The 135946-nt window shown below is 33.5% G+C and overlaps 27 protein-coding genes and 1 pseudogene across 33 annotated transcripts in view; 15 read left to right on the top strand and 13 right to left on the bottom strand.

The window, feature by feature from the left end:
- LOC105787440 (aspartyl protease family protein 1) overlaps positions 1-1114 on the bottom strand; it is a 3969-nt gene extending 2855 nt beyond the window's left edge. The window contains exons 1-2 of one of the 2 annotated variants that reach the window (XM_052624170.1): positions 650-1114; positions 426-561 (exon numbers count right to left, since the gene is read on the bottom strand). In XM_052624170.1, coding sequence (XP_052480130.1) covers positions 426-561; positions 650-939 — 426 coding nt within the window. In that variant the 5' untranslated portion in view covers positions 940-1114. The remainder of the gene's footprint in view (positions 1-425; positions 562-649) is intronic. The other variant, XM_012613828.2, reaches the window with a different exon arrangement.
- Positions 1115-12562: 11448 nt separating this feature from the next.
- On the top strand, positions 12563-16640 carry LOC105787435 (protein ALTERED PHOSPHATE STARVATION RESPONSE 1). Its single transcript, XM_012613821.2, has 4 exons — positions 12563-13989; positions 14177-14400; positions 15296-15519; positions 15605-16640. The coding sequence occupies exons 1-4, from the start codon at positions 13050-13052 to the stop codon at positions 16452-16454; spliced, it is 2238 nt and encodes a 745-aa protein (XP_012469275.1). The 5' UTR covers positions 12563-13049; the 3' UTR covers positions 16455-16640.
- Positions 16556-20144, bottom strand: LOC105787436 (probable serine/threonine-protein kinase PBL11). The gene is made up of 7 exons (XM_052624162.1): positions 18742-20144; positions 18445-18648; positions 18298-18366; positions 18130-18198; positions 17953-18015; positions 17575-17885; positions 16556-17166 (listed from the first exon to the last, which is right to left on the bottom strand). Exons 1-7 carry the CDS (start codon positions 18908-18910, stop codon positions 16738-16740), a joined length of 1314 nt encoding a protein of 437 aa, XP_052480122.1. The 5' UTR covers positions 18911-20144; the 3' UTR covers positions 16556-16737.
- Positions 20145-20284: 140 nt separating this feature from the next.
- LOC105787438 (NEP1-interacting protein-like 1) lies at positions 20285-21872 on the bottom strand. 2 transcript variants are annotated; one of them, XM_012613824.2, is made up of 5 exons: positions 21592-21872; positions 21100-21263; positions 20936-21019; positions 20685-20852; positions 20285-20598 (listed from the first exon to the last, which is right to left on the bottom strand). In XM_012613824.2, the coding sequence occupies exons 1-5, from the start codon at positions 21743-21745 to the stop codon at positions 20470-20472; spliced, it is 699 nt and encodes a 232-aa protein (XP_012469278.1). In that variant the 5' UTR covers positions 21746-21872; the 3' UTR covers positions 20285-20469. The 2 variants fall into 2 exon arrangements, with proteins under 2 accessions (XP_012469278.1, XP_012469277.1); XM_012613823.2 differs by having other exon boundaries at positions 21100-21278; positions 21592-21868.
- Positions 21873-24438: 2566 nt separating this feature from the next.
- LOC105787431 (aconitate hydratase, cytoplasmic-like) lies at positions 24439-32365 on the top strand (annotated as a pseudogene).
- On the bottom strand, positions 30906-32588 carry LOC105787432 (uncharacterized). The gene is made up of 3 exons (XM_012613818.2): positions 32020-32588; positions 31777-31910; positions 30906-31274 (listed from the first exon to the last, which is right to left on the bottom strand). The coding sequence occupies exons 1-3, from the start codon at positions 32239-32241 to the stop codon at positions 31130-31132; spliced, it is 501 nt and encodes a 166-aa protein (XP_012469272.1). The 5' UTR covers positions 32242-32588; the 3' UTR covers positions 30906-31129.
- An 881-nt stretch (positions 32589-33469) lies between these two features.
- On the bottom strand, positions 33470-34225 carry LOC105787434 (uncharacterized). The gene has a single exon (XM_012613820.2). The coding sequence runs from the start codon at positions 34090-34092 to the stop codon at positions 33712-33714; it is 381 nt and encodes a 126-aa protein (XP_012469274.1). The 5' UTR covers positions 34093-34225; the 3' UTR covers positions 33470-33711.
- A 2857-nt stretch (positions 34226-37082) lies between these two features.
- On the top strand, positions 37083-45700 carry LOC105787430 (DNA-directed RNA polymerase II subunit RPB1). Its single transcript, XM_012613815.2, has 15 exons — positions 37083-37378; positions 37609-37872; positions 38116-38415; positions 38486-38644; positions 38752-38913; positions 39014-39234; positions 39312-39453; positions 39536-39871; positions 39971-40257; positions 40637-40895; positions 40989-44074; positions 44240-44311; positions 44411-44464; positions 44542-44700; positions 45439-45700. The coding sequence occupies exons 1-14, from the start codon at positions 37295-37297 to the stop codon at positions 44657-44659; spliced, it is 5544 nt and encodes a 1847-aa protein (XP_012469269.2). The 5' UTR covers positions 37083-37294; the 3' UTR covers positions 44660-44700; positions 45439-45700.
- Positions 45701-46660: 960 nt separating this feature from the next.
- LOC105787429 (hypothetical protein) lies at positions 46661-47143 on the top strand. The gene has a single exon (XM_012613814.2). It carries the CDS (start codon positions 46661-46663, stop codon positions 47141-47143), a length of 483 nt encoding a protein of 160 aa, XP_012469268.2.
- Positions 47144-50255: 3112 nt separating this feature from the next.
- On the top strand, positions 50256-55448 carry LOC105787428 (phospholipase D delta). Its single transcript, XM_012613813.2, has 9 exons — positions 50256-51562; positions 51650-51766; positions 52462-52656; positions 53184-53489; positions 53577-53645; positions 53730-54026; positions 54249-54401; positions 54491-54691; positions 54926-55448. The coding sequence occupies exons 1-9, from the start codon at positions 50636-50638 to the stop codon at positions 55220-55222; spliced, it is 2562 nt and encodes an 853-aa protein (XP_012469267.1). The 5' UTR covers positions 50256-50635; the 3' UTR covers positions 55223-55448.
- An 836-nt stretch (positions 55449-56284) lies between these two features.
- On the top strand, positions 56285-59170 carry LOC105789417 (serine/arginine-rich splicing factor SR45a). The gene is made up of 8 exons (XM_012616800.2): positions 56285-56434; positions 56554-56573; positions 56898-57032; positions 57117-57140; positions 57266-57365; positions 57450-57599; positions 58197-58266; positions 58725-59170. Exons 1-8 carry the CDS (start codon positions 56432-56434, stop codon positions 58898-58900), a joined length of 678 nt encoding a protein of 225 aa, XP_012472254.2. The 5' UTR covers positions 56285-56431; the 3' UTR covers positions 58901-59170.
- A 1685-nt stretch (positions 59171-60855) lies between these two features.
- LOC128034899 (ankyrin repeat domain-containing protein, chloroplastic) lies at positions 60856-64201 on the top strand. Its single transcript, XM_052624131.1, has 7 exons — positions 60856-61666; positions 61755-61831; positions 62892-62990; positions 63163-63261; positions 63502-63600; positions 63699-63797; positions 63902-64201. The coding sequence occupies exons 1-7, from the start codon at positions 60922-60924 to the stop codon at positions 64010-64012; spliced, it is 1329 nt and encodes a 442-aa protein (XP_052480091.1). The 5' UTR covers positions 60856-60921; the 3' UTR covers positions 64013-64201.
- Positions 64202-65729: 1528 nt separating this feature from the next.
- Positions 65730-68889, top strand: LOC105787427 (bifunctional nuclease 2). 2 transcript variants are annotated; one of them, XM_012613812.2, is made up of 9 exons: positions 65734-66100; positions 66234-66431; positions 66523-66575; positions 66670-66726; positions 67017-67082; positions 67168-67239; positions 67486-67595; positions 67679-67770; positions 68294-68889. In XM_012613812.2, exons 1-9 carry the CDS (start codon positions 65845-65847, stop codon positions 68344-68346), a joined length of 957 nt encoding a protein of 318 aa, XP_012469266.1. In that variant the 5' UTR covers positions 65734-65844; the 3' UTR covers positions 68347-68889. The 2 variants fall into 2 exon arrangements, with proteins under 2 accessions (XP_052480082.1, XP_012469266.1); XM_052624122.1 differs by having other exon boundaries at positions 65730-66100; positions 67679-68889.
- An 8476-nt stretch (positions 68890-77365) lies between these two features.
- LOC105787424 (serine/threonine-protein kinase STY17) lies at positions 77366-83939 on the top strand. Its single transcript, XM_012613807.2, has 16 exons — positions 77366-77752; positions 78153-78267; positions 78448-78545; positions 78677-78781; positions 78985-79039; positions 79536-79646; positions 79730-79780; positions 80260-80435; positions 80527-80634; positions 81760-81833; positions 82226-82401; positions 82562-82657; positions 82972-83052; positions 83194-83247; positions 83341-83475; positions 83548-83939. The coding sequence occupies exons 1-16, from the start codon at positions 77553-77555 to the stop codon at positions 83626-83628; spliced, it is 1716 nt and encodes a 571-aa protein (XP_012469261.1). The 5' UTR covers positions 77366-77552; the 3' UTR covers positions 83629-83939.
- Positions 83622-84620, bottom strand: LOC105787425 (protein IQ-DOMAIN 20). The gene is made up of 2 exons (XM_012613810.2): positions 84340-84620; positions 83622-84260 (listed from the first exon to the last, which is right to left on the bottom strand). Exons 1-2 carry the CDS (start codon positions 84571-84573, stop codon positions 84093-84095), a joined length of 402 nt encoding a protein of 133 aa, XP_012469264.1. The 5' UTR covers positions 84574-84620; the 3' UTR covers positions 83622-84092.
- Positions 84621-86168: 1548 nt separating this feature from the next.
- On the top strand, positions 86169-89343 carry LOC105787423 (thiol-disulfide oxidoreductase LTO1). The gene is made up of 7 exons (XM_012613806.2): positions 86169-86483; positions 86576-86870; positions 87119-87375; positions 87461-87573; positions 87714-87861; positions 88708-88845; positions 88984-89343. Exons 1-7 carry the CDS (start codon positions 86184-86186, stop codon positions 89047-89049), a joined length of 1317 nt encoding a protein of 438 aa, XP_012469260.1. The 5' UTR covers positions 86169-86183; the 3' UTR covers positions 89050-89343.
- A 2382-nt stretch (positions 89344-91725) lies between these two features.
- Positions 91726-93001, top strand: LOC105787422 (uncharacterized). Its single transcript, XM_012613805.2, has 3 exons — positions 91726-91894; positions 91978-92242; positions 92383-93001. The coding sequence occupies exons 1-3, from the start codon at positions 91780-91782 to the stop codon at positions 92618-92620; spliced, it is 618 nt and encodes a 205-aa protein (XP_012469259.1). The 5' UTR covers positions 91726-91779; the 3' UTR covers positions 92621-93001.
- A 620-nt stretch (positions 93002-93621) lies between these two features.
- On the top strand, positions 93622-95363 carry LOC105787421 (UPF0548 protein At2g17695). Of its 2 annotated transcripts, none has more exons than XM_012613804.2 (5): positions 93622-93787; positions 93877-93938; positions 94049-94225; positions 94326-94530; positions 95075-95363. In XM_012613804.2, the coding sequence occupies exons 2-5, from the start codon at positions 93880-93882 to the stop codon at positions 95246-95248; spliced, it is 615 nt and encodes a 204-aa protein (XP_012469258.1). In that variant the 5' UTR covers positions 93622-93787; positions 93877-93879; the 3' UTR covers positions 95249-95363. The 2 variants fall into 2 exon arrangements, with proteins under 2 accessions (XP_012469258.1, XP_052480063.1); XM_052624103.1 differs by having other exon boundaries at positions 93633-93783.
- Positions 95364-96004: 641 nt separating this feature from the next.
- LOC105787420 (F-box protein SKIP23) lies at positions 96005-97456 on the bottom strand. Its single transcript, XM_052624102.1, has 2 exons — positions 97003-97456; positions 96005-96849 (listed from the first exon to the last, which is right to left on the bottom strand). Exons 1-2 carry the CDS (start codon positions 97352-97354, stop codon positions 96218-96220), a joined length of 984 nt encoding a protein of 327 aa, XP_052480062.1. The 5' UTR covers positions 97355-97456; the 3' UTR covers positions 96005-96217.
- Positions 97457-99062: 1606 nt separating this feature from the next.
- LOC105787419 (GDSL esterase/lipase At5g33370) lies at positions 99063-100777 on the bottom strand. Its single transcript, XM_012613801.2, has 4 exons — positions 100449-100777; positions 100190-100329; positions 99796-100026; positions 99063-99710 (listed from the first exon to the last, which is right to left on the bottom strand). Exons 1-4 carry the CDS (start codon positions 100699-100701, stop codon positions 99243-99245), a joined length of 1092 nt encoding a protein of 363 aa, XP_012469255.2. The 5' UTR covers positions 100702-100777; the 3' UTR covers positions 99063-99242.
- Positions 100778-102269: 1492 nt separating this feature from the next.
- On the top strand, positions 102270-105865 carry LOC105787417 (protein S-acyltransferase 10). 2 transcript variants are annotated; one of them, XM_012613797.2, is made up of 11 exons: positions 102270-102616; positions 102817-102931; positions 103113-103187; positions 103300-103371; positions 103487-103624; positions 103942-103975; positions 104530-104639; positions 104788-104874; positions 105013-105096; positions 105187-105252; positions 105405-105865. In XM_012613797.2, the coding sequence occupies exons 1-11, from the start codon at positions 102529-102531 to the stop codon at positions 105577-105579; spliced, it is 1044 nt and encodes a 347-aa protein (XP_012469251.1). In that variant the 5' UTR covers positions 102270-102528; the 3' UTR covers positions 105580-105865. The 2 variants fall into 2 exon arrangements, with proteins under 2 accessions (XP_012469251.1, XP_012469253.1); XM_012613799.2 differs by lacking the exon at positions 103113-103187.
- A 926-nt stretch (positions 105866-106791) lies between these two features.
- LOC105789764 (uncharacterized) lies at positions 106792-108001 on the bottom strand. Its single transcript, XM_012617124.2, has one exon. The coding sequence runs from the start codon at positions 107896-107898 to the stop codon at positions 106993-106995; it is 906 nt and encodes a 301-aa protein (XP_012472578.1). The 5' UTR covers positions 107899-108001; the 3' UTR covers positions 106792-106992.
- Positions 108002-109073: 1072 nt separating this feature from the next.
- Positions 109074-110063, bottom strand: LOC105787416 (hypothetical protein). The gene has a single exon (XM_012613796.2). It carries the CDS (start codon positions 110061-110063, stop codon positions 109200-109202), a length of 864 nt encoding a protein of 287 aa, XP_012469250.1. The 3' UTR covers positions 109074-109199.
- A 2077-nt stretch (positions 110064-112140) lies between these two features.
- LOC105789763 (uncharacterized) lies at positions 112141-113025 on the bottom strand. The gene has a single exon (XM_012617123.2). It carries the CDS (start codon positions 113023-113025, stop codon positions 112141-112143), a length of 885 nt encoding a protein of 294 aa, XP_012472577.1.
- Positions 113026-114895: 1870 nt separating this feature from the next.
- LOC105787415 (pentatricopeptide repeat-containing protein At2g17670) lies at positions 114896-116480 on the bottom strand. Its single transcript, XM_012613795.2, has one exon. It carries the CDS (start codon positions 116392-116394, stop codon positions 115009-115011), a length of 1386 nt encoding a protein of 461 aa, XP_012469249.1. The 5' UTR covers positions 116395-116480; the 3' UTR covers positions 114896-115008.
- A 5698-nt stretch (positions 116481-122178) lies between these two features.
- Positions 122179-124680, top strand: LOC105787414 (NAC domain-containing protein 6). 2 transcript variants are annotated; one of them, XM_012613793.2, is made up of 4 exons: positions 122179-122378; positions 123202-123470; positions 123590-123819; positions 124156-124680. In XM_012613793.2, the coding sequence occupies exons 1-4, from the start codon at positions 122210-122212 to the stop codon at positions 124172-124174; spliced, it is 687 nt and encodes a 228-aa protein (XP_012469247.1). In that variant the 5' UTR covers positions 122179-122209; the 3' UTR covers positions 124175-124680. The 2 variants fall into 2 exon arrangements, with proteins under 2 accessions (XP_012469247.1, XP_012469248.1); XM_012613794.2 differs by having other exon boundaries at positions 122180-122378; positions 123590-124680.
- A 2963-nt stretch (positions 124681-127643) lies between these two features.
- LOC105787413 (butanoate--CoA ligase AAE1) lies at positions 127644-132167 on the top strand. The gene is made up of 2 exons (XM_012613792.2): positions 127644-128088; positions 130402-132167. The coding sequence occupies exons 1-2, from the start codon at positions 127891-127893 to the stop codon at positions 131821-131823; spliced, it is 1620 nt and encodes a 539-aa protein (XP_012469246.1). The 5' UTR covers positions 127644-127890; the 3' UTR covers positions 131824-132167.
- Positions 132168-134396: 2229 nt separating this feature from the next.
- On the bottom strand, positions 134397-135681 carry LOC105787412 (purine permease 1). Its single transcript, XM_012613790.2, has 2 exons — positions 134982-135681; positions 134397-134900 (listed from the first exon to the last, which is right to left on the bottom strand). Exons 1-2 carry the CDS (start codon positions 135669-135671, stop codon positions 134541-134543), a joined length of 1050 nt encoding a protein of 349 aa, XP_012469244.1. The 5' UTR covers positions 135672-135681; the 3' UTR covers positions 134397-134540.
- Between the last annotated feature and the right edge of the window lie 265 nt (positions 135682-135946).

The following is a 135946-nucleotide window of genomic DNA, read 5'->3' as shown; positions in this document are numbered from 1 at the left end:
TACCAAGCAATTTAAACAAAATGAGGTACAGTTTCCCTACTCTTAAATGCTCTACTATGCTTCTCTGTAGTGTACATATTTGACTTGTAGAAATGAACAAAGAGTGATCTGAGTGTAAAATTTTGCTATAAACAGACAAATTCCAAATAGAAACTGCATTTATGGGGGACAAGTTGAAGTACTTCCTTAGATATTCAACTTTCAAATGCATGAAGAAAAAAACAAAAAAATCCTTATATGCCTAGCGATTTTCGAATTGGTAATTAAGCTCTTCTAATTTTTAATTTTTTTTGAAATTCTCATTATCCTCGCAAAACTTCTAAAAAATTTAATTAGACCCCTAAAGTTTTTGAAAATTTCCCAAAACTTAGTCCCGAGATCCACCTTTGGTAACATAGCTAAGAAAGGAAAATAAGGTAACATACAGAAGCATAGACAGTGCCTTCAGTTGGAGCACATTTGGTACAATCACAAGGAACCCAGAAAAGATCACTTCCAGTGTCAAGTGCCACCATGAATTTCACCCCTGGGGTGCCTAATTGAACTGTTGTATAATGTAAACTGCAAAAATCCCAAACAAGATTTACAAAAAAAAAAAAAAATCCCAGAAAAAAAGAATACAGAGAAAGGGGAGACCAAAGATCCTTACAATCCCAAAGAGTTGATTTGGAAAGTGAAGTTGCCATCAGCGAAAGAAAGGGTTGTATTAGCACCGGAGAGTTTACGGCCACGTAGGAGACGATCCCGGTGAGCTAAAACGGCGTAGTATTCAAAAGAATCTTTTAAAGGCCAATGAGAGAGTTTTCCGGTGGAGTTAGACCAATTCTTTACTGGTTCAGAGAACCGGTGGTGCATTTCGAAAGTGAAGATGCGGCCATTGATGAGCTTAAAGGTTAAAACCCAGTTTAGTATAAAAAAGAAAATTACAGTCTTTAACATTTTTTTGCATTTGAGAAACTGAAAATGGGAAGAACAATGAAAAAGGAATTTTGGGTTTTGGATCTTTGGGGTTATTTTCAGTGAATGATTGGTGATTTTCAGAAGGATCTGAAGAAAAGGTGTTGCTTTCTTGTGTTCTTGGCGTTATACAGTGTAGGTGAAAAAAAACTGTAGCTTTTGCATGTGGACTGATGGGTTGGCATTTGAAGGGCCTACTTTGTTCTTTTTTTCTTTTTTTCAATGTTCAACAGCTACAATTTTTAGATGTTTGATTTTTTAAATTAAAGATTTTTCCTTTAGAATCATCGAAAAATATAAGGGAATACAATGATCATTCAAAAAAGGACTATAGTTGCATGATTCTAAAGCAAAATCTTAGAGCACCTTTAGTTCGCTGTAATGGAATAGAGGCGTAATAACAATTCAATTGTTTGGTTGAATGTAATGAAATAGAGGTGTAATAGTATTCTTGTGTTTGGTTGAATGGAATAGAGGTGTAATAGCATAAGGGAAAAAACTAAAATGACTAGAATACTCTTAGTAGAAATTTGTTTAGTTAAATGATTATTATTATTGTTATTAAATTTTAATAAGATTATTAATATCAATAATAAATAATTTAATTATATTTTAACATAATTATTATTAAATATATTTTAATTAAAATATATAATTTAATAAAATTCTTAATAATCAATATTCTTATATAAATTTACTAAAATCATAATATATGATACTATAAAATATAATTTAACATAATTATTATTAAATATATTTTAATTAAAATATATAATTTAATAAAATTCTTAATAATCAATATTCTTATAACAAAAATTCAAAGTAATTTCCGACGGCTAAAATGTTAAGACTACAATTGTGATTGTTGTGATTGTTGTTGTATGTGTGACTGATTCAGATTCTATTCTTTGCAAATGAATATGATTTGAATTGTTAGATGCACACTGACATTGCTATTGGAACAGCAAACATGGTTTTTTTACAAACATAAAAGAGTAATTTGATTGAATTCTAGTGCAGAGAATCAAAAGCCCGGATGGAACATTTTGTACTAACTTTTTAAGTACATAAATAAACCTTTAGAATCTTAGGAAAAGAATCCTAGGATTAAAAGAACATAAAGACAATAAAATGAAACATGGAAGGAGGGATTGTTCATGGAAATGAATTCAATCTGGTTTCCTCAAGTTGAGACAATTATCTGCTGCTTGACTGAATAACTCCTGAATCTGTTTCAGTTCCTTCACTGGTAAGGAAATAACATACAGATAGTTAGAACTTTAAACTGGGAAGCTTAATTTCTTTAGGTAAAAAAACAACATAGGTTAAAATCTGCTATTAGTCCCTGTACTTTGATTTGCTATTTTAAAATTTTGAAGCGGCAAATAGATTATTGCATTACAAATGCCATGTCAGTTTGCTATTTTAACATATTATTCAAAATAAAGAAAACCACTTAATAGATTTAATGACTGTCATTTGCTTTAAGATTGAAATTTTGAAACTTGAAAAATGAAATGACTAAAAATGTTCCTGTCGGATAACATGGACTAAATCTACAACTTTTAAGCATAATAAAGGGCTAATAGTAGAATTTAACCAAACAGATTTAATTGCTGTTAAGACTACAATTTCATAATTCGAAAAAGTACATGTACTAAATCCACAACTTAAGCAAGGTACAAAGTCTAATAGCTGAATTTGGCCAAACAACACATATACTAGTAGATCAAAAAGCAAACATCCTATGTCTTGCATACAACACAAATGCCAGAATCAAAGCAAACTTAGCCACTGCTCAAACATATGTTGAAATTGAGCAGCCTAACTCACTCTCTTATTTATCTATAAGAAGATGGAAGATGCTTATGTTTGCTACAACACTACTACTCAATACATATCTGGATTCGGGGAATATAACTTTTCAAGGACTTGGAAAAGCAAATCACACCTAAGCCAAGTCTACATAAAAAAGAATGTAAAAAGGATGGGGGAAAGGTACTAGCAGCTTCCAGTTGTTTCTGAAGTTCTTGGCCTACAGCATCATTTTCAGCCTAGACAACAGGGGTAAAATGAGGAATTGGCCTGTATTTTTAGATATGTTAATTTGCTCAATATAAAATTTGGGAGGGACCAAAGAGGAATTTTTACCATTTTTGTTAGATATTTTGGCCTTCTAGAATACGGAAACAGTTGCTGGGTCATGGTGTTTGGATCCATTGGGTCTACACTACACATGTCAAGAAGATGATTTACCCAATACATCATAATTTACAACAGTTTGGCATCCTATAGTTTAGCTTCAATGTCCATATATTTTATCAATTTGATCCCGATTCTAAAAATTTATCATTATAACTATTAAAAGTAAGATAAATTGATGGAAAAAATAGTAAATACCATCATTAATTGACCTAATTGCTGACTTTTGAAATCGATAATGACTAAATTACTTTGTTATTTTAGAGGGATTAATTTGCACAATATCAAATTTGAAAGGACCAAAAAGGTCTCTTTACCCAATAAAGGGGTTATTCAAGTTTGAACCTAACATGAATTAATACTTTATTTCAATACAAATTTTTACTTAAATGCCACTCTCGATCCCAACAAAATTAATCTTAAATTGTAACACCTGATTATACCTAGATGTGCTCATGGGCGGGGCGGCCCGGCCAGGCCCGACGGCCCGCCCAAAATATGGGAGGATTCGGGTAAAAATATAGGCCTGAAATATGGGTTTGGACAAAAAAAGAGGCCCGTTTAGAAAACGGGTCGAGCCTCGCCTCCTCGGGCACCACTTTTTTGGCCCGGCCCTAGCCCGAATATATAATAAAAATATTTATTTTTTATTTTTTTAATTTTAAAATATTTTTAAAATAATTTTTTTATTTTTAAATTATATTTTTGGTGTTTATTAAAAAATTGGGCGGGGCCGGGCCGGAGTCGGACTTAGGAATTTTTTCCCAGGCCGGGCCTGAACAAAATTTCAGGCCCATATTTCGAGCTGGGCTCGGGACTAGAACACGAACCGAAATTTTTTCTGGGCCCGACCTGGCCCATGAGCACCTCTAGATTTATACCATAACAAAATTGAATAACTTTGACATGATAAAAACAAAATTAATGAATATCTTTGCTAAAAAATGTAACATGTTGAATGTGTGTGAAAATAACGTGCAATTTAATCAATGAACCAGTAATACTTGGCATATGCATCCTTGGCTATTGTAAACCAGTGGTTTTCCAAGTTGAAGAAGCTGAAGCAAAATACTTGCAGTTGCACGAGAATGAATGGCCTGACATCATCATCCCTTCAATTAATGGTGTTCGTGCAACCAGGATCGGGGCCAGGGCGGCTGATAGGGTCCCGACCTCCTTTAAAATAAAATTTTTTTATTTAGATTTTTTATAATTGATAAAGTTTTAAATTAATAATAGTAAAATTATACGTTGGACCCGAAAAAATAGAAAATTAATTTAATTCTTTAAAATTTAAAAGTTGTAGACTATTAAAATGGTGAAATTGTATTTTTATTGTCATAAAAAAATATAATTTAATTACGGCCCTCTAAAAAGAAATTTGAACTTCACCTCTACATACAACAGTAAACAACTTTTAACGTGTATAAGGAAACGCAAACACAAGCATACAATTATTTTCTGCAACATTTTTCAACAATGCATGGTGTTTGACTGTTGAAACATGTTTGATTTACCAATTTATTTAAGAAACAGGAATTAATCCTTATACTTTAGATCAAAGAGTAAATTAATATTTTTTGTTTAAATTTTTATTTATTTGTACTGCTAAAAACAAGTGTGACTGACCATGTGTACCTCATATTGACGTACATAGATTGGTTTTTAATAGTATAAATAGATAAAATTTTTAGCGAAAGTATTAATTTACTCATTGATCTAACATAAATGACTAATTTATCTAATTTTTCAGTACATGGGACAAAATACAATCTGATTACCAGTACAGAGACTTTTATAGTACTTTTACCGCAAACTAAAACAAATAATTAATATTATAAGGGATAAATCAACATTTAGTCTCTGAACTTGGTAATTTTTTTCACTTTAGCCCCTGATTTTTTTGTCCACATTAATCTTGGAATTTAACAGCTATTGTCAATTTAGTCCCTAAACTTGGATTCCGTTAAAATATAATGATTTGATACTATGAGATTATGCCATGTGATCACCTAAAAATTAAAAAATTATATAGCTTGTATATAATATTATTTTTAGATTTTATACAAAAATATTTAAAAATTTAGGCCACAATGTAGCACAATCTTAAAGTATCACCGTATCATACTTCAACGAATCCAAGGTCGAGACTAAATTAAGAAATGTTATCAAATCTAAAACTAATATGGACAAAAAGTTTAGAGATAAAATTAGAAAAAAATTGTTTAGTTTAAATGACTAAATGTTACTTTATCCCAATATAATAACAAAATAATCGACGTGTTAATTATACAGATTAAATTGATTTCAAGTCGAATAATTTTGAGTTTTAAGTTTTTAATTATTTTTAATCCAACAAAGAAGAGTGCAGCAAAAGTATCTTTTATGTGATGTACATTCAATTTGCTTTTTTTTCTCTTCTACCTTTTTTTTTTTGACAATTTATCAAAATGAACCCTCAAAAATTATTTAGCCAACTTAAAAAAGGATATCATTGATAAACTTGAAGAACAAGAAGAGGTAAGAGACTTCCTGCTTTGCTGGTTACAAAGTTCAGAGAATAAGAATGTCGGGTTTTTTGCTAAATTATTATAAAAAAATAAAAAATAACCAAAATATTATAAATTTTTTATTTATCAAAATATTATAAAAATTTTTTATTTACCAAAATATACCAAAAACAAAAAACAAAAACCTGCAAAAAAAAAAAACCTGTGGCGGCACCAATGGTGCCAAAGGACTAAAATGTAACTATCTGCAGTTTCAATGACCTTACATGGAAATTTACCATTTTGAATTTTGAAAGTGAATTGCTGCCACTGTGCGTGTGGGGCGCACTAAAATTGAAATGTGGCTAATTGCTTTTTAAGCCCTCCTTATTTATTATTTTCTTTTTATTCCCCTTTAACTCACTTTTTTATTTAATAAACAAGCCCTCAACCTATTTTTGTAGTTAAATAAGCTCTTAATCTATGATTTTTACTCATAAAAGCCCTTTATTTTATTATTAAAGTAAATATATTTTACCTAAAGTAAAGCTATTTAAAAAGTATAAACTAATTAGCATTTTATGTATTATTTTGGTAATTTGATGAGAATAATTTATTTAAAAATTTACTAAATTTGATGAGAATAGTTTATAATTGTAACTTATTTTTCTATTTGGGTTACATTTATGGGTGATCGCTTTTATTATTACTTACGGTTTTTCAATAAGGCATGCCCGGTATTTCTATTAATTTTTTAATTAAATCTAATATTAGTTAAGTGATAATTAAGATACTTAGAATTCTAATTAGTAATAACTCTATTTTAATTTAATAAACTATTCTCATCAAATTACCAAAATAGAGTTTATTAAATTAGAGTTTATTAAATGAGAATAGTTTATTAAATTAAAATAGAGTTATTACTTAATTAGAATTCTAAGCATCTTAATTATCACTTAACTAATTAGAGTTTATTACTTAATTCACTTTCAAAATTCAAAATGATAAATTTGCATGTCAGGTCCTTGAAACTGCAGATAGTTACATTTTAGTCCTTTGGCACCATTGGTGCCGCCAATCTCTTTGGCACCAAATCACAGGTTTTTTTTTTGCAGGTTTTTGTTTTTTTTTTTGTATATTTTGGTAAATAAAAAAACTTTATAATTTTGATAAATAAAAAAAAGTTATAATATTTTGGTTATTTTTTATATTTTTTATAATAATTTAGTAAAAACCCAAGGATGTCGAACAAAAATATACCATTATTATTTCATATTTTTAAAAATTAATTCATTTGGAATTTGTAATTATTTAAATTATTTTTTATATATCGAGCATTATTATTGCAACGCTTTGTTGGTAACAAAAGTTATTATTAACTCGAGAAATATTTAAGTAAAGGTGTTTATAGGTCAAACATGATATTAATAATATATATACATATATAACAGTCCAAGCTCGAGTTTGTTCGAGATACGGATATCAAATTTCAATTAAATTTATTTGTATTTATAAATGGTTAACCTAAAATTATTTAACTACATTCATATTATTTATTATTTTAATATAATTATTTTTAGTACAAAATACAAATTGAAAGAAAGGATGACAATAACAAAATTTGAACTTAAAATAAATAATAAGATACTATATTATAAATTTGAAAATAGAAACAATAAAAGTATCATGGAGACCTTCGTATTAGGAGTTCGGTTACACTTTACATAAAAAAATAAGCAAATTAGTCACTGTATGTTAGATCAAAAATCAATCTGATTTATTCTGTTAAAAATTTCATCTATTTCTATTGATAAAAACTAGCGTGGTTGACGAAATAACCAAACAATTACAAATGGAATGCTATGTGCACATTATGCTGACATACAAAGACTAGTTTTTAACTGTAGAAATGAATATTTTATTAACAAAAGGACTCGTTTGCTCTATAACCTAATGTATAATAACTATTTTTGTCAATTTTTTATGTAGGGATGACAAAATAAAATTTGACTTTTAATACAATAGACTCCGTAATACTTTACAACGAGAAAGGCATCAAAATTAGTGTTGAGCAAAATTTTTTTTAACTAAACCGAACTGAAAATTTTGAATGGTTTATGAAATGCATGTTCAAAAATCTTGATTACCTAAAATTGAACCGTTTTCTATTTTTTATTTAATATGTAATTAATTTTAATTCTTTATGATATAAAATAAATATTTTATATATTTAAAACAGTGAAAATAATTTAAAATTCTAAAAAATATATTGTTATAAACATTTATGAAAAAAGTATAAATTTATCAAATAATATTCGAAAGTCATAAAACAAAGCTTATTTTACCAAAAATAAGTCTAAAAAATCAAAACAAAAAATTAATAAAGAAAAATAAAAAAACTGAACCGAATCGAATTATAATGGACAATTTTAAAAAACTTTAAAAATCCGACCAAACCGAACAAATACCATCTCTAATTAGACCTGATAATGGGTTAGATTGAAGCAAATTTTTAGGCCTATTTTCTATCTTTTGGCCCGACCTAAAAAATAGGTCTAAATTTCTGCCCAATTCCTGCCTAGATTAAAAAAGCTAAACTCGAGCTCGACCCGACCTGCTCGTATTAATTTTTTAGATTATTTTTTATATAAATTTTAAAAATATATAATAGACCAAAAACATTAAAATAAGACAACTTGAAAATACATTAAAAGAAAGTGTTTATATTTAAATAATTTTAAGATAGTTGCAACTTAACAAACAGATGCCTCTAAAATAGTAACAAACTTAACAATAAAACAAGAGTTATACAATATCTAAATAATAACAAAAAATAATAACAGTATAAAAGCAAATGGCAACAAAACAACAGCAACATAACAAAAAAATAATTGTTTCATGTTGGGACCAAGCAAAAATATCCTACTCAAGACTCGACTCATTTAGAAAATAAATCTTATTTATTTAAGATGAATATTTAAGTTTAGATGAAAAATATTTGTACTCAACTCTTTTATTTTTAAGATGAATATTTAAAGCTTAGAGGAAAAAGCCGATAAGGATGAGTCCTACCACTAATCAAAATATCAATAAATGTGTACTTTTTAGGGTTGCGGTGTGTTTAATCATGTGGACCATCTCTGGGTTTATCATTATAATTAGAATAGCATCAAACTTGAGCTGCCATTTCTGTCCTTACCTGGCAGCATTACTGCATTTTTCAAAGCAAAATGCCCCCACTACTTCACCCCCTAAATTGTCCTTTCTCCCACCACTTTTTTAATTGCACAATTCTCAATGCTTTACACCCAAAGAAAAAAAAATTCCAACAACATTCATCCACTGTTTTTTCACATCATATTTAGTCAATTCCTCCTGCTCCTGATGTGCTCATCCCACCCAATGCCCCTGTTCATTTTGAATACACACTCAAGAGCAAAAACACAAGTTTCAATTCTATTGTATTTTATTTATTTTAAATGTATAAATCTATGTTTTTATGTTAGATTAAAAAATTATTTACAATTATTTATCTATTTTTATCGTTAAATTTTGAAATAGTTAATAGATTAATTAGATAGATCACGTGTTTTTGACGATAAAAATGGATGGAATCGTGAATTTTTTTACTGAATTACCTGTTTGCTCTTTATCGATGTATAATATTTAATTTATTTATTTTTTAAGCTGAGGGTAAAATGTCGTAATTAAAATTAGCCTTTATACTCTAATCTGTGGGTTTTAGTATCTGTATTTTTCAATTTTAAATTTCTAATCTTTGCACAAAATGTTGCGATTAAATTCATTAAGTCGATTATGTTATTAGTCTCGTCTGTTCGTAAATTGTAAATTTAATATGATTCTTTAATTTGATATTTTGATCCTTATACTTCTTTAAATCGAATCCTAATATATATAATAATGGTTAAATCTATTAGTTAAAATAACACGACTTTTGTGTTATATAAAGGAAAATTAACATCACATTATACAAATGATAATATACATGTAACGTAAAATTACGAAAATAATAAAATTAAATTAAATTAAAATATTAAAAAGTGAGATTTTCAAAACCCATATAGCTAAAGATGGCTAAAGTAAAAGCTTACAAACATGTGAATCTACATGTGATTATTCAATCATTTATGTAATTATTTGAGTCCAAAGTCAAAAAAATTATGCATGGTATGGCTAAATAAATATAATAATAATAATTGCTTTTACCAAAAAAATAAAATAAAAAATTAACTGTTTTTATATTTTTTTCATTATAGGTTCTTATTTTTTATCTCAACTCTCGGAAAAATAAGATAATACGCTTCAGCTAGACCTGTCCACGGGCCCAGAAAATTTTTTTGGCCTGCCTCCTAGTCTCGGGCCCGACCCGGCCCGAAATATGGGCCTGAAATTTTGCTCAAGCCCGGGCCGAAAAAATATCACAAGCCCGAGCCCGGCCCGACCCATTTTTTAATAAACATTAAAAATTATTTTAAAAATAATAAAAATAAAAATATTTTAAAAGTATTTTAAAATTTAAAAATAAAAAATATATATTTATTATATTCGGGCCGGGCCTGGCTCGGGCAAAAAAAGTGGTGCCCGAGGCTCGACCCGTTTTTTAAACGGGTCTCATTTTTTTGCCCAAGCCCATATTTCGGGTTTATATTTTTACCCGAACCCTCCCATATTTCGGACATGCCATCGGGCCGGACCGGGCCGCCCGGCCCATGGACAGGTCTAGCTTCAGCGCACTCGAACCAATACTAAATCTGTAACTTTTTATTCTTTTTTAATATCTTTAATACACTCAGATTTGTTCTTTGTCCATATCTAATTGTCTCTGTAACAATAAAAAGATTGTAAAAGAATATACTTTTATTGGTACATTTTATTATATAATTTTGTACCATCAAGATTTGAGGTTCTCTCATGTCAGCACTTGGATTTGCTTCTTCTTCTTATTATTTTTTTTTTTTTGCATCATTTTCAGAGTGATGAACGGTTGAAATCAACGGCTGTGATCTCGTAAAGAATCTGATCCAACGACTGGTGGTGAAGTTATATGCGTTTCTGTAAAAGAAGTGTAATAATGGCTTTTCCTAGGGAAACTGAACTAGACAAATATCTTCCTTTAGTTCAGTTACTTATTTCCCTTGTTACTATTATATTTATTGGTTAAATTCGACTATTGGTCCTTGTATTATATATTGGTTTTGTATTTAGTCCTTATGGTTTTAGTTTGATATTGTTAGGCTAATATTTTGCGAGTTTTATGTAAGTTGAAACCTGTCGTGGCTGTTAAGCTTATTAAGTGTTGTTATTTTCCAATATCTTATTTAATAAATATATTAGTACATATGTAATGCTATTTTAACTTGTTAGTTACGTTCACGTATTATTCATGAAATAACGGAAAAGTTAGTTATTTGATTTAATGGTTATCGTTTGCGTCAAGAATGATAAGGACTAAGAATGAAGAAATTAGAAAATATGAGAAAAATATCATGGAGGCCCCTGTATTAGGAGTCATATTGCATTTTACCCCCTCTACTAAAAAAATTGGCAAATTTATCTTTATACGTTAAATCAAGGAGTAAATTGATCATTCCCATTAAAAAATTTCATCTATTTGCTATGATAAAAACCAATGTGCCTGACAAAATAACCAGATGGTGACACGTGTACCTCATGCTGATGTGCATGAACCAATTTTTAACAGTAGAAATAGATAAAATTTTTAACAGAATTACAAGTTTTCTTTTTAATCTAACGTACAAGGACTAAGTTGTCCATTTTTTGGGTAGAAAGGGTAAAATGCAATTCAACTCCTAGTGCAAAAGCCTCTATGATACTTTTTACCGAGAATATAAATTTAATCTACAACTATACACATAGAACATGACTAATGACATAATTTAATTAAAGGGATTTAACTACTATTTTTTAAGTTAAGACTATAATTTTCAAATTAAAATTTTATCTAAATCATCTTATCCTTTTATGAACGGTACCCTGCCCTTTGGTAGGCCAATAAGGCATTGCCACCGTACGTTTGTCCCTATCTTTCTATGGTCCTATGACATGAATTTGATAGTGATGATTTTCACACTATGGTGAAAGTGTGGCTTGATTTCTTTTGGTTAAATTTCTATTTGGGTCCCTATACTATTTTAAATTTATAATTTAATCTTTATATTTTAATTTGGTATACTTTTAAATTTTATTTTTATAATTATTGTATCAGAATATATTAATGATGTTGAAATAATAATCTAGCACAAGCTAGCTAAACTTAGTACAATGTGTAAGAGCTAACAACGAGTCAACTTTGCACACCAATAACAAAAAGGATAAATTATATTTAAGATCACTAAACTATTAGTAAGTTTATGTTTTGGTCACTTAACTATAAAAAAATTACAAAAAATAATCACTAAACTATTCAAAAGCTTTCATTTTAGCTACTTAACTATCCAAAAGCTTTTATTTAAGTCATTGTGTCGTTATTTTAAAAAAATTGTTTGGATTTTGATTCGTAGATGCTTGGCGTTTAAAATTGTTTCATGAAAAAAATTGAACTATAGAAGAAAAGAGGAAGTAGAGCTTTCACCTGGTGCAGACGATGTGAGTAAAAAAGGCCATACAACAATGATTTTAACAACCGAGTGACTTAAATGAAAACTTTCGGATCGTTCAATGATCATTTTGTAACTTTTAAAAGTTATGCGACCAAAATATAAAATTGCTAATAGTTTAGTGACCTTGAGTGTGGTTTACCCAAAAAATCCAAATTTAAACATAATATAAGGACTAAAACTAGAATTTGACCGTTCTTTTCTCGCTTGCGACAGTAAACAAAGCGGTAAACATTAAACAGAGCTCTCTCTCACTGTTAGGCTTTGACTCGAAGTGTCTTTTTTCTTCTTCTCTCACTTCATGTATTGGTTTCCAGCATTTGTCCTTAAAAGGTATCATTGACAGCAATTGAAGAAAAAGTAAGGGAAATAGCTGCCATGTTAGATTAGCTATTTGCGGGAAACAAACACCAAAGAAAGTGATCTTCATCTATTATTATTTGCAAAACAGAGCAATTGGCAATGGTTTGCAGGTTTCAATTCTTTCAAGCTCTAAAAGACTAAAAAGGCAGTAAAAAGAAACAAGCTTTGTCACTTTGTCTTATCCTCTGATATACCTAGTCATCTTCATTGTCCTAATGGTTTAATCACCTTTGTTTTGTTTTTTAAGTTAAGCCTCTACTTGTAAACCCAAAGTACCCTCCATTATCTGATATGATTATCTGCTACATTTCCTAGAACACCTTTCTGGCATAACCAAAAACCTAAGCTTTTTGAGCCCAATTTCAAGTTTAACAACAACAAAAAAGTTTGGGGTTTTCGAATGGGGTGTGCTACTTCAAAGAAAGAGGAAGAAGATGGTGTTGTGTCACTGTGTAAAGAGAGGAAACGGCTGTTGAAATTAGCTGTGGAACGTAGATATGCTCTTGCAGATGCTCAATGTAAGTATAATCAGTCTCTTTATGCGGTTGCAGCTGCCATAAGGTTGTTTGTAGCAAGGCATTCATCTCCTTCTTCTCCTTTTTTAATCACATTCCCAGTTGGTTCCACTAATGAGGCTGTTGAAACCCCTTTGGCTAATCCTATGTTTTTCAAGCAAAGACTAAGTGAACCCACCCATGAAACCATTCCTCGTCAAGCTTCTATGTCTACAGTTTTTGTGAAGAGAGGAAATGAGGGACAAGTACAAGGAGGTGGTGATGAGGGTTGTGTTGAATCCTCAGAAGGGGAACAAGAGAGTGAAGGGGAAGAAGATGAGGTTATTTGTGAGCATTTTTATGGTGAAAAGGCTCCACCACCAGCAATGCCATCACCGGAAGAGTTTGCTTGGGATTTCTTTAACCCTTTTGATGAGGTGAGGAGGGAAGAGGTGGTAAGCAGCAGCTTTAGTGGTAGTTCACAAGAGGAATTGAGAGTGGTGAGAGAAAAAGAGGGAATCCCTGACTTGGAAGAAGATGGTGAGAGGGTTATGAGTGAGAGAAAAGTTGAAAATGTAACTAATGCTGGTGATGGTGGTGGGAAGAGTGAGAATAAGAATACAGATATGAGAAATGGGGATGACCATGATACAAATATGAGCCAAAGTGAAAAAAACAGTTTCAGAATGATTAATACACCGACAGCTAGTAATGAAAGAGAGTTATTGGAAGCTTTGAAGGATGTTGAGGACCACTTTATTAGAGCTTATGAATCTGGTCTAGATGTGTGTAGAATGTTAGAAGCCAACAGAGTTCACTTGCAGTCTGGTTTGGAGGAACTCAAAGGTGACTTATGTTGTCTTTCTCTTTCTCTTTATCATTTTCTGTTTCTTGAAAATGTTTCTAATTTTCATGTGGTTGTCCTCTTGCAAATTGAAATTTGATAGGTATATTATGTTGTTGTTGTTGTTGTTGCAAATTAGGCTAAAAATGAGAATTTTGGTGATTTTTTTAACGTGCTGTATGGCTGCAGAGAGCTCGAATAAACTTATCCGGTCAATTACATGGAGCCGGTCTCCGTTATCTCGATCTTCATCTTGCAAAAGCCTGGCTTCATGTAGTTCCAGAAGTTCTTCTACATGGACAGAATTAAAGACTGATGTATTTGATGATTATGGAGGAATGGAATCTGGAAGTCACTCACTGACCTTAGGAAGGTTGTATGCTTGGGAGAAGAAACTCTACGAGGAAGTGAAGGTATTATAAAAACATGAATCGGAACCGTCTCTCGTTCTTTCTTGAGTACTCACCGATGCAAATGATTCCCTTTCATATTGTTGATTTGCTTGAACCACATATATACTCTTGCATTATTTACAACCAAAGGTTCGTACCGTTACCATACAGTGTAATGTGGTACAAAATCTTCATTTCCCTTGATCATTCAATCAAGAACATAGTCCAATGTGGTGCAAAATCTTCACGTTCTATGAATAAACCTTGTATGTTTCCAGTAAAAGTGTTTTCCATGTCATGTGGATGGTCTGTTATACAAATGTTTAATCATTCATGTGATATGAGATGCTTTTGTTGCAAGCAACATTAGGATAGAACTAAACATATTATGTATATTCCATCAGTAATCGATGGAGGTACTTGTACTAGGAGTTTGATTGCATTTTGCCCCTTTTACTTAAAAAATAGGCAAACTAGTCCCTATACATTAGATCAAAAGACAAACTTGTCCTATTAAAAATTTCATCCATTTATATGGTTAAAATCTGGCCCCTGAATGTCAGAATGATGTATTCGTGGCACACTACGTGTAATTTTCTGGTTATTCTGTCAGTTACATCAATTTTTAATAGTAGAAATAGATGAAATTTTTAACAATAAGAACAAGTTTGCTCTTTGATCTAATGTACAAAAATTAATTTGTCAATTTTTTGAGTAAAGGGAGAAAAATGCAATCCGAATTCTAGTGTAAGGACCTCAATGGTAATTCTACTATATTCCATCTTTTTTTATAGTTTTGAAATGTTGCATTTGGGTCTAAACAATCAGTTTTTGTATGCCCAAGTTCATTTAAAATTCATGTTTTTTTGTGAGCATTTGCCAAAGCATCCTAACATCATATAATTCATATAATCAGGCAGCAGAGCAGACCAGGAAAACCTATGAACAAAAATGTTCTCAAATGAGAAACCGCAACACTAAACGAGATGGCCTCTATTCCGGTGACAAAACTCGAGCTGAAGTAAAAGACTTGCATAGCAGAATCTTGGTTGCAATACGAAGTGCAGAAACAATCTCCGAAAGAATTGAAAAACTGAGGGATGAAGAGTTGCAGCCACAACTTATTGAGCTGCTACACGGGTACGAAAGCAAACGACAAAAACGATATTTCAGATATATTACATTTATCATTGTGATAATCTTTCATTTCATCCTCCTTCTGTAGACTAATGAGGAACTGGCAGATAATGTTGGAATCACACGAAACTCAAAACCGAATCATGTTTGAAGTAAAGTCTTTCAACTGTCCCACTTACGGAAAGTTTTGCAACGACTCTCACCGTCTTGCTACTCTTCAGCTCGTGGCAGAACTTCATAATTGGCGTTCTTGCTTCGTTGCGTTTTTATGTTCACAAAAGTCATACATTGAAGCTCTTAGTGGATGGCTTGCAAAGTTCATTGCACCCGAAGTAGAATTATGCTCCAAGAAGAGGTCTTCGGCCCCGACATTAAGAGTCAATGGACCACCGTTATTGGCAACTTGTCATGAATGGTTGGCTAGCTTAGAGAAGTTGCCAAAAGAAGCTGTAAGTTGTGCATTGAAAAGCTTCGGAAAGGATATGCGTGCGCTTTGGGTTCAACAAGGTGAAGAGCAAAAACATAAGAGGAAGGTTGATGGACTTGCCAAAGAACTTGAGAGGAAAGTCTTGGCATTTCAAAGAACAGAAAGCAGGATTCTCGGTTCGAAATTATCTGAGAAAGATATAGAAGTAAATGTTCGGAACCGGATCGAATATTTGGCTGAAAGAAAAAACATGTTGGATATGTTGAGGAAAAGAATCGATGCTGAGAAGTTAAAACACATCACAGTCATGGAACAGACACAGCAGATAACTGTGAAAGGATTTCAAACTGGATTTTATTCGGTTTTTGGATCCTTGGTTGAGTTTTCAAAGGCTTCCATAAAAATGTATGCCGACCTAGTGACTTATTGTGAAACTACTAAGGTACCCGAGAAGGAAGACGAAGATGAACCGAGTTATGTAGAAGAAATGAGCTCTTATCTATGGGGTTGAAGCAGCTGATCAAGGAAATAAGTCTCCGAAACAGCTTGTTTCGGAATCATATTTGTGGAAAGCTATTGTAAGTATTAAGTTTGATGCTAAAGAGTTAAAAATTTCTACAAATTGTGACTGTTTGATTTTATTTATTGACTGGTTATTGTTCCTTACATCCTAATATACAGCATCTGGTTTACCTTACATTTACCTGTTTCAGACACCTACACATAAGGAACCCTATGTTTTGTAACAAATAGATCAACATAATGCTGGTTCCTATAGCTTGAAAACATACAATTTACTTTTTTGATTGAAATTTTAGATTCTCCTTATCGATACCAATACTTGCACTGTTGATCTCAAAACATCTTGAGCTGTTACTTTGTGATGAAATGCTATCTAATTCGATATGGAACTTTTGAAATCCGACACCATCTATGCTCACAAAGCTTTGGGAACAATCTTGTTCGAACGAAATGCCTTGTTCGGTCGATTGAGGAAACTTGGTTGTTGTTCTTGTTTTAGAACTTAATGAAGGATGTTCGTTGAATGTGTTCTCCAATTCTTGCCAAACCTGAGTCATCGTAGGACGGTCTTTAGGCGTTTTCGCCACGCATCTTAGACCGAGTTCACCCATTTTCAGCATCATTTCCATATTGCATGGTTTGGATAAAAGAGTTGTATCGAGGATTTCTTCGATGTTGCCCCTCTCGATACTTGGCCTTGCCTGCATTTTCAACAGCCTACTTCAGCACATGTTTGGTCTAAATTTGCCAGTGGCTAACAACAGAAAGGCAAAGTTAGGTAAAATACTAAGAGTTAGATTGCATTTTACCTGCTCTACTTAAAAAATGAGCGAATTAGTTTTTGTAAGTTACATCAAAGAGAAAACTGGTCCTTCTGCTAAAATTTCTTCCATTTCTACTGTTTGGTTATTCAGTTAGTTATGTCATTTCTTAACAATAAAAATGGATGAAACTTTTAATAGAAAGGATCAGTTTACTTTTTGATGTAACGTATAGGAACTAATTTATCCATTTTTTGAGTAAAGAGTGCAAAATGTAATCTGACTCTTAATATATAAGCCTCCGTGGTATTTTTACTGGTAAAATTATAAATTAATGAATATACTAACCCAATCAATGATGTGATTCCTAGTCGTATCCACGGCCGGCTGGCCAGAAATGAGTTGCAGAAGTATAACACCGAAGCTATAAACATCACTAAAAGGACTTAAATGAAAACTTGTACAATATGCAGGATCAAGGTACCCTGGTGTTCCTTTAACTTGGCTACTAACATGTGATTGATCCCCAATAGGTCCCATTTTCACAAGTCCAAAATCTGAGACCTTGGCTTCAAACCTTTCTCCAATTAAAATATTGCTAGGTTTAATATCTCTGTGAATTATGCCAGGCTTAATCCCATCATGCAAATGAGCTATTCCTGCCAAAAAAAAAAACCTTAATTTTTATCTTAAAATTTAAACCAATTTTCTGTGGGAAAAATTTACCTTTAGCGGCTCCAATGGCTATGTTTACTCTTTGCCTCCATGTCAAATTTCTTCCACCTCTTCCTACACTCCAAACATGAACAGAAATGAGTTTTGTTTTGTTTTGTTTTGTTTTGTCTGGTTTTTGTTTTAATTGATGTCTTGTCTCTGTGAAAGGTGTTTCAAGTAGAAACTTACCTATGATATACTCAAGCAAAGAACCATGTGGTACATATTTATACACCAATATTTTTGCTCCTTTTGGTCCTGTTTCAAATAAAGTAATTTTTTTTTCTGTTTTAGGTTCTTAGCACTACCTTGGACAATTGAATCATTAATCAATCATTTTAGGCTCAATATACGTACCAGATTCTTCGGAAAACCCTACCAAACCTACAAGATTTGGATGGTTTACTGTTGAAAGAAGCCTAACTTCTGTTCCAAGAAACCAGTAAAATCCTGTCAACTTGAGCTGTGATTAAACTAAAGCATGCATAACTTAAGACTATTCACCATTTCTAAATTCTTCAGTGGTTTGGTATGATTCAACATGAGCTCGCTTGATTGCAAAGGTACCTTCACCTTCAAAGGAACCTTTATAAACATTGCCAAATGCACCAGACCCCAACAAACAGTCTGCACTAAAGTTTTCTGTAGCCTTCTCTAGCTCCTCCAATTTGAAATACCTCAGCTTCAATTTCTCAGCTTTTAGACCTCCTAATTAGTGAAACAAGGAGCAAACAATTCAGTATTTAGCTGCTTTTATAGATAGATAGATAGATAGATAGATAGATTGAATTCAAACTTTACCGTTATGGCTCCGTTTTCGGTTAAGCTTTCTTCTGCAAAAGAAGAAGAACACGGAAAATCCCAGCAAGGCAATTAAGATGACAATGATAAGAATCAGCCATATTTGTTGCTTATGATTATGAGAATGGTCATGCGTTTGAGAATCCTCTAGCAAAAATCTCATGGCCATGCATGTAAAGTTTTCTTATGCTATATGAACATATTCCTTGACTAAAGGGCTACAGGCAGAGATGAACATAGGATAAAACAAGGCAAGCAAAATAGACCAGTTGTTGCCCTAAAGACCAATCTGTTGCCAGCAAAACTTATTTTCAAACACCAGCATAATATATATAGGGACACACATATTATATATGTGTGTGTGTGTGTGTGTGTGTGTGTGTGTGTGGTTGTTGCCTGAAAATCCTTTTGCATGTTATTATGGACTTGGTCTTCATTTTGAGACGGCACATAGGCCAAACAGTACACCAAAATTTTCATGGCATTGTTAGAATCTACATGGTCTTAAGTTCAAAAACTGGCATACGAAAATAGAAAAATCAGCAAAAGACACCAGGTCTGTGCTGTTGCTTGCATCACAACTTTGTTTTCTTATGATTTTCTGTGCTGGATTCCAATGAACAAGTTACCGTCACTGAAGGAAATTAATTTATCATAATGTTTTCTTAATTGTGGGATTAAGATTGAAAGCAAGTTTGATCAAGCCATTTGATGTCTTATTGTGGTTGTTTTGATCTTTGATTTCATTATCAGTTTTTGGAGGTTTTATTGATCTTGGCTTGTCCTCTGTGCCAAAATCTCTAGTTCTACTGAGGAAGTTTAAATCCCAATCCCAACCTGAACACTCCTCGCCTTCGGGGCCCCGAACTTTATTTAATACGTTAGTATCCAACCCCGAAATGATGCAATTTCTTCATGGTGGATGCATCCAAAGCACAAATGAATGCATTGGATAAAGTAGGTGAAAACCAACACATATTAGTATCATAATATCAGCAACTAGACAGTCTTTGCTGGGATACCATTGACATTTGCTTTCAATTATAAATGTAAATAAAGTTTTTAATGTGGTAGCTGGCTGGCTGCTTGTGTTTCCACAACTTCTGATTGAGAACTGAACAAAGTTGAACCCAGGAACGAAATCAGAAAATTGCTTTTAGAGAATCAAAGATGAATCATAAATTATTGGGGGCCAAAGTATAATTTTATCATATTGTTAACATGTAATTTCATAAAAATTTAAAGGAGTAAATGGAAAATTACCATTGTTGGGGAGCCAAGGCCACTGCTTGCCAAAGTATCGATACCACACTGCAGGCATTCCTGTGATGGACTTACAGCAACGATAGAATCAATACAATTCTTAGCTAAACCGGTTAGACGCAAAAATATGCCTACGACCTTCACATATAAATGGAAGCAGCAATTCGCAGACTCGATACAATCAGAACAATGGAGGACTCGATCCAAGATGAAACCTATTGTGAACTAAAATACCGATACCATCATTTGCAGAAAAGAGGTGTCAACATAGCCAGATAGGTAAGTCGAAGTTTTGGAACTGTAAATTGGAACTTTTACACAAAAGAGTTAAATCAAGTACAATGTTCAATCCCACAATGAATGTGGAATAGTTAGAGAGACAAAGTAGGAAAACATTCGATTAGCAATTACACGAACCAACGGTATAAATAAAATATATAAATAGCTACGTATACATCGTATAATTTACAAAAATAGATCCCTTCTGCATAATGGACAAGAACCATGACTAAGAAGCCACTTATCTATACAAGGCAAGTGAAACATGTGATGGCATTGCGGCAAGCTTCGAACCGTTTCTCCGGACTGAAAGTCCTGTAAGGGAGAACTCTAAATGTCAATAGAATAAGCTTGTTGTGTAACTTGGTTTTAAAAAAAAAAAAGTAACGGTCTAGTCAAACCTGAAGGCAAACTGAACATGAAACTTTCTCCCCGGAAGCATCTGCGTTGTCATTGCTTCGGATTGTTATCTTAGGGATTTTTTCAACTAAATCTCCAGCCAATCCTCTAACACTACCGGTATCAAATATGTTTTGGACATCCTCGAAAGTTGTTTCAGCAGCTCCCATCTGATAACAAGAAACCAAAATCATAAACAAATTGCCATTCGATGGAACCATAGTTTTTCGAGCATGAAAAGTAAGACCGTTACCTGACTTTGAACGGCACTCAGCATTGCTGGACCGATACGTTCTCGAACAAGCCTTCCACTTAAAAGGCTTGCAATGACATCAATCTGCAAAATTGCAATAAAACAAGTTAGATTTGCCTACAAGAATCGATTGAAAAACCAGGGAATAAATGAAACTTGCTCACCAAGTAAAGCAAACATAAGATCCCGGATTCGTCAGATTGCCAAAGAAGAAGAGATGATTCGAAGACTTCGATTGAGAAAACGGCTCCGGATATAGCCCCGACCGCAGCCCCTCGAACGAAACCACTCTCGGTTTCTTGTCCTATCAAAGCCCCAGTCATGGCTCCTAACAATGTACCAACTGTAAGACAAAATTGTTAATCTGTTTGATCTAAATTCAAGCATAACAGGTTTAATCTCAGGCATCAAAATGTTTTTTTACAAATTAAATTCTAAGAAACCAAACATGTATTTCGAACAAAATTAGAACAGCAACATGAACATGATGTTTATATTCGAAATAGCAAATTAAAAGATACAAAAGAACCCCAGATTCAATTCATAGCAAAACAACGAAATCAAGGGTCGTAAATAGATCAAGAATGGAGAAAATTAAAATTCCAAGAAAATATTTGAAGGAAAAATTGAAGCGAAATAGAGAAAAGAAACCAAACCTAACGCAAAGAAGAAAGTTAAGATCGCAGAGAAAATGTTTCCAATGATGGCAGAGACAGCGAAATTGAAAAAATCTTTCACTTTTTCAATGAAATCACTTAACAATGAAAATGAAGACAAAGAAAAACGATATGGGTGCCCATAAAAATCCATTCCTTTATGTTTTTCGTTCCCCTTTTTCTTTGGTTTAGGGTATAAAAATTGTAGAATTGAAAATTGGGATGGAAAAAAGGTTCCTCTGACCTACAAAAATTACAGGGTTTAAGAATTGGAAATATACTTTTTTTTTATGGATGACGATAAAGGGGATTTTTACATAACTTGGAAATTAATTCAATAATAATTAATAATTTTATTATGAAAAATATTATTTTTTGGCCAATAAAAAACATTATTTATGTAAAGGATCGTTCATTTCATCATCGAGTCTAATCTAATTTACGTATGACTTTAATTGTATTTATAATAATAAATATTAGTTCAATTATCTTTAATATTTCACTTTTGCTTTTTTTGGTTAATTTTTCTGTCCGAAAACATCAACTTCTTCTTCAGACACAGATCCGTTCAAACAACAAAAAGTCTCTGTCTGAATTTCAACTAATCAAAGTCAAACCTCTTTTTAATTTAGTTCCTTTTTTTTTTTGTTTATTTCTTTATTTTACCATTGAATTTTCGCATTGTTGACATAATTTTCAACTGGATTCTGTTTTTCATGGCCTTCTCAAATTAAAATTATAAGAATTTTTGTTTGTGATCTGATCATGAAGGAAGTTAGAAAATTTTTTAAGATGGTCAAAATTAAATTATATATTTGTACATTTATAATTTTAATAGTTTATATTTTATAATTTTAAATGATTAAATTAAATTTTATTATTTTTAAAGGTCTAAAGTCTAATTTTATCATTACTAATTTTAAATTATAAAGAGACTTAAAAAAGAATTTTATTTTAGAGAGACCGGACCGTACCAGCCCATGACTCCATCCCTAAACTAGATTTAAATATAATATTAATCGGTAGAAGAATGTTTATAAAAAGAGTAAACTACAAAAATAGTCACTTTTATTTGCCTCAAATTACATTTTAGTCACTTATGTTTGAAATGTTACGTTTTAGTCACTTACGTTATCGTTTTGTTACGAAGTAGTCACCCTGCCATTAAACTTCATTACCTCCCTAACAACAATCCTACGTGGCAGTCCAAATGGGTTTTAAATGCCAACTTGGATGTCCAACTAGGATGAAAATAGTTTTTTTATTCAAAATGGAAAAGAAAACTAAAAGAAAAGAGAGGCGAACGGTTTTTCTTTTCCAGTTCAAGGTATAATTAATTTAAAATTTTTAATTAAATAAAATTATTTAATTAAAAATCTATTCTTGTCGCAGTTGGACATTCAAGTTAACATTTAAAACCTATTTAGATTGCTACGTAGGATTGCTATTAGAGAGGTAATGGAGCTTAACGACGGAGTGACTATTTTGTAACAAAATAATAACGTAAATGGCTAAAACGTAACATTTCAAACATAAGTGACTAAAATGTAATCTGAGACAAACAAAAGTGACTATTTTTATAGTTTACCCTTATAAAATATATAAATTTCAAATTTGACTTACTCATAGTTACAGGCAACCATTTCTAAAACACTATTTTTTACTTAATTTAACCTGTTTATAATTAAGTTTTAATATATTAATAAGTAATTTGAATATGTATATTATAAAATAAAACATTCAAAATTCAAAAATTAGCACCATGCGATTATAATATTTAAAATTTTAATTTTTATTTCATATTTCCATTAGGAAACATTAAAATGATTTTTTAACGTTGATCAAATTCGAACTTTTTAAAGTTTTAGAACTAAATTTAATTAAAAATAATATAAAAATTAAAACTTTAATTTATCTGTAGTATTAATTTTCAATTATAATAAATTTGCCTATATTTTTAGCATTAAACGAAGTTAAACGGATAAGGCCGAAGTAGCAGGCTGCTGGACAGCCATGAGCCGAGCACGAACCCACCGCTTTCGCAAAATTTTCTTTAAAATATTAAAAATAAAAAATTAATGATAAGAAAATAGTACGGGCTTAATATAATATTTGGTACTTGAACTTGACAATTTTTTCTAATTTGGTATCTAAACTTTTTTGGTCCAATTAGATACCCAAACTTGACACTTTTTCCTAACTTGGTATCTAAACTTTACACTTTTTCTTAAGTTGGTACTTAAACTTTTTGGGGTCCAATTTGGTACATGAACTTGACTCTTTTTCTTAATTCGGTACTTAATTTTTTTTATATGATTTGATACTTATGAATTTTTTACAAATTACTCTCGTATACTAACAATGTTATTTTTTATGAGGTAGTAAAATAATCAATATATAACCAATATGTGATGATGATATGATCTCTTTTTTGTTTTATATGCTCAATTACTTTTAGTTTTAATTAATTAATTAATTATTTTATTAATTGAAAATAATAAATTTATTTTAATTTGGGGTTTTAAAATCTTTTTCCTTATTTAACATTAATTTTTAAGCATAGCTCAATACCTTTTTTTTAACATGAATTTCCTCTAATGCTGACAATATTTTTGTAGCATAACAAAAAAAAATTAACATCGTTAGTCATTTGCGTAATTTTTATAACATTTAATAAATTTAGGCACCAAATTAGGAAAAAGAAACCAAGTTCAAGTATCAAATTTGGCCAAAAAAATTTAGGTACCAAATTAAGAAAAGTGTTAAGTTCAGGCACCAAAATCGCAAATATTGAATACAGTTTACCGTTTTATTTTCATATAAAGAGATTTATATTTTTATCTCATAGAAAAAACCGAAGTATCACCTGCTAATGTCAAAACCCCTCTAAAGAAGGACTCTCTTTCGATTTTGATTTCATCAATAAAACATTTTCTTGGATAATGGGTACTATAATAATACCTGCTTTCATTTCTAAATTCGTTGTTTCATATTTTCGCTTTTTACATGATTTGAAAATGTACCGGTTGTTTGTTATTTTTGCTCAATCTTCTGATTTTACTTCTATTTTGCATTTCTTTTTATATAATTTTTTTATGTGAAATTTAATTTTTAGCTGCTGAAAATGCGTTCAATACCATTTTGAAGACATTGGAGAAGCCAGATGGCGGTGAATTCGGAAAATACTATTGTTTACCTGCTCTCAATGATCCAAGGATCGGTCAGTTCCTTCTTCTTTTTTTGGTTCTTCTTCGTTTTCAGATTTGAATTTCGCTTGTTTTGTTTGGTTGTCAATAAACGATAAGAGAACAAATTAAATGAAATGGATCAATGTGTTTTTAAGTTACTCTGTAGGTTGTTCACTGATAATTCAATTTTGTCAGCTTATTTTATTAAGTAGAAGAATTGTTTGATGGAAATCTATAGCTCTGTTTTCTGTTTTGATTGTTTTCTCGTGTTTTCTCTTTAACCAAACAAGGCCTGTTTTAGATTTTGGTTGATTTTTTATTGATGGCACAGATAAACTTCCTTACTGTATTAAAATACTGCTTGAATCTGCAATACGCAACTGCGATGAGTTTCAAGTTAAGAGTAAGGATGTTGAGAAGATCATTGACTGGGAGAACACATCTCCCAAGCAAGTTGAGATTCCGTTTATGCCAGCTCGAGTGCTGCTTCAGGCCTGCTCTGAATCTGGAATTTTACAGTGGTGACTTCGTTTAATGATAGTTGAGATTCCCAAGCAAGTTTGTAATATTTTTCTCTTTATGTCAGGATGCTACTGGTGTTCCCGCTGTTGTTGATCTTGCCTGCATGCGAGATGCTATGAACAAGCTTGGGGGTGATTCTAACAAAATTAATCTTATCCTTGCGGTTGGTTAGTTATATTCTTATCCTTCTGGATGCTATCAGACTGATCAAAGCTATGTTTCTTATTGAGTTGTTCATTTTGTAAATACCTTTAACACTGTTTTAAAAATTGTATATGATGAAATTTATTATGTGTGCAGGTTCCTGTAGATCTTGTTATCGACCACTCAGTTCAGGTTGATGTAGCAAGATACGAAAATGCAGTGCAGGCAAACATGGAACTTGAATTTCAAAGAAACAAAGAAAGATTTGCTTTTCTCAAGTGGGGTTCAAATGCATTTGATAACATGCTTGTTTTTCCTCCTGGATCGGGAATAGTACATCAGGTAACAGACATTTTTTACATTACATGACGTGGACATAATTCGTTATTGAGTGTCTGTAATAAAATAAATGCCTCTATTCTTGCATATGATCAATTATAGTTCCAAGGAAGGGAGAAGGAATTACATACTGTTACTGATGACGAGCTTGGTTTAGCATGGAAACAGAATACATGTATTTACCAGCATCTTTGTGTTCTCAAACCAAGTTTCTGTAATCTTGATTTACAGGTCAATTTAGAATGTCTTGGAAGAGTCGTTTTCAACAGAAATGGCATGCTTTACCCTGATAGTGTTGTTGGAACAGATTCGCATACAACAATGATCAATGGATTGGGTGTTGCTGGCTGGGGTGTTGGTGGTATAGAAGCGGAAGCTGCCATGCTTGGCCAGGTAATTTACTTACTGTTAGGTTCCTCTGTTATAAAAGTAGGTGCATGATACAAAGGGAGAAAAAGAGAAAACACTGAGGAGCTATATGTGTGGCTAAGTGTCCAATTTGGATTAATTAGTTTCTTCTTTCTCTTGACGTAGCTGGAAGGGTGAACTTTTAATTTGGAAATTACTAGTTTGCCAGAAAACCCCTTAGTTAATGATTGAATGCTTGTGGTTTTGAATGCAGCCCATGAGCATGGTCTTGCCAGGTGTTGTTGGGTTTAAACTATTAGGAAAACTGAGGGATGGTGTGACGGCTACTGATTTGGTGTTGACAGCTACTCAAATGCTAAGGAAGCATGGGGTTGTTGGCAAGTTTGTGGAATTCTATGGTAGAGTCTTCAATTCAGCCTCTATTTTAATACGGATTCATTGTTTCTGTGCTGCTTCACGTAGATATTTCCTTCCACTTCTATATACAGGAGAAGGCATGGGTGAATTGTCATTAGCTGACCGTGCCACTATTGCCAACATGTCTCCTGACTATGGTGCAACCATGGGATTTTTCCCTGTGGATCATCTCACTCTGCAATATCTACAATTGACTGGCAGAAGTGATGAGACTGTAAGTCCTTGGTGTGTATCTTTGTCTCAATTGATCTATTGACCCTTGATTTACTGACTTATTGCAAAAATGTAGATTGCTATGATAGAATCCTATTTAGGACTAATAAGATGTTTGTAGACTACAACGAGGTAAATATACACCATATGTTCTTTCTTCTATAGTTTGATTCAAAAATGTTCAGCATTCAGTTTCTTACTGAGAATTTTTCTCTGAACTCAGCCTCAGATTGAGAAAGTGTACTCTTCTTACTTGGAACTGAAACTTGAGGATGTTGAACCCTGTATATCAGGGCCCAAGAGGTAAAAGTTTTCCGGACATAAAAATTGGAACCTTTTGTAACATGAAAAACTGTCTTATTTCTAATATTCCAAATGTGACATGTCTGAATTTGACTACTGTACTGCGGGCCGCATGATCGAGTTCCTTTGCAAGAAATGAAAGCAGATTGGCATGCTTGCTTGGACAACAGAGTTGGATTCAAGGTATGATCTCTATAATTTAGGTTAGGCTCTGTAATATACTTCTGTTTAGTTGCTTCTGTGGACATGCTAACATTTTGATGTTACAGATAATATGTGCTGATTAGTGACAATGAACTTACATAATATGAAATGGCTTAGGATTTATATATATTACTGAATAAGAAATTTTCTATGCAGTTTCTTTCAGTTTGTGAACTTAGAACTGTTAAATAACCTGTATTTGTCCCCTCCTTTTCTCTTCCCTATGTTCACATGACCTACATTCTCTCATTACAGGGATTTGCTATACCAAAGGAATCTCAGAACAAGGTTGCAAAGTTTTCATTCCATGGGACTCCTGCAGAGCTGAGGCATGGAGATGTGGTTATAGCAGCTATTACTAGTTGCACAAATACGTCAAATCCTAGTGTAATGCTTGGAGCAGCTGTGGTTGCAAAGAAGGCTTGTGAATTAGGATTGGAGGTAGGCTCTCCCTCCTTCACCTTCTATGTCTGCATGTGAATCTTCTCACCAGTGAACTAATTGGTAATGAGAAAGTTAAATGTATAGATCAACTAGTAAAGTGGCCCTTGATTTGTTGCAATGTTGTTTCTTTGTTTATTGCCACTTAGATTGTCTGTTTATGTGTGTGAACACTATGGGTATGAAAAACTCTTGAAAATGTCATGCAACAATTATACACTTGATATGATTCCTATTCTTGTTTGGTCAAAAGGCTAGCAGTTTATCTTTTATGTTATTCCCTCTAACATAGCAAATCATTTGATGGAAAAAGATGAAATTTTCTTTTGCTGTACTTAAATTGATACATCAACCTGGATTTTCTGGAGGTTTGTTTCTCTTGCCTGAATAATCATATCAGTACTATCTTCTGAGCAATAAGCTTTGTTGTCATATTTTTGGATTTTACTTTTGACAGGTCAAGCCGTGGATTAAGACAAGTCTAGCTCCGGGCTCTGGGGTTGTAACCAGATACTTGCAGAAGAGGTGACTTTCATAATATGTATAGACTCCATACAAAAAACATTCTCCTTTATTTCATATTGCTAACTGAGGAATGCACTTCAGTGGCTTGCAGAAGTACTTGAATCAATTAGGGTTCCATATAGTTGGGTATGGATGCACTACATGCATTGGGAATTCAGGAGATATAGATGAATCTGTGGCATCGGCTATCTCTGAAAATGGTAAATTCTTTGATGAGAATATACATTGTTGTCTTTCCATGAGAATGTTTGAAGCTGACTTTTTACTGTTTGTACATGCTTCCAGATATGGTTGCTGCAGCTGTGTTATCAGGAAATAGAAACTTTGAAGGACGTGTGCATCCTTTGACAAGGGCTAATTATCTTGCTTCTCCTCCACTCGTGGTTGCTTATTCTCTAGCTGGCACTGTATGTGGCTTCATATCATTATCTGGATCACTGCTCATATGATTTCTTCTTGTTTATCATATTTGGAAGCTTATTTTTGGACCTCTTTCTTCCTTTTGTTCTTCATATACTTATTTATCTTCTGAATATCAAGCTTATTTCTCATTGCAAGCAATATTGCAGGTAGATATTGATTTTGAGAAGGAGCCTATCGGTAAGGGGAAAGATGGAAAAGAGATCTTTTTCAGGGATATTTGGCCTTCTAGTGAAGAAGTAGCTAACGTGAGTTACTCAGCCAGCTTTACTCGGGTTCCTGGGCTTAAAACCAGTATTGTTTTTCATTATTATATTGTCTTTCAGGTTGTGCAATCAAGCGTGCTCCCTGACATGTTTAAAGCTACATATCAAGCAATCACCAAAGGAAATCCCATGTGGAACGAATTATCTGTACCTTCCAGTAACCTTTATGCCTGGGATTCAACATCAACTTACATCCACAAGCCACCTTACTTTAAAGACATGACCATGTCGCCTCCTGGTCCACATGGGGTGAAAGATGCTTACTGCTTGCTTAACTTTGGAGATAGTATCACAACTGATCACGTCTCCCCAGCTGGTAGCATCCACAAAGATAGCCCTGCAGCCAAATTTCTCTTGGAACATGGGGTGGACAGAAGAGATTTCAACTCCTATGGAAGTCGTCGTGGTAATGACGAGGTTATGGCCAGGGGCACTTTTGCAAATATCCGACTAGTAAATAAACTATTGGAAGGAGAAGTTGGGCCAAAAACAATTCATATTCCTACCGGAGAGAAGCTATCCGTTTATGATGCTGCCATGGTAAATTATTACTCTTAATTCACAATACATTTGACGTGTTAGTATGACTAACTTTCATCTATTGTGCTTGAGAAATCTATCAGGTTAATGCTTTTTTTATAATGGAAATCATCTTGTGAAAGATAAAAATACTGCTTCTGATCTTCACTGCCTTAATACTTTTTATGAGCATTATTGTAATAATATTCGTTTTTTTTAAACAGAGATACAATACTGCAGGACAGGATACCATAATTTTGGCTGGTGCGGAATATGGAAGCGGAAGTTCTCGAGACTGGGCTGCAAAAGGTCCAATGATGCTGGTATGCTATTATTACTTTTGTGTTACAAGTTACTGGTTATTGGCTTGACTAACGAATATGTAAGATTCAAAGATGCTTTTTCTGAACCATTTTTGTCAGTTGAGTGACAAAAATGTCTCCTTAATTTCTGTATGCTTTCAGGCCTCTCTCGATAATGGCATTAATGATGTTGTACTCAGGGTATAAAAGCAGTCATTGCCAAGAGCTTCGAGCAAATTCACCGTAGTAATTTGGTGGGCATGGGCATCATTCCACTATGCTTCAAACCTGGAGACGATGCTGATACACTTGGGTTGACGGGCCATGAGCGCTATACTATCAATCTTCCCAACAGCGTTAGTGAAATTAGACCTGGTCAAGATGTCACCGTGGCTACAGACACCAGCAAGTCATTCAGCTGTACTGTACGGTTTGATACAGAGGTAATAAAACACAATTTAGTCATTTCTCGCTTTGTTCAGTTATTCTTATAAGCGCTCTCAGCAGCTCCTGGAATTTCCTGCCCAACTGAGGCTTTGTTTTCTTAAATGTAGGTGGAACTGGCTTATTTCAACCATGGAGGCATTTTACAGTACGTCATCAGGAACTTGATTGGACCAAAACAATGACTTGACAACAGATTATTTGTCTAGAAAGCAGGATATGCATCTTTTACAACATTTCTTCCTTGCCAGGTTTGCAAATTTAATTGATTCGCTTGTGAAGTATAATTGGGGCAAAGGGTAGGAAAAGTGGGTTTTGGGATTCAAGGCATGTTTTAGACTATAAATATACTGACATATGTTTTTATGCACATGTTAAGTTAGTAGTTATTCAACATTTCATATGAATAAAAATTAGTAAAATATGAAACAAATATATAAATGTCAAAATTTATATAAATATATAACATTTTAAACAATGATTATTACACAAAGCATTATAAATACATAAATTGCATGTGAGGTCCTTACTACTATAACTGCTAGACGCGATGAAATGTGCAACACTAAAGTAGTTAACCAAAAAGCAGATAACACTACAAAATACTTCTTAGAACAGACATTTAGATCTGATAATAATATACACAAATATGGATTATTAGCATATCATATTCTATATAAAATAAATTACCATAAACATGATCAAATTCATAATATTATATGGATAGCCAAACTGTTAGATCTACAATGAAACTTTTCATGACAGATTAGAGTGATACTAACCACACTTATTTGCAACCAAACTGAAATGAATGAACAGAGGTTTCTATGACACTTTAAAGTAAATGCATATCAATATATTGCCCTGATATGGAGGTAATGCAATCAATTGGAAGTTGAAAAAGCTCCTCGATCTCAGTGGTCTAAAAGACACCAAGTGATGTAGGATATAAAGGAGCAGGTTTATAATTGAGAAAGTTTGGTATATAAGTGGATGCTCGTCGCCTTGGTTTGTATGTAGACTCAATGGCTGGTTGGTTTAGGTATGCATACTTGCTCTTTGTCCACCTGCACATGATGTTTGAAAAGCAGATGTTAGAGTCAAGTCAAACTTGTTCAAGGATTTTATCAATTATTGTAAGCTAATAGCTATGACTTTGTTATGAACTCGAAGTGAGTGTTGCATACAGATATGTCCAGCATGATTTTGTTTAACTTTTCTGAAAGCTGTTCACTTGTTATATTATTTGGAGAATCTAACCCTCATATGTAACACACGTGATGAACATACGAGTATTTTAAGGAAAATGAAGAGTCCGAATAACATGACTTTGCATGTACTCCTAAAAGTATTAGATCTCTGCTGGATTTGGTGCTGTTTTCTGCAATTTAATATGTGCCCTTAAGAAAACTGTATGACATAGAGATTTGCTGCTAATATTGGGCTTGAACCTGCACTTTGGCATTGCTAAATTGATTCGGGTAAGACTATTTCAGTATGATTTCCCATATATGTTTATCCTCATCAATGATTAGAGTAGCCAAAGTTTCGAAGAGAAAATATACTAACCAGTCCTTTATTCCCACACGAATTTCATTGTTCTTTCCATTGACATTGCTGTGATTAGTTGGGGCTGTGATATTCTGCTTAGTTTCATAATCTTCATCACTTAGTGACTCCATGAAACATTTGTAGTCTTCCTCCTACACATTACACAATATTGATCTTAAACAAGTTTGACCAAAATGTTTAGTGTTATAACTGTTGTCTGTGACAAACCCTGTCTCTAAATGAGTATCATATTATCTTTACCGAAAGATTGCATGCCCTTTTGCGTGCTGCAGCTTTGATGGCAGCTAGGAGGTGATCCTCTTCCTCGGCATGCTTCTGCCTCCAGAACTTAGCAATCTCTCGGTTTGTTACACTGTCTGCACTAGTCTTCCTTGCCCAGAATCGTGGAAGTGGCGGCGGAGGCGGCGGGGTTGCTTTAGGCTTATCAACTACAGTGTCAGGTTCCAACTTCATTTGCTTCATAATCCCTAAAACTTTTTGCAGCTGAATATAATACTCACGTTTGCTTAACTCTAAAGGTTTTAGATGATCAGATGGACCAAAATACTAGAGGATGGATGAATATATTGAATTCATGGAAAGCCAATATTCATAGCACAACCCCCCGCCCCCCAAAGAGCTACTGATCTAACCTAACTTTCAACTGTGAGTAATTTGAGTGGAAGTTCTTGAATGGTTTCTTACCGGCATGCATGCAAGGCCATGGATGTGAAGTGATGAATGCAACTAAAAATGTTTTTGACTGGTAGGTACGGTTTCAAAGTTTATAACTGACAAGTGAAGACAAGTAAGATTTAAATAATCCATGTGCCAGAATGGATTTGTTTCGATCAAACATGTACCTACCAGCAACTTCAACTAAAAATCTAGTTATAGGATCATGCTTAGTTAATCCTTTTTAAGACAACAAGGTATTTGATGCATGGATACACTTATTTTGTCAATCACGTTGGGACTTGTATGGGATCTCTGGAGACCCATAGAGGTCCTTGTATTACGAGTCGGATTGAATTTTGTCCTCTTTACTAAAAAAAAAGATCAATTAGTCCTTAAGCGTTAGATTAAAAAGAAAACTGATACTTTTTGTTAAAAATTGCATTCGTTTCTGTTATTAAAAACTGATTTGCCATGTGTAATTCATTTTGAAGTACAAGAACTAATTTTTAATAGTAGAATTGGACGGAATTTATAACAAAAGAACCAAGTTGCTTTTTGCTTAACAAATAAGGATTAATTTGTTAATTTTTTGAATAGAAGGAACAAATATAAAAGCCTCCATTGTCTTTTTACCAATCTCTTGACAGGACAACCTGCATTAGACCACCATGTCTGTACAAGGCATCCCCCAGTCGTGTTAAAAGCCTTTTAACTCAATTGTTAAGAACGAATGAACAATGGTTCCGCCATGAAAGCCTGAAATCAACCAAAACTTCCGCTTTAACACCTTACCTAGAGCATGGTTCCGACACTTCGGCTTTTGCTCAAATATAACAAGATCTATTAAATTACTAAATAGATGTTTAATTTTAAGGTTATACTAATTAATCTTTCTCACACATTGGGACTTGTATGGGATCTCTTACAAAATAACCCATATAAGATCAACAAGCACGATAATGTATTTTCCATTTATGTCAAAATTCGATATTTTTTTTGACTAATGAAGAATAATGCCTTTTGACACACTCAATTAGCAATAAAATTCAATACATAAATAAAAAGAAAATCGCTTTCAAGTAATCTTCTTCTATTCGTTTAACAGAAACAAATTCAATTGCTAGTGTTACTTGATTCACAATACCATCACAGATACACACATAAAACAACACCCCCCCCCCCCCAAAAAAAAAGAAAAAAAGAAAGAAAAACCCAAAATTCAAACCATCCACACAAATACCCAGAAAAGAAATTTATTCAATTTCTTTAATTTCCTCAAGTTTCAGATGAGATCGTAAGTGCCTTGATCTTGAACCGATATCTAGGACATCTGGGTATCACTTGACTAGGTCCCATATGAAATTGACCAGGACTATCCGTTAATGGAGGACCATCATCATAAATATAACCCACAAGTTTCCCACAGCTTTTACACTTCATCTTGGTCCTATTCCGTTGAATCCCCCAATAATCAAGAGTCTCAAAAAAAGGCCTAAACTTATCTTCTTTCTCGAAATTGAACTTGGTATCATCGATCGTGGCGAAAGAAAGGGTACCTTTGTTTCCCGCTTCGAAATAGAAATCTGGAGGGAATAAATAAGTTGATCGTAGGTTAAGGTTGGTTCCGCATTCTTTGCAGCAGTAGATGGAAGCCATTTTTGTTTTGAATTTTAAGGTGGTTTTTTAAAAAAAAAAATTGGGGACGGGTGATTGAAGGAGAAATTGAGATTTAATAGGGTTTGGGGAATTGACGAAAGATTTTCAAAACCGCGTTATTTGTTTTAGAAAATTCTTTGATTGTTTCCTAATTAATAGCTGATTTTCCCTCTGTTATTTTCCCCCCAATTTTATGACGGGGTCAGTGACGTCAGGTTCTCAAATTCTGGATATTTTGCTTCTTCTTTTTTAAGGTTAAAATATGACATAGGTAATTGTATTCAAAAATTTAGAATTTAGTTTTTATATTTTTTTATTTGAAATTTTTCCTTATATTTTTATTTTTAAAATTTAGTCCTTAAATTATTTAGATTTCTAAATTCAAGTTCAACCATTAACATTGTTGATTTTTTTATTAAATTTGTTTGTGTGACATTTTAAAATAATAAAAACTTGATAGCAATGTAATTAAAAGATAGCGTTTAAACGAACCTAGATTTAACCAAATAAAATTAATAGTTTTAAAGTTAGATCTAGATTTTGAAATCTGAAAAATAAAGGGACTAAGTTTTTGAAAATAAAAGTACAATGATTAAATTTCAAATTCTGAAAGATACGAAACTTATGACATATTTTAATCTTTTATTTTTTTAAATCTTATTTTGATATCTAATGTTTTAAATTGGTGTAAAAATAAAATTAGCCTCAAATGTTTACTCATTTTGTTACTTTGGTCTCCAGTCTTTAAAATTTAGTCAAACTACAACTTAATGGCATTGATATATGTATTTCATTGCTACATAGACTATATTTTAAGAATTTTTATGAACATTTTGAATTTTTTTATGAAATATACGTGGATAGACATACAATTGTCATGTCAACTCCACTAAAGTTATTATACTTTTTCAATTGGGAAAAACAATTTAATTAAAATTTATTGTTAAAAAAATATTAATTACAGAATAACTAATAGGGTAAACGTTGATGGCTAAATTTCTTTTTTATGTTTTGTTAAAACCATTATTATTATATTACAGGTTTTGATAATATCTGAATTACCCATAACTTTTTCCCAGTCGATAAGTTGGAGGATAATGCACTTTAGTGTATTTGAACTCGCGTTCTCTTATTTTGACAATAATAATCATGCCAATCGAGTCAATGTTCAATCGACAAACCACTGTTATAATTAAATGAAAGTTTAAATGTGTAGCATATATATTATGTTTTAATTTGATAATAAAAATTAATTCTAATTATAATTATTCAAATATATTATTTCTAACTTAACATCGTACTTTGATGAGTGATTTGAGACTATTTATTTTTGTGCCGATTTTATAAATTGGGTGAACTACATCTAAGGTCTCTAAACTATTATTAAATTTATATTTTTTTTTTGTGATTTAATTTCAAAAGTTATAAAATGATCATTAAATTATTCGCAAATTTTTATTTAAGTCATTGAATTATCTAAAAGCTTTAATTTAAGTGACTAGTCTGTTAAGTTTATTTTTTAAAGTCCGGCTAGTGAGCTACAACTGATGATTCGATGATCGATATGGTGGATCAATGTCCATCGACAAGTAGAAAAACGTATCTTAGATCCAAGTTGATTTGGCGATCAACATCGAAGCTCGAAGAAGAAAGTTGTTTAGATTTTGATTCGTAAATTTGTGATGTTCAAAGTTGTTTCATAAAAAAATAAACTATAAAAGAAAAGGAAATGAGAGCTTTTGATTGGTGTAAGCAATGTGAATAGAAAAATGTTATATAGCAACGATTTTAACGACCTAGTGACTTAAATGAAAATTTCCAAATAGTTCAATGATCATTTTGTAACTTTTTGACATTGAGCGACCAAAACGTAAACTCACCAATAGTTAAGGACTTTGGGTGCAGTTTACCCTCTATCTAAAATGCTTTGGGTCTTTTTACCTTCATTTTGACTAAAGCCCATTTTACAAAATCAACAATCAGCCGAATTAATCATACAAGAAACTAAAATAGTCATGCAAAGACATTAATAACAATTCATGCACCATAAAAAGAAATTAAATTTTTGACATAATGTATATATTAAAAAACAAATATTTGAAGTAAAGAACAACAAGGCTTAAACCAAACAAACTACGAACTACAAAGGACCAAATCTGCAATTATCGTGTTTTTAGAAAACATTCAAACTCAAGTTTCATATGTATAATTACATAAAATTCAAATTGATGTATCACATTATACATTATATCAATATTTATGTGTAATATTGAGGTTTGTTTTCAAAAGATATGAAAATCATAGTTAAAGAGCGAGAAAAATACATGAAAATATTGTTTTGATTGACTTAGGGTGGGTTTGGATAGGCATTACATTTACCACAGTTAGTGTAAAAAAAACAGTGGTGGTGAGATTAGATATTGTAGCGATACTGTAGTGTGAGACAAAAAATAAGCTAAATGCACCGTACTGCCCATCGAAACCCACCTTTAATCAATCAAAATGGCGGATGTTAAATTAATTCAATTAGGATAATTAAGATCCAAGTTATAAGTTGTTTTTGATTTTTTAATTGAATTGGTCGAATCACTCAATTACTCGCTATTATTCTCAACCACTCTAAGATGAAGTATAATTTTTGAAGATCAAAATCAATTTTACCATTACATTAATATGTAATTTCATAAAAACTTAAGAGGCTAAATGTCAAACCGACCACTTTTTTGGGGGCCAAGGCCACTTCCTATCCCATTTGCCTTCAGCAACTGATACAGTATTGATACTTTAAGGATTAAATTAGAATATTTTTAAAATTCAGAGTCCAATTTGTAATACAAGTTATAGTTTGAGTAATATCTTGCAATTAAACCAAGCCAATTTGATTGTATGGTGCGCAATACGCACCCGGTCTCGGGTAGTCATTAGGGCTGCTCAAGTTTGTCTATAAATAAGCCCTTAGGGCGTTGAAATCCGTCTGTTTTGAGAGTCTCTCTTTGAGGAGAGTCCCTTTGTAATACACAAAATTTCGATCTCTCAATTTAAGCCGGCAAAAAAAAAAAAAAATCAAACAGCAAATCTAAATTTAAATACATACAAGGAAACAAAAAAATTTTGATTTCGAATTTTAACAATTTTACTTCATCCTTTACTATAGTGAGAATTTAAGGTTACCGGGTTTCTTTTTGGATCCAATCGGATCGCCATGGATTTGCGATTCCCATTCTCTCCGGCGGAGGTCGCCAAGGTCCGCATGGTCCAGTTCGGCATCCTCAGTCCCGATGAAATAGTAAATTTCGCTTTCTCAACTCTATTATTTTTGTATGTTCTCTTTTCTTATTAGTTATTTGTTTTATTGCCAATAAATTATACGTAATATGAGCAGAAAAGCTGGAAAGGAACTGTAAAATTTGTGTATTGAACTGGCAACTACTAAGTTGCTGCTACGTTTAAGAACTTTTGTGGTTGGGAAATTATGATTTTTTTTTTTAATTTCCTCGGTTTCCTCGGTTTATGCAGAGGCAAATGTCGGTTGTGCATATTGAGCACAGTGAAACGACGGAGAGGGGAAAGCCTAAAGTGGGTGGTTTAAGTGACACCCGGTTGGGTACAATTGATAGGAAGATGAAGTGCGAGACTTGTACGGCAAACATGGCTGAGTGTCCGGGGCATTTTGGGCACTTGGAGCTTGCCAAGCCCATGTTCCATATTGGGTTCATAAAAACTGTGCTCAGTATAATGAGATGTGTCTGCTTCAACTGCTCAAAAGTTCTTGCTGATGAGGTATTACTAGGCTTGATTAGGGCATTTTCTTATTTGAATTAGAGCTAAATGTAGTTTTAGCGTATTGGGCACTTCTTGTAACTGTTGGATGCATAATGTTAGTGTTTTTTGGATTGGCTGCTATCTAGTGCAGGAACATAAATACGTTTGCAGGAGTATGAGTAACTTGCACGTTGTATTTTTGGAGCAAATATTCCTGGTCGCATGATGCCCCATTCTCTAATATAATTGTTGCTTTTTCAGGAAGACCATAAATTTAAGCAAGCATTGAAGATAAAGAATCCAAAAAACAGGTTAAAAAAGATCTTAGATGCATGCAAGAATAAAACTAAATGTGAGGGTGGTGATGAAATTGATGTCCAAGGTCAAGATACAGAAGAACCAATAAAAAAGAGTCGGGGTGGCTGTGGTGCTCAACAGCCAAAGCTGAGTATTGATGGTATGAAGATGATTGCTGAGTATAAGGCCCAAAGGAAGAAGAATGATGATCAGGAACAACTTCCTGAACCTGTGGAAAGAAAACAGACTCTTACTGCTGAACGGGTAGCTATTTGTGCATATATTGCCGTTTATTTCAAAGAAATTCATATTCATGTTCTGCTGTGTTTTCTAGGTTCTCAGTGTCTTGAAGAGGATAAGTGACGAGGACTGCCAATTATTAGGCTTGAATCCTAAATATGCTCGTCCGGATTGGATGATTCTTCAAGTACTTCCGATCCCTCCACCCCCAGTGAGACCATCTGTGATGATGGACACTTCCTCTAGGAGTGAGGCAAGCATCTTTTATGTTGCTTTTATATTAAGGTCTTTGAAGTTATTCCATTTATGATTTATGATTCTATTAAATCAAATCTGGATTCTCATGTTCGCCGAATCCAGGATGACTTAACTCACGCGTTAGCTATGATCATTCGGCACAATGAGAACTTGAGGAGGCAGGAGAGAAATGGATCACCTGCACATATCATATCCGAATTCGCTCAGTTGTTACAGTTTCATGTAGCAACATACTTTGACAATGAATTACCTGGACTTCCAAGGGTATAGCGCTTACATCCGCATTTTTGAAGTTCTGTATTATTGAGATCCACATTTCCATACAAGTGTATTTTTAAACTTAACACTTCTTTTTCTTGTGTAGGCTACACAGAGATCTGGGAGACCTATTAAATCTATTTGTAGTAGACTTAAGGCAAAAGAAGGCCGCATTAGGGGTAACTTGATGGGGAAAAGGGTTGACTTTTCAGCTCGAACCGTAATTACACCAGATCCTAATATCAACATTGATCAACTTGGAGTGCCTTGGAGTATTGCTTTAAATCTCACATATCCTGAAACTGTGACACCATATAACATTGAGAGGTAAGTAGCTTCTTAAGAGTTTTTAATTTTCTTCCACATTTGGCCAATTATTAGGATCAAAGTTTCCTTTGAAACAGGTTGAAAGAACTGGTGGAATATGGGCCTCATCCTCCACCTGGAAAGACTGGTGCAAAGTATATCATAAGAGATGATGGACAAAGACTTGATCTTCGTTACCTGAAGAAAAGCAGTGATCATCACCTAGAGCTTGGTTATAAGGCACACTCTTTTTCTCAAAACATTTTTAATTGGACATTGCTTTGTTGTTCCCTGTGTTTTAACTCCCAATTTATGGCTGCAGGTGGAGCGACATTTAAATGATGGAGATTATGTTCTTTTTAATCGTCAACCCAGTCTTCATAAAATGTCAATCATGGGCCATAGAATCCGAATTATGCCATACTCTACGTTTCGTCTAAATTTGTCTGTTACTTCACCATACAATGCTGATTTTGATGGTGATGAAATGAATATGCATGTTCCTCAATCATTTGAGACAAGAGCAGAGGTAGCAGAGCTCATGATGGTGCCTAAGTGCATTGTGTCCCCTCAATCAAATAGACCTGTGATGGGGATTGTCCAGGATACACTTTTAGGATGCCGTAAAATCACCAAAAGGGATACTTTCATAGAAAAGGTGAAGAGGATGCTAGTCACATTCATTTGATATGACTACTTAAATGCTAAACATTTCTTGTTAGTGTGATGTGAGTCTAATTTATATGGGTTTTTGAAGGACGTTTTCATGAATATATTGATGTGGTGGGAGGACTTTGATGGAAAGGTTCCAGCTCCTACAATTCTAAAGCCTCGACCACTTTGGACGGGGAAGCAGGTTTTTAATCTGATTATACCAAAGCAGATAAATCTGATGAGAACATCTGCCTGGCATTCGGAAAGTGAGACTGGGTTTATCACCCCTGGAGATACTCAAGTTCGAATAGAAAAAGGGGAGGTGTTGTCTGGCACTCTTTGCAAGAAGGCACTTGGATCATCTGCTGGAAGTCTTATACATGTAATTTGGTATGTCTTTTAGCAAAATTTCTTCATGTAACTTCTATATTTTAGGAGAGCATGGAAGAAGCTTGATAAGCTCTAAATCTTACTAGGTTTTTGATATGCTATTTGATTTTCCTCTTCTAAATATTCTCTATCAAATGAAGCTGTGAATCCTGATCATAAACTAAGATTGTGAAAATTTTACTGTTGAATTAGTTTTCACTTGAGCGGGTGATGATTTGGTTTAGTTAAACTGTCTTCAAAATATCATGCTTTCTTCTCCATTTGAAATTTGGCTTCTTCATATGCATTTGGATTTATACTTCATGCCATTAATATTTTAAAATAATCGGTTTTTCTCTTTCAAAAAAAAAAAAGGCTTGTTAACATCTTTTCGTTATAGGGAAGAGGTTGGTCCAGATGCAGCCCGGAAATTTTTGGGACATACACAATGGCTTGTAAATTATTGGCTGCTGCAGAATGCCTTTAGTATGGGTATTGGAGATACAATTGCTGATGCAGCAACAATGGAGAAAATTAATGAAACTATTTCTAAAGCTAAAGAGGATGTGAAACAGCTCATTATTAAAGCCCAAAACAAGGATTTAGAGCCTGAACCTGGAAGAACTATGATGGATTCCTTCGAAAATAAAGTTAACCAGGTACCTGAAGTTAAATTGATCAAGCTCTGTTTTCTTATTTTTTTTTGGCATCCTTCTGCTACACTTGCATGCTAATATGGTTTGTTACTTCAGGTGTTGAATAAAGCTCGTGACGATGCAGGAAACAGTGCGCAAAAAAGTTTGTCAGAAAGCAATAACCTTAAGGCAATGGTTACTGCAGGATCAAAGGGAAGTTTCATTAACATATCCCAAATGACAGCTTGTGTTGGTCAGCAGAACGTTGAGGGAAAGCGAATCCCATATGGATTCGTAGATCGTACTTTGCCCCATTTTACAAAGGATGATTTTGGCCCCGAGAGTCGTGGTTTTGTGGAGAACTCTTATCTGCGTGGGTTGACCCCACAAGAATTCTTTTTCCATGCCATGGGAGGTAGAGAAGGTCTCATAGATACTGCAGTTAAGACTTCTGAAACTGGGTACATACAGAGGCGACTTGTGAAGGCAATGGAGGATATCATGGTTAAATATGATGGAACTGTGAGGAACTCGTTGGGGGATGTTATTCAGTTCCTCTACGGTGAAGATGGTATGGATGCTGTATGGATAGAATCTCAGAAGCTGGATTCTTTGAAGATGAAGAAAACTGAATTTGATAGGGTCTTCAGGTATAAAATAGATGATGAAAACTGGAATCCAACTTCTTACATGTTGCCAGAACATATTGAAGATTTGAGAACTATCCAAGAATTGCGGGATGTGTTTGATGCCGAAGTTAATAAACTTGAAGCTGATAGATACCAACTTGGAACAGAAATTGCAGTCACGGGTGATAGTAATTGGCCTTTGCCTGTTAACTTGAAGAGGCTGATCTGGAATGCACAGAAGACTTTTAAAGTTGATTTTAGAAGGGTGTCAGATTTGCATCCTGTGGAAATTGTAGATTCTGTTGATAAGCTCCAGGAAAGGTTAAAGGTTGTTCCAGGTACAGATCCTTTGAGTGTGGAAGCCCAGAAAAATGCTACCCTCTTTTTTTGCATTTTGCTTCGCAGTACTTTGGCCAGTAAAAGGGTGTTGGAGGAATATAGACTGACAAAAGAAGCATTTGAGTGGGTTATTGGTGAAATAGAGTCACGATTCTTGCAGTCTTTGGTAGCAGCTGGTGAGATGATAGGTTGTGTTGCTGCACAATCGATTGGTGAGCCTGCTACTCAAATGACTCTTAACACCTTTCACTATGCTGGTGTTAGTGCAAAGAATGTTACACTTGGTGTCCCCCGGCTGAGGGAAATTATCAATGTAGCTAAGAAAATCAAAACACCTTCTCTCTCAGTTTACCTCTCTGCTGAAGCTAGAAAGACAAAGGAGAAGGCCAAGAATGTCCAATGTGCTTTAGAATACACTACTCTGCGGAGTGTTACTCATGCTACTGAAGTATGGTACGATCCAGATCCAATGAGCACACTCATTGAGGAGGATATGGATTTTGTTAAGTCATATTATGAAATGCCAGATGAAGAGGTTTCCCCAGATAAGATATCCCCTTGGCTGCTTCGCATAGAGTTGAATCGTGAGATGATGGTTGATAAGAAGTTGAGTATGGCTGACATAGCTGAGAAGATCAACCAGGAATTTGATGATGATTTGACTTGCATATTCAACGATGACAATGCAGAAAAGTTGATCCTACGTATCAGAATCATGAACGATGAAGCTCCAAAGGGTGAATTAACTGACGAGTCTGCCGAAGATGATGTATTCTTGAAGAAGATTGAAAGCAACATGCTGACTGAGATGGCCCTTCGAGGTATCCCAGACATCAACAAGGTGTTCATTAAACATGGTAAAGCAAGCAAGTTTGATGAGGCTGATGGTTATAAGACCGGAGAGGAATGGGTTCTAGATACTGAAGGTGTCAATCTCTTGGCTGTCATGTGCCATGAAGATGTTGATGCAAGGAGAACAACAAGCAATCACTTGATTGAAGTGATTGAAGTTCTGGGAATTGAAGCAGTTCGGCGGTCCTTGTTGGATGAATTGCGGGTTGTGATATCATTTGATGGGTCTTATGTGAATTATCGACATCTAGCTATCCTCTGCGATACAATGACATATCGTGGTCACTTGATGGCCATCACTCGTCATGGCATCAACCGGAATGATACAGGACCTATGATGAGGTGCTCATTTGAAGAAACTGTAGATATCCTCCTTGATGCTGCTGTTTATGCTGAGTCAGATTATTTGAGGGGTGTGACAGAGAATATAATGCTGGGTCAGCTTGCACCAATTGGTACAGGAGAGTGTGCCTTGTATCTCAATGATGAGATGTTGAAGAATGCCATTGAACTTCAGCTACCTAGTTACATGGAAGGTCTGGAATTTGGCATGACACCTGCTCGATCTCCAGTATCAGGAACTCCATATCATGAAGGCATGATGTCTCCAAGTTACTTGCTGAGCCCAAATCTCCGTCTCTCTCCCATTTCGGATGCTCAGTTCTCACCTTATGTTGGCGGGATGGCATTCTCTCCCACGTCATCCCCTGGTTACAGCCCATCATCTCCTGGCTACAGTCCTTCATCTCCTGGCTACAGTCCTACCTCGCCTGGTTACAGCCCTACATCTCCTGGCTACAGTCCTACCTCGCCTGGTTACAGCCCCACATCACCTACTTACAGTCCTAGTTCACCAGGTTACAGCCCAACAAGTCCAGCCTACTCTCCTACAAGTCCCTCTTATTCTCCAACCTCACCAAGCTATAGCCCTACCTCTCCAAGCTACAGCCCTACGTCTCCAAGTTACAGTCCTACTTCACCAAGTTATAGTCCCACATCTCCCAGCTATAGTCCAACTTCACCAAGCTACAGCCCTACTTCACCGGCATATAGCCCAACTTCACCTGCATACAGCCCCACTTCTCCATCATACAGCCCAACATCGCCATCATACAGTCCGACATCTCCTTCTTACAGCCCAACCTCACCCTCCTATAGCCCTACATCTCCATCATACAGCCCTACTTCCCCAGCATATAGCCCCACTTCTCCTGGGTACAGTCCGACCTCACCAAGTTACGGTCCCACGTCACCTAGCTATAGCCCTACCTCTCCAAGTTACAATCCGCAATCAGCCAAGTACAGTCCATCTCTAGCATACTCACCAAGCAGTCCAAGGTTGTCTCCTTCCAGTCCTTACAGTCCAACATCACCGAATTATAGGTAAACCATGGTAGACTAAATCACTTATCTGTTTGTTGCTTAGAACTCTTGGATTGTGTGACTGCGCTGCTATTGTTGTCTGTACCCTCTTCTCGGTTTCAGTTAATTTATACTCATGCTGTGTAACTTTGGTTTCGTTTCAATCATATATTTTTTGTATTACAGCCCGACGTCGCCATCTCATTCGCCTACTTCTCCATCTTATTCCCCTTCAAACCCAACCTACAGTCCTAGCAGGTAACTTTTCATCTTAAAGCTTCCACTTACAGTACTTACATACCGAATTTGTTATAAACGACTTTTAATCTGTTATCTATTTTGTATGTATGAAACCAGCCCATATAATTCTGGAGGCAATCCTGACTACAGCCCAAGTTCGCCACAGTACAGGTAAGCAGAGACTCAAATGTTGAATCTAAAAAAATTGTTCTATTTTCGTGTTTTCATATTTCCAATCTTCCATACAGTCCAAGTGCTGGGTACTCCCCTAGTGCTCCAGGGTATTCACCATCCTCAACTGGTCAGTACACTCCAAGCAACAAGGATGATCGGGCAGCTAAAGACGGAAAACATGACAGGAGTTAATGATAAGGCACGCCGTTTTTGAAAAGCTCGAGAAAACCAAGGTTTGTTTCATCTTTAAGTCGTAAATTTGTTGCAGCTTGTTTTAGAATTGCAGTAACGACTCTTCCATTTTATCGGTTTCCATTAGGCTTCTCTTTGAATTTCCAAAAGATTTTAAAAATCTCAGGGAGAGGGTCACCTTCGAGCCATTTTTCTTTATTACGCAAATATTGAATCAATCACACCTCCGAACATAGTCTGGGTATTTATGCAACAGTCTTGGGTGAAAATGGTGAGAAGATTTTTATTTTCTTGAGCATTGTATTCATATAGGTGTCAGCCTGTAAAATTGTTCATAGGCTGGACTATATATGATATTAGTACATTTTATGTTTGCCCAAGTTCAGTCCGACCTGAGATATGAACTTAATATTTTGCCAAGCCCAATTTGGCTTGAAATATGTTTGTTTTATGTCCACTGGTAATTAAAAAAAAAACATATTTTTTAATGTTTATATGGTATTGTATTATGATATATTTAATTTCATCTGATTTAAATTACATAATATATAAATATAAAATGGGCTGGGTTGAGCTAAGCTTGGGTCTTGAATGTTTCAACCCAAGCTTGGCTTATATTTTAAACGATTTGATTTTTTTTTTGTCTAAGCTCGTTTTTCTGTAATTTTGTCCGGATTCTCATATTTCAAAGATGATGCGGCCCATGAAGAGATGTATCGGCATGTAATGTAATGATATAAATGAATGATGGTTGACTTGGCCTTTTCTTGAGTTTGCAGGTGATGTGGCATATACTTTTCCTTTGTTAGCCGAAACAGTGAACAACATATGGTGAATCTCTTAGTAAAAAGATATATTGGAAAAAAGCATGTAATTTTATAGTTTCTTGAACTTTTTTTTTCATTTTTGTAAGGTTAAATTGTTCTTTTGTGGTAGTAGTTAGCTCATAAAATTGACATTTTCTAAAGCATATTCGCATGTTGTAAGCACGGGAGTTTACTTATAATTTTCAACGTTAATTTTAAGCATATTTTATTGTTATATCTATCTCCTTAATAAAGATAGACTTGATTATTTTGATTTGATTCGATGATGAATAAAAAATAAATAAACTCTCCTTTTATTATGAATTTGAACTCGAATTTCGTCGAAATGATAACATTCGAAATTATCTGTAAGTGTTGACATTGGAGTTCAATTAGGGGAGATAACGGAGGAGATGTAGAGTTAAAAGGAGGAGGGAGACAAGGCAATAGAGTGTGGGTTTAAGTTTTAAAGGATGCAAGTCAACTGCTAAAAGAGGATGGTCTTATGGAGAGTTCAACAAGTTGTCATTGTCGGTTATGTGTAACTAGCTGAACAGTACAAAATGGAGCTGGATTGTACAAGATATTTGTGGGTTTTTCTAAGGTCATTTCTTGTTGCCACCGACGTATAACAATAATGGATCAACTTGAAAACTCGAATTTTAAAATGACAAACTCATGAATTTTAAAACTAATATAGATTCAATTACCGATGAAGCCTGGGCACAAATGGCAAAGGTGGAAGGATTTTGTCTGGAAAATTTAAGTTGTCAACTTTGCAAGCTTCTCATGTCCTTGTAATTTGTCTGAGTTTGGTTTCGTGATTCGATAGTGTCTACTATTAAAGTCTTCTTTTTAATATTTATCTTTTCTTTGGAACTTTTTCTTCTTCTTGAAGATACCTAATTCTGAATTTTTGTTTTGCTTATTAATGAATGATTTAAGTTAAGACTATCTAAAATTAAACAAAATTAAAAACAAATCTATCTAAAATTAACTCCACCCTACAAGTGTAATACATGAAAATACAATATCAAATGAACGGCCGACCGACAGTGACGGCCAATCAAGAAATATGGCGAAGTTATGGCCGGCAATGAAGCTATGTTCAAAGCCATAAAATCATTTCATTTTTCTTAGATCAACAAACCCTTGTTTCCTACTCATATTCCGACGGTGACGATTTACAATCCCAATGGTGAAACCGGTGAAACGCAGGAGCAAAATCATTCTCACATTCCGGTTAAGCCCACCGGTTATCACCGGCGGTAAACGAATTTCCGGTCATACGGTACCTTTAATACCCAGGAATGCGAGTTTCGAATTACGTGAACCTGTGTCACCGAAAGTTTCATGCATGGGTCAAATTATAAAGAAGAAAAAAATACGTAGCTTGAAGAAACTCAAACAACGTTCTTCTTCTTCTTCAAGGCCTTCACAAGCATTTGCAGAGAAAATCAAAAGCAAAGTTTTAAAAAGGATAAAACTTTGCCATAATAATCATCATACGTTAATTGATGATTATGAAGTTTCTGCGGTTGAAGAAGATGATGATGATGATGAAAGATCAGCTCCTTCGCTTCTGCAAATGAGACGATTTAATAACGTACGTAGCACTTTATCGGATTTTGATTGGACGACAAGTGAAGAAAAAGGAGTTAAAAGGAAGAGAGGTTGAAGACAGTAGTGGGATTTATCAAGGGTGGTTCGGAGTAGTTGAAGGAAGGGGTAAAATAATATTTAGTCCCTGAATTTGTCAGTTTTCTTTAATTTGGTCCTTTCCTTTTGTCCCAAGAAAAGTTTTTCAATTTGATCCCTAAATTTGGATTATATTAAAACAGTTTCAAAAAAAAATTAATTTCTTTAAAATTCCTGGTGATGGTGTGTCGCAATCTCATAGTGCCACATCATCGTACCTTAACAGAATCCAAGTTCAGAGAACAAATTGAAAAACGCTGCCAAATTTTAGAATTGATATGAATAAACCAAGGTGTGAAAATTTGCTAAATCCAGGGACTAAAGCTTGCATTTATCCCTCCAAAAAACAATAACTCCGTGACTGCTATTCTAGTTTCTTTACGGCAATACCCAATATTTTTTGGGTTAATTGCATCAATAGTTCTAAACTATCACCCAGATTCTAAATTAATATCAACCTTCAAAATATTTTAATTGAGTTCTGAAAATATAGTATTGTATCGATTATATCATTTTGTTAGTTTAATCATTCGATTTGACATTAAATGTTAGCACTGATATGATGTAGAGCATATTTATAATAATGGATCAATTTGTAAAAATGTATACAGTATGAACATTTTGAATCTGACGTGTAACGAAAAAAATGTAGCGTTGGGAGGATTTTTTTTTAACACGTCAAATCTAAATTGTTCACATACATATTTACATTTTGATCCATTTGCTTTAAATATTCTCGATATCAAATTTAAGCGGACATTCAATGTCTAATTTAATGATTAGACTGATGAAAATACTCGATTGATACGATAATAATATTTCAAATACTCAATTAAAATAATTTGAATTATGTACGCCGTGTGTTGGGCAGATGACCAGAGTGTTCACCACCCTAAGTATGACTTGGGTTTGAAATGCACTAGTCGTGCTGTTGTATATTAATTAAAATTAGATATTATATATATTTATTTAAATGTTATGTATCAATGTCCTTTTTCTTTTCTCTCGTTTTAAAAGAAACTTAATCCTTGAATAGTGAAAATTTTGGTTCAAGGTGGGTTTGGATGAGCGATGAGGTGCAGCACAGTGCGTTTAGCTTACTTTTTGTCACACGCTATAGTGTTATTATAACATCTAATCTCACTGCTACCACTGTTTTTACACGAACCGCAGGTAAAGCATTGCCCATCCAAACTCACTCTCAGTCTCTCTTCGATTTCATTTTAAGGGTGAATGTAAGGTGAGGCAAGCAAGAACTTTAGTTCCTTAAAATTAAAAAAAAAAAACTACATTTTAATCCTTATATAAATTATAATATTTTAAGTAAATATAAATACAAAAAAATTGCATTTTGTCCCTTTATGTTTAATTTTTTTAAATCATAAAATTATAAATTAATACATAATAAATTATATTTTAACCTCATAAAATTTTATAACTTAATTTTAACCCCACTAAAACAGTTTCTAGATTCGCTAAATTTTTTTAGTCTAAGTTAGATCCTGAATTTATTAATTATTTCCACATTAGGGTTGAATAAGGCAGCTATTTCAACATTGGGATTTGATTTTTTATCCAAATTAGTCTCTAAAATTAACAATTGTTATCATACTGAGACATTGGAGTATGAACTTTAGAATTTTCAAGAAAAAATTAAGGACCAAATTGAATAAAATGAAAAGTTGAAGCCCAATGTAGAGATAAAATAATGAAAGAGACAAAAGTATGGTAAAAGAATCTTTGTAAAAATTCTGACCACGAAACTTAGCAGATATTTTGTAGGGTGGAAAGTTAGTGTGAGTGATTAGTACTAGCGAGTAGGCTCCACAGATATTCCATTACTAAGCATTTCTCAGTTGTCGTTAAGCCAAGTTATTAATTGGTGGAAGACAAAAATAAATAAATTCATGATAGTGACCCCTCATCTCCCACCACTTTTCATCATTGGTTCAACGCTAGTTTTATTTATCCTCATCCAATTTATCAGATTATTAATTATTAATTTAATAATAAATAAAAATATAAAAATTATATATTTATTATATATTCGGGTCGGGTCTGGCCGGGTTCGGGCCAAAAAGTGGTACCCGAGACCCAACCCGTTTTCTAAACGGGCCTTGTTTTTTGTCTAAACCCATATTTCGAGCTTATATTTTTACCCAAACCCTCCCATATTTCGGGCGGGCCGTCGGGAGCTCATCAGAACGGATTTTGAGCTTAATATAAAGAATCGAAAAATTACTTTATAAACTCTTTCTACCATATCATCCAAGATTCTTTTCCAATTATTTAATGACATTTCAACAATTTTTTTTCATATAATTGATACATGATTTTGGTAATTTTTTTTTACTCTGAACCCTGAACCTGAATAAGAATCAGAACTCCGAATCCTGAATCTCAAACACTAAACTTTAAATCTCGAACCTTGGACCATGAATTGGTTTAGGTTTGGAGTTTAGGATTTAATGTTCAAGTTAGAAATGGACCATGAATAATGTGAGGAATGATCCATAAAATAATTTATTGTATTCAATAGAGGTTTGAATCTCAAATGGATATTTTAAATAGAAAATAAGTGTTTGATAGGGATTGAGACATATTTGGATATGTATTGATGTTAGTAAATATGTATCATTTATATAAAAATTAAAGGACTTCCCAATAAAGTTGTAGCAAATAATTTTGGGTTAAATTATATAAAGTTTGAATTAAATTATTTTAAATAATTAAATTTAATAAAAGTATAATTATAATTTAATTAATTTGGATTTTTATAGTATAGAATTTATATATTTTAAAGAAAAAGGACTAAATTCATAATATTCACATAGTATAAACACTAATAGCAGAATTTGACATTTTAAGTATGAACGCAGTAGCTGCACTAAAAATATCCAAAATTGAGCAATACGAGTGAGTGCCCACCGAGAGACGCGAGAAAAATGTTTGGGTACTAATATAGAAAATAGAATAAAAAATGGTTTCCGGTCACATCAAACTTTTAGTAATCTAAAAATTCATTGATTTTTCTGTAGAAGACAAAATCATTCATTCAAGCGTTTTATTGGGGATTGTATCTTCCATAATTTGATGAATTAAAAGACTTAAATTACTTGATAATTTTCATAAACGATTGTTATAAGCTTTAACTAAGGGAATCCCATTTGTTTAATCAGCAAAAGCAAGCAAAGCTTTAGCCTTCAGCGTAGCTTAGTTGTCGTCTCTGTAACTGCAGTTGCAGGCTTGCAGCTTTGCAGGCTTTGCATGGTTGCCATTTTTCATGTTCTTAAACTTCATGAAGCTTAAACCAAGCTCAACCCAGTTTTTAATTCACTGAAATCAACGATGTCTTGGATTTTCGTTTAATACCCAAATCTCTCACCGTCGCCGGACCTTTCTTATTGTCCTCTGTTCTTCTCTCCGGTTCTGTTTTTTTCTTGTTGTTGTTGTGTGTGTGTGTGCTTTGAAAATGGAGGAAGGGTCGAAGCAGGTGATTTACCTTTACGGTGATTTGGATTTAACCATTATTGAAGCTCGGAAGCTACCTAACATGGATTTAGTGTCTAATCATCTTCGTAAATGCTTAACTTGTGAGACCTGTAAAGCTCCATCACAAGCAGCAGCTGCTCAAGAACCAGGGGAAGTTGGTAAAGTCCACCACCACCATAAAATCATGACCAGCGACCCTTACGTCACCGTTACGGTGCCACAATCGACTTTAGCTCGTACACGCGTGTTGAAGAGCGCTGACAACCCGGAATGGAACGAGAGGTTCATAATCCCCATGGCTCATCCTTTAACTGAGCTAGAAATTAACGTCAAAGACGACGACCTGTTAGGCGCTGAAGTCATTGGCACTACCAAATTCCTCGCCCAAAAAATCGCCACCGGAGAGCGTATAACTGGGTGGTTCCCACTCATTGGCTCATCGGGGAAGCCTCCTAAGCCGACTACGGCAATACACATCGACATGAAATTCACGCCCTGTGAGGAAAACCCTTTGTATAAACAGAGCCTCGCCAGCGATCCGGAGCAAGGCGGCGTGAGGCACACGTATTTCCCGATGAGGAAAGGGAACAAAGTGACGCTTTACCAAGACGCTCATGTGCCGGACGGTATGTTACCCAAAATAGAACTAGACGATGGTAAAGTATTTAACCAAGGAAAGTGTTGGGAGGATCTTTGTTATGCCATATCTGAAGCTCACCATATGATATACATTGCTGGTTGGTCTGTTTTTCATAAGGTTAAGCTTGTTAGAGAACCAACTAGGCCATTACCTCGAGGTGGGGATTTAAACCTTGGTGAATTGCTTAAATATAAATCTGAAGAAGGGGTTAGGGTGTTGTTGTTGGTTTGGGATGATAAAACTTCAGATAAATTTGGTATTAGAAAGGTAACAAGTTTCCCAGCATGTTCTTTTTATTGTTTCAGCTATGAGTCTTTGACATTAATGTTGATTCATGTCCGCGGGGTGTTGCAGATGGGACTAATGCAGACACATGATGAAGAAACTTTGAAGTTTTTCAAGCATTCATCTGTTATGTGTGTGCTAGCTGGTCGATATGCTGCTAGTAAGCTGGGTTATTTCAAACAAAAGGCAAGGGTTTTATTGTCCATTCTTGTTCTTTGATGAGTTAACATGGGTAAAAGTATATGCCCTTGCACGGATTGTATTTTACCACATTTTCTCAAAAAATGGACAAACTAGTCATTATATGCTAGATTAAATAACAAACTAGTTATTCTGTTAAAAATTCCATTTATTTCTACTTTTAAAAATTAATACAAGGGCAAAATGCAATCTGATAAGGGCCTTTATGGTACTTTTACCATTAAATATTTTTAATGTATATGTTGTGAGAGTAAAAGTATCATGATGGCCCTTTTATTATGAGTCGATTATATTTTTACCCTTTACTCAAAAAATATGGAAATTAGTTATTATACATTAGATCAAAGAGTAAATTAGTCCTTTTGTTAAGAATTTCATCCATTCTACTATTATAAACTGTTATAATTGAGAGAATAACCAGACAATTATACGTGGTGTGCCATGTGTGTCTCATTCTGATGAATAAAGATCAACTTTTAATAATAGAAATGGATGAAATTTTTAATAGAATGATCAATTTGCTCTTTAATTTAACATATGGGGACTAATTTGCCTATTTTCTGAGTAGGAGTAAAATGCAATCCAACTCTTAATATAAGAGCTTCCATAGTACTTTTATCGTGTCGTGGGTGTTCATATATAATGCTGCTGAGGTTGGTTTTTGCAATGGTTTTGATCAGGTTGTTGGAAGCATGTTTACGCATCATCAAAAGTTCGCTCTTGTTGATACACAGGCAGCCGGTAATAATCGAAAGATTACTGCATTTGTTGGAGGCATCGATCTCTGTGATGGTCGCTATGATACACCTGAACATCGAATACTTCATGATCTTGACACCATCTTCAAGGATGATTTTCATAATCCTACTTTTTCCGTAAGTGATTGCTCGGTTTTTATCTTAATAATTTCTTCTGTTCAGATGTTCTTTTGTGTATGTTAATTGCAATTACTAAAACCATGTATCACTTTCCTATAAAGCATCTTATGTAGAATATGACACTGGATAGTGGGATGACAAAAGTTTTAAACATCCCCAAATCCGACTAGTAAGGGTTTTGTTCACTACGGGGAGTCTGTGCTTATTTGGTTCCCCTCCATTACTTTTGTATCCATTACTATTCAATATTACACATTTGAATGTTAATGCTTATATAATTAGAAATTAATGAATGAAAAAGTAATGGACATGATCTCACCCCAAAAGTATCATGTTATCATTTTACGGTCATTTAAGTGCCATTTAAGCTGCCACTAAAAGCACCAACAAGATGTTGACTGAGTCTTAGCTCAGTGGGCATTTACATTGTTGTTAGTACAAGAGGATGTGGGTTCAAGCGCGCTGGCAGTTAGCACTTCCTTATCTTTCTTCATCTTGTTTCCACTTTCCTCTATATTTTAAAGGCTGGAATCAAGGCTCCTAGGCAACCATGGCATGATTTACACACCAGAATTGAAGGGCCTGCCGCATATGATGTTCTTATCAACTTCGAGCAGCGGTGGAGGGAATCGACCAAATGGAAGGATTTCTGTCTACTTTGTGCAGGAAAAATGCCATCGAATGACGATGCTTTGATTAGGATAGAACGAATCTCTTGGATACTAAGTCCTTCCTTAGCTGTAACAGACCACGGCACTACAATAATTCCAGAAGATGACCCCAAATTGCATGTTCTTAGTATCGATGATCGTGACAACTGGGATGTTCAGGTTGTGTAAAATTTTCCTGCTATTAACAGCACTTTTGATGTTGTTCTTTAATAGTAATGTTGGTTCAATTTTCTTTTACTTCCGCAGATTTTCCGCTCCATTGACTCGGGATCAGTGAAAGGATTTCCAAGACCAATGAGAAAACCCGAGAACCAGGTTTTTCCTTGACATGAAGAACCTTACTATGTAATACATTGGCTATGTTCTAAATTTTTAATGGCCTATTTTGATTCTTTGCAGAATCTTTTAGTTTCAAAAAATGTGGTCATAGAAAAAAGCATTCAAACAGCTTATATACAGGCAATAAGATCCGCTCAGCATTACATATATATCGAAAATCAGTATTTTCTGGGATCTTCGTATGCTTGGCCATCGTATAAAGATGCAGGGGCCGATCATCTGATCCCAATGGAGCTGGCATTAAAGGTTGCTAGTAAAATCCGAGCAAGAGAGAGATTTGCGGTATATATCGTTATTCCTTTGTGGCCCGAGGGTGATACAAAATCTCTTTCTGTACAGGAAATTCTATACTGGCAGGTTCGTATTAACTGTAATCATATGCTTGTTCTGATATATCGCTTCCTTGCTAGTCCATGGTTCTGAACTTAGACTTGATATGTAATGGGAGACCTTTAGCATACTTTAAGAAAATATGGTTTCTAGTACTTAGTCGTGTTCTTTTTTTGTTATTTCTGTTCAGTTTTTGGTTTGGGGTTTACTTTTTTGACATAATCTTTATTGTGGTCCGTATATTTCCAGTCTCAAACAATGCAAATGATGTATGATATCGTCGCACGAGAACTCAAGAGCATGCAGATTACGGACTCGCATCCTCAAGATTACCTCAATTTCTATTGTCTTGGTAAGAGGGAAGAGGTCACCCCGGAAATGCTCGGTGGAAAAGGAACTTCGGTAATTACTTAAAGTTATCTAGTTTTGGATATGATTAACAGTGGGGAGATTCTTGACTGTTAAGTATGCTGTGCTTATGTTTTTCATAGGTCTCTGACTCTGCAAAGTTCGGTCGGTTCATGATATACGTGCATGCAAAGGGAATGGTCATAGATGATGAGTATGTGATTGTAGGGTCAGCTAATATTAACCAAAGATCCATGGCTGGTACAAAAGACAGTGAGATAGCTATGGCTGCATATCAACCACATTATACATGGGCTGAAAAGAAAAAACATCCACGTGGTCAGGTAAGAAAACTAATCCTCGAATCATTTTTCATTGCTGTTGTTCATACGTAGTAAGAAAAAGGCATCAATTTCGAGTCTTGAAACCGGAATGTATTCATAGCATTAGTGTGGCATACTACCCTGGTAATATAGGAACCTTTTGCAACATGAAAAACATGCTCCACATTTTGTTTTTTGATCGATTTACATGTAAAACGAAACATGACTCGAAAACACTGCCTCGAGACTTTGCAGGTATACGGGTATAGAATGTCCCTATGGGCAGAGCATCTTGGTGAGCTAAATAAGTGTTTCAAGGAACCAGAAACTCTAGAATGTGTGAAGACAGTAAACACAGTTGCTGAAGATAACTGGAAGAAATTTACAGATACCGATTATTCGGCATTGCAGGGCCATCTTATGAGGTATCCTTTGGAAGTAGATATTGACGGGAAAGTGAAACCACTCCCTGGATATGAAAATTTCCCAGATGTTGGTGGCAAAGTAATCGGAACTCACTCGGTTAAGCTTCCAGACATTCTTACGACGTAAATCACCATGTGTATCAATTGCAGATTTCTTCTGTTCTTAGTTCTTTGTTGAAGTATTAGTTCGCAAAAAATGTACGTCGTTGTATGTATGTATGTATGTATGTATGTGCACGTGTGTACATGTGTGTGAAGTGTGCGTCATGTGGCTAGTTCAGTTGGCATCAATGTGGTTGCAGATTCTTAGAGCTTGAACATAACCAAATGAATAAAGGGTATGTTTGATTTTACTCTTGCCATCCATTTCTTCATTGTGTATTTAGTTTTTGTTTGTAAATGGACTCTAACTTTAATTAATTTTAGGCTTATCCATTTTCTTAAAAAAATATACTATTTTAATTCAACACTTAATAATAATTTTATATTGTTCTAATAATAGGAGTTTCGACTACATATATTTAACACTTGAAAAATTCTGTTCTAATCAAAGTCAAATAATAGAAGTACAATTCTATACGGGCTCAACTTGTGCGGTCCGACCCTCGATCTCTTGCCCCTACAGACCTCCTTATTTTGTCACTGTATTTATTTATTCAACTAATGACGGGATTCAGGTTACACAAACTCTAACATATATACCTTTTATTAAATTTTTAAACATAAATAAATGGATATACTTTTAATGTTCACATTATAATATTAATTTTATGTGATAAAAATTGCATGATATATAAAACTAAAATAAATAGTAAACTATATAATTAAAAATGTTCGGGTTAGACTCAAACCTTGAATATTAGAGTTTAAGTTCGACATATATTTAAAACGAGTTTAATTTTCTTGTTCAAGTCTATTTTTAAACTTTATATTTTATCCGGTCTCGTATTTTTCAAATTTTGAAATTTATTCTACTTGATAACATTATTAATAAACTATTGTTAAATTTAAATTTGTTATCAATTTAATTCATGATAATTGAAATTTAATTTTAAATCAGAAAACTATAAGGACTACATTTTAATATTTCAAAGAGTATAGGGATTTATAGCAGATTTAAGCCATTTTTTAAAATTGTTTTAAACGGTGGTGGTATACAGAAGATCTATTTTAAGTCAACCGCATTGAATCTCTCCCCCTAAAATATCCTTCACAATTTTCTTATTATAATGAGGGCGACATTTATTTGACCTTTGCTATTACTCCCTGCGCGTATAAACCCTAAAATTTCAAATTTCCCTTCTCGCGTTCTAGGGTTCTCTTTCTCTTCGCCAAGATGGTAAGATCTTTCTCTCTTTTGTTCACATATTTTGTTTATTTGCTATTATGTTTGCGTTTCATTTAGCTGGTGTAGAATTCTTTGATTTAAATTTTAAATGCGTTTTTATTATGTAACAGGCGGATTCTCCTCGTAAAAGGTTAGCTTCATATCTCTTCGGTGTATTTTGGCATTTGATCTGTGGATATATTGCTTGTTTTATTGGTTATTTGTTTCAAGATTAGTTATTGGGAAACCCTAGATTAAATAAGTCGGGATGATTTAGGGATTTGATGAGCTTCATTGTGAGGGATTCAATCAATATCAATTTCTTTGCTGCAAATTACGTTCCCTTTTCTTTCTTTTCAATTAGGATTTGGAGGATTTATTTTATATTGTGCGCTCCGCATTTTTGGGAAGCCTGTTGTTTGGTTATGGTTGCATCAATCTCCGTTTTCATCTTATAAATTGCTTCTTGTATTAGGAATTCTCATTCTCCCTCCCCATGGAGAGAACAGTCAAGGTCACGATCCAGATCTAGACCTAGGTCTAGGTCTAGGTCAAGATCCCGCTCCTGGTCGAGGCCAAGGCATAGGTCCAGGTCACATAGTCGCGGCAGGTTTGTTGTCCACCTGCTTGATTTCAGTTCCACAATGTGTTTTGTGGTGGATTGCTTATGTTTTTCTTTTTTCTTTTGAACCAGGTCAAGGTCAAGAAGTCGAGGCAGGTTAGTTTTGATTTTGGCTTTACTTCCCTTTTCAAGGACGTGAATGTTGGAGGCTCAAATGCTCTAGTTTGTTTGTTTGTTTGTTTGTTTGTTTGTTTTAATATTCTTTTGGATTGATGTCGCAGGGTTGAAGCTGGAAATCCTGGCAACACACTTTATGTGACCGGTCTATCTCAAAGGGTCACAGAGAGGGACCTTGAGGAGCATTTCTCCAAGGAGGGGAAGGTTTGTTTTCTGTTATGGACTCAAAATTCTGGTGTTTTTCTCTTTTACTATTTATTACTAATGTCCTATCTCGATATTTTAAAGGTGGCATCGTGTTTCCTGGTTGTTGAACCTCGTACTCGCATATCTCGTGGTTTTGCTTTTGTTACTATGGACAGCGTTGAGGATGCGAGCCGCTGCATCAAGTATCTCAACCAATCAATTTTAGAAGGTCGATACATAACCGTGGAGAGGGTAATCCGATTCTATCCTTGTTGCTTAGACTTCATAGTTTTGTGCGTTTATCATCCTTAACCTGGAGGTTTTCTGGCTATATTCAGAACAGTATTGTGTCAGCTATGTTGGCAGCAATCAAAGATGATGAGATCATCCATCTCAACTTAAGTCAAACAAGCTTGATCAATGGCCACAGCTAAAACAGCTTGAAAATACATGTGATCAACTAAATTAGCAACTAGTTTGCCCAACAACTATACAACCTCAGCATTCACTTTCAACTTTCAACTCTCAACTAATCAACGGCCAATACAACAACTTTATAATCAGGCTTTTATGGTATTCACATATGACATTTATATGATAGGAAATACTTGTGTCGGGTGTGTATCATGCTTTTCGTCTTCCCTTTCTTTCAATGGCCATTTTTTCACCTTCCAGGTGATCTTCCAAATGAAGTTTTTTGTTTCTTCCCTTGCAGTGTAACATGTTAATTTTTTCTAATGATATGGTTTTGGTCAAAGATGCATGATGCTGTAGATCCTAAACCATTTTGGTGAGGCTAACCCAATATCTGCCTTGTTGAATATTAAGCTGTTTTTTTCTACTTTTCAGTCGCGTAGGAAACGGCCTAGGACTCCGACACCGGGCCATTACCTTGGACTAAAAAATACCAGAGACTATGGTAAGTTTGAAATTTTAAATAAATTTATTTGTTAGAAAACATGATGTTACAAGGTAAAAGTATTATGGAGGCTTTTGTATTACGAGTTGGATTGTATTTTGTCCTCTTTATTAAAAAATGGGCAAATTAGTCCCTGTACATTAGATTAAAGAACAAATTGATTCTTCTGTTAAAAAATTCTATCCATTTTTACGGTTAAAAATTTGTCTTTGTATGTTATCTACATTAGTTTTTAATAGTAGAAATAAATGAATTTTTTTAACAGAAAGAATCAGTTTGCCTTTTGATTTAACGTACAGAAATTAATTTGTCTATTTTTTAAGTAAATGTGGCAAAATGCAAATTTAAGTTTTAATACAATAGTTTCCATGATACTTTTACGGATGATATGATTTTGAGTAGCATCGAGACTCGAGATTAATATTTTTGTTGATGGTTGTTCTTGTATTGGGGAAAAGGTCGTGGTGAACGTGGCAGGTACCGTGGTGGTGGTCGTGATGACTACGGGTATCATCGATCTCCAAGGCGCTCACCATATCGAGGTCGTGATTACTCTCCAAGGTATTCTCCTCATGGTGGAAGATCAAGGAGGGAGCGCTCTTATTCACCACCATATTCTCGCGGATCTAGGTGAAGAAGTGTTTTGGGTCGAAGGGGAAAGATGAGAGATTTGCTTTAGTCTCGTCAGTGTTGAATGTTGATGTACTCTCTAGTTTGGACGGAGCTTCAAGGTTAATGTTTGCAGTGTTCTTATATCTCTTTAAGCATGTAGGGGTACCTTGTATGGTAACACTATTATTAAACTTGGGTTAAATATTATTAGGCTTTAAGCTATCACCTGATTGCGAACCATTTTTTGTTTTTGTATGGAAATTATGAATCTGATTTCTGAACTTTTATTTTACTTGATCTTCCTTTCTCACGGTAAGCTGCTTCTAAATATTTAGGGTAAACTATATTCAAGTTCACTATACGTATAGTTTCAAGATTGACATTTTGGTCATTCTATAATATGAGTTTTTATATAAGTTATTAAGTATTTTTTTCAAAAGTTTGAGTCTCAAGTGAGGATTTGATTATCGTAAAGATTAAATTTGAGGGTCAGTATGTGAATAGAAAATGTTGTATAACAATAATTTTAATAGTCAGGTGACTTAAATGAAAACTTTTAAAATTTAATAAAATCTGTGCAATTTTTCCTGTCGCTTTTACAGAACTTTCATCCTGTATCATTAAACCATCACTCATTGATACAACATCAACATTATTTGATTCCAAATTTAGGGCAATGCTTGTAGTACTCTCTTCAAATTCTACTAATTCATCGGCCATTATTTCATTACGAGTAATGTCGTCGCCCGCTTGAAGTACAATATCAGTATTTACTGTCTTTATTTCTCAATTATATTGTTCAATATGTTCATAGATAATATTATTTAACATTTTAGATTTGAGTGATTAGATAATAAACTTAATTACAATTTAAAATTTTTGAATGTAATTTATTTCAAATATTTATTTAAAATTTCTGTTTTTACTTGAAAATTCTTATCCTTTTACTTAATCTACTAATATTGCAATATGTGTAGCATACTTTGAAAGAAAAATATGTTGAATTTTATGGGAAAAATCATCCAATCTTTTATATGTAACATATTTTGATATTAAAACAACGGGTATTTTTATGTGATGTATAATTTATTCAAAGCTTTTTCGTAATCTTTAAATTGAATATATATATATATATATATATATTTATTATTATTATAATAGTAATAGTTCCAATTGAGATAAAACTTAATTGGAAAAAGAACAGAGTTCAATACTCGCTCGAGTACGATCAAATGTTTATTTTTGAGCTTGGTTCAAGCTCGATTAAGTTCGTACGTATTGAAGCTTGAACTCAATAATTGTTTTTTCATAATAACTTGATAATTAAATGTAAAATTAATAATATATTGAAGATAATAACGTAATTTGTAATGAAAAAAATTCAAAATATATATTATAAATGAAAAACTGAATAAGGCACACAAACTGTTTGAGTCAAGACTAAGATCAAATTCCTCTCGGCTTATAGTTAGAGTAGCTTGAGCTCTAACTTAACTCAATAATTATTGCATCAAATTAAACTCGAATAACTTGCAAGCTATTTACTAATAACCACCTTGTTTGGGGTGTGACTTATGCTTTTGGGGTGTGACTTATGCTTTTGGAGTGTTCCGTAGGCAAGGATTTTGACCCCTTGACAAAATGGGAAAATATCATCAGGAGTCCCTCTTAAGCATTAATTATTTACTTTAAGTCCTTTAAATAAATGAAAATTTTGTAATTTTGATCCCTTTTAGATATTAATCATATAATTTAAGCCCCAGTAAAATAAAATATTTACCATCAACCTCCTCAAAATTTTAGAATTTTATGTCGGCCCTTTGGTCTGGGCTGATGGGCGGCTGAGTTGTTTGGGTTTGCATTGCATGGGCTTTCCGGCTGAATCATCATCTAAAAAGCATGGTTTAATGGGCCAACTAGGAAGCCGATCGATCCACCATCATCGACCATCATCATTATCGTCTCTTTAGCCTCATTTCCCGATAAGCTTCGTGTAAACAAAATTGAATTTATTGGTGATTTTAAGCTAAAGAGCAAAAAGCTATGTCACTGCCTTCTCCTTCGTCATTGCTAAAACCCCCAACCCCCAAAATCTCGTCCACTTCATTTCTCTGTCTTTCTACACCTCCTCCTAAGCTTTCCCGCCCTCACAACTTGTATTTCCCTCGAAAATTACATTCCGTTTCCCCTTCCTTTCTCTCTTCTTACATAACCCAAGACAACGCCGCCGTCGGTGATGACGAAGAACACGTCATCGGTGATTGTCTCGTTTTCGAAGACGGTGCATTCGAAGACCCTTATCTCCAACCTGACTCCATGTTTGACAATCCCAATACCACCACAAGATTTGCTAAAACGAAGCCAAAAAAGAACAAACAAGAAATTGAAGCAGAGAATTTAGTTCCAGAGCAATGGAACCATGTGGTAGAAGAGATGAATATAACCAAGAAGGAAAGACGAAAAATGGCGCAACAGTTGGAATTTGGGCGTAGAGTTGAGAAGAAGAAGCAAGGTTTAGTCCCTATTAGAACCATGAATTCGCAAGAATACTTGAAGTATAAAGAAGCTAAATTAGCTCAGTTGAACCCCGTGGTTCTCGATAATCCATTGACATTTCCCAAGAAGGAAAACGAAGAAGATTCAATGGAGGATACAGTGAATATCCCATCTTCGAGTGAGCGCGTAGCTCCAAAGAATCCTAGGTGGGCAGTTTACAGTAAAGGGTTCGATGATGTTGCTGAGTTTTTTAACAGTGGAAATTATCAGCTAGCCGAGAAAAATACTCAAGGTAATTTAGTAAATTAAGCTTTTTTTCTTTTTGGTTTCTTTATAATGTTCTTATTAATCTTTATGTGCTTGAATATGTATATATATAGGCTCACGTAAATTGTTTACAAAGGAAGAAAAGCTTATGTTGAATAGGCGTGTACCTGATTTAGCAGCTGCTACTTCTGTAAGTTTTTTAGAGCTCTTGATTATTGATTAAATTTGGCTTTCTTTAGTTCATTGTTTAAGCAAATTCTGTTCTCATCTTATTGGATTATTCTCTTGTATCATGCATCTTCCTGTTGACATGGGGCAAGTACCTTTTTTTTAGATAAGTAGTAATTCTATTTATCCAAATAAGCGAACTAGCTGCTATAATTCAAACAGTAAAGTCCTCTTTTTGAACATAGGACAGTGTTAATATTATCAACTTTAACTTTGTTGTGAGTGCATAAATGCATTGCCATGGGCGAATCCAGAAATTTTTTTAGTGGGTTGGAATTGAATAATAAATTTTTAAGAGGTCAAAATATAATTGTATTTATTAATTTCTGATTTCATAATTTCCGAAGGGATTAAACAGAATTTTTTTCATTTTGGGGATTGGGGGGGGGGGGGGATGCAATTTTATAACTTAAATTTTCTTTATTCATTGAGGGACTAAATTGCAGGATTTTCATTCCCTCCCTTATATGCGCCCCTGTGCATTGCAACTGTCTCCTTGATCTTCTATGGTACATCACTCGCCTTGAGCTTCTGATGTTCCGAAAATTCTGCTATGCATAAAATTTTAGAATGTGCCCATGCAACCTGTCTGTGGACCTCACATAATCCAAGAACATCACCATAATTGGTCCCTGGACTCCTTTTGAGTGCCTAGGAACATTGAAATGAAACCAGACCAATTTGTGCCATATCACCTTGTCGGCTCTTGGTCTGATAGCATTCCGAACAGCTGCTACTATCTGCTGCCGGTAGAAGGTGTTCCAACTATTGCCCAAAGCAATAGGAAGCTGCCATTGGTCTTGACATTTTAACCATATATGGTTGCACCCATGCTATCCATAGGGAACCAACAACCGAAAGGTTTCTCATTGTACATGCTAGATTCCATGACAAAATGCCATTGATACCTAGCTCACCAACAATATCTCATTTGCTATGAAGGTTGAATGTATCTATTATTATATATGTTTACTTTTGAGAAATGACTATTTTCCTTATCATATTGCCGAAACTTTCTATAGGGAAAATGGTTGCCTCTTCACACTCTTGCTGCATCGGGAGAGTTCTACCTCGTTGATGCTTTGTTGAAACACAATGTTGACATCAATGCTGTGGACAAGGTATTAAAATGTTCTCTAGCTGACAGAATAAATCTTGGTCTCTTTTATATTCTTGTGTAAATTATTTCTTTTGCTCTCTTGTGTCAACTATTACATGCTATTAGATAGGGAGACTTTCTTCACATTTTTACCAATTTTTCATGATTTTTGAGTTTGTTGATGTTCGTTGCAGAATGGTTTGACTGCAATTCACAAGGCAATTATCGGAAAAAAGCAGGCCATTACCAACTATCTTTTAAGAGAATCGGCAAATCCATTTGTTCGTGATGAGGTAAGATATGCAAACTCTAGAAATTCATGGGAATTTTAGTTTATTAAATGGTTCCCCAGTGACAACCTTATTTGCCACTGTATTGTGATTATTTTCTATTTTTTTGATTCATTGTTGATGTGTTCATGTTAGGAAAGAAAGGGAGGTGGGGGCTTGAGATAATTTGACAGTATACCTTATTTTACTGACTGAGAGTGGCTTTGTGTAAATATTAACATACTCGTTTTGTGCTGCAAACAGGATGGAGCCACCTTGATGCATTATGCTGTTAATGCCGCATCGACTCCTACTATTAAACTTCTTCTGTTATACAATGTTGATATAAACCTTCAAGACAATGTATGGTTAACTTTTCCTAGTTTGTGATTTTATGAGTTTGTTTTCGATATTCTTTTCTGTTTTGGCAATTAACTTGTTTCAACTTTTGGCCTGTCTAGGATGGTTGGACACCATTACATCTCGCCGTTCAAGCTAGAAGAACCGATGTGGTGAAGCTTTTACTAATTAGAGGGGCAAATAAGATGCTAAAAAACAAGGTATAGAGTGATACTGTAATTTTAGACTGCTGTCGCTTCATAATATTTGTCTTAATTTTTCCTTGGCTGTTCTGTTGATGCATCTATTCTTTTACATGTTTCAGGATGGTTTAACACCGCTCGATCTTTGCCTTTACTTGGGTCGAGACATGAGAACATATGAATTGATCAAGATATTGAAGCAGCTTCCCAAGCCAAGAAGCAATGAAAGATGATCAATTTAACCGCATTCATTCAGGTTGTTGTGAAACTAGGTGCTGATGATACAACCGGTAGTTCACTTATAGGAAGAATGTTTTTGTTTGCTTCTTGCACCCAATTGCTACATATTGGTCAGCTTGTCAGATGTAATCATATTATTAAGAAATTTTATCAAATCAATGATTAATATATACCTTTTGTCACTTTCCATTTCTCTAAAAGTATACACCATGTTATATATACATTTTGTTGATGTCTTTTTGGTGATGGATAGAGCTTGGAGACATTGTGAGCTTTGAGAGTGCTGGAGCTTGTGTTTCGGGTTGCTCTTCTTGTTGGTTTATTTGATTTGCTCAATGACCAGTTTGTTGTTTTTTCGGGGTTGTTTTCTGTCAAGTTGTCAAGTCTTGATAGCTATGTGCTTTGCTAGGTGGTTTGGTTCTTTGATTGGTAAACGAGCTAACATGGACAAACCAAGTGTTTAAGATCTCATAGATTTATACATTTCTTGAGTCTTGTTGAGGGGAGGCCGAATCTTTTAGAGAAGTTTTTGAAATATTTTTTGTTGGGAGCTATGGATTCCTCAATGAGTTGATATTGTCTTTAATTGAAGTTTTGTCTCTCGATTTTGAGAGAGTTCAAATTCTTAAAGTGGTGGATTCAAAGAGGAATGTCTTGTCGAGATAAATTTTGCACGGTCACTTATCTTTGCTTATGGTGAAGTTTGAACCCCAATAATGTTACCACTTAATTTAGCTTAGATCAACTTGATCAAGTGTTCATTGTTATCATTTAAGTGGCATGGGTTAAAATGCAACCATAGGAAATGTATATTTGTCTACCCTAAGTAATTGTACACCACGTATGGTTCAATCTCATGATGTGAACTCGTCACCTCAAATACCTAAATTCTTATCAAAATATGAAGATAAAATCTCAATTGAAGATAATATCTACTTGTTAAAAAGGTGACATTCATATTTTTAGTTGCACTTAAAAAACACAGATAAAAAACTTATGGATAAAATACATCTAATGTCATTAATTTATTATAAGTTTACGTTTTAGTCACTCAGCTTCAAAATGCTACAAAATATTAACTAAATTATTCGAAATTGTTGCACTTAAAATCGTTGTTGTATGACATTCTTTGTTTACACTTCTTCCACCAACTGAAAGGTTCCCTCCTCATTTTCTTCTACAATTTAGCTTTTGTTCATGAAAAAACTTTTGAACGTTGCAAATCTACAAACTAAAACTTAAACAACTTTTTTTTCTCCAATCTTCAACATTGACCATCAAATCAACTTGGATCTAAGGTATGTTCTTCTACTCGTTGAAAGGTATTCACTGTATTGATCGTCAAATCGTTATTTAGAGCTCACTAGACGAACTTAAAAAAAAATTATCAACCCAATGACTTAAAATAAAATTTTTTGAATAATTTAGTGACAATTTTATAACTTTTTAAAGTTAGAGGACCAAAATATAAACTACGCAAGAATTATTTTTGTAAAGTATTTATTCGATATCTTCCATATCATTATTTTTACAAAATGACATTTCTCTAGCGAACAACGTCCTAAACCGCTTCCACGGCAAACACGAGGGATTAAATTAAAAACTAACAAGGGATTAAAACATGCTTAAAGCTTAGCTTTCCACGTCAAAGCTTAAGATAAATTGAACACGTGTACATATGTTGTCGGGTCGGTGTTTCCCCACTCTGTTCTCCGAATTCCAACTAACTTTTTTTATTGTCATTTTCATTGGTTAACTTGTTCTTCAAATTAAACTCCAAATCCAAACCCCAATCAGTTCCTTTCCCTTTTATCTCTCGTATACAATGCTCGGAGCTCAACTTTGCTACCGTACATTCTCCACTTTCTGGGTTTTCTCCCATAAATCAAATGCTACTACTTATCCCACCATCCCGGCATTTTCTTTCCCGTCGATTCGTTCTTCTTCAATCCGTTTACATTTCCCGGCGAAACTCCGGCCGGTTTCTTGCCACTCGATCCGTAGTGGTAGCTTCGATCCCCAATTCAACGAAGACGATGATAAAGATCTTCAGTTCCTCGAAGCTTCTCTTCTCGTTTCAGGTTTCGACTCGTCTTTGTTTTTGTTATATATATATATATATATATATATATATATATATACACACACATAGTGTTTTGAATTTGGTTGAATTTTAATAATTTTGGGGGAAATTTTTTGTTGAATTTGGTGTAGAAACTGTTTCGCACTATCGGATGTTAAGGCAAGGAATTACAGAAGAAATTAAATGGCAATCATCGAGGAGAGAACAGCATCCTATATCGAGGGCTAAAATTGCTTCTATTGGACAATCTTTTCTTAGTCGTTTCCCTACTCCAACTATTTTTCTCAAGATTTCTTGTGATGGGGATTTCTTGTTACCCATTATTGTAGGTATATATGTACAAGAAAATCAACAATATTTCTCACTTTATTTTGGATCTGTTGTTTTGTTTAATAGTACTTATTAATCTGCTGATGCTAGGGGAATTTGCTGTTGAAAAACTTATAGCTTCCTTTTGGGGAGATGATAATGGGGTAATATTTCTTAGCTTGTTACTATTTTTCTTTTAACATCTGATTTTTGTTATCTTTATGTTAATATCTTGAAATAAATTTGGGTTTTTTGCAGGAATGTCCAGATCAGTTCCATCTTGTTAAAAATGTTGTGGAGAAGCTTGGATATGAAGTATGAAGTTGGTTTTTTTTTTCATGCTGAAATTTTCCTAGATTTTATCAGTTTCTTGGTTTAATTGTTTCTTTACGTATAATGTCTATTAAAAAACTCTTTTGAATGGTTGGATTTAGTGGAAATAAGTAAGAAATTTTGTAAAATAAGAAAGGGTATAATCGAGTCAAATGGTTTCGAGACGCTTCGATGTTCTCAATTGTGAACCAATTACTAGTTTCTCTTACAAACTTAGTGATGTTATTGTGTAATGTCTCTTTTCATTGATTTATAATTGTGTTTCATTTCAGGTTAAAATGGTGAGAATTACAGAAAGAGTTGTCAATACTTACTTTGCAAAGTTGTATTTTAGCAAGGTGATTAGAACTTAAAAGATTGCATTGTCGTTCTTTATTCGTTCGATAAAGGAGCCTGATTCAGTTATTGTTTTTGTGTTTATAGCCGGGAGAAAATGATGTGATAAGTGTAGATGCACGGCCCTCGGATGCCATCAATGTGGCTCATAGATGCAAGGTATGTACTTGGAAATTACAATGAACCGATCTTTTGCAATACGAAAGGGCAATTGCTTGCATTTTAGTCTTATTCTGTTGTGATTCCTACTGCCGTTTCAATTTAAGTAGGTTGGTCCGGTATTTTCAATTTGCAATCTGTCTCTCTATGTCAATGTCAAATGACTCGTTTTTACGAGGTTCAATAATGTATTCACTTCAACCGTTTGCCTCTTCGCAGCTTCTAATTGGTGTTTTCTATATGCAGGCTCCGATCTATGTAAGTAAACAAATTGTCTTGGAAGATGCTATTAGAATTGGCTTCGGGATGGGCAGAGTGCGCGATACAACGCCTACTTACGATGTAGTGCTTGACAGGTATGTTGTGTGTGCTACATTTGGTGTTTTTCGTAAAGTCCGGTTGGTTTATATTAACTCTAAGCACGGTTGTGTATTTCCAGCGCTATGGAGGGTCCGGATTTATTAACAGAGGAGCTTGATCTGGTGAGGAATATGAATTTAGCTGTTGAAGAAGAAAGGTACAATGATGCAGGTAATAAGAACATAGAATATAATCTTCCAACCAAAATAAAGATTATAGAATATACCTTCTTTGTTCAATTATATATTTTTGTTTCATCTTAGGCTTTGCTAGGTGGAAAAAAAATTGGAAGTATGGAAAATTGGAGTGGAAAAGTAGAAACCTAGAAATATATATATATTTTCTTTATATTGATTTGCTCGATAGGAAAGTTGGAAAATGGAAAGAAAAATGTATTCTTTTTTTTCCATTCAATGCTCAGTAGAGTTGAGAAACGAGAGGAAAGAAAATGAATTCATAATTTTGTACATTTAACTTACATCTCACGTTTTATCTACTCTTCTTGTTCCAAATTGGAATGATTTTATTTATTTATTCATGGGATGGAAAATGGTTGTGATTTCTATTTTCTTTCCTAATGATCACACTCAATATCGATTTTCTTTTCACTTTTTCACCCTCTTTCCATCCTTCCACTTTTCCGTTCTGTCTAGCATCCCCTTAGCGTCTTACATTATGAATCAACTTCTTGCAGCAATGTTAAGAGACGAACTAATGAAGCTACGCAATTCGAGTCGTAATCAGTAACATGTTTTGATTGTAACCATGCTTGTATGCTTGTTGGTTGGCCTACTTGTGAGCTATAATTCATTTTCGATTTTACTATTACAAGCCAAAGGGTATACCTTCTGGTTTCCGAGTTTCACCAGAATGCTTCAGGACGATGCCTATGCTAACCTCTTAACATAGAATAATGCATAATCCTGCTTTACAGAAGATGGTATGTACGAATGAGTCTCGGGTACAGGTACAATCTATCTTTCTTAAAGTGGCTTTTTTTTTCATGTTTTTAGAGGATGTTTGGAGGGTCATACCCTCATACTCATGTTCGGGCAAAGGAGCAACGTAGGCCATGTATAGATATAACATTTTGACATGTTGGACCATAATTAGGGTTAAGTTTGGATTAACTTGAACAATGAGATATAGCCTTGATAATGAAGGTTATATATTCAAAGTTCACACATGAAGTTGTTTGTATTTTATGATTATGCAAACTATGATGTATAGCAGAAGACCATATATTATGGTTTTTTCATAGAATGTAAATATCTAATTGTTTCTTGTTTTCGAATTTATTTATGTTGCTTTGCTATATTTAATTCTTTGATTGATTATCAATGACGCAATACACAGCTTGCACCTTTTTCATCTTTGGGTATTCTAAATAATTAATTGATTTTATTATACATTATTTATTTGCATTATGGTTGATTATAATTTTTTATTGTATAATACTAGAGATGATTGTTTGATATATATATTTATAAAGTGAAACTAATGGGAAATTTGGGCTAAATTAGTCAAAAATGCCGTTTTTAAAAAAATTGAATGAACAGGTCGATTTTTGTCATATTTATCGAAATAGACCGATTTTGGATAGTTGGACGTGTTTTTAGTATACTTTGCAAGCAAACGTGTCCAGTGGGATGCGTTTTTTATTGCGTAGTCAAAAATATCGATAACCTTAAGAAAGTATCGATTGAGCTGGACGCATTTTCACTTTTTCTCTCCAAATTCTATTCTAATAAATATGTCAAAAGTCGATCTATTCATTTTGTTTTTTGCATTTTTTGCTAATTTATTCGGAAATTTGAAAGCAATTTTTGTGTTTATATGGAGAGAGAAATGGTTAATGGCATTTCAGTAATTAAAATTGAATGTGTATGTAATTAAGGTATAAATTATAATATTTGATAAATCTGAAACACATCGATATTAGTACCTACATATTGGTCCCATATACATATATATTAATTCATCCTCCTGTATCACGTGAGCAAAAATCAAATAATTGTACGCGCCATGACTATGTGCATATGGATAAGCGGGAATCCAAATTATTATAACAAAACTATTGCAAATTAGAGGAGCAAGGTCTTCCAACTATTTTGGTTTTGGTTTCAACTTATTTTAAATTTATATTATTTTGGATTCGAGTTATTTAGGTTTATCTGTCAAATTTTCATTATGCTTTTAATTTTTTTCAAAATTTTTCTGAAAATTCTCATTAGTCCTCCAGAATTATTTTTAAAATTTTAATTAAATCTCAAATTTTTTAGAACTTCTTAGTAAGCCTTGGAAATTTGAAAAATCTAATTACACCCCTTGATTTTTTTTGAAAATTTTAAGTAGACCCTCCCAATACTTAATGGCATGTACTAGTACCGAGTTAAAATAATTTCTGATTATTTTTTCGTGTTATTTCAACTTTAAGTCATTTTGAATTTGAAACCATTTTTTTGTTTAAGGCGATTTCACGTTGGTATTAGATAAACTAAATCAAGTGAAGGCAAACTCAATTAAAATTAATCAAGTTGGTGAATTTGAATCCAAATAGGATTGAATAGCACATCCAATTTCTAAAAACAGGTCTGACTAGTTACCCCCTTGGCTATTAATATTGCTGACTGTCTATCCCAGAGAGAGAGATTCCTTCATTAATGGTGGTGGTCTTTCTGGTTCGGCAATGCAGTGAGAGTATCACGATCATGGACATGGACATGGACATGGCCTTTGTCTGCCTTTCTTTCTATTGGGGCACACACTTTCTTTTTTGAATTCTTGCTTCACTTTTATAACTATGACCAACCCCCATGTGCTTGTCTTTATAATACAAATATTTTCAATTTAATCCTTCATATTATATATATATATATATATTATTTTTTCTTTACTTTTGGAACTTTGGTTTAGCCATTTGTGCAAAGAATTGGATTTCAGTTGACCCCTCCAACAGACAGACCATATTTTACTTCATACCAACTCAGTTTCATAGTAGAAATACTGCTTTGCTTATTGTTCTCTCTTGAGGGGGGTCCATGCATGCAATGTCTAGCTATTGATACATGTATTAATATTGGTAAAATGACTTTTTTTAGTCCCTTTTAATTTTGATATTTAGTAAAATGGTCTCTAGAAAAAAAAACAGAGCAATTTAATCCATTTTAGTTTTGAATGTAAGCGACTAAGGACAATTACTCACAGAGTTAAAGTTTTTCATCAATTGTATATTTTTTATGGTTAAAATGTGCCATAGGTCCCTGTACTCTTCATAGATTTGGAATTTTATTTCGGAGATTTAGTTTATCTATTTTCAAATTTCAAAATCCAAGTCCAATTGTTAACATTTTTTGTTAAAATGGTTGAAAAAAAACTCACTTGATAACAATATAACTAAAAAATTACATTGTAATAAATCAATTTAACAAAATAATTTTAAAAGGTTTAACAATTAGACTTAAATTTTGAAATCGAAAAGTAGTGGGACTAAATTACTAAAAATAAAAATAAAGGGATTTTAATTTCAAATTTCTGAAGAGTACAAGAACTTATGGCATATTTAAACCATTTTATTAGTATAATAACAAATTTAGCACTCAAAGTTTACACATTTTGTCAAATTGTTATTAATTTAACAAATTTAGCTTGCACTATCTACACAAAATAGATGAAGAGTGCATAGACGTATGGCATATTTTAACCATTTTTTACTTGGTATAATAATGATTCAAGACTCAAAGTTTACACAGTTTGTCAATTTGTTATTTATTTAACAAATTTAGCCCACAATATTTACACATAATACATAAACATCGAGGACTAAATTTATTATTATATCAATCGAAATGATTACAATTGATGAAAAAACATTAATGTTGTTATCAACTCACTTTTGAAATTGACACGATTAAATTATTCCAATTTTTTTAAAAGGAACTAATTTACTTGATATCGAGATTGACAAATTAAGATGTGTTCTTACCATTAATATTAGTTGTGGAAGATGGGGTATAGACCTATTCACGTGTCGGATTGAGCCAGGTTCGGGTCAGGCTTAAGCATAATATTAACACAATTTATGCTTGCCCCAGCCCGACCCGAAATATGAGCTTAAAGTTTTGCCCAAGCCTAGGCCCACCGTATTATTTTTTTTAATTTTTTTTCTAAATATTTATATTATTTTAATTTAATATTTAATATTTAATAATTTCATATATTTTTATTGTGATAAATCTCAAAATTATACATGAACTTCGATTTAATGTGCAATTGTATACATGAACTTTAATTTAGTGCAATTATACACATGAAACTCTAATTGTGGTTCAAATGTATACTTGAACCTTTAATTTTGATTTAATCATATACATTTAAAGAAATAAATACATCGATTTATTTTGATATTGGATAAATATAATTATTTGTTCATGCAATATATAAACATAAAATGATGTTAATTATATCAATAATTGTGTTGATAATTTATAAGAACCGAATCAAATAAAAATTTCATGTATAAAATTGCACAAAATTAAAGTTCATGTATACAATTGCACATTAAACCGTATTTTATATATAGTTTCGGATTTATCCCATTTTTATTTATTAAAATTTTGTATATAGTCATCTTAACATTTTTCTAATATTTACATTAGAGTAGTATTATATATTAAATATAGATTTATTTTTTATGTGTTATAAATTACATAATACATAAAAACAACATAAATTATTATAAATTTAAAACGGGTTGGGTCAAGTTTCCGAACTCACAAAGAAAAAAGGAATTAAGTGAGTTAGACGAAAAGAGAAGCAACTTGGACAAAAAGAAACGAAGTGACTTAGACAAATGTTTTTTGTCGATAACCTCAGACCAATCAATCGAATATTGATTAATGTGTAATCGATCGAACACTACTCGAAAACGGCTCTTCTACTTAGTAATGAAATGTTCCAAATGCTCATGAAAATTCTTGTTCCCATTGGACTATTTGTATCTATATGCATTATAGGATCCTGATTCATGGATCTCTTGGTCCGAGAAATCAAAATAAGATGATCGAATCATTTTTAAGTCTTGAATGTTTAAACTCAAACTCGACGTAATATTTTTATATAACTCCTCTGAAATAGGGAGGGAATCTTCTAACCCATACTATCCATGATGGGGTGCCCCATGTAACTAAAAAGAGAAGTATACATAGAATTTAAGGCTGGCTTAATGATTCATAGAAAAGAAAAACATGGATGGGACTGTGGGGAGGGGAAGAGGGAGAATAATATTGGATATAAATGCAGTGGCCCCAAGTTTCTGCTTTGGTAGTAGAGGGTTTTAAATGCTCGTATTGCAGAAAAGTAAACCCTCTCTTACTCTCTTAAATTCTCCCCCCTCCCCCCCTCCACCCCCCAGACATTCTTACAACACAACACAACACCTTCTTCCTCATTTTTCTCTTTCTGTCTTCTTCTTTAACTTGTTTGATATTCTTCATTGATTTGCAGTTCCTTATGGGACAAACTGCATGTCGGGCATGCTAGAAGAGGAACCATCCATGGATGGTTTTTTATATTATATGGTGTAATATGACATGAAATAGTGACTTTGATATTGGCCTGGTTCACTCAGACATGAAACATAAAAGGCACTTTCTCTCTTCTTTATTATTATTTTGGTCTGATTGAGCCGTGCCAATATCTTAGTGCTCTTTCATATATGTCCAAGCTTTTTATATGCTTTGTAAAAAAGCCACCATATCATGCCACCACAAAGGTTTGTTCTTTGTTCTCCTGCATTATCAACTACATAACCCCATTATATATATATATATAAGCTTATGATATAAACTAGTTGTATTATTTACATCATATATATATATATATATGTTCTTACCATGCATTGGGGTTCTTTTTATTAGTGTGTATGTAGAGATAGAAAAGTGGGTTTTTTTTCCGTCAGTCAATTTCCTTCAATCGTGAAAAACTACAAAATAGTTACTCAATTATCTTAATTTTTTGGTGTTTTCATGATAATAATAATAAAAAAGATAAAATTGTATAGTTGCGTGACCAAACAAAGAAAAAAGCCCTAAAAGAGATAGAATAAGTCCTATAATGAAAATGAATTTCATTCCTGATTTCCATTCCATAAAATCGAGAAACCCAGGCTTTTTTCATAATTTTTATGATTTTTTCAACTTTAGAGCATATATTAACTCATATATCTTTTTCAGTCGTTTCAATTGTAATTACAATTCATTTTTTAACCTTATTCTTATTAGTAGATAAAGTCGTAGGACTATATGATTCATCAGAAAGGGTGACCTATATTATGTCGAGATAAAATTTTAAAATCTTGAAGGGATGAATTAAATTGCATCATGAATTAAATAGTTTAAATGATTTAATATTTGAGAGGAGTTGAAAAAATAAATTTCCGATTTTAACGAAGGAGGCTAAGGTCTCTCCCGGCCGCCTTGACTAAGCCCCTATAACCCACCAAGCCGACAAAATTATTATTAGTTGCCATCATGAGTAAAACTTCAAGTCCTATGTCACTTACGATTATATGAATATAAAGAAAGGACTTTGCAAGTACTGTTTTAGTTGCAAGCCAACGGAGTTGTTAAGAGACCTTAGATACCTAACATACATACATACACACACACACACAAGAGCTAGGGTTTAGAAGAGCTATATCCCGTAACAACTGCTTCTTAAATCATTCATTCATACATACAAACATACATATATATATATATATGAATGTTGGGCAGCCAATGCTATGAAGGGTGAAGTTTTGATCGACGATAAACCTTTTGACAATGTGCAGAGAAGACGAGAAAGTGAAATCAGAAATTACTACGTATACCGAATCGTATTAGAAAATAGGTCCTTATTATATTATATTTTGTCTATTTTATTTAAAAATGTGTAAATTAGTCCCTATGATGAAAGGGTAGAGAGGTTTTTTCTGTTAAAAATTTTATCAATTTATTTCGTTAAAAATTGGTATGAATAACAAAAAAACTAAATGATGACATGTCGTATATCATATATACCTCGTGCTGATGTATAGGGATCAATATTTAACTGTAGAAGTGGACCAATTTATTCTTTAATTTAACATAGACTAATTTACTTATTTTTAAATAAAATAAACAAAGTTGATATTACTTTTACCACCATACATGGATGTTATTTTTGGAGATTAAAAACATTGTTTTGATAGTGACTACTCTCTTAGGTAAAAAGGAAATAGTAGGTTTTTCACATGGGCGAATAGTTTTCGCATTTATGATCTCATCTATACTCATTTAATATTATTTATGTAAAATTTATGTACGTTAAATTATATTTCAAGCCCTTCAACTTTTGTATATTTTAGAATTTAATCTCTGTACGTTTTATATTTTAAAATATAAATTTAATTGTTAATATTATTAAAATCTTCAGTTAAATTCGAATTTATTATAATGTCAATTCTTTGTTACATGACTAGCAAATTTAACAAAAGAATGTTAAATAATTGTATCTGAATTTTTAAATCTAGAAAGTAGAGAAATTGGACTGAAGTCCAAATGCACAAATAATATAAGGGCTTCAAGCATATTTTAACCTTTATATATTTTCCTTGATTTTAATTCTTCGAAATTTTCCAACTGCCTAAACGAATTGCCGGCTGTTTGGTTGGTAAGTTTTGGTCAATTTTTGCTATTAGTCCTTATGCTTTTTCCAATTTTAAAATTTTAATCTTGACCTAATTGGTAGCAATTAAAGTCATTAATGCCATGTCAACTTATTATTTCCACATAATATTCGCAAAAACTATGTTACATGAATTAATTGATTTCACTGCTAGCATTTGAGTCTATGTTGAAATTTCATTATTTAAAAAGTACAACACTAAAAATGATCAAATCAAGGAACAAAGATTGAATCTACAACATACACATAGTATGAGACAAATAGTAGAATTTCAATATTGACCTAATGAATTTAGTTTTTCTGGGATAAGATTGAAACTTTGAAATTGAAAAAGTATTGAGACTAAAATTGACTAAATTAGAGTACAAATGCTAAATTTGTAACTTGCGCATAGTAAAGGGACTAATAACAAAATTTGACCATAAGTATTCCTACATCTATTGTGGATCGGTGATGGGCTGGCTCAAAGACAATTATTTCTTTGCTACAAGTCTTGTTATATCATAGTGTATAAGCCCAAAAATTAAGTGATAAAGCTGGTATAAATGGATTAGCCCAAGAGTAAAAGATAGACATATGTTGTAGTGAAATTTGACTATAAAAGTTGTCACGGAGGCCATTTTACTAGGAGTTTGATTGAATTTTATTTTTTACTTAAAAATTAGTAAAATAGTCCTTTAGATCGATGAAAAAATTAGTTTTTTATTAAAAATTTCATCTATTTTTGTTGTTAAAAATTGGTCCTTATACGTTATCAAGAGGTACATGTAGCACGCCTCGTGTAACTGTTTGTTTATTCCATTAGTCACACTAGTTTTAAACAGTAGAAGTGGATGAATCTTTTAACAAAAATGACTAGTTTTCTCTTTTATCTAATGTATAGAGACTAATTTGCTCATTTTTTTAGTAAAAGAGATAAAATGTAATCTAACTTCTAATAAAAAAAACCTCCGTAGTATATTTTTTGAAGTTTGACAAATTCCCAACAAGGTCAACATAGTACCTATCAAAGAATCAGAAGGTAGGAACAAGGTGTAAACGATACGAACATCTTTGCCAAGCAATGGCATAAACTTCAAAAGATCAACGATAAACAACGGTTATGTCTTATACATCTTCTTGCACTCCAATGCAATTGAGATTATTGCAACATCACAAAGGCATTTTCACTTTGAGGGCAAAAACTAATCCTTTACTCTCTCCTCACTCAATGATTCTTAAACATTATTCCGTCATTGACTTAAGCATCGAAAAGTGTTTCGAAGCATTACCTCCAACACCTCATAATTATCCCTTTATTTTGCAAACTCTCTATTATTCTTCTACCTAAACTTCTCTCAACCCAATATTAAACTAAATGTGTAAGGACTAAGCATGATAAAATTGCAGAACATATACTAAATTTACAACTTTATACAGAGTATATGACTAATACTATAATTACTAATTTAATTATCGTTTAGGTCATGCTTGAAAATTTTAAATTTTGAAAAATAAAAGGACTGAAATTGACCAAATCAAAAAGTACAAGGATCATATTTGATCAAATTAAAGTATTAGGATTAAATCCACAACTTGCGCATAATATAACGACTAATTGTTGAATTTGATCTATCAACTAAAATTTTCCATCAATCTAGCTATTAGTTTGGGCATTAAATGTCAGCTCAAATATGGTGTGGAGCATATAAAAACACACGGGTCACATCATAAACATGTACGTACATACAATATGAATAGTTTGAATCTAACGTGTTAAAAAATAAATAGCTCTCATAATTTTATTGACACTATTAATTTTTTTAATACGTTAGATCTAGATTATACATGTAATAGGTACACACATGTTTACAATTTGATTATTATGTTTTAAATATTCAATAGATAGGTTGGATTGATGCAATAAAACATTTTAAAATTTAAGGATTAATTTAGAATAGTATAGGAAGGATAGGTGCAATTAACCCAAAACCTTAAATTGGTCGGTATTGATTATGAGTTTTAAAAAGGAATATTAATTAATTAATTAATTAATTAATTATATTTGATGGTTGGAGCTTTTGTCTCGTCACTCTCCTTTTTCGAGTTGCTCTCCGATTTTTCTCAATTGGATCAAATATAATAATAAATTTAGCCCGTTTCTTTTTCAGTTTCGTTTTCTAGTGTCTTTAAATGAATCTTTGAGTGCTCGATTTTGCTGTGAATCTGTTTTGGTTAGTGTATAGTGGTTGTTGCGAGACTCTCCAATGGCGATTGAAGAGGACACTGAGAGCTGCGGGAGTAGAGCCGTGGACTCGCTGGTCCATGTGAATCCTCGACATCACAGGCAAAAGCTGGACGTTTACAACGAGGTGCTTAAGCGTATCCAGGAGTCTAATTATGAAGAAGCTAATCTGCCTGGCTTCGATGATCAGCTATGGCTTCATTTCAATCGACTCCCTGCTCGGTACTAACTCTAACCCTAGATTTCTGCTTTTCCTCGATTCTGCAGCCTTTTCATTTTAAAATTCGTATAACGATTGTTTTTGTTGTTGTCTTGCTGATGATTTGGAAGTGTTGCTTAGATATAAGATTCATGAATCTTACTATGATCCTTTTCCTTTCCTTTTAAAGAATTCGTTTTGTCGTTAACAAACGAGAAAGGAAAAAAAAAAAAGAGTTCATATCAAATAAGAGAAACAGCCTTGTTTGTCTCTTTTCATTTTTTTCATTATCCTTCCACATTAGTATAGTTAATGAAGTCGGAAATTATTGGTGCTTTTTTCCTGAATAGTTTAATACTTGACCTTATACCAAATTATGAGTTGTTCTGTTCCTTGTTTTGAGATTTCTGTTACTTTTGATAGATACGCATTAGATGTGAATGTGGAGCGGGCAGAAGATGTGCTTACACATAAAAGATTATTGCATCTGGCAGAGGACCCTGCTAATCTTCCTGTTTTTGATGTTCGCATCGTGCAGGTGTACATTTCTGCTTCTTCTATTGTTTATACCTTAATAATAAGGGTTTCTATTTGATGTTTCTCTTTGACTATGGTATACCTCATTATCCTTTTCAAAATCCTGGAGATTGAATGTAGCTTAGCTTTGACAATTAGTATTAACTGATATAATTTTATTAAATTCTGGTATCTTCTATAGGTTTATCCTGTTTCTGCCTCAAATTCTGTTGACTCTGTTCATTCTGATTCTTCTGTAAAAGCAGATGCAGAAAGTGCTTATCATTTAAATAGACAGGGGTAAGGCTCATTGTAGTTAAAGTTATTATTTCCATTGATTTTTTTTGGGCTCTTCTTCCTTCTAGACCCAAACATAACTATGCTTTTTTCTTTATTGGTGTGTTTGCTGTTCCTTTTCTGTCTTTCTTCAGCATCCACCCACCACCTACCTTTGGTTCATCACCTAATCTTGAAGCTTTTTATCTTCAAGCAAGTGAAGATAGAGACAGTGCTGTGAATTCAACATCAGGCCTCCGGTAAGGATTTTGATAAATTGTGCAGAGTCTCTTTTAAGTTTTGTACTACACAGTGGCTTATCTTTCTCTTCTGGTTATTATTTGTCACTGGAGCCCTTAGCTATCTTGCTTGCATTTTATCTTTAACTAATCTGCTGCTTTTTGTTAATGGTTGCATAACTTGATTTTACATAAATAATATTCTCTAACGTGGAATCTTGTAGGCCTATGCATGAGATCACCTTTTCTACAGTTGACAAGCCAAAACTCCTTAGTCAGGTAGTTGATGCTTCCTCTTCTCCTGTCGTGGTGATGTGGGCCATTGTGTGTTCTCATAAATTTCTGAAAGATATCGGCATCCTCTTTCTGTTGCCTAACATGAAACATGCTGTAGTTTCATTGCTTATCTAACACAGCAGCATTGGCATTTTTAATCAGAGTTTCACATAAAAAGTAAAGATAAAATTTTAACACTTCATTTACTGATGATTTGAAATAGATTCCACGGATACAGTTCTTTATGTTTGCACTAGCTTTTGTTCAATAGAAATTCTCATCTGTTGATTTACTGCCTCTGCATCATCATAGGTGAAAGAAACACAAAATGCACCGGTACAATGGATGCCATGGATACAGCTATTTATGTTTGCACTAGCCTTTATGATGTCATATTATGTTTTACTATGTTCTTCTTGCTGGAAGATCCCATTTGGTACACTTTTTGTTGAAACTTTCTCTTGTGATGAATGATAGATATTGGTGATTATTTTTTCAGTTGACTTCTTTACTTGCGGAGCTTGGATTGAACATTCAGGAAGCTCATGCTTTTTCCACTGTTGATGGGTACTCTTTGGATGTTTTTGTTGTTGATGGTTGGCCTTTTGAGGTATGCTCTTATATTTGTGAACACTGGATCAAATGCTTGTTGCTAAGTCTGGAAAAGCAATGTTTCACTCATTAATCTTTTAGGAAACCAAGGAGCTCAAAGATGCACTGGAGAAGGAAATTTTAAAGTCTCAGGTACCATTTCCTCCATGTTACTCATGTTTCACTACTTCAATTGTGATGGCCGTGAAGGACCTCATATTTATCTTTTGCCATTAGTGCTGAATCAAGCCTTGTCACTGCTATTAGTGCTGCAGATGATGCCAAATATGGCTAGTGATCTTCCTTTTTGTTGGCATAGACTTTCATTATATATATATATATATATATATCCAAATTGAAGCTTTGACACTTAATTCTTCTTAGTTAAAATAGGTTATATGCTAAATATAACTTATCAGAAGGTGAAAGGTCAATTTTGGTTTCCACTTTTCAGCTTTAGAGTTCTTAGTTTTCTAGTGCTTGTCCTCCAAACAGATGCATACTGACTGCTTTTCAGTAGATGAACCCAACTCCCTATACTTGATGATGACTTGTAAGACCATGGTAGCAATCATGTTGATTATGGATTGCTATAGCCTATTTATTCTTCTGCTTCCTATAATTGGCTGCAGGAGCAATCTTGTGTGAGAAAGAGTTCAATATCTGCTATGACCGGGCTTGTCAAAGAAGAGGCCGTTTCTTTGCCCAATTGTGTTGAAATCCCGACCGATGGAACTGATGTATGGGAAATTGATTCCAGGCAGCTCAAAATTGAACACAAGATTGCATCTGGGTCCTATGGTGATCTGTAAGTTTTGTCAGCTTCAAGCAGGCTTTTTTCTCCTTTGACATAAGGGAGAGTACTGATTCTAACTCATAATCTCAATTAACATCTTCAGATACAGAGGCACATATTATAGTCAAGAAGTGGCTATTAAAGTCCTCAAGCCTGAGCGGGTTACAGGAGAATTGCTGAGAGAGTTTTCTCAGGAAGTTTTTATTATGAGGTTCGTTGGAGTGCTGGTACATGCTAATTATTTTGAAGGGAACCAGTTGCTTCTTCTGATAAGCATTCTCAATGTGTCCTGTAGTTAGATGTTTCACAATGCAAATTCAAGCCAAATCCTATAAACTCTTAATAAAAAATTATCGGATTCTCTCGTGTTTCTCCAAGCAATTCCAATTGCTGCTCTTCTTTTCTGTCTTCCCTATCATCTCTCTATTTTCTGGAATTATCTGTTCGCGTGCATCAGTGTATCAGAGCCAGGTTCTTGGATTACCAGCAGTTTCCCTGGGTTACCAGAATCTTTTGATACACTAGACCAAGTGGCTGGTTTCTTATGTGTCTCAGATGATTCCATTTCTACCAGATAGGTAGGCTTCTTACCAACACCACCTAGATTTTAAGCAGCATCTGCTCAATCATTTGCCCAGTTCTGTTCGTAGTTTTTCCTGACCAATGCCCATCTCTGCATGGAATTGGGTACACAACTAGTCCAATGCACTGCCCGATCTCGGTTGAAACGTTTTGCTACACGCCTCTCTAAGTTCTAAGTATTATGGTGAATTTTCAATGAATAAAATGCTGGGGAATATTGGGCGCGTGGTACTTAAAAACAGAAAGAAGATAACTACAGTTGCTGCTTATTTTTGAAAATAGGAGAGTTAGCACTGAATGGAGGGTTAGAATGTTTGAGGGACATAGCTCTGAAACAGGCCACCTTTTAGCTTGTAGTCTGCATATCATCTATTTTCCATGCACATTGCTGTTTCGGTTCTCTTGAAAAGCACTTGGTATTACACCAATTTTGGTTTGATTGGTAGTTGTAATGAAGTCTGAACTCCATCATTTTCCTATAGCCTCCTGTAGAACTAAATGATACCATGTGTCCATATGTATACTGGTGTTTATATTGGGGGTGACTATTACGAGATAAGCTGTGGCAGATCTCATTAGAATATCTCACAGTTCCTCACATATTATAGTTGAATTTAATAACTTCTCTAGTTATTGAATGCATTAATATTCTAATCATTGTATTGGTTCCTAGGAGGCTGAGACATATTGGTAGTTATCTGCAATGCTGACTCACATGCAGTGGAATTTCAACCTTTCTTTTTCCTGTTTGTAGGAAAATTCGGCATAAGAATGTTGTTCAATTCATAGGTGCATGTACAAGAGCTCCAAATCCCTGCATTGTAACTGGTATAATCTAAAGAAGTTTTCCAGCTATGATTTATCATCCTCTACAAATTTTTTTCCTTCAGCGCATAAAATTTTGAAACTTTTGCTTCTAAAATGGTGCTGTTAAGTGTTGCTGTTTTTCATCTTTACCAGATATTATCTATAATTATGTTGCTAGAAGGGAACAATTCTGGCTTTGGAGTGCAAACTGAGAGATTGACACAAAACCTACCATTACAAATTTAGTGTCTGAATTCCCATCTGTATACCAAAATTTAAAAATTCTGATGCGTATGCCTTTTTATCCCTTTAATTCTATGATGATAAACTCTGTGACTTTATCAAAATAGAAACATTTTTTTTTTCATTTTATAGATAGCCAGTTTTTGATAGTGATATTTGTGCTTTATCAGAATTCATGGCCAGAGGTAGCTTATATGACTATTTGCATCAGCAAAGGGGAGTTTTTAAGTTGCCATCTCTACTCAAAGTAGCCCTTGATGTTTCCAAAGGAATTAACTATTTGCATCAAAACAACATTATCCACAGGGACCTGAAAACTGCCAATCTTTTGATGGATGAAAATCAAGTAAGATACTTTGTTAATCAAGTCATTGATTAATTAATTTTCTATTAAAAGCTATAGTTTTGTTTTTTTCCTTATGAATTTCGACTGGGATTATGTTATGCTGTAAATTCTATAATAGATTGTGATTTTTGTCCTAAAATTATTGGTCTGTCCTTTACAGGTTGTTAAAGTTGCCGATTTTGGAGTTGCCAGAGTGCAAGCTCAATCAGGAGTAATGACAGCAGAAACTGGAACATACCGATGGATGGCTCCTGAGGTATGCATTTTTCTTAGACATTTTGTTTCTACTTTGTGTTCTTTACATGATAGTAGTTTAGCTACTCCCGATGATTTTGTAATTCACTTTGCTATCTTATGTTCATGATCATAAAACACGTGTTATGGTGTTCGAACTAATTCCCATGTCAGGACCATGTAATTTTACCCCATTATATTCCAGATGATTAATCTCTTTTTGTTATTTGATCCGCCACCTTGTACTGTAGACTTATCACTTGACGCAAACAAGAATTTGAATTCTAGAAAGGGGCTCTAATCTAATATTACATTCCTCAATCTTAATTAATGTAGGTTATTGAGCACAAACCATATGATCACAAGGCAGATGTTTTTAGCTTTGGAATAGCACTCTGGGAGCTACTGACAGGAGAAGTAAGTCATTATTTTATGAGGAAGAATTTTGGTTTTCGATTGTGCATACTTGTCTATGGCAAACTTTCTTTCATCTACAAATACGATAATTTGAGATTTGATATCTTTATGACTGATTTATTCTTACATTGCAACTGCTAGATCCCATATTCTCTCTTGACTCCATTACAAGCAGCAGTTGGTGTGGTGCAAAAGGTACTTATATTTTTGTATAAATATGAAAATACGGAAATTTCGTTCTGTTTTAATGAGGATATTTTGCTTATAACAATCTAATGGTCTTTTCAGAGTCTACGTCCTACAATTCCAAAGAATACACACCCAAGACTAGGAGAACTGCTTGAGAGATGCTGGCAACAGGACCCAACTCAAAGGCCTAACTTCTCTGAAATTATAGAAATCCTTCAGCAAATAGTTAAAGAGGTACAGTATCCATATGGCTTGCTTTTTGTTTTATCTCATTAAACAATTCTAAGCATGGTACTATTGAAACAGGTTGCAGATAAGGGGGAAGATCGCCACATGAGCAAGTCATCTGGCGGCTTTTTCTCATCTATGTTGAAGGGACACCATTAACTCCAATAGTAAAGAGGATTCTGTGAACTACATGTATGATTGTTTGAATACATGGTCCGTATTTCATCATATTATATACAGCAATGATGAACTATTCAGTACAGTGATGTGCATGTGGGGAGTGATTCAGTTTTTAGCAGTATTTAAGTTACGATTGCTCTCTTTGGTTCCTAATTTTCTTTTTTCTGTAAGCTGTTATGTGAAAACCCTAATACTTTGACTTTTTATTTGTTCTGTTTTTGCAATCTGTAACATGGATCCTCTAAAAAGTTCTGTTCATCATGATCACATTCCTGGATCATGACTCGAAATTTTTCTTGTTGCTTACAATCTTGTGAAAAGAGTACACGTATCGTTGTTGTATTGGAAACTTTGCGAAAGAAAAGGTTATGACCTAAAACTATAGCAAACAGTGTTCATTGTCGGTGGAAAATGAAGGTTACACTGGCTAGGTGCATCTGCGGTCACTCACTGTACCTGCCCAGGAGTTGGCGGGCGCGAACCTTGACCTGTAACCTGACAAGTGCATGCATGCAATTCATTGCTATTTGTACTTGTTTCCTTACATACGCCCCTCGGGCCACTGCTTGCAGCTTAACCAGGCTTCTCAATGCTCTATATGCTCGTCTTGCCTGTTCATCATTCGAGAACACGAAATGGTTAGTTTACATCTAAAGTGTTTGAAAAAGAAATATAAGTTATTGTAGTTACAAGATGACCCCTGAAAACTGATTGGATCTTAATTGCTGCAATATCCTCTCTGGTTAAATTTTTTGTCTGAAATGATGATCTCGATGAAGGTGAAATATTGGGGAAGTCTCTAACTTCTTTGATCATTGACTGCTGGCTGAGATTTTCGCTATGAGGAATGACGATATCTCTTTGGTGGGATGATTTGATGAACTTCTTTCTAACTGTGTTGAACCAGTTTCTAGCAGTGCCCATCTTTGCAATGTCTGTTGGTTTTTTTTTTTTTCTCTGTTTTCCGATCTGATATGATGTCTTCACCTTCGCAGGACCAAGAAGGGGTCGCTTTTAAAGGAAGGAGTTGTGCCGTGCGCACCATATTTTGTGAGAGTATAGTATAGTTTTGATCTTTCTTGTCAAATAATGCTTGTCAGACTGAGAACGTGGCACGATGGATATATTATTTATCCATCCCCACCACTGTGTGCAGTTTTGAAGCATTCTACCACCGGCTAGCACAATCCCAACCAACCTTTAGGCTTTAGCTAGCTTCAGGGGTTTTGGATTTGTGTTGGATTAATTTTTGAGTAATTCATGTTGGGTTGTTTTAGGTTCAGGTATTTTGGGTTTGATGATTCTCTTTTTAGGATTTCATCATTGTAGTTTTGGGTCATTTTAAGTTCCAATTACTTCAAGTTCAAGTCACTTCGGGTGACTTGTTTAGCCATTTCATGTTCGGTTTAGTTGCATTTGGGCCAATTTAGGCTTGAGTTGACGGGTTTAATTAGTTTACTTTTTATGATCAAATTAGATTGGATCAAATTTAGATTGACTAGATCGAGTTTTCAGGACCAAGACGGAATTTAAATGTTTAGCTAGCTTCAATGCACTGATTAGTGGATATTATGATGATAACAATCATCCGATGATTGGTTGAAGGATGATAAATTATGTGCTTACAATAGCTAAAAGATCGGTGGCTGGCATTAGAGACCTTTTCCCAAGTAGCCAACTTTGCATCGACAGGCAATTCTCAAACTTCAAAGGGACCATAGAAAAAAGGGAAGGAGGGGGGGTGTTTTATAAGAAAAGGTTTCAGTTCATTTGCAGAGCAGATAATAATAGTTCTTTGTCAGTCCTGAAAGGATAAACAAATTTTTTAGAATTAAAAATAGCTAAGTGCAACTCTAAATTGCCAAAGCTCCATTCAATCAATGCTCTGTCACCGACATTATACAAGTGCCTACGAACAGTAAGCAACCTTAGACTAGAAATAAAGCTAGCTACTACCTTTGCGACACCGGGTTGATGTCCCGGTTTTGCTTGAAAGAGGGCTACTTTAGAGATAAATTAGCTGAAGAAGAAATTAAGGTAATTACTTGAGAAAGATAAATTAATTGCAGAGGACCAAAACAAGCTAAGAAGAAAGGTAGAAGTCAATGCTTTAATGTATGGAATTTTATGACACAAGGACTCGAATCTTTCAGATTCAATCAATCAGACCCAGACTTGATTAAAGTTAATTTGATCAAACTCAAATTGGCTTGAGATCGAAATAACTTGAATCGACCATAATATAAAAAAGTTCTTAACTGTAATGATCTAATTTGAGCTTCAATTCCAAATGATCTAAATCTAAAACAATTCAAATATAAAATAATCTTAAACCAAAATAACTAAACAATTGTAAAATTCAAATTTAGCTAATTCAACATCCATTCGACTTTAATAAATTGTTTTAGACTCCTATGTGGATGAAGTGGCTAAGCCCCAATCTAGCTTGACGTTTGTCATTTATTACGGCCAGGGTATCCTTTTTTGGGCAAATTCGTTCACTCATCTCATAATAGTGAGCCCAAAGAACCAATATGGGCTTTTTGAAGGTAAAATTGTCCCCATTCCTCTTCAACCTTCTTGAGCTTTCGACAACTAGCGATAGCATCACGACTTACACGAGTGTGGCTGATATCTCCGAACTTGACTTTCAGATTTTTTATTCTTTTAAGAAATGGACTCTTGAATTGAGCTTGTTACTTCTTTGTGCAATCTGGGTATTAAAGCAAATGGCCAGTTTCATTGGTTTATCAGCTTCTCAAAGTCAATTCTTGTATCGCTGCTCTCTCCCTATCTTTTCTCCTGCCTTCATTTCATCTTCCTTTCATTTAAAAGTACATTTCTTTTCCCCCATTGCTCTCTTTGTCTCTTTCCTTGTTTGATTCTAATCATTACTAATTCTGGGTTTTTTTTTGTGTTTTTGAAGAAGCAAGCGCCGGTTCGGAGATTGCTTGTGCTTCCTATTAAGTGTTCATCTTCAGGGCCGAGTCAAGATACTGAGTCAGAAGCTGAAACGACGTCAGTTCCATCTTCTTCTTCTTTTTCTAGTTCATTGGCTTCGAGCAATTCCACGTATAATTGGCGTGCTGGGATTGGTGCCGTTGGGATTATTGAAACTGCTTACTTGACTTACCTCAAGCTCTCTGGTTCCGATGCCTTTTGCCCTCTTGGTGGTGGTAGTTGTGGTGATGTCCTCAACAGTGATTACGCTTTCATTTTTGGTATTTAATTTCTTCTTTTTTTGAAGATTTATTTTTTTTTCTATATTTAAAGTTGTTGGCTTGAATGTGGTAACGAACCTGTATTCGTAATTTTCAATTGTGTTACTACATGCTTTAATGTCATAATCTTAGCCTAGGCATAAATTTTCAGTTTGATTGTGCAGACCCCAAAAATGTTTTCTGAGGTAGCATGTTTGAAAGTGGATAATAATCGTAATAATAATTATTTGTGCTTATGCATTTATCAGGTGTTTCTCTTCCATTACTTGGACTGATTGCTTATGGATTTGTTACGACACTCAGCTTGCAGTTGAGCGCCAAGAACTTACCTTTTGGGATCAACGAAACGACGGGTCGCTTGCTATTGCTTGGGAGCACTACCTCCATGGCTACTGCCAGTGCATACTTTTTGTACATACTGAGTACAAAATTTGCTGGAACTTCTTGCTCCTACTGTCTAGTGTCGGCTTTATTATCGTTTAGTTTATTTTTCATTAGCCTAAAGGTCAGTATCAATTTGTTAGATGATATAGCTTTTTCCGGATTTATGCTTATGACCCGGTATACTCGGATTTTCCATTCTATTGTAGGATGTTGGGTTACAGGAGGTACAGAAAGTGGTGGGTTTACAAGTATGCATAGCAAGCTTGGTATTTGCCACATTAAGTACATCATACAGCAATTTACCATCTGCTCCTTCAAGGTGAGTGGATATACATTGCTTATAGCATCTCTTTTGTTATTTGGATGAGTATCTTTTTTTCAGCTGTCTTTTATCTTCAATTCTCTCTCTATAGATATGGCTGCTATACTTATTTCTCCATTTTATCTTTGCCTTCACAGCCAAGCTAATATTGATCTTCCATATTTTACAACTGAGATAACAAAGGAATCAAGTCCTTTTGCGCTTTCTCTTGCAAGGCATCTACATTCTATAGGAGCTAAGATGTATGGGGCTTTTTGGTGTTCTCACTGTCTAGAACAAAAAGAGGTGCCTTTTTTGCTTTTAGTTCTCTCTTAGCGGTTCTAACTTAACTGTAAGGTACCCTTCGAATTCTCTGATGAATACAGGGTTTTGCTAATTGTCAAGAAATAATGCACTTTGAGATACGTTCACCGATTATTATTTTCTCGTCAAAGCTCTAAGAATTCACTAAGGATTTGGCCAAAAAAAAAATGATAAGGGACCAGTGGATTTGCATTTGTAACAAATGCCAGGTTTCAGTGATGTTGTTGTGTTGTGACTTCCAAAATAAAAGTTCTAACAATGCACTTTAAGATACACTCATTGATTATTATTGTCATTTCTAATTTCTAAGAATTCACTAAGGATTTGGTCAAAAGAGAAAAGGGACCATAGGTGTTGCAGTTGTAACAAATGCTTGGTTTCAGTGATGATGTGTTTTGACTTCCAAAAGAAAGTGGTCTCTTTAAATGAATTAAGTAATGTGAAGTCAATGAGTATCTTTGGAATCCTTGTCCATTTTCATACTAACACCAAATTATTTGGTATGTCAGTCAAGAGCTGGATATGTTCAGCAATCCCCATAGGAATAACATTACTCTTTCGAGCATCTAGAACTTATAAGAATTGCTAGGTACCGCCTAATATTGGTTTCGCCATGATACTTGGCTTCTCATATTAGATTTGATTAGGAAGATGAGTCTAATGCTTTCTTTCTCTAAGAATAGCCGTGCTAAATATATATATATAATCACCTACTTTTTGCACTGATCATCTGTTTCCCTTTACTTATTTTATGGGAATACTTGTGCCTTTGATTCTTTTGTAAGTATGACGTTCATCGGCATTGATTTCTCTTACCAATGCAAACAGATGTTTGGACGTGAGGCAGCAAAGTTGTTGGACTACATTGAATGCTTTCCTGATGGATATAAGACGGGAACAAAAATGATCAAGGCATGTGCAGATGCAAATTTAGAAGGATTCCCAACTTGGGTTATTAATGGTCAGGTGAGGAAGCCTTTCCCTTTCGTAATTCTCCTCATCTTTAGACCATATATGTTCATAATACAGGTATCTTTTGCTTAAATGTCGTATCAGAATAGTCTATATTCTCATATAAGCATCTACGACTATACCATTTTCCAGGTTTTGAGTGGAGAGATGGAATTGGAAAAACTTGCCGAGGTATCCGGGTTCCAATTCAATGAATAAGTAGACTATAATCTACACTGGCATTTGTACAGCTTACAGAAGATTTGCTTGCCCTGGCTTAGATTTCAAAAGTTGGAAAGTCTGTTTCTCTCGGTCACGCGCACGTAGGATTCGATCTATATAACAAATGTAGGAAGCACAAAGGTATGAAAATGGTAGATATTTCAATCCCCTCTTATATAATCCATGTATGAAACCTTTGGTGTACTTTGAGAGGAGCTGTTACCTTAATTATGATTATTAAAATGTTACGTATTTGCTTGCCATGAATGGCTAAAATGCCAAATTTTCTTCTTGGTGTTATTGTGAACTAATTTCTAGGACATGGACCACATGGTCCCCCACAAGATCCCAACAGTTTGATATGAGATGTTTTGAATGTTGTTTAATCCATTTTCTTCAATTTGGTTATGGGACCTAGGTGGTTTTAGAAAGGATAAGAAAAAAAAATCCTAGTAAAAGATCAATGAAACTGGCTTTTTTATTTGACAAAAACAAGACAACCAACTCTTTTAAATGTACTATTGCATGTTACAATGTAGTATTAGATCAACTAGAATGGAGTTTTGTTTTGGTGAGTGATGAATAAATTATTATTATTATTATTATTATTATTATTATTATTATTATTATTATTATTATTATTTGCAGCAATATATTAGGCTATTTTACTAATCTAACCCAAAAAAATTTGATATTTACAAAAATGATCCTGATTCAAAAACATTCACCAAAATGACCTGAAATAAACATTAAAATTGGGTTATGGAAAATAGATGGCTAGCACCATTTTTTTATTAAAAAAATAATTTTTGAGGTTTTAGACACTAGATAGTCGGCACCTTTTTATCTGATTAAAAAAATATTTTTTTTAGGAAAGTGTTGCCCACGAATAAAGAGCCAAAATCACCCAACAAAAAATATTGGAAATATTGCAACATAACCCCTCATTGTTTTCCCATCTTTTTTTATTTCTCAAGTTTAATTACATATTTTATATTTTACTTATCATGTTTTTAATTATTATTGCATCACTCACATTATTATTAAATTTAAAATTAATTTAAAATATATTAAACTACATATTTTATAAAATATATTACTCATTATTTTTAAAATAAAAACAATAATTTAACAATTTTATTTGAATTATTATAAAATATGAAAACCATTAAAGTATAGTTTAATCTTAAAAACAAAAATTAAAAAAATCATGAAAATTCAAATATGATGAGAAAATTCAATCATGAAAATTTTAAATTTTATAAATATGTAGTTCAATATATTTCAAATTAATTTTAAATTTAATAAAATGTGAGTGATGTAATAATAATTAAAAATCATGATAAGTAGTTCAATATTGTTTTAAAATATAAAATATGTAATTAAACTTGGGAAATAAAAAGGATGGGAAAACAGAGGTTATGTTGCAATATTCCTAATTTTTTTTGTTGGGTGATTTTGGCCTTTTGTTGGGGGCACCACTTTTCCCCCAAAAAATATTTTTTAATCAAATAAAGGGGTGCCGGCCATAGTGTGCCAGCACCCAAATTTAAAAAAAAAAATACATGTTGCTGGCCATCTAGTGTTTAAAACCCTAAAAATTATTTTTTAATAAAAAAAGTGGTGCCGGCCATCAATTTTCGATAATCCAATTTTACTATTCATTTTAGGTTATTTTGGTGAATGTTTTTGAATTAGAGTTACTTTTGTAAATATCAATTTTTTGGGGTTAAATTGGTAAAATAGCCAATATATTACATTGATGTTTGATTTTGTTTCAATCCTTAATCTTCTACTTTAAATTTAAAATCAAGTTTCTCAACCTTTTCATGATAAATTAAGGAAGGAAAAATGTCAAATTGTGGCTTTAGTCCTTCTATTACGTTTAAATTTGAGATTTAATCCATATATTAATTTGACATATTTTGATCTTTTACTATTATAATGAAATTACTTAGTTTGATATGGATTGTTTCTTAAAAGTTTAATTATGATTTTCATCTTTTATGAAAGAAAATTGAGAAGTTAATCATTTCATTTTAAAATGTCAGAATTTGATTCGTATTTTTACAAAAATTGAAAATTTGGTCTAATTGTGTAATATTATTAAACTTTGTCGTTAAATCACTGACCGGAACATTAAAAATTAAGCAATTTATACACAAGGAATTAGTAAATTTTAATAGTTCAACAATTTATATACAATAAATTAACAAAATTAACGGCTCAAGTTCGTATGTTTATAATTAAATTAATTTCTTAGTTTTCATAAAAAATTAAAATAAAGAGATTAAATTTTCAATTTTTATAAAGTAGTGGGATGTAGTTCACAATTAAACCTGTTGAAAAAAAATCCCTTTGAACTCATTATGCACATATGAACTTTTGGTATAGATACATTAATCATTTCATTAATTAATGGAATTAAAAAACACTTGAGGGATTAAATTATGTGAAACTAAAATACAAAAATAAATCAAAAAATTTAGCATACTAGAAGGACTAAAACCATAATTTAAGCCGAAAAAGTCTTCAAAAGAGGGGACCCAGTCAAGCTCACGACCTTGGCTCCACAATGGAAGATGCTTTAGAATATTCCCCTTATTATTCAAACATAAAATGACAATTGACTTTATCCCTTGAAACCCCATCCAAAGTTTCCTCTATAAATATAATTTCAATCTTTATCCTTTAATAATTCAAATTTACTGCTTACACAGAATAACAATGGCATCTCAAATTTCAGAGTCCGATCTCCTTCACAAACTCGACATTTTCAAGATCCAAGGCAAAGATAAACGCGGCCACAAGATTCTTCGCATTACCGGAAAGTCCTTCCCCGGTAATATTTTTATCATCTTTTATTGTAATTCGATTTCAATTAGGTTTCTGATTCTGATTGCTCTTTTTTTTTTTTTTTATCAGCTCGGTTTTTGAGCGTTGATGTTTTGAAAGAGTATTTAGATGAGTATATATTTCCAAGGCTTTCAAAGAAGCCGTTTTCGGTGTTGTACATGCATACCGGAGTTCAAAGGACCGACAACTTTCCGGGAATCTCAGCCCTCCGATCAATCTATGATGCTATTCCGGTCACCGTCAAAGATAATCTCCAATCCGTTTATTTTCTGCACCCTGGCCTCCAGTCTCGGCTCTTCCTTGCCACTTTCGGCCGCCTTTTCTTTGGCGACGGGTAATATTAACATAATAATCCAATGGTCAAATTCTGGATTTAGTCCTTCTAACTATGTTGAAATTTAGGATTTAGTCTTTAATCCAATTGTTAAGCATTACGGATACGATTTTTTAACCATGGAATGCTATAATGGTTAGGTTGTACGGGAAATTGAGATACCTTAGCAGGGTGGATTACCTGTGGGAGCACATAAGGAGAAACGAGATTGAGGTCCCTGATTTCGTGTATGATCACGATGAAGATATGGAGTACCGTCCGATGATGATGGAGTACGGTTGGGATAGTGATGATCCTCACCCTAGGGTGTACGCCGCACCGGCAGTCGCCGTTGATTCACCTTCTGCTTCTATCTACTCCATGAGATGCATCTCATAGAGACAAATTGTAATTAATTATAAATTAGCAGGCATATGATATGATAAGCTCCTTTTTTTGCAACTTTAGTTCATTATTATTAGATTATTACATCAAACATAAGAATTTCGATACGATTCCGGCTAAACAACGCCGATACCAAAGATAGGGTTGAAGGAAGCATCGCGGTTCTATTTAATGGCATTTGCTATTGAGAAGATCTCACCATCGAAGCTCGAAGACGAACCTTCAAACATGAGATTGTTACCAACCTTCCATTGATGCCATTGCCAACAGAGAGATATGTAAATAGTAAAACATTTCATATCGTATACTTTTTTTGTAAGAGACACAAATAGAGTTGAGCAAAATTCAATTCGAAAAATGAGTTAATTTGAATAAGTCGAATTTGAGTCTATTTTGAATAATAGATTAGTATAAATATCTATTTGGTCTATGTTAATTTAAAATTTTTTTTAAAATTTAAAATATTTATAAAAATTTCAAAATTTATATATTTTAAAAATTATGAAAAATTTAAAAATTTCTAAAGAATAAATAAATAAAGTTAAAATTTAAATTTTCACAAATAAGTTAATTAATTATTTAAGTTTATCATCTAAAATATATAGTTTTATATTTATGTGCTTTGACATGGAATTAATTATATTGCAATAAGATTTTAATTTAACGTGTTTAGTCCTACATTGTTCGTTAAATTTTCAATCTAATTTTACTCTTAAAAATTGGTTTCGAATGAGGTACACGTCTTGATTATTCATTAGTCATGTTCAACTTTTAATAGTAGAAATGAATGAAAAATCAATAAAATAAAGACCAGTTTACTCTTTGATGATTTAAGTATAGCACTAATTTACTTATTTTTGAATAAATAGGACAAAATATAATCTAATTCTTAGTAAGGGACCTCCATTGTACTTTTACCATTACCTCCCTCATCTTGATTCCCAAGCCCAGTGTAAATTGAGTTAGAGGCCCAGTTCAGCTACATTGCTAACAAAATTGGGTCAACAAGGAAATGGACACATCGGCCATTTTCAACCTCTCCTTCTCCGTCCCTATGGCTCCATTTTAAGTCCCTGTACAATATCGCTTCAACAGTAAACTGTGGTCGGCCAGTTACTTTCGAAAGGACAGCTTTGAAATTGCCCTTTGCTTGGATAGTAGGTAAACTTTAAAATTTCATATTTTTGGAAAATCTTTAGAAACAGTCATTGAGTTTAGTGTTTCACTGTTTCATGGTTTTTTTTTGACAGGAAATGGTTTTCTTGTGCTGGGCTCGACCTTCACCCGAGCAACAGAAATCTTGTATTAACAAGTACTAAAAAGCATGCTATTAGTTGATTTTCTAAATTCAAAACTGGGTATATTTTCTTTATTTTTCTGTATGGGAATTTGCTCACTTTCATGTTTAAAAATTATCACCAGGTCAGGCGCATTCAATTATGACACCAAATATAAAGGAGCTACTTCAAAGCCTGTGTCTTGTATCAAAGAAGACAAGGAGCTTTCCAAAGATGGTTATTTAATAAACCATGCAAGGGTTTTGATCGGTTCTGGTTTTGAGACCTATGAAAAGGGCAAAACAGCATTGCAGAATTGGAAGTTTGTGGCTTTTTCTTGTATACTATGTTTTGGTATATATTGAGAGAGGCAGGCATATATATATATATATGTAATGTAAGTTGCTATTGGTTTTTTGCAGGCATTTTGGATTAGATTGGGCATTTGTTGATCCCAAAACTCCAATTCAAAATGGGGTTAAATTCTGTGTTTGTCTCAAGGAATTTTTACCATGGGTCATTATGCCTCTCCAAGTGGTGTATGTGAATGAAAACACTAGGGCTAAAACTAAGAAGAGCTTAGCCTCTTTTGGTTTTGGTAGTGGCACATTACAAGGTCACCTATTGGTTAGTACTTTTTTTTTTTTTTGGTTGGCAATGGCTGATTATCAGTATGAAGTTCTTTTTTTTTCTTTTTCTGTTTCCATTGTTGCTTATTGCTGCTTATTAGATAGCCCGATTGAGGTAAAAGTACCATGATGGCTCTATACTAGGAGTCGGATTATGCTTTGCCTTATTCACTCAAAAATGGGCAAATTAGTCACTATACGATAAATCGAAGATCAAATTGGTCATTTTGTTAAAATTTTCATTCATTTCTACCTTTAAAAACTGGTCTTTGTATGCTAGCGTGAAGTACATGTGGCATGTCACGTGTTACTATCTGATTATTCCATTAGCCATATTAGTTATTACCAGTATAATTGGATGAAATTTTTTATAGAAATGATTAATTTGCTCTTTGAGCTAACGTACAGGGATTAATTTACTCATTGTTTGAGTAGAAAGAGCAAAACACAATCTGATTCCTAGTACAAGGGATACTTTTACCCCTGAATGATGATAACCTTTGATAACAAGGCATTGGACATTGTTTTTTACTGGAAATCAGGCTGGGGAAGAACGGTTTACGATCGAGCTGGACGAGAACGATCAAGTGTGGTATGAAGTACTTTCCTTCTCGAAGCCTGCTCACTTTCTGTCGATTATCGGTTATCCTTATGTTCAACTTAGGCAAAAATATTTTGCTCATCAGTCTACCAATGCTGTTCTGAAACATGTGTAGCAACTCTATGTATATAGAATCATATAGCTACTTAGTATGTTTGGTTGACTCGAGAAATTGAAACCTTTGAACCTTAAGAGCCTCATTCTTAGTAAGATATTTCTATTTACAGATATATATGATGGCATTAGCAAATCACATAAACCTACTGCTTTGCAAACTCGAAGCACTAGAGGGTGGCAGGAATCAACTATCTGAAAGATCCCCAACCCTTCAAAATCAGAGAGACGACAACATATTCGTCTCTAGCCAAGCAATGGCACAAACCAAACCTTGGCCTCACCGGGATGCAGTCCACTAAAGAAGAAACAGGAGAGCACCAACAAACAAAAGCATAATAAAAACATAAAAACATAGCCTAAAAAGAGAAGAGAAGAAAAGGGTGGAGAAGGAGCACATGGTACTAAACCTAGTACAAGAGGCATAAAAATTGAACAGAAATCTAGTACAAGTTAAAAACTTTTGCAGAGCCTGGAACATGATATACCAATTACCCTACCAAATTCAATAGTTGAAATGCTTTAAAAAGCTTAATTAAAGCTTGAACCTGCACACTGTTTTAAAACATAACTATCCGATAAACAGAAAAATCTATGCTTTACAATCCATCAATGCATGTCTAGGATAAATGAGCTAACAATCCACATGAGAAACAACTGAAAATGTCTATGCCAATACAAGGGAACAATAACCTAAGCTTAAAAATGATTGCAATCTTACTATGTCTGGTTTTTTAGTTATTGTGTGATAAGACAATTCTTCACAAACATCAGTCAAGCCCTTATTTTCCACATAATGATCAAACAAGACAAATCAAGAACATTACTTGCTTGCAGCAAACAAACTTAAACAGATTTGTTCACCTTTAGAAACAAGCAATGAGGAAAGTTGATATAAAGAAGATACCATAATGATACCTTTTGAACACAAGACCTGAAATCATAGTTACATCTAATGTCATGTTCCATATTAATTTGCAGTGAACCATGATGGAGGACAAAGCATATCAGAGCAACCAGGGAAAGATAATATGCTCCCAATCCTTCGATCAGCCAAGTCGAAGACAGAAACACCATGACTTTTTGATCCTATAAATTCATCACCCTTGAAATGAATACAATTCCCTTTATTACATCCACTAAGTTCCTTAATTGGAACAAAGAAATTTAATACCTTTCCCAAGAACAAAATCTGATCATTTAGACTCGTGATCTCAATCCATCTTCCCCAATCTTCATCCAACTTATAAATCTTAAAATCAACCACACTTGGATCCCATTTACCATAAGGATTTTGACTTGTTCTAGCTCGATCAAAGTATCTATCAGCTACATAAAGTTGTTCAGAACATACCACTAAATTTTTCTTTTTACCGCCACTTAAAACAGGAGGAGTGTATTGTATCACCGTTAAAGAAGAAGAATCAACAAATGAAACAGTTCCCCATCTGTCTATAGCAATAAAATGTCCTTTATAAACTGCAATATCATCATAACGAAACTTGTTACTTATTTCCTTCATATGTTCATCCCCATTTCTCCATAAAAGCAACCTTCCATGGTCACAAAGAACAAGAACCATACAAACCTTGTCATCATACTCTGGCAAAATAACAGCTTTTAATACATTTGAATGACTAATTTTGCAAATATACCCTCGGGTTATTTCCATTATTGGGTAATCCAGCAAGTTTAAAACTTTGGGGAATTCCTTAATTGGGATATCTGAAATGGGATTTATGATACGAAACTTACCTTCTTGTTGGGTTTCTTCAAGCTTAAGCAATGAAGATTGATTGATGATACACACAGTAGTTTTAACAATAGATGAAGGCACTGTATGGTAAGGTGATGATTCAGCTTCTAATTCAGGATCGTATGATTCATAGAAGGGTAAAGGGATTCGAATCCGGTAATCGGGTTTGGGTTCTTTAAGGAGGGTAATTTGGAGTTGGAGATGCCAATTATTTGTGTGAGAAAGGGGCAATGAATGTCGCCATCGCCTACATACGCTGCGAAATCGGATCATATCGAAGTGACCGCTGACATATTGACCGATCTTTGTCAACAGTTCGTCGGGGAGACCTGACCAATCTCTTCTACCCATTCACACAACACTTTTTTCTTGAAAATCCTCAAACTGGACGGCGTTGCGGATGATGCGAATGGAAAACTAAAAATCCCTTTTCTATAACTGGAATGCAGCAGTTTCGTAAGATTTAAGAAACTAACGGAGCAATAGAGGCCAATAATATAGGGGCGAATGGCAAGAGTGGTATGAAATTTTTAAAATTTTAAATAATAAAGTTAAAATTTCATTTTGACCCCCTAAAATTATAAAAATTTAATTTAATCTTTTAAAAATTATAAAGATATAGACTATTAAAAATTAAAATTTCATTTTAGTCCTCCTAAACAAATTTTCTAGCTTCTCTCCTCTGTGCAGGCATTATTTTTTAATAGTAGAAACGGATAGATTTTTAACAAAATGATCGATTTACTTTTTAATATAACATTTATGAACTAATTTACTTATTTTTAAATTAAAAAAAGAATAAAATGCAATCTAATTTTTCATACAAAAACTTAAATACTCATACAAACTTGTTACAAGACAAAATAGGGCGGCAATCATCTCATTAAACAAGGTTTTAACACTTTGTACAACATACATTACGATTGGATTAGCTAAGTAAAATCCAAACAAGACAACTGCATATCAATAATTTAACCTAAAGTTAAATTATTATTTGGGGCCTAAACCAGATAATAATTTTCACACTACGATTAGTTGAATTTTTTTTAACTCAAGTTAGGTCTTGAACTTGATAACTATTCTCGCATTAAAGTTTGAACTATGTAACTACCCCCATATTAGGGTTGAAACTTTTCTTTTTGTCCAAGTTAATCCCTAAACTTGGCAATTGTACCCATATTAGGACCTAAACTTGGCAATTATTTCCAAATTGGGACTTGAACTTGATGGTTTTTAAGGAAATATCAAGGATTAACTTGAACAAACAAAAGTTCAAGCCTCGATATGGGGAAATTGCCAAGTTTAAAACCTAAATTGGACAAAAAAAATTCAGGCAATAATGTGGGAACAATTGTCAAGTTCAGGGCCTAACTTGGAGAAAAAAAAGTTCAAACCCCAATTTAGAAATAGTTGTCAAGTTTAGGTCCCAAAAAGTAGTTTTACCCTTTTTAACTTAAACAGATTTGTTCACAAACAAGCAATGAGGAAAATTGATGTAAAGAAGATACCATAATGATGCCTTATGAACACCCTGCTAATGTCATGGTCCATATTAATTTGCGGTGAACCACGATGGAGGAGGCCAAAGTATATAAGAGCAATCAGGGAAAGATAATATCTTGCCGATGCTTCCATCGACCAAGTCGAAAACGCCAATGCCATTACTGTCGGTACATAGATGCTTAACTCGAAATTTGAAATTCGATCAAACATTTATTTATTTATTGAGCTTTCCAATAGGCTTGGATCAACTAGATCACACCTCTACTAATATTCATATTTACAACCCTTTAAGTTAAAAGAAAATACGTATTTTAGGATATTTGAACACATATCCACCTAATTGTTGCAATAATAATGATAGCAACTAAATTAAGACTTAATTGAATATATATTTATAATTTATTCATTTTATAAATAATACTTTAGTATATGCATCAATATATTATATAGATTATTTAGTGTGTATATATATTGAATATGTAATGATTAAAACAAAATAAAATATAAGAATTGCCCCATTTTTAACAATGAATCAAGCTTAAATACTCACACAAACTTGTAGTTAGGTGGCAGGCACCTCATTGCTACAAAATACATAGGATTCTCTGCAATTATTGAATAGAAAAAAAGGTTTGAACTTATATAATCATGTTTATTTGATTCCATGCTTGGATTAAAAGGACAGAACATCCCAGATTCTGTCTTTTCTTTGGGTGTTAAAAACAAAGTGGGGATCCTAAATGTTAACCCCCAACAACTGACTGAAATTCATGGGAACCATAATTGGCTCTGCTGCACCGAACAGAGTCAAGGCAACCAACTCCGAAGCCCTTTGTGTCGGATGAAACTGGTCCCAAAACAAATACTCGTCACGGTTTGAACAAAAGCTTGCCGTTTGATTGCAACCGTAAGTCCCATTCCCACAGCATGCAGCTGCAATGTTCTTCAAACCAAAGGCCAACTTGTCCCCCGTCAAAACACTGGTCATCAAAAACGTATTCCCCACCGAATACTTCATGTCTTGGACAGTGGAGCTGAACTGTTCTAATGAGCTCGCAACGTCGAAATAGAATTGTACTGCCATTGCTTGAGCTGGTTCGGAGCAGCTGTTGTTACCGGTGAAGACAGCTCGAGCAAATGGGGTACACCCGATTGGTGGAACCGTTAAAATGCCGAACGTTCGTGCTCCAAGCTCGTAGAGAGTCTGACATATATATGTAAAAGAAATTTAAAAACAGGTTTTAAGTAGTGAAACAAATTATAAAACAAGGCCAAATCAATGTCGGAACCTTTATATGGTATTCGTATGTGGATATAAGGGTCGCATTGAACTCTGCTAAGGACATTGGTTTGCTGAGGTCAAGCAGATATTCAAACATGTCGTTGCTTCCAATGCTGATAAGAATGAATGCTTTCGACAGGATTTTATCGGTTGCTTCTTCACTCCCTGTCATGTTTGTTATGTTTGAACGAATGGTTGAAAACTGTTGGATCTGCTCCTCCAATGGGATCACCCTTTTCTGCATATATAATACGTATATACTTCAAGCCTAGTTTCAGAATTTAAAAAAGGATTAATTTCACTGGACAACCTCAAAACTATAGCTTAGATTCTAAATTAGTGTATAAATTTTAAAACGTTTTAATCGAGTCCTCAAAGGGATATTGTTGAAAAACACTTACTGCCTTTCCAGTATCTCTTAAAATACCGGATCCTCCAGAGGCAAAGTTGGCACCTTGCAGTATATTCTTCTGGAAATTGGATGGATCATTGACAAGGTACAAAAATGGTGGTGGACTCTTCTTTAGACCCAACAGTCTCACTAAACAAAAACCAAACAAGTGATCATTGATATCAGTCAGTATATAGTGGAAATTATGGAAATGCATGGGGATTGTGTTGTGCTAGCAATGAAGAAACCAACGTTATGTTTCTATATACCTATCTGATCAGCAGTGTTAAGGCCATTGCTGAACCTCCCTGTTGGCTTCAAGTAAGGGAAATCGATACCGTTGAAGTAGAAATCCGCCCTTGCGGCGCACTCGGGTATGAAGTTGTTGGTACCGACGTCGAGGGTGGAGTCCCCAAATATATAGACGGCCGGTGGTGGTGGTGATGGTGCCTCAGCCTGGAGAAGTAGCAGTGAAGTTACCGCAATTGACACAAAAACACCATGAAAACATGTCTTTGCCATGTGACCGTGGCTATTCAACCCTGGATTCCAACTTATTATTAATTATATAAAACTAAAACATGGGAGGTGATTATTGGGTATTAATAAATGTAACGTGAATTAGAAGTAAAGCTAAAAGGGTTCCTTGTTTACAAGCTGTCAAGACAACGATTCTGCAGGCGGTGTATACTGTAAAAGAGAATCTACAAGAATCTGCAGGGGAAATTTATGTAGGTTTTGGGAGAGGATGATTGGTGAGAAAGTTTACGTGGCGTGGCGACATGTCTATGCTGGATGTTCCAAATCCGACGATAAAATCTCGATGTTGGTAGGGTTGTCTTTTCTTTGGAAGAAACTAGAAAACAGTGGCAGTCAGTTTCATCTTCCTCACAATTTTCTCCCATTTCATGCATGCCTCCAAATACTTATTTTACGTAAACAATGAAGTTTCCTCCGTTCATCTGCTTGCATTTGTTTCCCTTTTATTCTTTGATAGCGACAACTAATCCTTAGTAAATCCCTTAGTGTAAACATTATTATCTCTAAGTCTGACTTGTAGGTAGCAAAGTAGGTGAGTGCAAAGCCTCCATTTTTAAAGAATTAAATGTAAAATTCACCCTTAATTTATAATTTTTTTTATCAAAATTGGTATTTAAAAGCTCGATATCAATAAAATGTGACAGCAGTAGATTTTGAGGGTAAAATGAAATGAGATTAATAATGTAAGTATAATTTTTACAACAAAAAGTTTAAATATGTAAATGGAAAAAATGGTATAATTTGAGGATGAATTTTGTAGTCTAATGGATTTCTAAACCATTGAGATTTATGAAACCTTTTATTGGGTTTGGGTGGGAGATCAACAGCAAAGTAATCAAAGAAATCAAAAATGGTCTAATTTGATTTTAGTCCCTATATTATATTAAAATTTAAGATTTAATCCTTCGAATTGATTATCTACTTTTCATTATTATTAATATCTCCCAATTGGTAAAATTGGTAGTTGCTACCATTAAGGTGATGAAGTGAAATTCTTGCCTTAAAAAAAATATTAACCATTCAATTCAATTGACACGTAAATTTATTATTAGTTGAACATGGTAGACTAGATTTTTATGTGGTTTTGATTGTATAACCAAAAATACTTAAAAAATTCATGTAATCACTATAATGACAACAATTAATAGTGTTATCAATTGTGTTATAAAAGAAAGGGACCAAACTATGACAAATTAAAATAAAAAGATTAAATCTAAACTTTCATCATAGTAAAGGGACTAAAACCAGAATTAGACCAACAATAATTAATAGCAATGGATTAGATGTGTGTTGATTTATTTTATTGGGCTATGATGTCAATTAAAATACCAACTTATTGGTTTTTTAATCAAAATAATTACAAAAATAATTACAAAAATAAGATAAATTGTAAATTAATTACGAAAATAGAGTATTTTACAATAAAATTGTTTTTTTGTCGTAGAGAACATCATATTTTCATAATTAATTTTATTATTATTTTGATAAAAGAAAACCCTACATTATCTAACCGACAGCTAACATTCTTATTCTTAATATAATAAAAACTGCAAAAAATGCAATCTTCCACGAACTGGGTTTTTTTCATTTCTTGTTAAAAGAGTTTGATTTTTTTTTTTTTTTTGTTTCACAAATTTCATATCTGCTGTTAACTTTTTTTCTTCTTTCGAAATTGAAAGAAGAGAAAAAAGGGAAAGCCTTGCTTGAAAAATGGCCAAAAAATATTGACTTTTTTTTTTACCATTATCGTGTCGTTTACTGATTTGATTTTTGAAATTGGAAATTTTGTTGTGTTGGGTGGTTTGTTTGATGACGACGGTCATGGGTATATGCCGGTCCTTTCACGATCGAGCTTTAGCCCGGTTCTTTCACTGTTTCCCTTGTCTCTCCGATCCTGGTACAATTTTCTTTTTATGTTTATCTCATGACCAAGAACAAGAAGCTTTTTTTTTTAGTATGTTTTGTTTCTTATAATTCAGTTGAGTTGTGGATAACTTAGTTTATTTTGCTTGCCATTTTGTTGGGTTTTGTCGAATTTCATGGTTTTTTTAGCGGTTTTTATTATAATTAATTTGGAAATTTGTATGTGTTCTTTAGCTCGAAGATCGTCATGGGGTTTGAAAGTGACATTAGTGATGCTACATCTGATTTTCGTTGGCATTCTCTTTGTTTTCGATGGTGATTTAATTGAGACAACCAAAAAAGAACCCTGGTAATGTATCGATTACACTTCATAGTTCATTCACTGCAATTAGCTTTACCTTTTTTTTTTCCAATGAAAGTTTATAAATTTGGATTCTTTTTGATCAATTTAGTTGTATAAGAACATCAATAAATAAAGCATCTTTCTTTTAATGTGTGTTTAGTTCTTCCTTTTTTTTTCATTTTCTCAGGTACACTGCTTTATATTTGTTGTTGCTTTTTGCTACATTGGTACAATACTTTATTACTTCTAGTTCTTCTCCTGGGTAAATATCAATGTGGTTTTTTACTTTATAGATCATCTAAGTTTTGAAACCGTGTAAATTACTGAATGTGTTTTTACTGTTAATGTTTTTATGTCCTTTTTTCGGCTTTTAGTTATGTTTTTGATGTAATGAGGGCTGTTAATGAGACGAATGTGATATGTCAGAAGTCGTCAATGGCCTCAAAGTAAGCGTTTTCCTTTCTTTTATTGTTCCATTCATTGTCTCTTCCATTTCTTTAGAAGTGGGGTTTATGCTTGGAATCTTACTATTTATTGTGTTCTTATAATGTTTAAGCAAAGACAGCCTGCTTCAAGCCAAAATGGAAGCTTGAATGTTGTCATAGAAGGGAGTCAATCGGGTAGAAATTTCCAAGGGAGTAATCCTTCGTCTTGGACGAAGTTGGTTATGGACATGTATCCACCTGGAACATCCATTAGGTAGGTAAAAACACTATTGACTTTGTGAAGTCATGTTTATGGATCTGCATGGGTACTAATTGCTAGCTAAGTTAAGCAATCACTGTACTTTCTGTCGTATACCACTTGCTGCTCTTCCGTTTTATAAGTCTTACACAAGTTTGCCTTTATGTTTACTAAACATATGGCATATGAATCTTGATGTTTTGTGTGTTTTGACTCCGTAAGCTTGAGTTTAATCCGAGTCTTGCCATGCAAACTACCAAGAAAAAGTTTAATTCAGTTTCAGGAACTTATTAAATATTAGAAAACTACTGACTTTCTTTTGGATTTTGCAGGTCTTGCACTTGCTCCTATTGTAATGTTGAGCAGGTGACGATATCTAATTTTTTTTGTCTTTCATGCAATAAACTTATTTTCTTTGAATCAACACTTCTTGCAGGGACAAAGCCAGAAATTTATCTTGGGGGGCCAAAATTAAATTATAAAATTCTAAAGGGGTCAAAGTACAATTTTATCTTTGTATATGCTTGTTATATTAGAATTTAAAAGGGATTAAACTAAAAGATTTTCATCTTTGGAGGGGAGGGGGGGCCTTGGTCCTGTCTCTTACTTCGTGGTTATCTCTGTTTATATGTGTTACTTACCTAGACAGAGGATCTTTATTGTTGACTTTGTATAATGTCTAGCACTAAAAAGATGCATGTGTGAATATTTGTAGCTTTGTCAGTGAGCATGGAGGTCAGTGTACTCGGAAAAAACATGTTACTTTAGTCATATTGTAGCTTTGATTGGATGTTCAATGTAAGAACTATGAAGAACCGCTTTTGTTTATTCAGCTATCCTTTTCGATGTTACTTAAATGTGCAATTAGTACCTTAGATAGCTTGTGATTGTTACTTATGTTTGTTTGTGTACAACTGCAGCCTCCACGAGCAAAGCACTGTCATGATTGTGATAAATGTGTTCTTCAGTTTGATCATCATTGTTTATGGCTCGGATCATGTGTTGGTCAGGATAATCATTGCAAATTTTGGTGAGTCTATATCATATTTGACATGGTATATAAATACGTCCAACATACGTTCATTTTGATTTTGCCTGCATGCTAAAATTCGATCATTTAAATATTGTTTCCTAATTCGGAACTCACCGGTCTCTCCTGTCATAATTTTTAAATTCAGGTGGTATATTTGTGAAGAGACAGCATTGTGTCTTTGGACTGGCATCTTGTATATTATGTACCTGAAAGCCAACATTTCGAGGGCTTGGTATGTTATATTACGAAGTACCTCTATAGTGTGACAATGGGGTGGTTAAATATCTATTGTTTGGCTTTTATTTTTTCATTTGGATCTTTTGTATTTACCTAGATCCGAAAATTTGACATTGAAAAATATTGTTGAAAGGTGGAAGGATGCCATTATGATTCTGCTATTGATCGCCTTGTCAATTGTCATAATTTTTCTACTATTGCTGCTGCTTTTTCACAGGTAACTTTTGTTTGCATTTCAGGTATTGATGATTAGCTTTAATGTTATGTACAGTGGACACTGGTTTATTAACCTTTATTTTTCGTGCAGTTATCTTGTTCTGACAAATCAGACGACTTATGAACTCGTTAGGCGCAGGCGTATCCCATATCTAAGGTACAATACCATGTCATAGGATTGAAAGACTTATCATGATTGGGTTTTGATAGAACGTATTAATACGACATTTTCTTCATCACAGATAGCTATTAAGCGATCGACCATGTGTTCACAGCTTACGTAATTGCTCATTTTCATTACATATGCAGGCGGATTCCCGAACGAGTATATCCTTTTAGTAAAGGAATTTGCAGGAATTTATACAACTTTTGCTGTGTTCGAAGCAGTATTTACAGTTTGGAACCTTTGCCCTCGTCTCAAGAACTTGAAGAAAAGGCAAGGCCATACACTTGCTTAGACATCTTAGCGTGTCGTTGCTGCTGATTTTTTAGGATAGTGTATCATTTTAGCCGAAAACAACTGTGATTATAACCCGAAATTTTTTTTAAAGTGAGTGTGTCTGGAAGCAATCATTTCGTTCGTGAGTGCAGAATCGTTCTTTGCTCGTGGTTCGCTCGAGGCTGAGTTGCTTGTGATTCCTTTTTTTGTCTTGTTTTGCTTTGTTTTAAGGAGTTGGGAATTTTTGTCAACCATAAGCATAAAAAAGAACATGACAGAAACAGCCATTGGAGTATGAGATTTTTCAATGCATTGTTTGGGATTTTCTGAACCTTGGTTGTTCAAATGTGCTCTTACTGAGCGGCTAATACATTAGAAAAGCGAACTTTTTACACTCTTTGCTCATACATACATACATACATGCATACATGTGCTTATTGACATTCTCGAGGTTTAAAGAAACTCACTTTAATACCAGGTTCAGGCATAAACAGGAACCCTAGGTTGCAACTAATGCACCCCACTCAATCCCAATCCCCAATGTCCCTATACCTCAAAATCCACAATTAAATTCAAAATTGCCCTTCAACTATATCACTTCCGTCATCTAGTTCTAAAATGTAATTTTTTAATTACAAGCTTAAAACTTTATAACTTTAAGAAAGATTAAATCACAAGATGAAATTTTATTATATATAAATTTATAACTCTTTGGATTTTAAAAGGACTAAAAGGGGATTTTATACTTATTTTCTCATTTAAGTATCTAAAGTTTTACTAGTAAAATTAATACTTAAATTATTAATTTTGTCTCATTTTACACAAAAATCTGACTTCTAGTATGAACATGATATAGTGTTTTGGAGTAAAATGAGAAGGAATCAATTGTTTATATACCATTCTTGACAAAAAAAGAATTTTATGTATTTAAGTGAGAAAAATGGTATAATTTGAGGGTCAATTTTATATTTATGCTTTTTTATTATCAAAGTGACACCTAAACTATTAATTTAATCTCATTTGACCTCAAAATATGATATCAACCAATAAAATCGTGGCACATTCTTATTGTGATCCATACAAGTTTTCAAGTAAAATGGGATAAAATAATAGTTTAATATATTTTGATAAAAAAATTAGATAACTAAGTGGGAAAAACAAAACTTAAAGAGAAATAGTGCATATTTTATTTTCTTGTACAGAAGCTAAAGTTTGAATGGATCAAACTTTTCACACAACATATATTAAATCGATTGGCATAAAAGTACAAATTAGTGCTTGAATTAATAATGGAACTCACAAAATGTACAAATGCATCCTAAGTACTAATAAGAGCTGTACATATTGTCCCATAAGTGAAGACATTTTAGAATACATTTCAATGTTGTTGATCCACCTCTCAAATCTCAATAGATTGGAGGATATATATATATATATATATATATATATGATGTTTTGCTAATGAGAGAGTATATTTAGGAAAGAAACTCTAGTATGAAGCAAGCTCCTAAACAAACACTCTAAGCCATCTTCAAGATTTTCAAAGATAGAATCCAAAGATTCCAAATTTACCATTGCGGATTCGATTTTCGTTTCCTCGGAATCTTCTTTCGAGCTCTGCGGTAATATGTTGCTAACCGCGATGTCAGTTCTGTCTAACTCATTCATTTTCCGCTCGTCTTTGCATGTTGTCGAACCCTTCTGGACCAACTTCGAAACCAATGACCATTTCGAAGACTTTGGTTTCAGCGACGAAGGAGAAAGGAATGAAAGAAGGGCGTGGAAAACGGAAGCGGTGATCACGGTTGCTTCTCGAAGCAAACTAATGACCGCGGCGAGATGATGGTGTTGTTCTAACTGAGGAAAATCTCCGAATATGTTGTCCATTCGCTTCAATGATGCAAGTGAATTCGCGATTTCTTTTTTCATAATCTTCCTAGTGGTAATGTAACTATTAATATTGGTTTCAATGCTTTGCTCTCCGGCTTTGCTTCGTCGGAGAGCCGATTGAAGCTCTCGAACACTTTGTTTCATTGAAGAAACGGCATCCTTCGTGTTACTACATAGATCCAATTGCTTTAATGAACAATCTAGCAATGCATTTTGCCATTGTTCATTGTGATGTTGAGCTAAAGCTTGTTGAGTGAGTGGCAAATTTAAAAGATCCTCTATGCATATATACAATTCTGCTAGACCAAATAAACCAGTGCAAAGTGTTTCACCGTTGGACGATGAAGCACCGTGCCGAGACCCACGCTTATTCAGCTCCTCTTCCAATCTAAGTGTGCTCGGATGTGAGCTAGCAGGGAAGCTGACGGACCGGAGACCGTGTTTTTTCGCTAACTTTGTGGAGAAAGCAGCCATTGTCACTCTTTTTCATTCAAGACTCAAACAAAGATGAAATGTAAGTTCAATAATCCATTATCATATATTTATACCAACTTCGGTGTGGAAGTAATCACAGTAGGTCCACGTACCAATGTGGAAGGCATGTGAAGATAATATGGAATTTTCCTATAGGAATGACTTACAATGATAAACTTGTCATATTTAATAAAATCCCAGAGTTCATTGATTTGGATACGGTGCATCTGACTTTTGGATTTTGTTTTTTTTGCATACCCCTATGCATTTGTCCATCATCTAATAATGCACCATCACCACCATCAAACGCCGACCTTGATTTTTAAAGGAAAAATATGGCCATCCATCCAAACTCCAAAGCTACTTAAAAAGCAATTTAATAGAAGGTGGTTTTTAAATAATTGATGTACCTCATCTTTTTATGTTCCCTACCAGGCTTTGCTAGCAGGTACTTGCCAGAGTAAGACACGAGTCTTCTACTTCATATATTATGATGTTTTGTACAGATAATATGTTCATGAATCCTACTACATTCACATATCTATCTTGTTAGAAATAAAAACAGATATTTGTTGAGGAATCGACTTTCTTTCGACGCAAATCTTTTAAGTGTAGTCTATTGGGAGTTTTATGTTTGGTTTTAACTCGGGTTTTTTTCGGAATTTTCCCTCTTAGCTCCGAAAAAAACCCAAATAAATTACAATATTATACTTTATTAAAAGGGTTTAATTTTTTTCTTTTGAGAAAAGGGTACTGAGTGTTTTATGATCTAAACTGATATGCCATATCTTATAGAATAAAGAGCCTTGGACAGTTTGAGTAAAAGGTAATCAACATAAAGCATATATAGAACTTGTAAATCCTACTATCCTTGTGACACGTGGAGGTACTGCACTCAATGCCAATAACCCTTTACTTGAATATAGTAAAAGTGTATGACAGAAAAAGAGAAAAAGGGTTATAGGTTTCTTGTGAAATAATTGAGCACATATAATTAGTTCATGATTTTGTCAAAGCTGTCAAAGCCAAAATTTGTGGACCAATGTATATATCATCACAGCCTTTATAAAAAGTGCTGGTTACGGATTTTAGTTCCAAAGGCATTGCATAATTATCAAGGATTTCATTTCATATAATGCTTCAATGAACCAATAATTTTAAGATAAAGAAGAGAATTGCAGAACTTAAATTTATACTTCATTTATAGCTATACAAATTGTTGTATGATGTACAGATTCATGGATTGAAATTGGATCCACTAAAACTTGGATGCCTGAGTGGTTTGGCATTATAGAGATAACTTATTGTGAAATGATGTTCAAAAGAGAGGCTCTTGCTTTAATTATGTGCCTAAAAACACATTCGAGACGGTTCTCGACGCCTTCGATGCTACTCTCCAAAGCCACTAATCTTTTATGTGTGATTTGAACATCGAAAATACGTCGACAAATCGCGGCATCCACGCTTTCGAGTTCGTTAACAATGTCTTGCTTCTCTTCGCATGATATTGTACCTTTATGCATCCATTTTGCCACTAGAGACCATCTTGAGGGAATTGGTGCTGACAAATAGGTGAACAAGGATTGGAACAAAGATGAACTTATTACATTAACTTGTCTTAAAACTCGAATCACTGCGAAGAAATGATGATCACGGTCCAAAAACGACAAGGCTTCGAGTTTGTTGTTGTTGTTGTTGTTGTCATTGTCCATTTGCTTCAATTCCATGATCAATTTCTTTGCGTTTTTCTTCATTTGTTTCCTCAAATGAGTGTACTGAGAGATACTATTTTCAATACTTGAATCTCCTTTCCTTCTTCTAAGTGCAGATTGAAGAGCATGAACATGTTCCTTGATTTGAAACATGTAATCCCTTGCAATCCCACAAATGTCCAAAAGCTTTACATATCCATCCAACAACTCATCTATACATTTCTCATGTCGGTACATGGACAGTACTTGTTGTGTTGAAGACATGTTGAGAAGCTCATCCATGCATTGATACAAGTCTCCCAGTCCCGAAAGACCTGCAGATATCGACTCTGTTGCCGATAAAGCCGATGGTTCCGATGTTTTGAGCCTTTTGAGCTCATCTTCTATTCTAAGAGTGGTGGGATGTGATCTTGAAGGCAAGCTAATTGATCTAACATGGTATTTGGTAGCCATTTTGATCTGTTTTCAAAGCTTCAACTTGATATGGTTTAAATAGATACATAATGGGTAATGTCACCATCATGTGAACCACAACGGGATTCCCCTCGTAATACGGATAACTTGTCACATCATTCACCGGCATGGCTCAAATATTATAGCATCTTTTTATCCCAATATATGGTTGGAACATCAAATATGAATGAGCTGTGTTGTTACTTTGTCGTATATGTGTGTTTGGTTATGCATAGACCCTAAAGAGTCATCACCTGTCTTGCCTCCTTAGCTGCCGCATTATCCAGAACCCTAGACCATATTTTTTCAACTTCAGCTGCCTCACTTTATAAATATATTGGATTACCTGGTTTGTCTAACACAAAATTATTATTTCTTGAGATTGCAATCCAGATCTGTTAGATTAAAATTATATAAACCTATAAGTTTTGATTATAGCAATAATTGGTCACACGCACGAGTGGTTTTTATATGAATCAACTTGTTTAGATGTTGGAGGCAACACGTATTGCTCTCTTATAAGGACAGGTGCTATACAAATATGGTAACCAAGTAAAGATAGTATGACTAAAGCTTTCAATTTTGTAACTTTAATTATAGATAAGATAAGATAAGATTAAAAAATAAAGTTTGTAACTTTGGTTGTTTTTTTTTTTTTTTAAAGTTTCTTACTTTGTTGACCATGACATATGGGGTTTTTTCTTAGTGAGAAAGGTTTTTTTTTCTCATAGTTTTCTTCTTGACTTGAGTCTTTGAAAATTATAATAAAGATTTTTCCTTTTTTTTTTCATGTTTAATGAAAATGGTAGACAATTAAAAACAGCCATCACAGTACTAATCCTAAGTCAATGTTGTTGTTAAGTGTTGTAGTATGTCACGTTGATAAGGTAAAGAGGACAAAGCCTAGTGTCTTGGGACAACTTTGGTTTGGCAAATCGTACGGTTTTAAGTAATTTTTTGTGTTTAAATTCGTTAAAGTTAGTTTTACTATTGAAGAATGAGAATTCTCGTAGAAATTATCTAAAGTACCGAAACAAAGAGGAAGCCAATTCGAAAGAGAAAAGAGTAATGAAAGTAATATATTTGTTAACTCAAGAATAGAATATAATTGATGATTACAAATGATGGGGATGCCTCTAGTTATAGTTGAGCAATTCCTGATCCAACGGTTCAAATCGAATTACATCGACGGTTAAGATTAGTGTTTATCTACAAGATAAGAGTTCTAAAGGATTTGAACTCTATACATCTTTATCCCTTAAGATTTACAATAATTGTGTTAGTAACTATAATTCTACTGGAGTGTTTCATTGGGTCACCAACGCTTCAAGTAGATGAGTTTTTGTTATATGTTTCATGAATATAGTCAATTCAAGTGGGTCGAATAAGCCCCATTTAACCGATTGACCTTTATGGGACGTTCTGTGTGCATTCGCCACAAGCTTTGATTCGCGGCAGCCTGTGACACTAAAAGCACCTATTCAAACTATTGAAGAGTGGAAACCATGATTCGGATCAGACCGATTGGGGTATTGATTTGGAGAGAGAAATTAGATTGATTGAACTATGAAGTATTTTGAATTGCGATTGAACTATATATCGAGAACCTGTTAAATCAATAAAAAAACCAATAAAATTGGTCTTTAATGTTTTGGGGCCAAAATTCTTGACTCAAATAAAAAAAGCCAAACCCTAAATCCACTAATCAATAAATCCAAATCTAGTTCAAATATAAAAAATTAAAATTTTAAAAAATATAAAATAAATAAAAGTCAAACCCTAAATTCACAAATCAACCCGTCGAAACCCGACTTAAATCCAAAAATGAATAAAAATATATTGTTATTTAAATCTGTTTACCAAAATATTTGTAAAAAATTCTCATTAATTAGCATGATTTGTAACCATGGAGAACCCACAATAATTTTCACATCATTTTCCATGCATGCATGCATACATACATACATACATACATGGATTGCTTGTGTGGATCTACTTTATACAATTCTCTTAAAAAATCTAGTTCATGAACATGTACAATATAGATGCCATGAAAAATGACATACAATAGTAATCTTCAAGGTGTAAGCATGTTAAGTAAAGAAACTCTAATTTTAATAAAACATCTAAACAAGCAATCTAAACCATCTTCAAAACCTTCAATAGTTGCACAAAGTGTCTCTAATCTCCTTAATTCTACATGTGTATCGATCTTGGCATCGTTTTTTCGAACTCGTCCATGGAGTCTATACAAAGTAAAGTCCACAGTCCCCACTTCATTAAAACCCTTTTGATTTCTACCATCTGATAACAATTTCGAAATCAAAGACCAACCACCAGCCTTCGTTTTCATTATCGGCATCGAAAGAAACGACAACATCGACTCGAACATCGATATCGTAACGGCATTGGACTGTTTCAATGAGTTTAACAGCTTTACTACATGGCAATGAAATGTTGTACCATTGACATTGTTGCATTCTAATCTCTTTAGTGCTCTAAGGCTTTTACCGATGCTCTTTTTGAATTTCTTTCTGAAGTTGATATAAGCAAGGATATCGGATCCGATACTCGAATCACGGCCTTTCCGACGTAAAGCTGATTGAAGGTCTTGTACTTGTTGTTTCATCGTCGTAATTAAGTCTTTGGCGGTGCTACATGCATCTAGTAGTCCGACCGAGTCGTCGAGTGCTTCCTCTATCAGTTTTACCACGTTTTGCTGATGGTGAAGTGCTTTGTGAGTGAGTGGAGATTGAATGATTTCCACAATGTTGGTATACAACTTTGCAAGCCTAGTGAAACCCGTCTCGCCACTGCCGTGACTTGGTTGTAAACCCGGCAATACACCGAACGTTTTAAGCTCATTCAGCTCAGTTTCGATCGAATTAAGCTGCAACCTGGATGGCAAACTAATGGATCTAACAGGAACATTCACACCATGAATTACAGACAAGTTTGCCATGTTTTTTCACAGGAGAAGGTGCTCTAAACAGACATGACTCTTCTATATATTTATAAAGAAAGTAATATGTGGCCAAAGTCTAATCATTGACCATGTGATGGAGACAGGGATTAGCCTGCAATTAGCAGATCCTTGTAGCATTTGTAGCCTACAACCTCTAACCATTTATGTTTTATTTTAATGTTAAGTTCCAAGTGATTGTAATGTAAACAAGTGGAACAAGGGGTGTGAACCGTATGTTGTATTGCCTGTTCAATCATTAGTGTGATATTAGCCTTGTTTTCCGACCAGAGTTTTATTTATGGTCCTTTAAATTAGTTTAAGAACATTCAAGGCTGGCAAACGATACGGGGTTTATATTAGAATAAGAAACAGGAGGAATTGTGGGAGGTGATTCCCTAAGGCAAAAGAATCTAGGGCGTCACTAGACGTGCAATGAAAATTGAAGGCTGTTCAACTTGTAGGTTGTTACGGTGAAACAGAGACTGCTTGTCGAAGAAGACGCTAGTTTTTATTTATTTTGAAAAAATGGGCAAAACACCTCTAAGTTTTGATTTTGACCAATTTGGTCCCTCTTAAAAAAATCGAATCCATTTTAAAAGTGAGCAACTATGAACATTTAATCACGGTATTTATGTTTTCTGTCAATTGTACATAATTTTGATTGATATAACAATAACTTAAACTCTCAATGTTTACATACTCTATCAATTTAGTCCTGATTCAAAAAAATAAATGAAAAATAAAAAAAATCAAAAGGAATATATAAAAAAAACTTCAGCTTATATATAATAAAACTGGACAAAATGTGTACATAAATTAGTGATTATATCAATCAAAATTATGTACAATTAACCATGAAGCACATCCTACATTTAACTTAAAAGAAGAAACAAATTTAAATAGAATAAATCACATGCTCCATTCATGGCCGAGGGATTCCCCTTGTCCCCCATTACTTCCCGTATCCTAGCCATAAATTAATGCCACATTAGTTACCGAATGCATTGTACTGCCTCCCCCCACCCCCCTGTTCAATAATTTATTTAAGCAAAATCTCGTCTTCCCTGTAAAATGTTCAATAGCATAGGACATCAATCTAGTGTACATTTTGATGTAGGTAAACAACCTTAAATGTATGGCCAACATATACCACAACAAGGCACAAGCTCTCCATGTGCCTGAAGATTACCAAATCCACAGATGTCTCATTATATTCTCTCTTTTTTACTTTTTTGGTCTTCAATTTTGTCAGTATGTTTTATTGGTCAAAGATTACAAATAAATGTACCTAGCAATACGTACGGGCCTAACAACATATAGAACATGATAATTGCTTGTTAATGCATGATCCTGGTTCATACGATCAAATAATACGACAAAAGCATATATATATATATATATATATTCATCCTCCCATTGAAGGAACACAGCATGAAATAACATGGAAGAAGACGGATTACATGTTTCCATGACTATGAACCATGAAATTAGACAAAATGGTGAACCAAAAACAGGACCTACTTTGACAAATGGTGAACCATACAAACAACAATGCACTTGCAGTGATAGATATTATGATGTCGGGTAAATATGCATTTTTTATACTTGAACTTGGCTTCAAGGTTCAATTTGGTACCTAAACTTCTTTTTTGGGTTCAACTTGGCTGCTTGGTTCAAATGGCATATCTTAACTATAAAGCCAAGTTCAGGTACCTACTTGGACCAAGTTTAAGTATCAAATTGAACCTTGAGGCCAAGTTTAGGTACCTAATTGGACCCCCCAAAAAAAAGATTAGGTACCAAAATGAACCTTGAAGACAAGTTCAGATACCAAAATAAGTATTTACCCTATGAAGTCACAAGCTAATTTTGCCATATAAAAAATAGGCTCATTTTATTCATAAAAAAGGCATCAAAATTGTAATGATCAACAAGAACTACAAATTAGAGAGACTGATATACAAATAAAGGAGATACCAGTCAAACAGCTAGCCCTTGTTCTCTAGCTTTCTTTAGCCACTTAAGGGTAACCTCTAATGTTGAGTAAGCTGCAACATCGGTTAAACTCTTACTCTCAACGGCATAATCAAACACTTCGTATGCCTCTGCAACCCTGCCTTCACGACAAAGCGCTCTCACAAGAGTAGCATACGAAGCAGTCTCGAGCTTCATCCCAGCCAATTTCATTGCCCCATACAAGTCCATTCCTTTCTCCATCAATCTACACTTGCATAACCCGTGAAGCAGCGTATTGTAAGTGCATGAATTCGGTGTACAGCCCTTTCTTTCCATCTCCTCCAACAAAACCATTGCACCTAATGCATTCCCTTCTCTACACATTCCATTCATCAGTGAAGTGTATGTAACGGCATCCGGGAAATGACCCGATTCGACTAAAATATCTAAATACTTCTTAGCTTCTTTTACTCTCCCGGATTTCGATAACCCAAAAATCAAAGTGTTATATGTCACGAGATCGGGTTCGATGCCTTCTTCTTTCATTTTCTTATAAACCTCTATTGCTTCACTCCCTTTACTTAACATACAATACCCTTTCATAATAGTATTATAAACAAAACAATCTGGTTTAAACCCTGAATCATTAAGCACACCAACCAATCTCATTGCCTCACGTAAATTCTTTGAATTACAAACATTATCAATCAATATGGTATAAGTAACAAGATCAGGTTTTATACCAAAAGAACTCTTCATATGATCAATAAAACTGTAAACCGTACTTAAAGTTCTACACTTGCATAAATTCTTAACAAGCAAATTGAACGTATAATTATCAGGCGGAGATTGTTTTAAAGAAAGTTCTTTTACCAATTCAACAGCATGATCAATACGCCCAACTTCACAAAGCGACCGGATAGCAATATCGGTGGTGACCTGATTAGGTTTTAGCCCGTTATTGACCATTAGGTTGAGGATTTGGTTAACGGCGGAGAGGGAGGAATCGGGTGCTTTGCAAGATTGTGAGAGCAAGACGTGGTAAGTTGATCGGTCGGGTGAAAACGAAGGTTGGGTTTTGATCATGTGGTGAAGAAGGGAAATTGAATCATTGAGGGTGGAGATTGAAGCGTAGGATTGTAAGAGCGTGTTGTGGAAACGAAGATCGGGTGAAGATTTCGTTGTGGCAACGATGTAATTGAAGACTTTCTTGGCGGAGGAAAGGTCTGGAGATTTGAATAAGGCTTCGGCTTTGCCGGAAGCTTGGGGTTTCTTAGGATGTTGGGGTGGTTTTTTCTTGGTGGTTTTCTCGGGAGAGTGATGGGGGATTGAGGTTGGGGGCTCTAAAGGGAGCTTTCTAGTGAGGGAATTCGATATTGCTGGACGAAACGAAGGTGGGATTTTCCCCATTTTTTTTTTCTTCTTCTTCGAGTGGGATTTGGCGAATTAGGGTTTTGCAGGGTTTTTAAGATTAAAAGCCGAAAGGAGGAAGAAGAAAATGAATATGAAGCGCAGTGCAGTGGGTTTCGTTATGTTTAAATCCAATTTCATTTTAGGGCCCAATTGTGTTTTATATCAGGGCCCAATTTTAAAGCAAACTTTTCGTTTTTTGGTTAATTTTACCTGATGCCCTCAAATTATGCCCAGATCTTAAACTGGTCCCTAAAACGTTTTAATTAAATCCTCCAAGCATAAATGTCGTATCAGTCATATCCTTCCCATCAATCTAGTTATCGCTAAATGCCAACTCAGATATGATGTTGAGTATATTTAAAATATATGGATCAAATTTTAAGTACGTATATCTACTATATAGACAACTTGAATTTGATGAGTTAAGAAATAGTGTCACTAAAATTTAGGAGGGACATTTCTTTGTTTTAACGAGCTAGATCCAAGTTGTCCGTGTGATTGGTACAAAATTAACGGCTAGGTTGACGGAAGTCCTAATTGATACAATACTGATATTTTGAAGTCCAATCGAAGCACTTTAAAGTTTGAGGACTAACATAAAATCTAAACAACAATTTTTAGAAGTCCTGGTGTAATTAGCCCTTTCGTTTTCATTGAAAACTCATCACACTATTGCTTAGACCTGATCATGGCCTGGGCCAAAAAACTTGCCCGAAAAATGAGAGGGTTTAGGTAAAAGTATAGGCGTAAAATGGGTTGAGGCAAAAAATGAGGCCTCGGGTAAGCTTTTTTTTGCCCGAGCTCATTTCGACCCGAATTTGCAAAAAGAAAAAAAAAACTTGCTACTTTTTGATGTTGTTTTCGATGTTTTGTTGTTGTTTCACTATTATATTGTAACTATTTTATTTTATTTGTTTGAATATTGTAAAGCTTTTGTTTTATTATTAATTTTGCTATTATTTTGGAGGTGTATTTATTGGGAAACATTTATTTTAGTATTTTTAGTGTATTTAATATATTGTATTTTTAAAATTCTTTTTATATAAAAATAATAATATAAAAAATTAATACGGATGGGCTGGACCGAATTTTAGTTTTAACATTTTTATTTAGACCGAATTTAAACAAAATTTTATTGAAGCCCGACACAACCCATAATCACCTCTACTATTGTTCCAAAAAAAAAAATCCATGTCTATAAAATAATAAAATAATAAAATAACAAAATGCAATGAAAAAAAATGAGGAAAATTAAGAACATATTTTGCAAGACAATGATCTATTGTCTTTGCAGCCCATGGAGACCAGTCAACAAGTAAGGTCTATAATTGTAATTTTAATTTCTACTGTTGTCGAGCTTAAAAATGAGCCTGTAAATAACAGTGAGTAAAGTCGAATCCTTTATTTGTTAAATAAAGATAAAGGATGGTGGTGGAGTGATGATGTGGCGCTATCTAGACTTGGCCGTGGGGCACGGTGTTTTTGAGCCGTGGCTCACTTGTACTCTTCAAATTCTCTGCATTTCTGTCTAATTTCACTCCTTTTGTCTTCAAACTTTCATCCCAAATGCTCTTATACACCTAATTTAAGTAACGAAACATTTACTTATAAATTCCTAAATCATATAAAAACTAAGTATAAAAAAAAATAAAATGCAAATACATACCAATAAGACACTAACATTCGAATAAAACTAAGATACGATATTTTACTCGAAAATTAATAAAAAGTAAACACTAAAATCGAATTAAACCACATGCATCGAATTATATTTGACAGACTAAACGTAAAATTATACGAATTCATAATTAACACTAAATTTATCATTATACTAAGAAAGTGTCAAATTCGAGTATTAAACAAATTATACATCCAGTAATGGTATTATTATTGTAGGAATGTATGTATCATCATCAAACTACTCCAGTTCAGTCAAGTCATTAATGGTTAAAGCAAAAAAGTTGAAGTCACTGAAGAAGAAGAAGAATACTGCCAATTTGGAAAGACCAACTATTTCTAGTCAATAATGCGATTGATTAAAAAACAAAACAGAAAATCATTTTCGTGTGTTTTCATCACAAAAAAAAAAAAGGATAAAAAAGCAAAAACGAATATATCTCGTCTAAAATTCAGATTTAATTATTAATACGGTTAATTTTTTATTAAAATTATTGATGTGATATTTTAAAATAAAAAATCATGTAAATTAAAATTGACGTCCGTAATGAACTTGAAATTAATTAAAAAAATTATATTAACAGTTGGACTTAAATTTTAAAATTTAAAAAATTCTTCAAAAAGTGAAACATGTACGTAAATGTTCTCTATGCTATATGGTATAGGGCTATAGGCTCGAGTCTAACCATGCATAACCACGCAAACCTCATTCTCACTTTGCGCAAATATTTGAGCTCTCAGTAAAGTCTTTTTGTAAACTTAAAATACGTAACATGCAATTCGTGTATGAATCTTAAACAATATTAATAAATAATAATTTGACCTCTTAAGTAAAATAAAAAAAATTAGAGGACCTATAAATAAATTTTTGAGCACAGCTGCGGGCGGCTAAGACCTAAGCATTATACTTTTTAGTACAGGCCAAAAATGGGAGATTTCAAATCAGTCCTAACTTGTCCAAAACTCATAATTATATAACTTTGAAAAATCGTACCACTAAATTGAATGTTCTAATAAAATTTAATTACACAAATATTAATACAAATCAAGAAAAGTAACTTTGGATTAAGATAATTCCCTTTTTTTCCCTATAATTTAGAAAACCCTAAATCAAATATCTTCCAATCATGATATAGGTATAATAATTATAATCAACAGTTGATTATATTTAAATAAAGTTAATTGTTTATATTTTTAACTCCCTTGTTAGTTTAAATTATTTTATGGACCCTTCCCACCACATTATTTATGGTCCTTTTCGAATCATTTAAAGATATTTCAATAAGTTTTTCCATGTCGTTAATACATAATTTTGGTAATTTTTTATCCTGAACCTTGAACCTTAAACCTTAAACTCTGAACTTGAACTTTAAACCTCAAACCCCGATCCTAAATCTTGAACAAGGTACATGGTTCAAGATCAGGGTTTCAAGAATTCATGGTTTGAGTTCAAGGTTTTGGGTTTCAAGTTCAAAGTTCGAGTTTGGGATTTAGGGTTTAAGTTTCAAGGTTAGGGTTTTAGGTTCTGTGTTTGAGGTTCGGGGTAAAAAAATTACCAAAATTATGTATCAATGGCTCAGAAAAAATTGTTGAAATGTCATTAAATAATTCGAAAGGGTCCATAGATGATGTAGCGAGAAATGTCCATAAAATAATTTCTCATTATACAGTGGTGACGTGTTATTTTACCATATACAAAATTTATGAACAGTGCATCAAATATTACATCGTGAACTTAATGAATTATATGCACTCATCTTTATTGAAAATAAAATTAATAAATGATAGGGGAAATAATACCTAATTAACCTTGCAATTATATCCCTAGTATGAGTGAGTTTGAGTTTGATCGGATATTTTTGAATTTTTACGAATTTTTTAATTTTAATTTTGAGTTGAGTTTTATTTTCACTACTTTTATTTTAATATGATAGAACCTTAAATTCACTCACACATGTACTTCTATAAATTTGATCACAGAAGTACAGTCTTTAGGTCAAATAATAAGATTCGTTATTTTTACTATTTTAAATAAATATACATTATAAAAAATTTAAGTAAAATGTAACTTATAATTTAAAATTATCTAACTACCATTTTCGATATTTTCTTCAACCCATTCTTTGCAATAATTTATGATGACTTTTATGTAAGCAAAAAGTTGATACATATGAAATTAATGTATGAAAAAACAAAAGAAAAAAGGACCCCAAAAACTTTAATAAAAGAAATCTGATTGAGTGGTCCATACCCCGCATGCCACTTGTGGACTTGTTCTATTTTCTAATATAGAAGAAGATTCGTGTTGCCCTCACTCACCTATACCTGCCACGTGGCATTAATATTTTTATCCAACTCATAAGTAGGAGGATAACGTGTTTTAGCATACTCAAACCCACGTTCTCATGCACTGACAATAATGTTGATGCTAACTGAACCAAGACTCAATTTACGAATTTTGGTCAAAAGGGATTCAAGTTTATGAGAATAAATAATGAGTGGTAGATTTAGATTAGAAGTGGTGGGCGGAGTATGTAGATTTGGTTGTTTACCTTTGACCAGTTTAAAATATAGTTGTTAAAATTTTGTTTAGACTCGTTTATGTTTATAAATGTTGGATTTAAATTTGTTTAAATTAGTTTATATTATTTTATGTTTTTTTAAATTATATATTTTTATTTAACATTTAATAGTTTTATATAAACAACATTTTTTTTTGATATAAAGCGTAGAACTACCCATAATCTCTCTCAACTCTTAAATAAGAGAATAAACGCACTTGAACCCACGTTCTCCTGTACTGGTAACAATGTTAATATCAACTGAGCTAAGACTTTATCAACTATTTTCATGGTATATTCCTGTAGATCATGCATGTCAAATGTGATGTAAATTTAAAACTTCTAACTATTTGTTTATGTAAAAGAATTTCAAACATTTATAGAGATATCGGATTGGTTCGAAAACTTACATGTATGACAAGTATAATTGTATTTGATAATTTCAATTGTTGGATCATTAAAATATTAATCATATAAATAATTACGGAAGCATGTAAAATAAGTTTAGTTTTTACACTATGTAAGTGGATCCCACCCTTAATTTTTATATGATATAAATTAATAATACATAAAAAAAATTCACATAATTTAAAGGGTAAATTACACTCAATGTCACTCAACTATTAGTAAGTTTATGTTTTGGTACCTCATCTTTAAAAAGTTATAAAATGATCACTAAACTATTCAAAAGTTTTTATTCAAGTCATTAGGCTGTTAGTTTTGAAGTCCGGCTAGTGAGCTCCAAGTGACGATTTGACGTTTGGTACGATGAGTCAATATTCATCGACAAGTAAAAGAACATACCTTAGATCTAAGTCAATTGGATGGTCAGTGTCGAATATCATAGAAGAAAGTTGTTTGGACTTTGATTAGTAAACTCGTGATGTCCAAAGCTGTTTCATGAAAAAAAGCTAACTTGTAGAAGAGAATGGGAAAGAGAGCTTTCGATTGGTGCAGGTAGTGCAAACATAAAATGCCATACAATAACCATTTTAACAACCTAGTGACTTAAATGAAAATATTTGAATAATTCAATGACCAAAATATAAATTACCCTAATTTTGACTAGATCTATTTTCCAAGACCAACAGCAAGACAATCTGATCGTTGAACATATCCACAAAAGGGGAACTGAGTGAGGCAACAACTGGGGCAGGCACGTGATTTCTATTAAAAGTTAAATTGGAAACATCAATTTATGAAAATGAAAATTGGTTGTATTCACTATGAAAATCGACAGGAATCATGTCCGTTTTAGACCAGATGGTCCAAGATCCTATTTCCATTAATATACTTCCAGGCAATTTAACCCTCACCAACATGCACACATAATTGACCTCTAAAAGTACTATATGTAAGAACCTGGAAATTACGTTAAGCCAACACAAATTAAATCAAGCAGACATTTCTTTGTCAGTTTACCATCGACATCAAAAACCACAGCTGGAAACCATTTTACTGGTTCAAAATATTCCATTGAATTTGGAAGGATTGGGTCTATGATTCGACCCTGTCCGGCTATAAATACCATCGAAGAAACCTGAGCTTTTGAGTACCTCTTAGTTGTTTTCAATATGGAAAATATAATTTCTCCAGAGATCATATTACCAGGATTTCGATTCCACCCTACTGAAGAAGAGCTTGTCAACTATTACCTCAAGGAAACTGTTCTGGGTAAAAACCTGTATTGCGACATCATCGGTTTTCTTAATATTTATAATCATTACCCTTGGGATTTGCCAGGTATTTAAACACACTACATTTTCTGTCTTAAATTTGTTCTGTCATTTTTCATACAATAATTAGAATTACTTATAGTCTCTCGTTAACCTATAAATAAGAGAATAATGCAGTTTAACACACTCGAATGCATTAACAACAATACTATATTATTAGTAACATTTCTTAGTTGTATATCTAATTATATTTGTTATATTTTTCTTGCTACACTTGTCAAAAGCGAAGCTAAAAATTATTTTAAAGGGTTAAAATTAAATTATAAAATTTCTCGAATTATATTAATTTATAATATTATAATTTTAAAAGAGCTTAAGTATAATTTTATCGTTTTTGAAGGCCTTCTGTGTAATATTATTGTTTTTGAACCAAATGTATCATATGCAAGCATTCCAAGATAGTCTCGATATAACTAAATTTAGACGAGATACTTTTTAAAATCATTTCTCGTAATTGTCTTGAGTAACTACATTCAAAATTATTTTTTCAAAAGAGGTGCTAGTGCAATCAAATTCATTCACAAGCTGAATTGCTTTAAGTAAAATTAATCATTACAAAGCATAAGTTAAACATAATGTAGATCAAAATAACTCTAGATAAGACCCACATATAGTTTACAGAGAGTGAAACCCAAACACGAATACTTAAGAACTTTGTTGACAAGAGGTTGGTCTCGGATGCTCAAACAGATGGTGTATTATGCCTAGAGTGTTTATCATTGTGTTTTTTTTTCTCATTTCCTTAGTAATAAAGCATTTCCCCTTTATTGTACCAAAGATATTACAACTACTTACTTTTGTTTTGGGATTGTGGGGAATGTGGTGAGCAGGTATGGCAAAGATAGGGGAGAGAGAGTGGTACTTTTTTGTGCAAAGAGACACAAGGAGTGGTCATGGTGGTAAAAAGCCCAACAGGACCACCGAGAGAGGGTATTGGAAGGCAACTGGTTCCGACCGTCAAATCAGGCGTCTCACTGAGCCTAAAATCATCATGGGTCTTAGAAAAACTTTGGTCTTCTACACAGGGAAAGCACCGAATGGGAACAGAACCGATTGGGTCATGAACGAGTACAGGCTCTCCGACACCTCCATTCTTAGGGTACAAACAATCTGTTCATCAACTGAATTAACTAATTTACTTATGTCATAACACAGTTCACAAACAAACAAACATATATACATAAATGTATTTATATATGTACTTTTGTCTGAAACCAGGAGGACATAGTACTTTGTAAGATTTATAGAAAGGCAACATCGTTAAGAGTGTTCGAACAAAGAGCTGAAGAACAAGCCCTTTCCTCATACGTTGCTCAAAATAATAACATTACCGTGCCATTGCCCCTGCAACACCATGATTATGGAACAAACATGGCGCAAGCTGATAGTGATGAACATGGCCCTTCCTCGTACTCTGCATGGACCACGATGACTGAATGTTTTACTCAGTATGGACCTTAATTAGATCTCATGCAATGTGATGATTGATGAAGTAATATTTTGGAATATTTGGCAATGCATAGTAGGATAATAAAGATATAAAATGGCTGTAGTTAAGTTTATTGTGACATGTTCTTGTCCAGTTTTAACTCCCCATAAAATTTTACTAGTACATACTTTTAGATGCATGTATTGGGACATGACATCTATCTCCACTACAATTTTAGCCATAATTAAAGGTATGGTGTAAAGTAAGAAAAGACAAAAATCATGTGCTGTTTTGGGTCGAAAACACCTATTATTTTTCAAAAGAAAAGACATGATATTACTATATTATTGTTTAGGTCAAAGAAGAACCTATGAACATAAACAAAATAGGCAACACTACAAAGGGATCAAGACGAAACAAAAACATATGAAAGCACGTGGGCTTAAGGAAGCGCAGCCTCAACAAAACCCCTAGCTTCTAAAAATCACGAGAGTGTCAGGAAATGTCGGGAAAGTCAAAAGCGAAGGCGACGGATATACTCGTCGTTGCCATGTGACGCTCCCGGAAGGAGACCATGCCACAACAACAAAAAGTAATGTCAGTCACAATGGAGCTGGTAACGGAGGAAGAGTCCACGAGCCTATCATAACGACTTCAACCACCAATCAAATAGGCTGGTGCAACAAAACCTCCGTCCAGCTCCATCTGATGGGGGCCAAAGAGATAGTAGCACCAAACAAAGGGGGTTGCCGGAGAGGGAAAAAAGAGAGAGAAAGGGCTAAGCCCAACGCATTAGTTTCATCATAATATATGGTAGACTATTTGACAAAGAAATTAATGAGCAATTAATTTATGTTATTTTTTTTCTGGTTTCTTACAACATTAGATATTTCAATTTAGACCCATCAAGTATACCGATTATGACATATATAATGTTTGAGCAATGACATTGTATACAATATTAGTTAGCAATGCCATATACATGGGGGCACACAGTACAGAGGGAAAAATGGACATCATCATGCAGACATGCAACAAAACCAGTTCTTCTTTTCGGGTTGCTTAGTCGAATTCGAATTTTGAGACCTCTTCTTCGAAGGTATACTCCCGGTCATCTTCGCCGCTTTCTTCTCGTCGCTCGCCTTTGCGAAAATCACCGTGAATCCTTCGGACGTAGCCGGATCGTTCACGTCCCATTCCCCAAATTTCGGTAGAGTCCTCTCTCTCTCCTCCGATGCAGCCATGTCGATGCTCCGATTAGTAAATAAAGCGGATTAATTTGTGTTATTTTATAAAGGGTGGAATGGATGAACACCAAAAATGTAATCTGTTTTGGGCTATGCACTGGACTTGTAACTAATTCCAAGCTTGTACCAATCATTTGTGTTGCAGCCGTGTGAATGTTATGCGGATTATGAGGACAAGCTAAGAAATTAGTTAGATCCTTCTACTTTCTAGCTCTATCCTTAGAGTTTTGTTGTTTGATTTTTTTGGTTAAATTTTGCATCAACTTCTTATACTTTTTATATATTTCGAATTTAATCTTTCTATTTTTTTATATTTCAAAATTCAAGTCTAATTGTTCAAACCTTTAAAATTCTTCTGGTGAATTCTATGGCGCAATGTTTTAAAATAATAATAAAAATACTCACTTGTTAGTCATGTGATAGAAAATTAACATTGTAATTAACTTGAATTTAACGGTATTAACAACTAGACTTGCTTTTTTAATCTGAAAAGTAGAATGTTAAATTCCTTGAAATAAAAGAGGACTAAATTTCAAATGTATGAAGACTATAGGGACTTGTAGCATATGTTAACATTTTCCTTCTTTTTCTTGATAAGTTTTCTATTTATCATTAAGGGTAAACATCCCCAAATCATGGTCAAATTTTAAATTGGTCCACAAACTTCCAAACATCCCAATTTGATCCTAAAACTAAAATATCATTTCAATTGTTTAAAGAATCTTTATGAATCCCTAATTGCTTAAAAATAAATTGTGTCAGATCCGATATGGTATCTAATGCCAAAGTTGGTGATTAGATTGACAAAAAAAGGACTTCATAGGAACAAAATTTTAGTTTGAGGATTTAATAAGAATATTTTGAAATTATGGGATCAAATCAAATTTTGACATATAATTTTGGGACTTCTAGTTGAATTAATCCTATTATTATGGCTAATGACTTGGCATGCAAAATTATCCCGAAAAAAGACAATGAGAAAATTTAGTTAGCATATTATTAGGATGATGCTCTGCACGTTCGATAATGGCCTCTTGTTGCTACATGTTGATCATGTTATTAAATTATAATTTGGGTTAATTCAATCAGTAGTCCCCAAACTATGATTTAAATTCTAAACTCGTCTTCAAACTTTAAAACATTTTGATTGAGTTCTTTAGGTATCGATATTATATCAGATGATTCATTCTATTAACTTAATCATTAATTTAAACATTAAATGGAAATTCGAATCGAAAATGAAGCATATTTAAAATTTTTAACATATTTAAAATCCCAACTATAATTTAGCAACATTTGATATGGAATTAACTTTTTTTTTTGAAAGGTAAATTCATTAATTCATTTAATGAATAGAACCACAAATTCAGAGAGAAAAAAATAGCAAAAACTCGTCATAGATAATGAATGACGAGCTCCATTAACACAACAAATATTTTAGCCTCAGCATCATCAATAAAATATTATGACACGTTGACAATTGGCTTTGTCACAACTCAAGCACGACATATCTAAATTGATTGCAAGCACTTAATACGATAAGGAAATTAGCCAGGACGGTCCAAAGCGATGAGCAAAAGCCAACAAAAGAATCAAGCATTCACCAAACTAGAAAGGACGACAACAAAATCATCCCTAAAATCACTTGTAAAACTAAGATTATATGCATAAGCAAGACTAAAAAACGTATTATAAGAGCAGACAAAAACTTCTAAAATCGAAGATTTATTAAACAATGGAAAAATAAACTTTAAAACATAATTTTCACTTTCTTTATTTGATAAAAAATCATATTTATGGTAAGTTTACAACAATTATCTCTATATAGCAACATGTTATAGGTGTGTAACAACAAAATTTGGGTAGACAAATGGGGCTGTCATAGAGAGAGTCATTGTCGACTTTTTAAGTTATTTTCGTCATTTTAAATATATTATTTTACATTATAAAAAATTAAATTAATTATAACTTAAATAAAAAATAGACAATGGGGAATCAAGGATTTGGCCTCCCTAAAAAAATTTTCAATTAAGTCATCTTATAAATAGAGAAACTAATAAGTAATATATAGTGAAATTTCCTTTAACCCCTCAAAATGAAAAATTTTCAATTGAATCCTCTTATAAATAAAGAAATTATAAATTAATATATATAGTAAAATTTCACTTTAGCTCCTCTAAAAATAAAAAAAAATTTGTTTAGTCACTTCAAAATGATGAAATTATAAATTAATATATAATAAACTTATATTTTAATCTATGGAAAAATTATAATTGAATTATAGCTCCTGCTAAAAAAAATTCTAAATTCACCCTTGAAAATAGAATCCAATTCGGTTTGAATAACCACGGTTTTTTATTTGTATTTTATAAATCGTCAAAATCTCTCAGCTTGAATCAATTTTAGATTTCTTGTTTTTTTCTTGTTCAACCTTAATGAGAAATCGGTTCGAGTTAGAGTCTAACACCTTTGAAACATTGAGTTTAGTTCCCACCATAAGTAATCATATAAGATTCAAAGAAAATATCACTATACAACAAATATATATATGTATATATATAACATCATAAACCGAAATCTGATGCTATAATGTCGGATTCATGATGAAATGTAGAGTGACGACCGGGTGAATTTACCCCATTTGCTGGGAAATAAAAATATAAAACCATTGAAGACGCACCGTCCTTATCTTCTACCTCATCACCATTCCACAAAATTTTATATATATTCACACATACATATACATATAACCCTATAATATATAGTTTTTAGTCAGTGGTCTGACTCAGCCATTTAACCTATTAAAATCCCACTCTATCTCCGCTGAGCTTATTTTTGGAAATATGGAGGCTCTTCATCACCTTCATAACAATTCGTCACCTTTATTGCCAGTGAGTTTCTTAGAGCGAGCTGCCCTTGTTTATGGAGATAAGGTCTCCATCATTTACGGCACCGTTTCGTTCACGTGGAGGGAAACTCATCAAAGATGTTTACGGCTCGCTTCCGGTTTGACTCAACTCGGGATTTCACCAGGCGATACTGTAAGTTTTTCTTTTGGTTCTTTGTTTATCTCATGTTTAATGCACTAAATCATGCATTTTATATATTTTCTTACGAACAACGTAGCTGAATATGAATGAATGGCGTTTTTAGGACATGATATAATTCTTTCCAATGACAAGCAGAGTTAGGGCCAGTTCTTCGTTGCTTAAAAAAAATATTTCTTACTCCAAAAGTACATTTGAAGGAAAAGCTGTGAAGAACAAACAACTTTTGGCTGAAATTTTTAACTTTTCAAAAAAAACACTTCTGAAAAGGAGCCTCAAAAGTACTTTTGGTGCTTAATTACTTTTTTACCCCTCTAATAACATGGTATTTTATTTTTTTTCTTGGTGCTTAATCACAATTGTGTTAAAATCATTACTTCAAAATAAAAAAATATTTTTTAAAATACTAATTACAAATATTTAATGGTTATATTTAAATATTTAAAATATAGTTTATATATTCTAATTAAATTTTATAAATAATTAATATTTATTGCTTAAAAATATTTAAAATTTATATTTCATATATTAAAATATTAACAACAAGTTATAATAATTTTTTTATATTATTACTAAAATATAATAATATTAACTAATTTAAATATTATTTAAATGCATATTTGTTACTTGATAATAACATGTCTAAAATGGACATTTTATTTCTTAAAAGTACTTTTTGACAGTAATGCTAAACACTCAAATTTTAAACCAAACTTTTCAAAAGTAATTCTCAAAAGCATTTTCCACAGCACTTTTCAAAAGCACTTCTTAAAAGCAATGAAGAATTGGCCCTTAGTGGTTATAACTTGTAAGACCAGTCCTTCTTCTTTAAGGAAGACGATGAGAATTATATATATTGATTAATTAATAAAATAGTGCACTCCCAAACCCAGTTAGGATATTCATTGTTGAAGGTGTGACTTGAATTCGAGTTATACTAGTCATGTTTGTCCTTCTCTTATACTTAGCTCAAATCAATTATGTTTTCAAATAATAAGATTTTTTTGAATGAGATTTGAAATAAATAATCTCAATTAAATGCATAGGATAAATATTAAATTTTTATAATTCTTTAAGGATTAATAAATATTAAATTTTTTAAAAGTGTACATAAAAATTCATATATAGTGGTGTAAAAATAATTTCCATTTCTCAAAATACGTACACACCACATTGACTCCAATGGGCTTTTGAATTTTTTTTTTATTTTTAGAAAATAATTCTCATTTTAATTTCTTTTAAAACTCAAAAATATGTTTACTATTTAAGCAATATTATAGTAATTAAAAATACCCAAAAAAATATTGTGATAAACAAGAGCAATGTACTTTATTACTATAAAATAATACAAAGAGTCAAGGTCAACATCAACATCAACATCAACATCTCAACCAAGCAACATCTGAATTCATGCAGGACGGTGCATGATGCACGAAAATGCCATTAAATTTATTTTTGGTTTAAATTAGTTCCTTTTATTATTAAATAAATTAATTTAATCGTATATTATTAAAAATATTAAAAAAATGATAAACTTTTTTTCATTTGTATAATCATAAAAATTTCTATTTTATTTTTAATGGTATAATTACTAAATTAATAAATTTAACAATAGGACTCATTTGATGTGGTTAGGGCATGTGCATTCACCTCAAATAAATATTAATTAATTAGTAATATTTGTACTTGTACCTTCCTCTATTAATTTCAACTTCAATAATACTTACTATTTATATAAATATTTATAAAATAGGACAATCTTAGCAGTATGATAATATTTATATAAAAACAGCAAACCCATTATAATATATATTATAAATAAATTTGTTGTACTTTTTAAAAAACGTATAACACGTTAGTGGTCCTGTATGAAAAGTCCAGTCATTTTTTTTCAGCTTTTTTTAGTCAAATATGATGATGCAATTTGCAGAGTCAAGTTGCATTATGGTTTGTGCAAGTCTTCAAAGTCTTCCATAAAGTCAAGTTAATAATTATGGTTGCATTAAGTAAAACAAATGCAAAACTGAATAAATTAATACGTGCATGTATTTTTCTTATTAGCGTCGGCTTGTTTTCATATAAATAAGAGCTATGGAGGTGACTTCAATGGTTTAATTAATGAATTATATGTAATATGTATCACATTCCTACCTCTTTCATGGAAGATTCATGTCGGCAATAATATCTATCAATTCATGAACAAGACAAACGATTTAATAGGTTCTGACATGGAAGACATGCTCATCAGCTTCTTTGAAATAACCTAGAATTGCCTTTGTAGTTGACTTTTTCTTTCTTATTGATTAGGTTGCAGCTATGGCGCCAAATATTCCGGCATTATACGATCTGCATTTCGCCGTACCAATGGCGGGTGCTGTTTTATCTGCACTTAATACCAAGCTCGATGCAGCCAGTTTAGCAGTTATACTAGAAAAACTGGAGGCTAAATTCATGTTTATCGATTATGAATATGTTGATGTTATTGTGAAAGCACTTGAAATAATGTCACAGAACATGACCAAGCACCCTTTTTTTGTGTTAATCCAAGAACACGGCCAGGGACCTGATTTGGTCTCTGTTGGTGGTAATAAAATCAAGTATGATGATCTTATTGCAATGGGGGAAACTGATTTTGAAATAGTTAAACCAAAGGATGAAGGTGATCCGATTTCGGTGAATTTTACTTCCGGTTCAACTGGTGAACCTAAAGGGGTATTATATAGCCATAAAGCTGCCTATCTCAAATCATTAGCATCGGTTCGGTTGTATGACATGGGGGTTGCGCCGGTGTTTTTATGGACAGTGGACATGTTTCGTTGCAATGGCTGGTGTTGTACTTGGACCATGGCGGCTGTCGGTGGCACCAACATCTGCTTAAGAAATGTATCAGCAAAGTTCATATTCGACTCCATTGTTCTTCACAATGTGACTCACTTGTGCGGCGGACCGGCCATTTTGAACTTGATCGCCGATGCGTCGCTTACGGTTCCTTTTAAGGTTCGACTTATCGTTGCCGGCGTGTTACCGATGTCCCGAGTGATGAAAGTTGAAGGATTGGGATATACTGTTAGCCATGCATATGGAATGACCGAAGTACTTGGTCCTGCTATTGTTAAGCCATGGAGATCAAGCAATGAACATAAAAAGGATAACATTGTGGTCGAAAATGTCGACGTGAAGGAACCGGAAACGATGGCAAGCGTACGTCATGACGGGAAGACGATCGGAGAAGTCATGTTTAAAGGGAACACATTGATGTTAGGGTACCTTAAAGATCCAAAAGCAACAGAAGAAGCATTTAAAGATGGATGGTATAGGACCAAGGACCTTGGTGTCATTCACCCTAATGGTGTCATACAATTGAAGGACCGCGCAAAAGATATCATATTTACAGGAGGGGAAATTGTAAGCACATTGGAAGTGGAAGCTGTACTTTTAAGCCACCCCAAGGTGTCGGAAGCCGCCGTGGTCGGAAAACGAGACGATTACTCCAAAGAAACCCCTTGTGCTTTTGTGAAATTTAAGGAAGAGTATTATTATGGTGCAATGAGTTGCCAAGAGATTGTTGAATTTTGTGAGGAACGGCTGCCGGATTTTATGGTTCCTCGAACCGTGGTGTTCGGTGAATTGCCGGTGAACTCGACGGGGAAGGTGCAAAAGTTTACGCTAAGGGTGAAAGCTAATGGCATGCATAGCAATATTGGTCAGAAAAATGGGTGCCACACCTGATCATGGATCGGACTACTCAGCTCGGCCTAAAGGCCTACTTGAAATGTAGGAGGGTTTGGGTAAAATATAGGCCCGAAAAATCAGCTTGCACAAAAGTAAGGCCCGTTTAAAAAACAGGTTGGGCTTCGGGTAAGACACTTTTGGCCCTGACCTAGGCCTGGGCCGTCCCGAATTCACTAAATGACAAAAAAATCTGCTCTTTTTTTGTTTGTTTTTAATGTTATTTTCTTATTGTTTCCTCCCTATTTTGCTATCATTTTACTATTATGTTGCTAATATTTTGTTGTTATTGTTTGGATATTGTATAAAATTTATTTTATTGTTAATTTTGTTATTATTTTAAAGGCATTTGTTAATTTTGTTATTATTTTAGAGATATTTGGTTGTTAAGTTACATTTATCTTAGTGTTATTTAAGTCTACATATTTTTTAAATTTTATTTTAAAATTGTTGAGAAATATTTATTTTGATGTTTTTAGTTTTTTAATGTATTATATATTTAAAAATTATATAAAAATAATATAAAAATTAATACGGGCGGGCCGGGTCGGGCCTAAGTTTTAGTATTTTCATTCGGGTCGAGCTTGGGTAAAATTTTATGCCCATTTTTCAGACCCAGGCCTATTAATTGGGCCTAAATTTTTAGTTGAGCCCGGCCCGGCCCATGAGCACCTCTATCCAGAGATCGTAGAAGGTTTTTTTTATATATAATTAAAATATATTGTCAAATTATTACATATTTTGGTTTATATCATGTGGTTGAACATTAATAGTGCTATGTCTAAGCTACTAAGCAATAAGCACGTTTAAAACAAAAACAATTTTATTCTCAAATTTCATCTTCATCTTTTGTTTATATAACGTAGTTAAGTAAATTAGTCATCGCATGTTAGATCAAACAGTAAATTAGTTATTCCGTTAAAATTTTTATCAAAATTTTCTGTTAAAAATTGGTCTTTATACATCAACATAAGATACATGTGGTCTAGTTATTTTGTCAACCACGCCAATTTTTAACTGTAAAAACCAATGAAATTTTAATAAAAATAACTAGTTTATTCTTTGATTTAACATACATAGACTAATTTACTCATTTTCCGGTAAACGGAGCAAAATACAATTCTGACTTCTAATATAGGAACTTTTTTGATAGTTTTACCTATTATTTTTACTATTACTATTAATTGTAAAAAAAATATATGTTTTTTTTTATAGAGAGTGCATGTTAAAAAAAGATTATTGTCAATAAGGCCTTGATTTATTAGTTAAAGCGAAGGTCCTGAGTCTTTGTATCTCAGGTTTGAGTCTCACCATATGTGTGAATCTCTGTCTCACTTCATGCGTGTGCGCCATGTATGAGTTTTATTTGTTTCTTTTTGATTTTTGGTTCATGTGTTATGTACCGTACCTATAATTGTAGTGTATTGTAATCAGGGGCGAAGCCATGACAATTTTTTAGAGGGGGTTGGATGAAATTTTAATTATTTATAGTCTATATCTTTATAATTTTTAAAAGTTAAATTTAATTTTATAATTTTAGGGGGGCTAAAATATAATTTTACCTTTAATAATTAAAATTTTTTTTAAAATTTTAAGGACCTAAATAACAATTTTACATTTTAGAGGGGCCTGGCACCCACTAATTGTAATCCCAAAGAAGATAGTGACAAATGGAAAGCAAAAGAATCAAGTTACCAAAACTTGTCCCATTCCCAATTAGATGCACAAAGCACATACTCACATGCATTGTTGGAACCTTTTCTGCATTGTAATTAATCGGCGGGTCGATCTCAATATTCGACCACCTTTCCTAGCTACCTTCCAAATTACACCCTACGTAGGTGCATTCGTTAAAACAACGCTGCCACACTTGTATTCTTCTTCCTAAATTACATTATAATTATAGTGATTAAAAAAGATAAAATTAAATTGTTGGGACTTATTTTGTAATTTTTTATAGTTGGTGACCTCTACTGTAATTTATCCAATTTTTAAGCATTTTCCATGTCAGTTTTACAGTTCAGGTTTAAGGTTTGTAATTGTCCCTCCTAACAGTGTCGTTTTTAATGTTTTAAATCTACATTTTTTTAACATAATCCGATTCATATATTTTTATGATTTTATTAATTAATTCAAATAATTAAAATGTTACATGTTTATATATAATCCGAATGCTATAATACATGACTTTTCATTATATATAATCCGAATGCTATAATACGTGACATGCTTTTTCTTTTCTACATTACAAGAGAACAGTCACACTTAGATTAGACTGAAACTTGAGATTTAATCTACATATTTTAATTTTTGACATAATATTTATTTCAAAAATATATTTTATTATAACGAGTTCAAATGAGGTTTTCTTTTCTTTTCTTTTTAAATCCATCTAGTATTTTTAGAGTTACTTTTGTTGCTACATGATTATCAAGTGTCCCAACTCATAAATTAGTAGGAAGATAGTGTGCTTCAACGCATTAGAACCCACATAATGCTCATACCAATCGGATTAATTTTTAATTATAAATACATTGCGAATAACACTCTAAAATACACAATAACCCTTAATATAGGAGAATGGTGGGCTTATCTTATATAAAACTACCTCAATTGAAACATTTATTGGAGAATATAACACTAATTTGTAGCAATTACATCAAATGACTTGGAAGCTTATTTAGGAATTTGGTGGGGATGAAGATGATGACTAACACTTAAACATTGCTTTCGAGAGTTTTGGGAGGCAGAGATGAGTCCATTTCGATTTCAGGATCTGGTTTCTTCTTTTTGCTTTGCTTGACTTCACCATAGAAGTAGGAAAAGAAGCCCCAAAGCGAGAGAGCAAGCGAAAAACCCTTCTCAGCTTGAAACTTTTCATTAAAAATAATTACTGCCAGAATTTCTGTAATTGGTAATAGAACGGCTATCATAATTCCTGATAACAGTGATGACCAACAAAACACTAATCCTATTCCTCCCAAGAAGAAACCTTGCCATACTATTGCACTACAAATCACAATCACGTAGTATTTTGTTTCTCCCAACTCGAATTCCCTTGCTTCCCTTCCAATCACCTGCAAATAGAAATAACCTTTCATTAATAAATTTCAAAAAAATCACTCACCTGTCCCGTAAGAAGAGACGAAAAAACAAACACTGAAATCATTCTTGGCCAGCATCCCGACGGTGCAAACGACAGTAGCAACCAAACACATCACCAACTGAATCTCCATCACAAGGGCGTAGCTGATCTCTTGCTTTGCCTTCTTGTACGTTAGTTCCACCAATGGCATTATCAATGCATAGCAAACCGCTGCAGCTAAGGTCATTACGAACCCCAAAATATATTCCCTGTTGGGTTCATTCGCAGGCCGGTCGCTGCTCGAATGCAAAGCCAAAACGCCAGCCCCTATGCTCAACAAAAACACGGCGTTTATGGAGTAGGCAGTGAACTTTTGTTTCACCAACAGGAAAGCAAACACTGCCGTGAAAGCCAACTGCGACGCGATGATCAAAGAAGCAGTCGAAACGGGGAGACGAGATAAGCCATAGGCGTAGAGGTAGTTATCGAGGCCTGTGATAATCCCAAGGACGACAGCGGCGAGGAACAACGGTCGTTCCATGTAGAAAAACTTGTTTTCCGATGTGGGATCGGCCGTCCTGGAACGATGCATGTAAGCACAAGCGATGGAGAGCAAGATGATGGGGCAGCCCGCGGTCTCGAGCCAGCTCGAGAACCAGATTCGGTTGCCACCATGGATGAAGTAGAGGCGAGCGATAAGTGGACCACCGCAGTTGCCTATTGCAAGGATGACGCAGTTTATGACTAGGAGAGCTTTTCTCATGGTTAGGTTCCTTCACATCCATGATATCATCCTTTTTGTATAAAAATATTGGTATCATCAATTCAAATCTCACTTTTATCTTAATATTAGTTGTGATATTAATTCAATTCAAAAGTTAAAATTAATAGATAAATGCGTCAAATTATTCACAACCATACAACAATACAAAATAAATCACCATTTCAAATTACTTGCTAAATATCTATCTATAAGCCACTTCAACACTCAATACCATGATCTTACACAAAGTGCATTCACTACACCAAAACAGGTTT

The sequence above is a fragment of the Gossypium raimondii genome, chromosome 2 (genome assembly GCF_025698545.1).
Source record: "Gossypium raimondii isolate GPD5lz chromosome 2, ASM2569854v1, whole genome shotgun sequence".
NCBI lineage: Eukaryota > Viridiplantae > Streptophyta > Magnoliopsida > Malvales > Malvaceae > Gossypium > Gossypium raimondii.
This window is presented reverse-complemented; position numbering and strand designations above follow the sequence as displayed.

Bases quoted from the DNA above. Each gene is read 5' to 3' on its own strand.
- LOC105787435 (XM_012613821.2), top strand. From the start codon at position 13,050: ATGGGGTGTGCTACTTCAAAGAAAGAGGAAGAAGATGGTGTTGTGTCA. The intron at 14,401-15,295 runs GTATTATAAAAA...TCATATAATCAG, and splicing joins AACTCTACGAGGAAGTGAAG to GCAGCAGAGCAGACCAGGAA. The intron at 15,520-15,604 runs GTACGAAAGCAA...CTCCTTCTGTAG, and splicing joins CTTATTGAGCTGCTACACGG to ACTAATGAGGAACTGGCAGA.
- LOC105787436 (XM_052624162.1), bottom strand. From the start codon at position 18,910: ATGGCCATGAGATTTTTGCTAGAGGATTCTCAAACGCATGACCATTCT. The intron at 18,649-18,741 runs GTAAAGTTTGAA...TTCACTAATTAG, and splicing joins CCGAAAACGGAGCCATAACG to GAGGTCTAAAAGCTGAGAAA. The intron at 18,199-18,297 runs GTACGTATATTG...TATTTGAAACAG, and splicing joins AGGGTTTTCCGAAGAATCTG to GACCAAAAGGAGCAAAAATA.
- LOC105787438 (XM_012613823.2), bottom strand. From the start codon at position 21,745: ATGGATTTTTATGGGCACCCATATCGTTTTTCTTTGTCTTCATTTTCA. The intron at 21,279-21,591 runs GTTTGGTTTCTT...TTTGTCTTACAG, and splicing joins AACTTTCTTCTTTGCGTTAG to TTGGTACATTGTTAGGAGCC. The intron at 20,853-20,935 runs GTAACGGTCTTA...TCTTGTTATCAG, and splicing joins TGAGTGCCGTTCAAAGTCAG to ATGGGAGCTGCTGAAACAAC.
- LOC105787432 (XM_012613818.2), bottom strand. From the start codon at position 32,241: ATGAAGCAAATGAAGTTGGAACCTGACACTGTAGTTGATAAGCCTAAA. The intron at 31,911-32,019 runs GTAAAGATAATA...TGTAATGTGTAG, and splicing joins AAAGGGCATGCAATCTTTCG to GAGGAAGACTACAAATGTTT. The intron at 31,275-31,776 runs GTTAGTATATTT...CATCATGTGCAG, and splicing joins CGTGTGGGAATAAAGGACTG to GTGGACAAAGAGCAAGTATG.
- LOC105787434 (XM_012613820.2), bottom strand. From the start codon at position 34,092: ATGGCTTCCATCTACTGCTGCAAAGAATGCGGAACCAACCTTAACCTA.
- LOC105787430 (XM_012613815.2), top strand. From the start codon at position 37,295: ATGGATTTGCGATTCCCATTCTCTCCGGCGGAGGTCGCCAAGGTCCGC. The intron at 39,454-39,535 runs GCACACTCTTTT...TTATGGCTGCAG, and splicing joins ACCTAGAGCTTGGTTATAAG to GTGGAGCGACATTTAAATGA. The intron at 44,312-44,410 runs GTAACTTTTCAT...GTATGAAACCAG, and splicing joins CCAACCTACAGTCCTAGCAG to CCCATATAATTCTGGAGGCA.
- LOC105787429 (XM_012613814.2), top strand. From the start codon at position 46,661: ATGGTGAAACCGGTGAAACGCAGGAGCAAAATCATTCTCACATTCCGG.
- LOC105787428 (XM_012613813.2), top strand. From the start codon at position 50,636: ATGGAGGAAGGGTCGAAGCAGGTGATTTACCTTTACGGTGATTTGGAT. The intron at 52,657-53,183 runs GTAAGTGATTGC...TATATTTTAAAG, and splicing joins TTCATAATCCTACTTTTTCC to GCTGGAATCAAGGCTCCTAG. The intron at 54,692-54,925 runs GTAAGAAAACTA...GAGACTTTGCAG, and splicing joins AAAAACATCCACGTGGTCAG to GTATACGGGTATAGAATGTC.
- LOC105789417 (XM_012616800.2), top strand. The intron at 56,574-56,897 runs GTTAGCTTCATA...TTCTTGTATTAG, and splicing joins GCGGATTCTCCTCGTAAAAG to GAATTCTCATTCTCCCTCCC. The intron at 57,600-58,196 runs GTAATCCGATTC...TCTACTTTTCAG, and splicing joins GATACATAACCGTGGAGAGG to TCGCGTAGGAAACGGCCTAG.
- LOC128034899 (XM_052624131.1), top strand. From the start codon at position 60,922: ATGTCACTGCCTTCTCCTTCGTCATTGCTAAAACCCCCAACCCCCAAA. The intron at 62,991-63,162 runs GTATTAAAATGT...TGTTCGTTGCAG, and splicing joins ACATCAATGCTGTGGACAAG to AATGGTTTGACTGCAATTCA. The intron at 63,798-63,901 runs GTATAGAGTGAT...TACATGTTTCAG, and splicing joins ATAAGATGCTAAAAAACAAG to GATGGTTTAACACCGCTCGA.
- LOC105787427 (XM_052624122.1), top strand. From the start codon at position 65,845: ATGCTCGGAGCTCAACTTTGCTACCGTACATTCTCCACTTTCTGGGTT. The intron at 66,101-66,233 runs GTTTCGACTCGT...AATTTGGTGTAG, and splicing joins AGCTTCTCTTCTCGTTTCAG to AAACTGTTTCGCACTATCGG. The intron at 66,576-66,669 runs GTAATATTTCTT...GGTTTTTTGCAG, and splicing joins TTTGGGGAGATGATAATGGG to GAATGTCCAGATCAGTTCCA.
- LOC105787424 (XM_012613807.2), top strand. From the start codon at position 77,553: ATGGCGATTGAAGAGGACACTGAGAGCTGCGGGAGTAGAGCCGTGGAC. The intron at 77,753-78,152 runs GTACTAACTCTA...TACTTTTGATAG, and splicing joins TTCAATCGACTCCCTGCTCG to ATACGCATTAGATGTGAATG. The intron at 82,402-82,561 runs GTAAGATACTTT...TGTCCTTTACAG, and splicing joins TTTTGATGGATGAAAATCAA to GTTGTTAAAGTTGCCGATTT.
- LOC105787425 (XM_012613810.2), bottom strand. From the start codon at position 84,573: ATGGGCACTGCTAGAAACTGGTTCAACACAGTTAGAAAGAAGTTCATC. The intron at 84,261-84,339 runs GTAACTACAATA...AATGATGAACAG, and splicing joins CAGTTTTCAGGGGTCATCTT to GCAAGACGAGCATATAGAGC.
- LOC105787423 (XM_012613806.2), top strand. From the start codon at position 86,184: ATGGGCTTTTTGAAGGTAAAATTGTCCCCATTCCTCTTCAACCTTCTT. The intron at 86,484-86,575 runs GTACATTTCTTT...GTGTTTTTGAAG, and splicing joins CATCTTCCTTTCATTTAAAA to AAGCAAGCGCCGGTTCGGAG. The intron at 87,862-88,707 runs GTGCCTTTTTTG...CAATGCAAACAG, and splicing joins ACTGTCTAGAACAAAAAGAG to ATGTTTGGACGTGAGGCAGC.
- LOC105787422 (XM_012613805.2), top strand. From the start codon at position 91,780: ATGGCATCTCAAATTTCAGAGTCCGATCTCCTTCACAAACTCGACATT. The intron at 91,895-91,977 runs GTAATATTTTTA...TTTTTTTATCAG, and splicing joins TACCGGAAAGTCCTTCCCCG to CTCGGTTTTTGAGCGTTGAT. The intron at 92,243-92,382 runs GTAATATTAACA...TATAATGGTTAG, and splicing joins CGCCTTTTCTTTGGCGACGG to GTTGTACGGGAAATTGAGAT.
- LOC105787421 (XM_012613804.2), top strand. From the start codon at position 93,880: ATGGTTTTCTTGTGCTGGGCTCGACCTTCACCCGAGCAACAGAAATCT. The intron at 93,939-94,048 runs GTACTAAAAAGC...AATTATCACCAG, and splicing joins CAGAAATCTTGTATTAACAA to GTCAGGCGCATTCAATTATG. The intron at 94,226-94,325 runs GTTTGTGGCTTT...GGTTTTTTGCAG, and splicing joins ACAGCATTGCAGAATTGGAA to GCATTTTGGATTAGATTGGG.
- LOC105787420 (XM_052624102.1), bottom strand. From the start codon at position 97,354: ATGGGTAGAAGAGATTGGTCAGGTCTCCCCGACGAACTGTTGACAAAG. The intron at 96,850-97,002 runs GTAAGTTTCGTA...TTATTTTGCCAG, and splicing joins TGAAGAAACCCAACAAGAAG to AGTATGATGACAAGGTTTGT.
- LOC105787419 (XM_012613801.2), bottom strand. From the start codon at position 100,701: ATGGCAAAGACATGTTTTCATGGTGTTTTTGTGTCAATTGCGGTAACT. The intron at 100,027-100,189 runs GTAAGTGTTTTT...TTATATATGCAG, and splicing joins TAAGAGATACTGGAAAGGCA to AAAAGGGTGATCCCATTGGA. The intron at 99,711-99,795 runs GTTCCGACATTG...TATATATGTCAG, and splicing joins CATACGAATACCATATAAAG to ACTCTCTACGAGCTTGGAGC.
- LOC105787417 (XM_012613797.2), top strand. From the start codon at position 102,529: ATGACGACGGTCATGGGTATATGCCGGTCCTTTCACGATCGAGCTTTA. The intron at 105,097-105,186 runs GTAACTTTTGTT...TTTTTCGTGCAG, and splicing joins TTGCTGCTGCTTTTTCACAG to TTATCTTGTTCTGACAAATC. The intron at 105,253-105,404 runs GTACAATACCAT...TTACATATGCAG, and splicing joins AGGCGTATCCCATATCTAAG to GCGGATTCCCGAACGAGTAT.
- LOC105789764 (XM_012617124.2), bottom strand. From the start codon at position 107,898: ATGGCTGCTTTCTCCACAAAGTTAGCGAAAAAACACGGTCTCCGGTCC.
- LOC105787416 (XM_012613796.2), bottom strand. From the start codon at position 110,063: ATGGCTACCAAATACCATGTTAGATCAATTAGCTTGCCTTCAAGATCA.
- LOC105789763 (XM_012617123.2), bottom strand. From the start codon at position 113,025: ATGGCAAACTTGTCTGTAATTCATGGTGTGAATGTTCCTGTTAGATCC.
- LOC105787415 (XM_012613795.2), bottom strand. From the start codon at position 116,394: ATGGGGAAAATCCCACCTTCGTTTCGTCCAGCAATATCGAATTCCCTC.
- LOC105787414 (XM_012613793.2), top strand. From the start codon at position 122,210: ATGGAAAATATAATTTCTCCAGAGATCATATTACCAGGATTTCGATTC. The intron at 122,379-123,201 runs GTATTTAAACAC...TGTGGTGAGCAG, and splicing joins TTACCCTTGGGATTTGCCAG to GTATGGCAAAGATAGGGGAG. The intron at 123,471-123,589 runs GTACAAACAATC...GTCTGAAACCAG, and splicing joins CCGACACCTCCATTCTTAGG to GAGGACATAGTACTTTGTAA.
- LOC105787413 (XM_012613792.2), top strand. From the start codon at position 127,891: ATGGAGGCTCTTCATCACCTTCATAACAATTCGTCACCTTTATTGCCA. The intron at 128,089-130,401 runs GTAAGTTTTTCT...CTTATTGATTAG, and splicing joins GGATTTCACCAGGCGATACT to GTTGCAGCTATGGCGCCAAA.
- LOC105787412 (XM_012613790.2), bottom strand. From the start codon at position 135,671: ATGAGAAAAGCTCTCCTAGTCATAAACTGCGTCATCCTTGCAATAGGC. The intron at 134,901-134,981 runs GTTTGTTTTTTC...TTCTATTTGCAG, and splicing joins TGGCCAAGAATGATTTCAGT to GTGATTGGAAGGGAAGCAAG.